The 130666-nt window shown below is 49.9% G+C and overlaps 3 protein-coding genes and 1 pseudogene across 6 annotated transcripts; all 4 read right to left on the bottom strand.

Moving 5' to 3' along the window:
* Window positions 1–9014: 9014 nt before the first annotated feature.
* CHRM1 (cholinergic receptor muscarinic 1) lies at window positions 9015–21102 on the bottom strand. The gene is made up of 3 exons (XM_064576275.1): window positions 20528–21102; window positions 19981–20073; window positions 9015–11460 (listed from the first exon to the last, which is right to left on the bottom strand). The coding sequence occupies exon 3, from the start codon at window positions 11376–11378 to the stop codon at window positions 9999–10001; it is 1380 nt and encodes a 459-aa protein (XP_064432345.1). The 5' UTR covers window positions 11379–11460; window positions 19981–20073; window positions 20528–21102; the 3' UTR covers window positions 9015–9998.
* On the bottom strand, window positions 16627–63401 carry LOC123857946 (solute carrier family 22 member 6-like; annotated as a pseudogene).
* A 2568-nt stretch (window positions 63402–65969) lies between these two features.
* SLC22A6 (solute carrier family 22 member 6) lies at window positions 65970–73020 on the bottom strand. Of its 4 annotated transcripts, none has more exons than XM_045892556.1 (10): window positions 72667–73020; window positions 72209–72312; window positions 71804–71958; window positions 70442–70610; window positions 69819–69942; window positions 69551–69666; window positions 68259–68473; window positions 68048–68156; window positions 66511–66720; window positions 65970–66244 (listed from the first exon to the last, which is right to left on the bottom strand). In XM_045892556.1, the coding sequence occupies exons 1-10, from the start codon at window positions 73018–73020 to the stop codon at window positions 66157–66159; spliced, it is 1644 nt and encodes a 547-aa protein (XP_045748512.1). In that variant the 3' UTR covers window positions 65970–66156. The 4 variants fall into 4 exon arrangements, with proteins under 4 accessions (XP_045748512.1, XP_045748513.1, XP_045748514.1 ...); XM_045892557.1 differs by having other exon boundaries at window positions 66517–66720; XM_045892558.1 differs by having other exon boundaries at window positions 65970–66241; window positions 66517–66720.
* Window positions 73021–79702: 6682 nt separating this feature from the next.
* On the bottom strand, window positions 79703–96254 carry SLC22A8 (solute carrier family 22 member 8). The gene is made up of 10 exons (XM_045892555.1): window positions 95919–96254; window positions 86393–86496; window positions 85689–85843; window positions 84847–85015; window positions 82700–82823; window positions 82396–82511; window positions 81259–81473; window positions 80458–80566; window positions 79891–80094; window positions 79703–79802 (listed from the first exon to the last, which is right to left on the bottom strand). The coding sequence occupies exons 1-10, from the start codon at window positions 96252–96254 to the stop codon at window positions 79703–79705; spliced, it is 1632 nt and encodes a 543-aa protein (XP_045748511.1).
* Window positions 96255–130666: the final 34412 nt, after the last annotated feature.

The raw sequence follows: 130666 nt of genomic DNA, 5'->3' as shown, positions 1-130666 counted from the left end.
GGAAATGCTGGGTGCAACGCTCCTGGGGGGCCAAGTGGGAGCACAGAGGCTTGGCTGTTAGGTTTCTCAGCATGGTCTTTGGTGGCCTTGACGAGAGCAGCTTTGATTGAAGCTGGGGCAAAAGCCAACTGGAAGGGGCTCTGGAGGGTCCGAGGAGAGAGTTTGGAGTCAGTTCCTATAGACAGGGGAGCTATTAAGGAAGAGAGGGACAAGAGGGGTAGCAGGAGGAAGAAGGGGACAGAAGTCTTTGGTTTCTTTAAGATGGGAGCAGTGACACACATTTGCTTAAGGTGAGAGGGGGAAATGCCAGAGGGAGGACACTTGCTGGGTGGATGCCTTTATGGGAGGGAAAGGGGGCAGGATCTAGGGTGAGGATGGGGGGCAGGCGGGCCGGAGGTATTGTGCTTTCAAACGGGAGGCACAGAGGTGAGGACAGAGTTGCTGGGTAGACGTGGTGGGAGTTTGTGAAATTCCACGCCCAGACTGCTTTTTATTTTCTCAGTGAACTAGGAAACGAGGTCATCTGCTGAGAGTGAGGATTGGGGCCTCCCCAGGGTTGGAGCTTTGAGGAGAGGGGAGAAGTATGAATAAACATCCAGGATCTTCCCACTCACAGTGTCTGGAGGGAGACTAATAGCAAGCACATCACCTGCATGTTAGATATGCAGAATCTCAGGTGCACCCCAGACCTTTGGAGTCAGCATCTGAATCTGCACGTTAGATCCCAGGTGACGCATGTGAGCTCCTGTTGGACAAGCCCTGATGTAGGAGAATGGGAAAGCCACTGTTTGAGGGGAATGTTGATGGACTGCCAGGCAATGTAGACAATCCAATATGGAACCGCCCTTGTTTCTCTTAGTGCTAACTAATGGAATGCCAGCACTTGGCCTTAAAAATTCCAGGTCCTGCGACACCTGGGGGGCTCAGTCAGTTAAGCCTTTACCTCAGGTCGTGATCCCGGGGTCCTGGGATCGAGTCCCACATCGGGCTCCTTGCTCAATGGGGAACCTGCTTCTCCCTCTCCCTCTCCTTCTGCTGCTCCCCCTGCTTGTGAACTCTCTCTCTCTGACAAATAAATAAATAAAAATCTTAAAAAAAAAAAAAAAAATTCCAGGTCCCTCTAACTGGTGGTGATGAAAAAAACCCCACCTCAGCATAAGGAGAAAATGTTCCCTCTTTTTCTGAAGTCACGGAAATGAAAGCAGCTTCTTTCCTGCAGCCTAAAACCATCCTTGCAAATGTTATTTCTAACAAGAGAATCTTGTCAGACAATCACATTTAAGAGGCAGTTGCTTTGTCCTGTGAAAGTAACCTTTAACTTTTACAAAGCTTGTGATTCTTTCTGATTGCTTGTCTTCCTTAATAATGGGTTGCCCTGGCAATAATATTTAAATTCATATCTTTGTTTTCTCGAAGGTATAAATACCTGTGCGTTTTTTTTGTTAAGCCAGAGTCGGGGAGCATTGGCACCTCCCTCTCCTCTCACGTGCAGGAGGTAAAGTAATCCCCGTGACTGGGTTCTTCAACAAAGAGTTTGAGAATCTGGTCTCATTCAAATGAACACACGGGGGACAAGGGCACACATTGTGAGGGTGGAGGGCAGGGGGCACGAGGAGAGGTAAAAGTCGAGGACACCTTTGGGGAGAAGGCCAGGGAACTGACTGAGGACAAGTACGAGGAGAAGTGGATGACACCATGAGGCCCATTGGCTGAGGTCAGGAGCCCTGTGTTTGGTCTGGTGCCAGTCTACGAAGGTAGTGGGACGTTTCCCCAGCTGTGCTTGGCTGTCCATGTGTAGAATCAGGGAAGCTGGATGGTGGGGTTGATCCGGGGGGTACATTTGCAGTGGAAGCCAGGGGCCAGGGGGTCGTGGATGGTTGTGGTGTGGATGAAAGATTGCATGGTTCAGGCTTCTCAGGGGGAGGAAGGTCGATGGCAGGGGAGTGGGGAGGCGGCGACTCGGGAGTGTAAGCTCCCACGAAGCAGCGGTTGAGGACTCTGGGATAGAGGTGAGGTCCCTGGGGCTGAGGAGATCATGACACTGGCCCTGCTAAGTTGAAGGAGCCGCCCAGCTGGGGAGGCAGCCACGGTGAAGGGGAGGAGAGCTTGGGCTCAGAGATCACTTGGGGATGGACTCTTTACCCTATCTAAACCTATCAGCTTCAGTTTCTCCACGTAGGAGGTGATCTGAACTCTTCACTCACAACACTTATGACACTAAATGTGTGTGTGTGTGTTTTCTCACACCAACCACTTCTCCTACAATTCAGTTCAATTCAATTCAATTCAATTCAATTCAATTCAATTCAATTCAATTCTCCTTCGATTCAATTCAGTTCAATTCAATTCAATTCAATTCAATTCTCCTTCGATTCAATTCAGTTCAATTCAATTCAATTCAATTCAATTCTCCTTCGATTCCATTCAGTTCAATTCTGGCACTATCTACTGGAGTTCATATCAAATCCCACATGTTAAGGGCTCATTCCCCCAAGACTGCCCTCATTTGAGATGCCAGTTGCCAATGTCAGGTTGTCACTGGAAATTCTGACCAACGGGCTAACAGTTCAAAGGGCTCCCATAACATCCTCCTCAGGTTTGATAATTCTCTAGGACGATGTACTGAACTCAGGAAAGTGCTTTCCTTACTATTTTTTTTTTTTTTGCTTTCCTTACTATTAACAGTTTATTATAAAGGATACAACTCAGGAACGGCTACATGGAAGAGATGTATGGGGCAAGGTTCCGGGGGAGAGAAGGTGCACATGGAGCGTCCATGCCCTCTGGGCACAACCCCCCCTCCCCCGCCCCAGCACCTTGATGTGTTCACAGACCTGGAAACCCTCTGTTCTCTGTCATTTAAGAGTTTTTATGGAGATGCCATCATGTAGACATGACGGATCAAGTCCTCGGCCATTAGTGATTGTAATAAAATCTCTAGCTCTTCTCCCTTCCCTGAGGTCAGGAGTGGGGCTGAAAGTTCCAACCCTCCATTCAGGGGTTGGTTCCTCTGGCAACCAGCACTCCCACCCCCCTCAAGCTATGTAGGGTCCTTCCACTCCAAGAGTTACATTGGCAGTGTTTGGGGTGGACTGATGCCCTAAAATCAGGTGTGGCCTGAAAGGGGCTTGTAAATCATAAAAGGTGCTTCTCTCACACCTCTCACTCAGGAAATTCCAAAGTGTTTAGAAATTCTGTGTTGGGAACGGGGGACAAAGACCAAATATATATATATATATATATATATATATATATATATTTTTTTTTTTTTTAAGATTTTATTTATTTATTTGACAGAGAGAGACACAGAGAGAGAGAGAGAGAGAGCACAAGTAGGGGGAGTGGGAGAGGGAGAAGCAGGCTCCCCACTGAGCAGGGAGCCTGGTGTGGGGCTCGATCCCAGGACCCTGGGACCATGACCTGAGCCGAAGGCAGACGCTTACCGACTGAGCCACCCCGGCGCCCCCAAATATATATTTCTTTTTTTTTTTAAAGATTTTATTTATTTATTTGAGAGAGAGAGACAGAGAGAGAGAGAGAGAGCATGAAAGGGGGGAGGGTCGAAGGGAGAAGCAGACTCCCTGCCGAGCAGGGAGCCCGATGCGGGACTCGATCCAGGGACTCCAGGATCATGACCTGAGCCGAAGGCAGTCGCCCAACCAACTGAGCCACCCAGGTGCCCCAAATATATATTTCTTATTAAATCACAGATAGGGACATTAATGACATCCAGTTTGAGGGATTTTCAGGATCCGAAGAGAGTGCTGTCTGCATGTCAGAGCAAGGAGAATGCTGATAGGAATCAGAGAGACCCCTGGGCTTTCTGCCTGCTTCCCAGTTGTCTGGGGCAGCAAAAATATAATAACGATCGTTTATTGTCCACTGTATCACAGTGTGTCCAGGACTTTTCTGCTCCTGAGGGGCCATGGTCTCATGTCCAGGAGCCAAGTCCAGGGCAGAGGGAGAGGAGCAGGTGAAAAGGAAAGCAAAGACCATGGTGGGGGGGGATGGAGAAGGAAACCAATGCTTAAGGCTCTGCACAATCATATCCTTATAAAGGAGGAAACTGAGGCTTGTTCTAGTTCACCAACTCTGCCTCCCAAACTCTTGGCCATACTCCCGAATTTCCCCTTGTGGTTTCCCGAGCGATAGGGATGTTAGGAGCATCTTTTGTTCTTAGTATTTGGTCTTCGATCCTGGTTCCTGACACAGAACTCCTAAATCCTTTGGAATTTCCTGGGTGATAGGAGTGCCTTTTTTTTTTTTTTTTTAATGTGATGGCTCTTGATAGGCTCCTGCATAGTTTCGAGTGGGGGCTTAGAAGCTTGGAACTTTGAATGCCCGTTTCATCCTCCAGGGAGGAGAGAGGAGATAGAAATTGAGTTAATAATCCATCACACCTACATGATGAAGCCTCCATAAAAATCCCTACATTAGGGGTACCTGGGTGGCTCAGTCGGTTAAGCGTCTGTCTTCGGCTCAGGTCATGATCCCGGGGTCCTGGGATCGGGCCCGCATCGGGCTCCCTGCTCAGCAGGAAGCCTGCTTCTCCCTCTCCCACTCTCCCTGCTTGTGTTCCCTCTCTCGCTGTGTCTCCCTCTGTCAAATAAATAAAATCTTAAAAAAAAAAAATCCCTAAAGTATGGGGTTCAGAGGGCTTCCCAGTCAGTGAACACATTCATGTGCTGGGAGGGTGGTGCACCCCAACTCCACGGGAATAGAAGCTCCTGCGCGCGGGACCCTTCCGGACCTCGCTAGATAGATAGCATCAGAATCAATTGCTGGACACCTGGCTGATGTTGGAAAATTAGCTGGTGTGGAAAAAAAACAAAAACAAAAACCAACAACCCTCCATTTGGTGTCAGACATTTTGTGAGTAGAGTGTAGAGGAAACAGAATTTTTAGTGGGGCAAGAAAATTCTAGGCAGAGGAACTGGAAGGAGTGAAAAGCATGAATGAGTGGGCTTGGGGCCTGTGCGAGGACCAAGAGAATTTTTGGGGCTGTCTAGGGTCAACGGACTGAGGGGTTACAGAAAAGCCTGGATGGAAGGCTGTTGTAGGCTGAGGGGCTTGCATTTTTATCTCAAGCTATTGGCTAGTTGTTAGCAAACGATTGGCAGCATCGGATCTAAGTTTTGGCAAAATCCCTTTGGCTGAAGCATGGAGAATGAATGGGAATGGGATCAATTAAGTCAGGGGTTGGCAAACTACAGCTGGTCGGCCTGTTTTTGTACCCATTGTAAGTTAAGAATGGGTTTTGCATTTTTAAATGGCCAGAAAAAAAAATCAAAAGAAGAATAACGTTTTGTGACACATGAACATTATATGCAATTCAAAGCTCAGTGGAATTTAAATAAAGTTTTATTGGAACACAGCCATGTTCATTCACTTATGTGCTGTTTATTGCAGAACTGAATAGTTGTGACAGAGACTATAATACATAAGTACCTACATAATATCCTTAATTTTGCCTCTTGATCCACAGAGCCTAAAATATTTACTATCTGGCCCTTTATAGAAAAGGTTTGTTAACCCCTGAATTAAGGGATAATTTCAGCATTTCAAGCACTTTTGCACTAGGATGGTGACGGGACAGATGGAGAGCGCTGGACGAATTTAGGAACTGTTCGGGAGGTGGACTGACCAACTGGTACAGGGAGTGAAAAGGAGAAGGAGTCCAAGATGACTCACAGATTTCTGGATTGAGCACTGCGTGGATGGTGGTGCTAGCCAGGCCAGGAACACCAGGAGTGGGAGTAGAACTGGGGGGTGGAGGAGGTACAGGGACGGGGGTGGGGGAGTGACAGTAATTTTCAGGCCTATTTTGTGTGATAGTCTGATTCCTGGACTTATGCAGTTTGTGTATGTTACAAAGATGCTAAGAACAAAGACATCACCTCAAAATCTTTGGAGCTTGAGGCTGGAGTGGGACACCTGGCATTCCAAAGGCTTTTGGGTTGTAAAGGTGAGTGTCCAGTTGGGTCAGCATCTGTTCTGTACAATCAGAGCTAGGCTTCAAGAAATGAAACAGGATTCCAAAAGCCTGGGGGAGGCACTGGGAGAACGCGGGGGGCGCTGTCCTTGGATGCCAAGTGTCCCCCCCGCCCCCCTCCATCTCCTACTTGCCTGGTGAAACCGACATACAGGAGAGAGGTCGGGCCTGCCTCGGCGGGTTTAGCGTAGTAGCCAAATGAACTGGTCCTTCCGGGGCCTCGGGTTCTTCCCGAGATGTGGGGGGCAGTTGCTGAGGTGGCCAAGACCATCTACTCTATGTTTTGTCCTGGGGTCCTGTTCTCTGGGAAGCAGCCCGGGCAGGTTCTAAGCGCCACGATCTCGGCACAATTACCTTGGCTGCCAGCAGATGGCGCTCAAGTGATACGGTGGGAACGGCGGGGTAGCGGGGAGGGGGCCGCCCGCACGGCAGAGTCCTACCCGGTGCCCCTTCTCTAGGCCTGCTCCAACTTGGTAGGGGGAGGAGGTGGCGTTCACAAAGCCACCTCATTCTTTCCCCACTTCTTGTTCACGTTCGAAACAGCCCTTGTTTCCGGGGCCAAGAAGGACTCCCTCAGGGCCGGGGGGCGCGGGGGGGGGGCGGTGGCGGTGTTTGGGGTGGACTGATGCCATATCCAGCCACCCTGTCCTGTCAGCCTCAAACCATTTCCTCCATCTTCTGGCAGCTGGGTTTGAAGGAATCTTGCTTCAGAGCCTTGCAGGGCACAGGCCCCATTTCTGGGATGCTGCCTTCATGGGGTGCACGCCCTCCCCCACCCAGGCTTGCCCCCGATCCTCCTTTGTGCAAGCCCCGTTTCTTCCTCCCCGCCCGGGGCTGGGGGATGGGCCTCTGGACTCTGTAAAGCCACCGCTGGAGGTGTAGGGAAAGGTGTGGGTCTGGAACAGCCTCGTCCTGTGGTTAACACTGGTCGCAGAGCCACGGAGGTGTTTTCTTTCTAATCTGTCCCGCCCTCTTCCGTCTTCTGCCAGGAACTCATTCCCCTTGAGGATCCTGAAAATAAGAGACTTGCCTAGGGTTGCGTGGGGAGGGGCCACGGGCGGGTAGGACCCGCGCCTGCCAAAAGGGACAAGTGTGAACGGCTAACCCCATTCCTGATGTGAACACCAGCCCTGACCTCCCTCTCCTGGCCTCCGGTGGAGCTCAGGCTGATGTGATTCCAGCGCTCCTGCTCTCCCAACGCTGCTCGGCTTCCTCAGACTCGGGCTCTCTGCCACCAAGACTTCTGTTCCAGTGCCTTCGCCACAGGGCGGGGCATTGAACCCTACAGGGGCTCAGGGCTACGAGGGAGCAGTGGTGAGGAAGGGGCGCTCCTAGAGCCTAGAGCTGACAGTGTGGGAAGCTTCCCTTCCGAAGGCTTCCGGGAGTCCTGACTGTTGTGTCCTGACCTTCCATGTCTTCTCTGTAAAAGTTCAGCCCACCCAGGACCTCACTCCTCTGGTCAGCGTTTCTCAAACTTTAGCCCCCATCAGCACACCTGGAGGGCTTGTTGAAGCATAGGGCTGGGCTCGACCCCCAGAGTTTCTGGTTCAGTACATCTGGGGTGACCCTGGGAACTTACAGATCTAACAAGTTCCTGGGTGATGCTAAATGCTCCTGGTCAGGACGACAGTGCCTTCAAGGGTTAACTCAGGAGGTCCGGGTGGTCCAAACCTGGCCCGTTCCAGAGAAAGTTTTGGTCCTCGCCCGGCTCCTGGGAGATCACCCCTAAGCCCTTGGAATATCCTGCCTGATAAGAGTGTCTTTGCTTACCTGGGGGCCGTGGGCCTTGTGGTATCAGATTAGCCTCTGGAGGGGCTGGAGACTGAGTGGCTAAGGCCAGGCAAGTGGGTCAGCCAGGCTTACATGAACAATTTCCAGTAGAAACATTGGACACCAAGGCTCAGGTAAGCTTTGTGGTTGGCAATTCTTCGTGCATGTTGTCACACATGGAAGAATTAAGTGTTGTCCCCGTGACTCCACTGGGAGAGGATACTGGAAACTTGCACCTGGTCTCTCCTGGACTCTGCCTTATGTGCCATTAGCCTTTGCTGATTTTTTTTTTTTTTTTTTTTTTTCCTAGAGAGGAGGAGAGAGAGCATGGCGGGGGGTGGGGGTGGGGGGAGGAAGGGAGTGAAAGAGAGAGAGAATCCTAAGGAGGCTACACACCCAGTGCTGAGCCTGACACAGAGCTCGATTCAACAACCCTGAGATCATGACCTGAGTGGAAATCAAGAGTTGGATGCTTAACCAACTGAGCCACCCAGGCACCCCTGCTTTGCTGATTTTAATTCATATCCTTTTACTGTAATAAATTTTAACCGTGAGTGTAACAGCTTTTCTGAGTTCTGTGTGTCTCTCTAGCAAATCATTGAACCTAAGTGTAGTCTTGAGGACCCCCAATGAGAACCACACTTTGAGAACCACTACTCTATGCTGTGGGACTAACCTCGCTAAGATTTCTTTGCTTTACGCTTTAGGGCCCCCTCACCAATGAGATGCCTTAGAACCCGGCCTGTGGGTCCCCTTTATGGAGTGCTTTGGCCTGGACCCCAGGTGTCCCCTCTCCATAGTCCAGGGGTCAGGAGGTTGTGAATTGCCTGGAAGCCTGGGTGTTGCTTTGTAGGGTAACCCTGAATAGTCCTCCTGGGTCACTGGGCCTTAGTCTCCCCATCTGTAAACGGGGCCTTGGAGCAGTTCTGCTCTCCCCGGGTCTAACAGGGCCCCAGAGCAGCCACATATGACAGAGCCGATAGAGAATATGCTGGGCTATGGGCACGGGCAATTCATTTCATCTGGCCTCCCTCCTGCCCATGAGAGCCCTACTCCCCTGAGCCGGGGACCCTGGAGTGCTGGGGCCCACAGGTTTCAGGAGATCCAGCCACTCAGTGCTGCCCCTCCCGGGACCAGGCTCAGGGAAGTGGCCCACGTTCCACAGTACTTGAGCCCTCCCATCCCATTCTGCCCTGGCCTAAGACCAGGCCCGGGATCCAACACAGGGAAAGAAGGCCCCAGAGCGCCCGCTAGTCATGTGGTTTTATTCACAGACTCAGCACTTGCTGAGGATAGAAGGAAAGAACATTTGCGGCCAGGCTGGGCCTGGACATAAGGGCGGCTGGGAGGCCATGCATGGGTTGGACGGGGAGCTCACAGGAGAGGACCCTTCGGCTGGGCCAGGCCTGTGTGGGGCAGGCTGGAGGCAGGCAGCATGCGGGAGGCCTGGCTAGGCCTGCACGGAGCAGATCTATCCAGGTGGTGGCCGTGAGCCAGGGAGGGAGGGAGGGACTGAGGGCTTCTCTGGGGCAGAGGGTATAGGTGTGGGGCCGGAGAGCAGGCAGCCCTGCCCCTCATTCCCAGGGAAACTACATAGTGGGACAGTCAGAACGCCTGGCGCCTGGTCCTGCTGCTGCCTTGGGGACTTGGTGTGTGACTGGCCTAGCTGGTCTCTTCTGGTGGCATTGTCCTGTTGATGCTTGGACATCTGCCTTGGGGACACTCTGGGGACATTTGTAGGGAGGCTGGACAACCCTGGAGAGTGTGCCTACGGCCCGGGGGTGGTGGGGGCTGTGCCTGCGGAGGGAGGGGATGCCCAGTCAGGGGGTGCTCCCTTGGAGCCGAGCGATCCGGGCCAGCCCCTGGGCCAGGGATGACTGAGATGTGAACCTTCTTTCTCCTGGCCCGGCCGTTGCTGGTTCCCCACAGATTTCCTGCCTGAAGGCAAACAAGGGATCCAGAGCTTGGATCCGTCTCCCCGGCCTTCTTCCTGGTGAAGAGCCCATTCCCACCCAGCAGGGAACGGAAAAACCAGTTCCCCGGGTTGGGTTTGTTCCCTGCCTGGGAAGAGCAAAGTTTGGCTGTCCAGGAAGGTGACCTAGGGGCCCCCCCCCCTCCCCTCCCCCGGAAGCCTGGTGAAGACAGAGCAGGGCCCTGGGTCTGAGGTCACAGCCCCTGCCCGCGTCCTACCCGGCTCTCCCGGGGACTGGGGCGGCGGGATGCAGGTGAGCGGCCATCAGCATTGGCGGGAGGGGGTGCGGTGCACAGAGCCGGGGCGCTTGGGGATCTTGCGCCAGCGACGCTTGTCCCAGCGGCAAAGCAGTAACAGGCGGAAGGTGTCCCGGAAGGCTTTGTTGCAGAGAGCGTAGCACATGGGGTTGATGGTGCTGTTGACGTAGCAGAGCCAGTAGCCCAGCTCCCACAGGGTCTCGGGGACACAGTTCTTGCAGAAAGTGGACACCAGCACCATGATGTTGTATGGCGTCCAGGTGAGGATGAAGGCCAGCAGAATGGCGCTCAGGGTCCGCGCCGCCTTCTTCTCCTTGACCAGCGAGAAGGTCTTCCGCTTGGCCAGCTGATCCTTCCCTCGGGGCTTCTGGCCCTTGCCCGCTCGCCCACGCCCTTTCCGGGTTGGCCTCTTGACCGTGTTGGGGGAGCTCCGGGGGGGCGGCTTGGCGGGGGCCTGCGCCTCGGCGTCCACCATGGGCATCTTGATCACCACCTCAGAGCCGGGCTCCTCCCCCTCTGAGGACGTGAGCGACTCCATGGAGCCTTCGTCCTCTTCCTCGTCTTCCTTCCAGCTGTAGGCCTGCAGCAGCCGGGGCGCCCGGCAGCAGCAGCAGCGGCCCGGGGGGGTCTCCGGGGAGCCCTCAGGCCCCCGCTGGGACCGCTCGGAGCTGCTGCTGCTGCCGCCGCCCTTACCGGGTGTCTCGGAGCCCTGCAGGGCCGCCAGCTCCCGGGCCCGGTTCTCCGTCTCCCGGTAGATGCGCCAGTAGAGTGTGCCCATGACCGTGACGGGGAGGTAGAAGGCGGCCATGGCCGTGCCGAAGGTGATGATGGGCTGGGACAGGAACTGGATGTAGCACTGGCCGGCCGGGACCGTCCGCTCCCCTACCAGGTACTGCCAGAAGAGGATGGCTGGGGCCCACAGGACGAAGGAGACCAGCCAGGCCAGGCCGATCATCAGCGCCGCCCGGCGGGGTGTGCGCTTGGCTCGATAACTCAGGGGCCGGGTCACGGAGAAGTAGCGGTCGAAACTGATGAGCAGCAGGTTCATGACGGAGGCGTTGCTCGCCACGTAGTCCAGCGCCAGCCAGAGGTCGCAGGCCAGTGTGCCCAGAGCCCAGTGGCCCATGAGCAGGTACGTGGTGTAGAGGTTCATGGAGAAGGTGCCGATGATGAGGTCAGCGCAGGCCAGGCTGAGCAGGAAGTAGTTGTTGACTGTCTTGAGCTCAGTGTTGACCTTGAAGGAGATGAGTACCAGCAGGTTGCCTGTCACCGTGGCCAGGGACAGGAGGCCTGTGGTGATCCCAATGAAGGCCACTTGCCAGGGCCCCTTTCCCGGGGCCAGGACGGTGATGTTGGGGCTGACGGCGGGCGGGGCCGAGGTATTCATGGTGGCGGGGTTGGGGGGGGCCGGCGGGGGCAGCCCCTTCCTCTAGTCACACTACAGGGCTTCCTCACGGGGGGGTCATCACCTGAAAAGAGAGGACATGGGCTTTGGCCGGGCCGCTGGTCGTCTATGATAGCTTGGGGTGCAAGGTGCTGGGGACACAGCCTCTGCCTTCTCAGGGCTTTAGGCCAGAGGCCACCCCTTCTCACCTGTGGCCACACACAGTCATCCAGAAGGCACTGTCCCGGCCGTGACTCGATGTGCCAGCAGAACCGGGGGGAGGGGTTTGGAATCCAGAGATGGAGTCCTCCTTCCAGCTTCACCATTCAGACTCTGAGCCTCAATTTTCTCATTGGGAAATTGCTACTAATTCCTGTCTTGCTTCACTCATGTGGCAGGAGTCGGGAGACTGGCTTTGTATACAGGACTGCCAAATTTTCAAAGCACTTCACTCAATTTTATTAAAGCTCTCATTTACTAGGTAGTTACTACATGCCAGACACAGCCCTAAGCCCTTAATTGAATTATCTAATTTAACTGTCGTACATCTCTAAGAGAGAGGTCTCTTATGCTCCCCGTTTCCCTGAGGCAGCCGTGACTCCAAACAACCACAAGACCCGGCGACAGAGGAAGTGGGTATGATTAGAACCCACATCTCTCTTTTACTTGGAGCACGTGGAGCAGGATTCTTCCATCAGATAAGGAGAGATGGGAAGGCCTGGGGAGGGCTCTAGAGAAGATAAGGGGGAGGTGTGTGTTGGTGTGTCCGCATGTTTCCCTGAGGGGGTATGCGTGAGTGCGTGTGCATGTGCGTGTGTGTTTGAGGGTGACAGAGAGAAAGAGAGAGAGAATGAGAGAGGAGGTGGGCAGTGTTTGGAGCTGGATCAGACCCTCTAGGAGGGCAGCAGGGTAAGTTGCTCTGGGCCTGAATGCTTGCCTGGCGGTAGAAAGTCTGGGGTGATTGATGCCTGGGTGGCTCAGTTGGTTGAGTGTCTGCCTTCGGCTCAGGTCATGATCCCAGGGTCCTTGGATCGAGTCCAGCATTGGGCTCCCTGCTCAGTGGGGAACCTGCTTCTCCCTCTGCCTGCCACTCCCCCTACTCGTGCTCTCTCTCTCTCTGACAAATAAATAAATAAAATCTTAAAAAAGAAAAACAATTCTGGAGTGAAAGCAGGCAGCGGGGGTCTGGCCCCAGCTGAGGTGTGAGGGCCCCCTTCTGTCTCCCCACCCTGTTCCTGGGTCCAAGCTGAGTGGGGGCAGCATGGGGACAGGGAAGATTCCCCCACATTTTTCTCCAAACTGGAGTCCAGCCTAGGCGCTAAAGGTGGGTAAAGGGAAAAGCCGGGTCTCTTAGCCCCTACGGGCTGGGCAGGAGACCCCCACTGCTCAAAGCCACCGCTTTGCTCTTGTACCTTTCAACCGGTCCCTTCCTGTTCTGGGCCTCAGGCATCCATCTGTCCCTGGAAGAGTTGGGGTCTCCTCCCACCTGCTGCTATGGGTTTCAGGGGCTGCATCACTGGAAAAATTCCAAGGGAGAGACATTGGGCAAGGGCCCACCAGGCTCTGGTGTTCCTCAGGACCCGGTCTGTGACAGAGAGACTAGCGTGCTGTGTGCCTGTGAGGAGGTCGACATGACAGGGGGCCTAGGGGTGCGTGGCTGTGACAGCCTGTGACCAAGGGTGTGTGGCTGAGGTCGTCTCTGCCGGTCATGGTGTTGGTGTGTGAGAGGGACGCTTAGGATGGCAGTCTGGAGTGTGACAGTGAAGGACCGTGGCTGTCAGCGCATGCTTGTGTGTCTCGGGCGGTTTGCTCCTCAGGGGGACAGGGAACATCACGGTGGAAGGACCTGGATAGTCTGGGCCAGACTGGTTCCATCTGAATCCAGGCTGTACCCTTTACTGGCTATGTGATCCTTGCTGGTGGCGTAATTGCCATGTGCCTCAGTTTCCTCAGCTGAAAAACAAGAATGACACTAGTCCCGGGTGAATAAATCAAGGAATTGTTGTGTCTATATCCATGGGTCCATGGATATAGAATGCCTGGGACAGGCCTGGCACCACACGGTGAGCGCTACGTTCCCGTTGATTCTTGGCATGTGTACCAGTGAGGGCTGCCTCCTACAAGGGTCTGCTCCTTTTTCTTCCTTTCTTTCTTCTTTTTTTAAGAAAGATTTTATTTATTTACTTGCCAGAGAGAGAGCAAGAGAGAGAGCACAAGCAGGCGGATCGGTAGGCAGAGGGAGAAGCAGACTCCCTGCTGAGCAAGGAGCCCAATGAGGGGCTCGATCCCAACATCCTGGGATCATGACCTGAGCTGAAGGCAGACGCTTAACTGACTGAGCCACCCAGGTGTCCCTCTTTTTTTTTTTTTTAAGATTTGTTTATTTGAGACAGAGAGAGAGAGAGAGCGGAGGAGGGGGAGAAGGGGCAGAGGGAGAGGGAGAGAGAGAGAATCCCAGGCAGACCCCTCCGCCCCCCGTGAGTGCAGAGCCCAATGCTGGGCTCGATCCCAGGACCCTGAGGTCATGACCTGAACTGAAATCAAGAGTCAGACGCTTAACCGACTGAGCCACGCAGGCGCCCCAAGTGTCTGCTCCTTTGATTAAAAAAATTTCTTGGGGCACCTGGCTGGCTCAGTTGGTGGAGCATGTGACTCTTGATCTTGGGGTCATGAGTTCAAGTCCTTGGGTGTAGAGATTACTTAAATAAATACTTAAAAGAAATTTTGAATACAATGACAATAGCAACTACTAATGATAATGATCATTGTTATTCAGGGCTCCCTGAGTGACAGTCGCTGCTCAAAGTGCTCATGCGCACCTATTGCATTTAATCTTAACAGGGAAACCCGTTCGCTCTTCTCTCCATTTCACAGGTGAAAAACTGAGGTTGAGAAGAGCAAGAGAATTGGCCCAAGATCACCCAGGTTAAGGTAGGAACCAAGATCTGAGAGCAAGCAGTTTTTTCCAATGAAACTTTATTTATAAAAACTGATGGCTGGCCTGGAGGCCATAGTTGGCCAATTTGAATTTTAGTTCTTAAATTGTATTTGTTTATTTTTATTTATTTTTTTAGTAATCTCTACAGCCAACGTGGGGCTTGAACTCACGACCCCGAGATCAAGAGTCGCGTGCTCTTCTGACTAAGCCAGCCCAGCACCCCGCCAATTTGAATTTTAAAAATACCATGGTAAAACATTATTTGTCTTGCTTACTGAGTTTCGTTGCATCCTCTTCCCATAGCCAAAGTCAGGTGCTAGGCTGGAGGCCGGCATCGGACTGGGCCCGCTGGGGCTTTCCCTGGGGAGGCACTGGTGGGTGCCGCCTCCCAAGATAGGGTTGCCCTGCACAACTCCCATCCCTCTGATCTGAGCTCAGTGCTGTTTAGTGCCATTGCACAGACAGAACAACTGAGGCCCAGAGAAAAGGGGGGGGAAGAAGGCATGGTGTACCCCCAAAGTCTCTTGGCTCCTCGCTCGGGTGCTGGCTCCCTTTCCCAACCCCTCAACTTCTGGTGCTTTGGGGCAGCTCTGTAGCCTCCAGTGGTTCCCTGGGCCAAGATGGGAAAAGACTGAGTCAGAGACAGACAAGATGAGCTTGCTGACTTCAGAGGCCGCACCCTCGGCAGCTGCTGGGGCGTCCTGTCCGCCTGGGCGTGGTGCAGCGGTCAACGCTGGGCCAAGGTCCCCACTGTCGGATCTGGTCCCACATCACAGCTGGACTAGGCCTGGGCGGGGGGCTGGGCGGGGTGAGGGAGACAGTTTTGCCTTGGGAGTAAAATCAGAGGTGCCCCCAAACTCAGGGTTCAAGAAAATGGATATTTTAATGCAATATTTAAAAAGTGGAAATTGATGGGGTGCCTGGCTGGCTCAGTCGAAGGACACATGACTCTTGATCTTGGGGTCATGAGTTCGAGCCCCATGTTGGGTGTAGAGATTACTTAAAAAAAAAAAAAAGGAAATTGATGCACAACCATCCATCATGAACAAAATTTTAAACAAAGGCAGGGTCCAACTCTGCACTTGCACAAACAATCCTATCACCCATGACTCACCCTGATCCTGGCCCTGGTTCCAATGAAACTTTATTTACAAAAACAGACGGCCCGCCTGTGGGCTGTCTAGTTTGCTGTTTGATTTTTTTTTTTTTGGCTAGTTGATTTTTTAAAATGTTACATTACAATATTATTTATCTTGAGTTTTTTGTGTGTCCTCCCTCAAAACTGTCTCTTTCTAGCGGTGTGATCATCAGCAATCATTTAACTTGTCCTTCCCTGGGCATCCTGTATCCGCCAGCTGATGGGGCTCACGGCATCCAAAGAGCCTCTCTGGACTTATTTCTGGGTCCTCAGTCCCATCCATAGCCCAGCCCCCTCTTGCTGTCCAGACCCCAGCACAGCCCCTCTCTGGGTTCCAGATTCCTCATTTGTTTTTTTTTCTTTTTTTCAAGATTTTATTTATTTATTTAATTGACAGAGAGAGAGAGAGAGACAGCGAGAGAGGGAACACAAGCAGGGGGAGCGGGAGAGGGAGAAGCAGGCTTCCCGCCAAGCAGGGAGCCCGATGCGGGGCTCCATCCCAGCGCCCTGGGATCATGACCTGAGCCGAAGGCAGTCACTTAACCAACTGAGCCACCCAGGTGCCTTTCTTTTTTTTCTTTTAAAAAATGTGTTTTTATTTATTATTATTATTATATATATTTAAAGATTATTTATTTATTTGAGAGAGAGGGAGAGAACAAATGGGGGGAGGAGCAGAGGGAGAGGGAGAAGCAGGCTCCCAACTGAGCAGGGAGCCTGATGTGGGGCTCGATCCCAGGACCCCAAGATCATGACCTGAGCCGAATACAGATGCTTAACCAACCGACCGAGCCACCCAGGTACCCCAGCTTTGATGAGTTTTAAAAAGGCTTTCAGAATGGGGGGGCCTATGAGAAGTGATCCTTGGAGGTGAGGAGGCTGGCAGTCTTAATGGCTGGAAATCCCTCCCACTCACTCATTTTAATAGCCACACTGATAGCCACCATAATTAATCACCTCCTGCATGCCAGACTCTTGATGTATGATATCATTTCCTTTAATCCATAGGGCACCCCAATGGGGGTTCTTATTTCTATTTCACAGATGAAGACTGTTGAACTGAAGTTCAACTTGCTGATGGTATCATAGGAAGTGGTGGGGCTGGGATTCTGCCCTGGGCCTGCGAGGTCCGAGGCCTGTGTTCTTTCCACTTGGCAGACTCCTCTATACCCCACCTAGGAGCTGTAGAGGCTAAGGCCTCCTATCTGGGACAAAGGTGGGGAAAGAGAAGGGTAGTGGTTCTGGGGAACTGGTCCCTGATTCTTGCCACTCCCTGGATCATCTGAGCTCTTGGGATGCAGTCCAAGAACAGAGCTGTCAATAACTCTGCCTTTCCTCCCCAGTCAAAAGGGGGGGGGGTCTTCCTCCAAACCTCTTTCAGACAGTGATTTGCTCAGGAGAACGTTCCTGGGGGCCTGCGCTGGTCCCTGCCGTGTGACCTTGGGCAAGTCACTGTCCCAACCTGGTAATCCTGTAGGATGATTGTGTGTGAGGGTATGTGCATTGCTGAGTGAGAATAAGAAATGGTGGGGGTGAGTCTGTAGCTTTGTGGAGATGGGGTGGGATGCATCCTTTGAGGGCGTCATGTCTGGGGTACCGGAAGGAGGCAAGGAATCAGGGAGGTGCCTTTCTGCTCAGGACTGTGGCCTCCTGATGAAGGTTGTTGGGAGCTTTTAGTAATATTATTAAAATTATCATAGCAACTGGCATTTACTGACTGCTTACCATATACCAGACGCGGCTCTAAGCATTCTATTCATGATTTAATTGACCTGTTACAACTCCTCGTGAAGCAGGTTTTATTATCCTCAATCTGCAAAAGGGGCAACTGAGGTTTTGAGACCTTAAGGACCTTAAATCCTTAATGCAGCCAGGATTTAGACCTCTTGGACCCCTGTCTACTCTAAACTCCTCTTGTGGGAATGGTGGGCCCCACAGGCTCCTCGCCCACCTTGACTGACTTGGCCAACCCATAGTTTGAGGTTTGAGTCAGTGAGGAATCAGTCCTTCCTTTAGAATCTGGCCTCTGTGTGTGTGTGTGTGTGTGTGTGTGTGTGTGTGTGTGTGTGACAGGGTCTGTTGTCGATCTGTGTGAGGTATGATGACAGCACTGTGGAAGGGGGAGGTCTAGCCGCAGCTCTCGGAGAAGCACGGTAGGGGCTGTGTCTGCCTCATTCGCTGCTTTATCCCAGTGCTTGGCACACGTAGTTGCTCAATAAATATTTGTGGAAGAAATACGTGAATATGCACATGGGGTCCTCCTGTTTGACTTCCGGCTCAGGGGCATGAGGTTGAATCCACAGGGGTCAGGCTCCAGAGCATGTGTCCCCCCCCCCGCCGCCCCGACTCCTTGCAGTTCTTGCATCCCCTCACTTGCCAGGCCCCTGTCTCCTGGGTGAGGCCCTGTCTGACTTGAGAGCACAGGAGAAAAATGGCCAAGGCATCCTCACCTGTTAAATGGGCCAAGGAGCCCCTGACTCACCTGCCTCGGGGAAGCTGAATGAGGTGATAGGACAGGCACGGGTGTGGGATGGGGCCTGTCAGTGCTGGGGGAGGAAAAAGTCAGCCTGGGCTTAAAGAGTTAAGGGATGAGGTCAGAGCCTCTCAAACGGCAAGCCAGACTGTTGACCGCCAGAGCCTTGGACCAATCCCCAGGGGCTGGGGATCTGGCCGGCAAGAGGAAGGGGGAGGCTAGGAGCGATTGCTGGGGAGAGGGATTCCTGAACACTTGGGCTTCCTGAATCTTACCGCTGGCCAAGTTGTGGAGAAGGGGAGACAGAGAATGAGGAGGTGCAGGGGAAGGGATTCAGGAGGGAGGAGCGAAGCCATCTTGTGATTCTGGGCCTGGAAGCTGGCAGAGCCCCGACTGGAAAGAAGGAGCAATACTGGGGAGAGGGAGATACGAGGTAGGGTCTGTGGGGCTGGGCTTCCGGGACTTCACATGTGCAGAGAGGAGGGTGTTCCTCTGGCCCGGTCTTCTGTCTGGTCCCTTCTGCTGGAGCCTTAATCCAGAAGCCAGCCTGTCAGAGGCAGCTCTCTCCCCCGGGGTTAACTTTTCTCTAAAAGAAGCTCTTGACCCATTAAAGGTGCACAAAACTCCTACCTCCGATGCCTGGCCTTGGGAATGAGGGGGTAAACACGTGCAATTTATCATATTTTCAGGCGCCACGGTCACGATGGGGAGAGCCGAGTGGCCCTGGGGAGAGCAGCAGCCTTCAGTTAAATGCTCATAAATGTGTTGCCGAGCCGGAAGAGGAGCGTCAGCCCTAGAACCACTGCCAAATGCACTCACGGCTGATGGACTTTAACCAGTTGCCCGAGTTCAGCTGAACCATGCCAGAGCCAGGTGGTCAGCAGGCTGGGCCCTAGACCTCACTCGGCCAGGTGGTATCAGCAGTGCTCTGCCCCTCATCCACCTCTCCACTTGCCCCCTGTTCTTCCATCCTTGAGTTCTCCTCCCCATTTCCTTTCTTCTCCCTCCCTCCCTCCCCCATCCTTCTAGGCATCACCATGGCATCACAGCAGAGCAGAAACCCAGCGAGATATTCACCCACCTCTCCCCGCCCGCCCTCCCCCTCCCCTCCAGAGCCCAAGCTCCCTGCTGCTCCCCCACCCCAACATCTTGCTCAAGGAGGTGGGAGTGCAATGCTGCCCTGAGGCTGAGGGGAACGGGGTCCTAGCCCAGGAGGACCCCTCCATGTCCCTTCTGGGACCACGAGCACATCCCTTCACCTTTCTCAGCCTCCGTCTCTCCAACTGGTCAATGGGCTGACGTGACCTCAGCCTAACCCCTTCTTGGCACTCTGGACTCCTCTTTGCACTTGGGGATCAGTTCTCAGACCTCTAGGCCTCAGCCTGGGAGACAAGAGTCGCATCTTCCGGAGCCCCGTTTCGCCATCCCCTCCCCTGCCTTCTGTATCACAGGAGCGATCATGGCTTGCCCAGTGGCTGAGGTCAGGGGGCAGAGAACTAACTCTTATCTGACAGCTCAGTGAGCAGCTGATTACTCAGGGATAGAAGACTGTCCAGCTGTAGGAGACAGTCTGACTCCTTCTGGCCACTTGGGAGGGGGGGGTGGTGGGTCATGGTGGTTGGGCCAGCCTGGATGGAGCTGTGTAGGTATGTTTTGTGGCAAGCAGTGAACCCCTCTCGCTAGCACCGATAACCCCTAAACAGCACTTGTCTGAATGACCCAGTGAGAGCTGACCACCCCCTTCCCAGCTGGCGAGTCTGCAGGAATCAGAGCTGGTGGCCTCCAGCCCATCCCTACCTACACTGTGGAGTCTGGGGGGTACTGGGATGGGTACCCGCGTGGGTGCCCATTAGTACCCATGCATTACCAGGACACAGGATTGAGACCTGCTCTGTGGGAGCCCAAGACACCGTGGACATAGGGAGGGCCCTCTGGGCCCTTGCACACATCAGGGCCACGTTCCCTGGCTGGTGTGGCCTCCCATGTGCCCATTTGTTCCCGGAGAGCCCTGGGGCTCTTGGCCTGGTCTCCTGCTGGCTTCTGGTCTAACACCCACCTTGGCATCCAGCTTGTCCGTCTGGCCAGCAACCTGGTTCAGTCCATCTTGGGGGGCCTGAAGGTGGATGGGGGTGGTGGGAGTCAGGGTTCCCTGAGGGAGAAGAGGAGGAGGTTCTGGGACTGGCACCCCAATGTCGGGGGGGGCAACCTCCCACGGGATGCTGGTGGCCAAGGCTGCCCTCTGGCCCCCTGTCCTTTGCACTCTGTCCCTGGGATTCTGGGTCCTCTGCCTGCTACGTGGCGGCTTAATCCCTCTGGGCTCCAGGTCCAGTTTCATGAGGGGGGGGTCTCCATCTCCTCTGCCAGCTGAACCCCAGAAAAACATCAGGTGTATCTGCTCAAAGCCACGAGACTGGGTGTTTGGAGCGGCCACTGTCCAATGCTACAGAGCCCCCCTGGCCTCCAGACCCCTCCTTGGCCCCCTCCTCTCTCTGGAGTTCGTCCCCATTTCCTGCTAGTCCTGGTCTCTGCTTCGCTCCCAGGACCCTGCTTTTCCCGCCCCCACCTTGATGGAGCCCCTCCCAAGCCCACCCAAATGTACTCACCATGGGACTGGAGAAGGGTCTGTAGGGTCCTCAGCCCCACTGCCTCCCCGGGGGCCGGCGCCGTCTCCAGGGACCCAAACACCTGGCTCCCGGGGGGAGCTGCGCCCTGTGCTGGCAGCCGGAGAGGCACAACCACTGATTGGCATGTCCCACCCCCTGGCACGCCAGCCTGGGGGGGGGGAGGGAGGAGAGGAAAGAGAGGGAGGGAGGAAAGGGAGAAAAGGAAGGGAGGGGGAGCTGGAGGGAAGCCTCAGGCAGCGGCTGGGGTTGGACTAGGTCCTGGAGCGTGCCTCCCTCCTCCACTAGGGCACCTAATTCGAGCCCCGAGAGGGAGGAGGTAGGACATGGGGAAAACGAGCCCAGGAAGGCTAAAAGTCCGGAACGGGAGAGAAGGCGGATACAGGGAGACAAACACTCACACCCACTGCACACAGACTCAGCGACACACACTCACACACACACACACACCCTCACAAAGGCACACTGTTTCCCGGGGCTCCTTCCCCCACCCAACCTTAGAGCCCCCAATCTGTGCGCACCATGCCCCAACACACGCACCCCGGCGTTCACATGCCTGTTTCCCTCATACACGCCCTGCCCCTGCACACGCCCACGCGCCCACCCACCCACCCAGCCCCACACCCTGCTCTTCCTCCCTGCTGCGAAGGAGCTAGATTCCTTCTGTTTGGAAATGACACATTGGGCCTCACGTGAGAGGCGCCAACTTGGAACAGACCCAGAGGGCTGGCGCACCCGCCCCAGGGGCTGGGCAGACGTGCCCGCGTGCTGGGCTGCGTGCTCTTGCGTCCCTCTATGCTGCAGAGCCCGGGTGTGAGGCTCTATGGGGGTCTGGTTGGAAGGGAGGAGTGGAGGGGGCGTGTGCCCACTACACGTGCTGCTGAGTGCCCCCCCCCACGTGAATGTCCCCGAATACCATGCAACCTGTGTAAATGCAGGTGTTACCCTGTTGGTCTGGAACCAGGACGTGTGTGTACACGTGTATCTGTATTCGGTGTGTGTCTGAGTGTTGCCCAACTGTGGAACTTGCTAATTCTGACAAGTGAGGCAGCCTCTACCTCCCTGCCTGCTCCACCCCCAGCTTCCACTTGGAAGACAGACAGACAGGCAGACAGACAGCTCTCCTCCCAGCTTGTCAAACTCTGTCTCCCCTGACTCCCACTCAGGGCTCACAGGTGTGTACCTGGGAAGTGACAACCTTGCCCTTCCTCCCCACCTCCCTTAGCCCGACTGCTTGGTCAGTACCCTCCCTCCCCCCTCTTTTGGATTTCTGTGTTGAGTTTCCCCAGAGATAGAACCCCTGGGGGCCCTTTGCCATAGAGACCAGGGTTCTGCACCACCCTCACCTGGCCCTAGAGACCTCCCAGGGAGCTGACCACGGAGGGGAGCTGGGGAGCTGGCTGCTGGGCTGCTGTGTCCTCTGCCCCACGGTGCCATGCTGAAGCTCTGGGGTGGAAGATAGGAAGGACAGGGATCATCTATTAGTCCCATTATGCAGATGAGAAAACTGAAGAGCAGAGGCGTGATTAATACGTGCGGCGCAAGTGTTTGGACTCAGGTCCCTTGGCTCTAAGGCAGGGGGCCGGGACCTGCCCCACCACTTTCCCCCTGCCCATTTCCCCACCAAGCACCCCCTCTCAATCGCCTGAGGGTAACCCAGGGCTTCCTCAGGCTGGAGCCCAGTTGCCATTGGAGCCAGGTGGCACAGAAACTGGTGTCCCTGGGGCTTGGCCAGCAGCCATGGGATGCTAGGGGTGGGCACACGTGGCAGGTACATGTGGGGGATCTCTGCTTCTCAAAGCCAGCTGAGGGTAGAGCAAGCATCCAGGCCACCTCCCTTCTGAAGTCGAGGAGACACTGCAGCTTGGAGAGGAATCTGAGCAGCCCCCTCCCACCCCGGGCCCGACCAGCGGGTCCGGGGTGGGGTCAGAACGCCACCAGTCCCTGTCCGTGGGCTCAGACTCGGGCTGCCCCCTGCTGGGCGGTCCTCGAGTTGCGGCTGCGGCTGGGGCGCGCGGTGGGGCTGCGTGTACTTGTGCGCGTACACGTGGCTGAGTGTGGGGGTGTTAGGCCTCCACGCTCAACATCCATTTCCGAGTCTGAATCAGGCTCTCTCCTTGCCCCCTCCCCCCAATCTCCTTGGTCTCCCTTTTCTCTTCTCCCACCGCCTCTGCACACGTCCCGTTAGAAATAAAAACACTTATTTTGTAGGCGGGAGGGGAGGGTGTCCAGCTTTCCCTTGCCTCTTCTTGAGTGCCCCTCTCCGTCCCAGGCGGTTTCGTCCTTAAGTCCGCGAAGCCGCGGAGGCAGGGGGATGATGCCCCCCCCCCCGGCCCCCCGGCCCGTATGACTCTTCTCCACCCGGACTTGGCTAGCTCCCCTTACCAGATGGGGAAACTGAGGCAGGCAGGGAGGGAGGACCAGGAGAAGCTCTCCCACCCGGCTCTCTCACCGCCCCCGCACCCGCGCCGGATTTAGCCGCAGGGAGGCTGGGAACATTGTCTTTATTTTAAGCCGCCGAGTGAGGCACGAACGCGGCTGCTCGCGACAAAGGGCTTGGCTAAGCAGCGGCAGGCGGCGCACGTGGGGGTCCAGCCCCGCCCCCGCTCGACCCCTCCCAGCCGCCCGGGAGCCGCCGGCCTGACCTCAGCCACTTCTCGCTTCTCTCTGGCCGCTTGGGTCGACCGCTGGCGCAGGGCACCTGGGTCTCGGCTCCTGCGGGTTGCTATTTTTGGTCCCTCGGCTGAAGAGTCACTCCTCCGGGCCACCGAGGGAACGCGGGGCTCTCCGCGCGGGGCCCGGCCCCTCTCTCAGCCTCCGCACGGGGAGGAGGAGAGAAGCGGCCCTGGGTGCGAATCCAACTCTACCTCTTCCCAGCTGAACCGCTCTGAGCAAGTTAGTGCCCCTCCCTAGGTCTGTTTCTTTATCGCCGTCGTGGGGTTAGAGATACCTCCCCAACAGGGCAGTTTGACCTTGAGTTGCAGGTTAAACGTGGCACTGCCGTTCGCTACCGGTGAAAGCCATGATCGTCGTTATTTATAACCGTATTGAGCACTTACTACGTGCCCGGCGCTGCTAAACGCTCTATATTCATTAACTGGTTTGTTTCTCACAACAGCTCCCTGAGGGAGCTTCTATTATTATTCCCATTTTACAGATGAGTAGGTTTTCAAGCTGCGCGCAAGCCCAGGGCTCCGTGGTAGGTGCGCTCAGCGTGTCTGGGGCCATCCTGGGGCCGGGGTCGGGGTGGGAGTGCGCCGGCTGCAGCTCCAGGAATGACCGAGACCTGTTGTGCGACCGCATGTTTTAAAGGCAGGGGTCCTGGCTCAGGGCTGCCAGGGGGTGGGGACAGGAAGTGAGCGTGCGCTGGGAGTGTGCTGGTGCTGTGAGCTGGTAGCGCCTTCGTTTAAACCCTCCCCCTCGGCTTGGACCCACGTGAGAAGCTCAAAGCCAGATACGTTTGCCACTTGTCAGTGTTGCTTCTTTCTCTGTCCTGGGGTCGGCGATCCTTTTCGTTCCCACCGGACCTATGAAGTCGGACTGGTTGGGCCTCAGTGCCCTGAGGAATGGGCGTGGGTTGGAGGTCTCACCCGCTGTGGGCGGTGACCTCGATTCTGAGCCCGGGGGGTTGGGGGTTGGGGGGTGGATGCGGGGGAAGGCAGCTGGTCGTCCTGCCGGCATCCCTCCTTGCCCACCCCCACCGCTACTTTAGGCCCTCAGCCTCTTTACACCCCTTCCCTCCCCTCCCCAACGGCGGGGACGTCGGGAGAGACTAATTCCCGGACAAAAGAAGAAACTAATATCCAGGGCGGGGCCGAAGATAAATCAGGGCTAGTAACGGGCCCCCAGAGTCCCTGACAATCGGGGCCGGGGAGAAAGTGGCCGCAACAAAAAGCATTATCTTGGGACAGGAAATCTAGGTTTTCCGATCCCGTTCGGCAGTTAAGGCCTCTGAGAAACAATCTCCCTCCACGTACCGGGCGCTTCACCTCCGGGACAGGGCTCTGTGCAGGTACTCTCGGGGCAGGGGCAGGGTCCCGGGCAGCTCAGCTCTACCTGCCCCGAAGCCTCGAGGTCGGCTTCCGGAGAATGGATGGGTTCTGGGCGGCCCAGGCCCTGGTTCCTTGCACAGCCTGGACCTGGGCAGAGCGCCCCCTGGTCCTTCCGGCGGCTGGAGCGACAGGGGTCGCGCGGGGGCGTTGAATGCTGGGAGCAGAGGTGACGCATTTTGGACGAGTCTGTGAATCTCGGTTGCACGGGGTTGCACGGGGCTCCGGGGAGGAGCAGGGTTCCCGTTGGGCGTCCCTAAGCGCTCTCTGTCCCGCCTATGTGGACAGGACCTCGGAGCCCAGGTCACTTGCTGCCGCCTAGGAGTTGGACGCACGGTGGACGTGTGGCCCAGACGGAGGGAAGGGGCGCTTTCCCCAGCGCTATGGAGGCCCGTGCTTCCCACTCAAATCTGTATGGTAAAAAATGGCTTGAGAAATCTGATTAACGGCGTCAATTTTGCTTTGCCTGGTCAGTGGACACCGGGTCCCCAAGTTTTCCGCCACCTGGTATATGCGCCCTGGCCCTGGACTTGACCAGATGTGAGACGTTTGGAGAGAAGTGGTGCAGAACTTTGGGCAGGCGCTTCGGGCCGGATCCCCAAGGCTTCTCTCCAGCCTCCATAGCTGAGTCCACGCGCCCGGCGAGTGACCCGGGTGAGGCAGGACCGATTTCAGGGTCCCCTATCCCCAGCCGGGCTAAGTTGGCTTCCTTGCCTCGTAGCATCCTCCCCCCGACCCCCGTGAGCGTGTACGCCTTGTCCTCGAGTCCCCACCCAGACGGAGACCAAAGCTCGAAGCCCACGGTAGCGAGGAGTGGGAGCAGGGCGAGTGGAGCCTAAGCCCGCGCTCTCTCCTGCCCACCTCTCCGCGAGACCCTCGCCCCGGGCGCGGGCGCAGGAAGTACGTCGGTGGGCAGGGGTCTGCCCGCTCTCCCGGCCTGCGGCGTGGTGACCCTGGAGCCCCCGCCTCGGCGCCCTCTGCCCGGCGCGCTCGGGCGGTACCCACCGCCCCCCGCACCTCTGCGGCGCCCTCTAGCGGCCGGGCTCTCGGCCCGGCGGGGCGGGGTTGTGCCTGCGCAGGGAGAGGAGTAACAGCACAAAGGCCTCTTTCTTGCCCCATAGCGCAGGCCCTTCGTTGGCAGGGGTGGGTAAGGGATGGTGCAGATCCAACTCTCTGAAGTTCCCTTCACTGCAGCACTTATCCCTGGCTAACGCATTCATGAGCGCTTTACGTGCACTTGTCTTATGTAAACCTCATAACATCCCCATGGTGTAGGTGCTGTGATGATTTCCATTTTACAGATAGAAAACTGAGGTTAGGTTAGGTTAATTTAGTCGGCCCTCTGGACTCCCTCACAGTTTGTAGATCTTGGGCCCAGCTTCTCACTAGTTGAGAACTCTTCTGGGCCATTTATAAGAAGGAGGGGTATCCCGGGAATTTGCTGAGCCAGTGTCTCTCCCAGCTCTTCATTCTGCTGCCCCATTTATTTAACAAACATATAGCTTTGTTCTCAATGTTTTACATGTTTTTTTTATTATTTTTTATTTTTTTAAGATTTCATTTATTTATTTGACAGAGAGAGATAGGGAAAGAGGGAACACAAGCGGGGGGAGTGGGAAAAGGAGAAACAAGCTTCCCGCTGAGCAAGGAGCCCGATGTGGGGCTCGATCCCAGGACCCTGGGATCATGACCTGAGCCGAAGGCAGACGCTTAACGACTGAGCCACCCAGGCTCCCCTATATGGTTTTTTTAAAGATTTTATTTATTTATTGTGTGAGAGAGCAAGAGCGAGAGAGTGCATGAGCAGGGGGAGAAGTAGGCTCCCCGCTGAGCAGGAAGCCCTATGTAGGGCTCAATCCCAGGACCCTGAGATCATGACCTGAGCCGAAGGTTGACCCTTAACCGACTGAGTCACCCAGCGCCCCTCAATGTTTTACATGTTTTAACCAATTTAATTTTTGTAAATAACCCAACGAAGTAGGTAGAATTATTATACCCATTTCACAGATAAGGAAACTGAGGTACTGAGAGGTTCAGTAATCTGTTTAAGGTCGCTCGGCTAGTAGGTGCCAGAGCTAGGCCAGTAGACTCCCGATCATTGCCTTTGCCTCTATCCTAAAGGGCCCCCAAATGTCAATATCGATGCATCTAGGCCCAGTCTAGAATCGCCTTCCCCTTCTCCCCACACCCCCCCATCCCTGACGGTGGCCCATCACTCTTTCTGCCCAGGGTCTAGTACCTCCCCCCCTCCCCCCGGCCCTCGACGCCTCCTGCCAGCCTCAGCCGCTGAAGGCCTGACCAGGGCAGGGATTGATGACTTTGGGCGACCTCAGAGGCCGCCTGTTTACTCCGCCAGTCGGCACACGCCGTGATTAACAGTGCACAATCGAGTTAAGGCCGGAGCTCCGCCGCTGAGGCTTGGGGAGGGGGAGGGGCCTCCCGGCTAGAGCCGCCCCTCCTTGGGGCGCATTAGGGGTTTGCGTGAAGGTGGAGCCCCGAGAAGGCCGAGAGGGTGCTGTGCCCGACCGACGGGGCTAGGGAGCATGTGGCCCTCAGGGGCTGGGGACAAACCTTCACTGCCTTTCTTGTCCTTCTTGCCCTATCCACTGAGGGCGGGAGGCTCAGAAAAGGAGGGGCTGGGTGCCTACTAGAGGAAGGAAAACCTTTCTAGCAAAATGGCGGCAATACTGGGAGGGAGGGATGGAGGGAGGGAGCCAGGCTGGCTCTGCGTTGTGGAACGTGGGAAGCAGCCCTGCCGGGGCCTCAAGTTGCTTAGTTCTGGGGTGGCTATGTTGTCCTCCTAGGCCTGTGGTCCTCTTCCTTGAGCATAGGTCTAGCCTGCTCTAACTTTCCTGTCATCACCCACCAAGGGGGTGAGTCTGCAAGCCCCCTGGGGTGTGGGAAGACAGGGATAAAAACCCAGGCCCAGGGCAGCCATTGTCATGGCGATCCTTTGCTCCCTTGCCCTACATTCCAGGGGTAGGCTTCCAGAGTTTTTTGTTTGGTTATTTATTTAAGATTTTATTTATTTATTTGTCAGAGAGAGAGAGAGAGCACAAGCAGGGGGGAGCGGCCAGCAGAGGGAGAAGCAGGCTCCCTGCTGAGCAGGGAGCCCCATGTGGGACTCGGAACTCATTCCCAGGATTCTGGGATCATGACCTGAGCCTAAGGCAGATGCTTAACCGACTGAGCCACCCAGGCGCCCCTGGCTTCCAGAGTTTTAAACCAGTAGTCGCTGTTTAAAAATGACGTATGCAGCCTATAGTATGTCCTACTTTCTCCAGGTTGGTAATGCGACCCCATCCTAAGGCAACAGTCTGGAGTCTGCCCAGCACTGTGCTGAACATGAGGAAGTGAACAGGAGAAATCAAAGCCCAGAAGCCATGGGGTTGATGAGCTATTTGAGGAGATAAGATGATCTTGGGGAAGGTACCAGGGCAGATCAGAGCCCACGAACTTCCTGGGAATAGGAAGAAAGGTGAAGAAAAGTACAGGAATGGTCAGTGGGAGCTGGCTCCATCAGGGACAGTATAGGGGAGCCTGGGGAGGATGATCTGGTTCCCAAGCTTCTGTAGGATGTCAGGGCACCGGACTGTTTGAATCAGGTTGGGGGCCCAGTCTAGAATCTTGTGGGAGGGAAGGAGTCATGGCCTCTCTCCCAGCCTCAGTTTACCCATCTATAAACGGGATTGGGATAGAGGTGAAGATGGACTAGATGGTCCCAAAGGACTCTCCCAGCTCTGATGTTCTTTGCAGATGGGACACCTGGGGTTTGACTCAGTTCTGCCTCTCCTGGCCCCGAGACCTTCAGCAGATCACTCCCCTTCTCTGAGCTTTGGTTTCCCAGAAGTGAAATCGGAGTTTAGGCTAGCCTAGTATTCCTCAAAGTCTATTTTGCAAGACATTAGTAGGTGTAAATGATAAGAAAAAAGGCCTCCATGGGAAAACGGGAAATTAATTAGGCTTTCTTTACTGTAAGAACCTATCAGAACCTTTAAATGGCAAATATGCACTAAGATTCTCTGAGAGGCAGAGAAAACATGCAGATTCCCAAACTTATTTCACTACAGATTTTTTTAAAAAGATTTTATTTATTTATTTGAGAGAGAGAGCGAGTGCACAGTGGAGAGGGGCAAAGAGAAAGAATCTGAAGCAGACTCCACACTGAGTGCAGAGCCGAATGCGGGGCTCAATCCCATGACCGCGAGATCGTGACCTGAGCTGAAACCGAAAGTCAGACGCTTAACCGACTGAGCCGCCCAGGTGCCCTGACAGAAATTAGTTTTTACATGAGCTTCTCTTAGGACTGGCATCTGAGGAAGATTCTTGAGTCACAGGGCACTAGTTTATGTAGAAACCCTCCAGCTCCCACATGTGATAATTCTAGGCCTTCCCTCCACCCTTCAGGCCTGGACCCCTGTCTCCATCAAGGGCTCCTTTCCCTGGCTCCAATCTTTTTTGGACACTCCTCACCCCAGGTCCCCTTGCTCCAGTTTCCTTAGTGTGTCCTTTGTGTCTGGCTTCCCGTGAATTTCCCTGACTCAGCCCTAGAGGGCTCAAACTCAGTCCATTGCCTGCCCCTTCCCAGATCCTTTCTGATCAGAGGATCTGAAGGGTGCCATCTGGGCTCTGCTGGCAGGGGTCAGTGTGATGGATGTGGTTTCCTGGTTCCTAATCCCAGGTCCCAGCCCCAAACCCCAAGCTTCTCTGGCCCAGCCTCCAGCCTCCAGTCCTCAGTCAATAGACCTGATTCCCTAGCCTACTAGGAGGCCTCTGGCCCCAAGTCTCCTGGCTCCCAGCTCCAGACCCCTGCACCTTGAACCTCATCTCCAAGCCCTGGTCCCACTTCCCACTCATGGCTCTCAGCCTTCCTCTCCAAAGCTGTTTCTGAAATTTGGTTAACAGGTCACACCTTCCCTGTCCCCAGCTGCATCTGCAACCCACTTGGTCTTTGGGCCCGAGCCAGAGTCAAAGGAGAGCCAGGGTGGTGGGAGAGTGATTACACATACTGGCAGCATGAGGGGTGCACTGCACAGTGTTTACATTAAAATCGCCCTCCCCCAACACAAGCCTGGTCCAGGGTGAGGGAACCCTTTGGCGGCAAAAATATAGATTATGAACTAGAACATTCTAGTCAGGTAAGTGGTGGGAGGTGGGAAGTAGAGGCAAGGGCAGAGGCCAGGAGAAGGTGGGGGGTGGGTAGAGTCATAAACCTGACTCAGCAGGTGGTCCTGGGATGAGGCTGGGGACAAGGGCCAGTCACAGGGTGAAAGGAGCCATTTTACAGTTGTAGAAGCTGAGGCTCTGTGACTTGCCGAGGGCTACACGGACACCCAAACTGTCTCTTGTATTATGACCTCAGTTGACAGTTTTCAAAGTGCTTTCTCTTCATTACTCCCTCCTTCTAGAAACTCTTTTTTTTTTTTAAGATTTATTTATTTATTTTTTGAGAGAGAGATGGGGGAGGGGAGGGGAGGGGCAGAGGGAGAGGGAGAAGCAGACTCCCTGCTGAGCGGGGAGCTGGATACAGGCTTGATCCCAGGACCCTGGGATCATGACATGAGCTGAAGGCAGATGCTCAACCAACTGAACCACCCAGGCATCCCTAGAAATACTTTCTGTGCTTAGTCTCTGGGGACACCCCCTCCCGGTTCTCCTCCTCTCTCCCTGGTTGTTGTTCCTCCATTGCCTTTGCTGATGTTCCTCATCTTCCCACTTTCCAAACTTTGGAGTGTCTGGGCTCAGTCCTTGGACCTTCACACCCACTCCCAGGTGAACTGATGCTACCCACGCACTGATGAGTCCCAAATTTATGTCTCCAGCCCAGCCTCTCTTCTGAAAACCCAATATTTTCTCATCTGTAAAATGGGGATGACAATAGCTCGACCTCGTCGGGCTCTCATGCAGATTAAATGAGTTCAGCTATGAACTGTCGGGAAGGCGCCGGGCTCAGTTTCAACGTGATGGCTGGAGCTATGACTATTGCTCCATTGGAAATCTAGAATCATCTCAGACATGACTCATCTCAAACCCCAAACCTGATCTCTCTGGAGCCTTGCCCATCTCAGTTGGTGGCAACTCTGTCCTTTGAGTAGCTCAGGCCCCAAATCCTGTAGTCATCCTTGATTCCATTCTTTCTCTCACATCCCAAACCAAATTTATTAGACAATCCCGTTGTCTCTTCCTTACCTATATCCAGGGTGGGCCACTGTGGTCTTGGCCAGTGCCATCTCTTACCTGGATTACTGCCTCCACACTGGTCAGCCTCTGCTTCCCGCTCCACCTCACTTTCTACCACGGCCTCCTGCGCCTCGGCTCCAGCCACGCTGGCCTTGCTCTCTCTGGAACATGCCAAGCACTTTCCTGCCTCAAGGACTTGGCACCACTCTCACCTTGGCCTAGGTAATGATGAACACACCACCAGGTCTCTACAAGATCAAGATGATGATTGTACAGAGGCCTGGGGCTTGGGGCAGTGGGCAAAAAATTAAAAAAATATGTAATATTTTTATTTATTATTATTCTTAAATATTTTATTTATTTGTTTGAGAGAGAGATAGAGACAGACATAGGGAGAGAGAGCAAGAGCAGAGGGGAGAGGGAGAAGCAGAATCTCCCGGCTGAGCAGGGAGCCCGATGATGTGGGGCTTGACCTCAGGACCCCGGGATCATGACCTGAGCCAAAGGCAGATGCTTTACCTGACTGAGCCACCCAGGGGCCCCTATTTTTTAATTTTTATTTTATTTTTAAAAAAAGATTTTATTTATTTATTTATTTGCAAGAGAGAGACAGAGAGAGAGAGAGAGAGCAGGAGAGCACAAGCAGGGGGAGCAGCAGAGGGAAAAGGAGAATCAGACTCCCCACTTAGCAGGGAGCCCAACAAGAGGCTGGATCCCAGGAACCTGAGATCATGACCTGAGCCAAAGGCAGATGCTTAACCGACTGAGCCACCTAGTCTTCGCCATTTTTTTTTAAATTTTTTATTAAAGATTTTATTTTTGAGTAATCTCTGCACCCAACATGGGGCTCAAACTCACAACCCCAAGATCAACCCTGAGTTGCACACTCCATGGACTGAATCAGCCAGGTGCCCACGGTATGTCATATTTTAATGCAGTATTTAAAAAAATAAAAAATAATGCAAAAACAAACCAACCAACCCCACAATGAACAAAAGATCAAACTTTTTAAAAAAGAGTTTATTTATTTGACACAGAGAGAGAGACAGCTAAAGAGCGAACATAAGCAGGGGGAGTGGGAGAGGAAGAAGCAGGCTTCCCGCGGAGGAGGGAGCCTGGCGCGGGGCTCGATCCCATGACCCTGGGATCATGACCTGAGTCAAAGGCAGACGTTTAACAACTGAGCCACCCAGGCACTCCCAAAATATCAAACTTTTAAGTCAAGACAGGATCAGACAGGGCTGGGATTAGGGTGAGGCAAGAGAGGCAAGTCCAACTGCCCTTCACCCTAGTCCCAGACCTGGACTGCGACTCAAAATCTTTCTGGGCGGTGGGAGGTGGGGCGGGACAGACCCACTTGGATGGCCCAGGGAGAGCAACAGGCGCAGAGCCCACCCCAGGGTAATGGCAGTGGGCTGGACAGGACACTGCTGGCCTGTAAAATGGGGGTCGTGGGTCTTGTCTTAGAGGAACTCGGGAAGATTAGTGAGACAATGGACAGAAACCCTGTCTCGGTGGTGGTGCGGGCTGGGCTGGGAGGCGGGAAAGCCGGGAGAGGGGCGGGGCAGGGGGCACTCACGTGGCTCTTCCAGGTGAGGATGGTCCCGAACCAGTCGTCCGACCAGCAGGGGAGGGTGAAACAAGTGGAGAATCTGAAGGACATGGCCGGGTAGGTACGGAGGATCCCAGCAGAGGTGGGACCAGGTGATGGGGCCTTAGGATCAAACCTGGTACAGGGCAGAGAGGCGGAGCCAGGGTCGGAGAGGCCCTGGGCTCGGAAGGCGAGGCTGGTAGGATCAGGGGGCGGGGTCAGAAGTCGGAAGGCAGGAGGAAGGCCAAGGGGCAAGTCGCGGCCGGGCAATAGGGCGGATCTAGAAACAGACCTTTGGCTCAGTGGGATTAGGAGTCCTGTGTATCTTCCCCGCCCCTGCAGAGCTGGGTGCGGATTATGCCCTCCTCCCTCCCTTTCTCAGGGCTGGGACAATGTGTGCTTGTTTTCGGAGGCACCTGGAGCTGGGCTCCTTGGGCCAGGGTAGAGCCCCATTAGCCCAGGAAGGGGCCAGAGCAGGCCTTGGGATGACAGATGCTCTTTCCGGGCCGGGCTGCTACAGCTCGTATCCACCTGCTCCCGCCTCTCTGCAGCCACTGCCAGAGCTCCTCATGGCCCGCAACCCCCAGGCTCAGAACTGGTACCAGGACTGGGAATCCTCAGTGCTGGTCTGGACCGCAGATCAGGCCAGCCTCCTTCCCTCTTTCGCCGGGTCCCCCAGTGCCATCAGTGCTGGGGTTCTGGCCAGCCCAGGAGAGGCAGGCAGGGGCTGAGCGGGAGAGAGGGCCCCAGGGTGGGAAGGACGAGACCAGATCTCAGTGACCCCTTGCGCTATTTTGCCTTGCCAGGCCTCCTCCCTGCCAGCTCAGGGCTCGCCAGAGGCGGATCACAGAGGAGCTGAGGAGTCTGGCGGTGAAGCTTAGGTTAGCTGGACTTCCTGAACAAGAGCCCAGGTACGACGTGGTGCACTGCTCCTGCAGCCAGGGCCTGGCCGGGAGAGCAGAGACTTGCCTCCGCATTCATCTCCCGCTTCCTCTTTTCTCCTTTGTTTCCAGATGTTTGCACCTGTCTCAGAGGGAAAGAGTTTCAGAGCCTCCTGATTGGCTCCCATCACTGTAGTCCCTTCTCGACTTCCAGGGAAGACTGATGGAGGGGTGCAAGTGTGTGTGTGTGTGTGTGGGGGGTGAACCAGATGCATATGGTTTTTCACTGTAACTCTAAGAACAGCCTCGCAGGGAGCAGAGAGAAGTGGAGAGGAAGGTGGGCGCATGGTGTGTGTGTACATGCATGAATTCTTGGGACAAGTCAACTATCTGGGTTCAAGTGTAGGCTCTATTACTTCTCAGCTGTGTCTTACCTTCCTCAAGGATAATAATAATCCTTCCTAAGGATAATAATAATACTTACCTTATGGATTACTGATCATTTTGATACATTATAGTATCATACAGAATAGTTTTCCTGCCTTACACATCCCCTGTGTTCTACCTATTCAGCCCTCCTTGCTCCCTCCAAACCTCTGGCAACCACTGATCTTTTAACTTTCTCCATGTATTTCATGTTTTTTAATGCCACTGTAAATGATACTGTTTTTTAAATCTCAATTTCCAGTTGTTTATTGCTAGTGTATAGAAGTGCAATTCTTTCTTTCTTTTTTTTTTTAAAGATTTTATTTATTTATTTGAGAGAGAGAATGAGAGACAGAGAGCATGAGAGGGGGGAGGGTCAGAGGGAGAAGCAGACTCCCCGCTGAGCAGGGAGCCTGATGCGGGACTCGATCCCGGGACTCCAGGATCATGACCTGAGCCGAAGGCAGTCACTTAACCAACTGAGCCAGCCAGGCGCCCACTTTTTTTTTTTTTTTAAGATTTTATTTATTTGAGAGAGAGAGCGAGAGAGCGAGAGAGAGCATGAGCGGGGTAGGGGGGGAGGCGGGCGGGAGCAGGGAGCCCTACTCTGGGCTTGATCCTAGGACCCTGGGATCATGACCTGAGCTGAAGGCAGATCATGGGACCCTGGGATCATGACCTGAGCCACCCAGGCGCCCCCAGAAGTGCAATTCTTTAACTGTATTGATTTATACCCCACAACCTTGCTAAGCTCATGTTTTAGTTGTAGCATTTGTGTAGATTCTATTGGATTTCCTGCATATATGATCACTGCATGATTGTTTGGAACCAACGATGGTTGGCTGATGTGGAGTGGCCACTGTGGGTGGACCAGAGAGGGACAGTGGGAGAAGTTGGGCATAGTTTCTTAAAAAAATTATTTATTTAATCGATAGAGACAGAGAGAGCATGTGCAAGGGCTTGTATGTCCATGAGAGCAGGGGGACAGGCAGAGGGAGAGGGAGAAGGAGAGAAGCAGACTCCCTGTTGAGTGTGGAGCCCATTGCAGGGCTGGATCCCAGGTCCCTGAGATCATGACCTGAGCCGAAACCAAGAGTGGACTCCTTAACTGACTGAGCCGCCAAGGTACCCCTGGGCATAGTTACCTTTTAATGAAATGGGCTTAGGTGGGTCTGGCTAGGAGGAGGGATCCCAGGGGAGGTGTTTCTCTGGAACCACAAGTCCAGGAGAGGTCCCTCCTGTCCTCCCCTGGCTGTCATTTCTCCAGCCCTCCTCTTCGTGTCCATATCCATGAGATTCAGGGGCTCCTTCTTCTGCTTTCTGCCCCTTCTCAGTCCTCCGGAGGCCTGGAGTGAGACCATTTGCCTCTCCTGCTGCTTCTACCCCAATTTCCCTTTTTACCTATGGGGAAAGGAGAAGCAGCGTTCAGGAGTAGCACCGGGGCATTCTTTTTAAGTGTTTGTGCTCAGCTGTCCCACCTTATGTCCAAACCACCCACTGTTTCCAAGACCCGAGAGTCCCAGGCAGGATTCCAGGGGACTCTGCCTGTAAGAACAGGACCCAGGAGGCTCCGCAGGCAAGAGTCCAGTTGAATGATCCCAGGTGATCTCACCCTGGAGTCTGGACTTTTTGTGGTCAAACAGGGCTGGATCAAGGAGCTATGAGTCTCCTGTGCATCTGAGGGTGGGGAGGCTAGGGGAGGGTACAGCCACCTTCTCCCCAGGTCCTGTACTGTGTAGGGCAGTGGCTGGCCCAGAGTCTCTGGCAGGAGGACAGTGGTGGGGCAGGCAGCCACAGGGACCACTCCGTAGACAAGGAGAGGCAAGGAGGGGTAGAACTCAGCAGCCAGGCTCACTGGCGGGCTCGGGATCCTGCCTATGTCCTGCTCAGACCGCTCTGCCTGTGGGGAGAAGGAGCACCTTGGTGGGGCCACTGGGGCTTTCGGGTGCCCTAACTCTGCCTGCTAGCGGTGCTCCCTCTTTTCTCATTCCCTACAGGGCCAGATGCTTGCTCCGACCTTGGCTGAAAGGAAAGTGGGAAGCAAATGGTTTTGGAACCAGGGAGCCTGGGTTCTGGTCCCAATTTGCATCTGCTGTGTGATTGTATAACTTCCCAGCCCATCTTTCTCCTGAGTACCAGACTAGATGTCCAGCTTCCTATTCAAAATCTTCATTTGGCTGTCTAAAAGGCCCTTCAGATTTCATTTATTTATTTTTTAGATTTTACTTATTTATTTGACACACACACAGAGAGAGAGCACAAGTAAGGGAAGCAGCAGAGGGAGAAGGAGAAGCAGGGAGCAGGGAGCCCGATGCGGGGCTCGATCCCAGGACCCTGAGATCATGACCTGAGCCGAAGGCAGACGCTTAACGACTGAGCCACCCAGGCGCCCAAGGCCCTTCAAATGTTAGACGATCAAGGAACTCTTCATCTCTGTCTCCAAGTCTGCTCCTCTCCCGGATTTCTCCATCCTGGCACATGGCGCTTGGAACTACCCGTTGCTCCAGTTCAAGTGTCTGAATGCCTCCTGTTACCTTATTTCCCTACATCCAGAATATGAATTTGGATGCTCTTTGAAACGCATCCAAAGTCAGGCTCTCTCTGCATCTCCGCAACCACTCCAGGCTCTTTCCATCTTTGCTGGTACCATTGCAGTAGCTTCTAGCCTAGTCTTCCCATTTGTGCTCTTGGCCCTGGCCCTCTGTCCCTGGCCTGTTCTCCACGAGGAAGCCAAAGTGATCTTTAATTTTTAAAATTATTTAAAAAAAATATATTTTTTTAAATTTTATTTATTTATTTGACAGAGAGATAGAGAGAGAGCACAAGTAGGCAGAGTGGCAGGCAGAGGGAGAGGGAGAAGCAGCCTCTCCGCTGAGCAGGGAGCCGGACGTGGGGCTCGATCCCAAGACCCCAGGATCATGACCTGAGCCAAAGGCAGCTGCTTAACTGACTGAGCCACCCAGGCGCCCCTAAAAATATTTTTAATTCCAGTCAGCATACAGTGTTCTGTTAGTTTCGGGTATATGATATAGTGACTGAACGCTTCCATACATTGCCCGGTGCTCATCACAACAAGTGCCCTCCGTCATCCCCTCTTAGTTCCCCCATTCCCCCTGCCACAAAGTGATCTTTTATTTATTTTTAAAATTTTTTAATTTTTTAAAAAGATTTATTTATTTATGAGAGAGAGATAGAGAGAGAGAGAGCGCAAGCACATGGAGAGGCAGAGGCAGAAGGAGAAGCTGGCTGCCCGCTGAGCAGGCGTCCGATGCGGGGCTGGATCCCAGGACCCTGGGAACATGAGCTGGGGCTGAAGGCAGACGCTTAACCAACTGAGCCACCCAGGTGCCCCCACATTATGTCACTTAAAGAAGAGTGTGGGATCTCTCTCCATTTACTAAGATAATCTTCGTGATCTTAAAAGAGTTTCAAAAATTCTCGCCATGGAAGTCTCGGGTGTCCTATGTCAATTCCCTAGTGATTACCTAGTTTTTGGCATTATTCAGAATGGTATCTTAATTTTCAAAGATTTTCTAGATTATTTCTCTAGATTATTGCTATTGATCTTCTGGTAATTTGATTTTGTATCCAGCATCTTTGCTGAACTCTCTTATCAGTTTTAATTGTTTGTTGATTTTATTGGTTTATTTAGGTAAATGGTCATATTCTCTCTAAATAATGACATTTTAAACACTTCTCTTTTAAATTTCTTTTTTTTCTAAAGATTTTATTTATTTATTTGACAGAGAGATAGCGAGAGCAGGAACACAAGCAGGGGGAGTGGGAGAGGGAGAAGCGGGCTTCCTGCCGAGCAGGGAGCCCGATGTGGGACTCGATTCCAGGACCCTGGGTTCATGACCTGAGCCGAAGGCAGACGCTTAATGACTGAGCCACCCAGGCGCCCTCTCTTTTAAATTTCTTATTTCTCTTTCTTTTCTAGTAGATCAGTGTTGGCTAGGACCCCCAGTACTGTGTTACACGGTTGATTCCGAGGTCAAAGAGAACGCCCACAACTTTCCCCATTCTGTATAGTATTTGCCTTGATGCTTATCTCTCTGGGTTCCTGATTTCCCTTAGACGGTTGGCCTAGTTTTCCTTTAATCTTATTCCAGCCCTTTGGTGTTTTTAAGGATATTTTAAAATACTTTATACTTTTTTTGGACTTATTTTCAGTGTTTTTTTGTCATTTTAATGGAAATAGAAATCCTTTTTCTAATTGATTTCCAGAAGTTTGTTATAAATGCTGGATACAAATCCTTGCAAATACCTTCTTTTACTCTTTTCACATTATTTATAGTGAAACAGATGGCCAGAATTGAAAAAAAAACTCAAAGCAGAAAAATTTATCAATGTTCCTGTTTTGGTTAGCCCTTTTTATGTCTTAAGAAATCCTTTCCTCTTCGGAAGGAATTAATTTTTGTTTAAGATTGAAATATGAATTACATTTTATTTATTTCGCATATGGGTGAGTAGATGTCCTGATACTATTTATTGAATGGTCCATGTTTTATCCAGTCATCTGCAATGCTTCCTCTGCAGCTTTCTCCTGTGTGTGGGTCTGTTTCTGGGCTTGCTATTCTTTCCCACTGGGCAATTTATTTTTTCCTGCTCCATCATCCACTGTCTTAATTACTACATTTTATAATAAGAGTTTATAATATGCCTTGATTTCTGGTAGGACAAATCCTTCTACTTCATTCTTTTTATTTATTTATTTTTAAAGATTTTATTTATTTATTTGACAGAGAGAGACACAGCAAGAGAGGGAACACAAGCAGGGGGAGTGGGAGAGGGAGAAGCAGAGAGGGAACACAAGCAGGGGGAGTGGGAGAGGGAGAAGCAGGCTTCCCGCTAAGCAGGGAGCCCGATGCAGGGCTTGATCCCAGGACCCTGGGCTCATGACCTGAGCCAAAGGCAGACGCTTAACGACTGAGCCACGCAGGCACCCCTACTTCATTCTTTTTAAAAAACTACCTTAGGGGTGCCTGGGTGGCTCAGTCTGTTAAGTGTTGACTCTTGATCTCAGCTCAGGTCTTGATCTCAGGGTCATGAGTTCAAGCCCCCTCGATGTGCAGCGTACTAAAAAAAAAAAAATTGGGGCACCTGGGTGGCTCAGTCGGTTGAGTGTCTGACTTTGGCTCTGGTCATGATCTTGGGGTCCTGGGACTGAGTCCTATGTTGGGCTCCTTGCTAAAAGAGGAGTCTACTTGTCCCTCTCCTTCTTCCTCTACCCCTCCCCCTGCTCATGCTCTCCTCTCTCTCCCTGAAATAAAGTCTTAAAGAAAAAAAAAAAAAGAACTATCTTAGTTATATGTGGCCTATTGCACTTTTATATACATTTTACCATTTGCTTTTTACAGTTTTTGGAAAATATCCATTATAATTTTTAAAAAGATTTTATTTATTTATTTGAGAGAGAGAGAGAGAGAGAGATAGCATGAGTGGGGGGAGGGGCAGAGGGAGAAGGAGAAGCAGACTCCCCACTGAGCAGGGAACCCAAGGGGGATGGGGTGGGGTAAGTGGGGCTCAATCTCAGGACCCTGAGATCATTACCTGAGCTGAAGGCAGATACTTAACTGACTGAGCAACTCACGTGCCCCTGGAATTTTTTTAAAAAATTAAATTAAATTAAAAAAATTTTTGTTTAAGTACGCTCCAAGTCCGGGGGCTTAAACTCACAACCCTGAGATCAAGACCTGAGCTGAGATCAAGAATCAGACGCTTAACTGACTGAGCCACCCAGGTGTCCCTGGAATTTTTTTTTTTTAAGATTTTATTTTCTTTAAGTAATCTCCACACCCAATCTGGGACTCGAACTCACAACCCTGAGATCAAGAGTCACACACTCTGCAACACTACATCAGAAACTAATGATGTAATGTATGGTGACTAACATAACATAAAAAAAAAAAAAGAGTCACACACTCTACCAACTGAGCCAGCCAGGCTCCCCTCCACTGGAATTTTTTTTTTTTTTTAAGATTTTATTTATTTATCTGACAGAGAGAGAGAGAGAGACAGGAGAGAGGGAACACAAGCAGGGGGAGTGGGAGAGGGAGAAGCAGGCTTCCCGCCGAGCAGGGAGCCCGATGCGGGGCTTGATCCCAGGACCCTGGGATCATGACCTGAGCCAAAGGCAGATGCTTAACGACTGAGCCACCCAGACACCCACTTTCTAACTACTTTTTACCAGAGTGGAGAATGCAATTGATTTTTTATGTATTGACCTTATATCCAGCCACCTTGCCAAACTTTACTATTTCTAATAATTTCAGACTTTTGTATCGGCAATTATATCTTCTGTAAATAGTAACAGTATTGATTTTTCCTTTCCAGTCCTAGTTCTGTTATTTGTTATTCTTATCCTGAGCACTGACCACACTATCCAGGATTATACTGATTAGTGGAAGAGACAGCAGGCACCTTGGTCTTGTTCCCAAGTTTAAAGGGGATACTTCTAATATTTCACTGTTAAGTATAATCTTTGCTGTGGATTTTGGGTAGATGTTCTACGTCAAGTTAAATTTCTTTCTATTATTTGCTTTACTAAGAATTTTTAATATATGTTAATTTTTATTAAAGATTTTTCTACTTTTATTAGGGTTATAATCTATTAATATGGTGATATTAATATATTGTCTCAGGTTAACTACCCTTGATTCCTGAGATTGACATTCCATGGTCATAATGTATTATTTTTTTATATATATCACTGGATTCATTTTTCTAACATTTTATTTAGGATTTTGTATCTGTTTATGAGTGATATTGGTCTGTAGTCTTTACTTCACAGCAATACTCCTTCGGGTTCAGTATCAACTGCCTTCAGAGAATGAATCTGAGATAATTTCATCTTTTTCTCTTTTGGGGGGAAGCATTGGTATAATATTGGAAGATTGTTTTTTTTATTTTTATTTTTTAAAGATTTTATTTATTTATTTGACAGACAGAGACACAGCGAGAGAAGGAACACAAGCAGGGGGAGTGGGAGAGGGAGGAGCAGGCTTCCCGTGGAGCAGGGATCCCAATGCGGGCCTCGATCCCAGGACCCTGGGATCATGACCTGAGCCGAAGGCAGACGCTTAACGACTGAGCCACCCAGGCGCCCCGGAAGATTGTTTTTTTTTAAAGTGTGGTGGAACTCACCTGTGTTATTATTTGGGCCTGGTGTCTTCTTTGAGACAAGATTTTAAGATTTCCTATTTAGATTTTCAATTTATTCTAGAATTAGTTTTCCTATATTATCTTTTTCTTCAGGATTTTGTCAATTTCATGTAAACTTTAAATTTATCAGCATAGACTTGTTCATAAATTTTTTGTGTCTTTGTAAGTACTCTAGGTCTATAGTTCAGTTTCTTTTTTTCCAGATTTTATTGATTTATTTGACAGAGAGAGACACAGCGAGAGAGGGAACACAAGCAGGGGGAGTGGGAGAGGGAGAAGCCGGCGTCCCGTTGAGCAGAGAGCCTGATTCAGGGCTCAGTCCCAGGACCCTGGGATCATGATCTGAGCCGAAGGCAGATGCTTAACAGCTGAGCCACCCAGGCGCCCCGGTTTCTTTTTTATTCTTAATATTTGTTCATGTCTTCAGTCTTTTATTTTTTTATTATTGTTCCCAAAGATTTGTTCATTTCATTGCTTTTTTCAAAGATCGATTTTTTTGTTTTGTTGGCTCTCTTTTATATCCTTGTTTTCTATTTATTTCTGGTACTATTATTATTATGTGTGTTTTTATAAGTAAGATAACTGAGCATTTGGACTAGTTACTTTATATACTGGAGCCATATTCTTTTTTTTTTTTTAAAGATTCGTTTATTTATTTGAGAGGGGGAGGGGCAGAGGGAGAGAGAGAATCCTGAAGCAGACTCCCCTTGAGCGTGGAGCCCAGTGCAGGGCTCGATTGGGAGCCCCTGAGATCATGACCTGAGCCTAAATTAAGAGTCCAACGCTTAACCAGCTAAGTCACCCAGGCACCCCCAGAGACATATTCTTAACCATTGTACTTTCTTTGGTCTTAAAGTGTATTTTGACTCTTATCAGCAAAGCTACCTAACTTCTTCTGGTCAATATTTGCTTGGTATATATTTTTCCGTTTCTTTCTTTTTAAAAAGATTTTGTTTATTTATTTGACAGAGAGAGAGACAGAGAGAGAGGGAACACAAGCAGGAGGAGTGGGAGAGGGAGAAGCAGGCTTGCTGCTGAGTAGGGAGCCTGATGTGGGGCTCGATCCCAGGACCCTGGGATCATGACCTGAGCTGAAGGCAGATGCTTAACGACTGAGCTACCCAGGTACCCCTTTCTGTTTCTTTATATGTAACGTTTTCATGTGCTAACATTTTAGATGGGTCCTTAAACTGCATGGAGTGGTAAATAAAATTAACTTGGAATGTCTCTGCCTCTTAACTGGTAGGTTTAACCTATTTACATTTATTTTGGTGACTGATATAGTTGGAATCATTGATACGTCTTACTTTTTGTCTTTAATTTGTCTTAATTTTTATATGTTTTTGTCCTCCTTTTTGCCTTAAAAAAAAATGATTGATTGACCTTTGTGCTTTTTCTGACTGGAAAAGCTTCTGGCTCTGGGGCCTGATTGTCCCCTCCCGGATGCTTACTTCACACCCACTCACTGCGTTCCTGTGGGATACTGCTCCCCTGTGTACATGAGGATGCAGTTCATGGAGCTAGTCACACAGCCCTTTCCTAATGCAGCTATTGTGACATGGAGGAGTAAGTGGCTTAGAAGGAAATGAAGGTGATGACAGGGTGCTGGGAGAAGTTTGGAGGAGTCTTGGGCCTTTACTACCCTTCTAGGTAGCTGGCTCTGGCCAGGTTAGGGGCTGGGTCTGGGAAGGGACCAGGACAGGAGCAGGAATGGGGGACATGCTCATCCGGGGGTGTCATCACACAGGCCAGAGTGCGGATCCCTGACAGCAACAAGAAGATCATTGCGTAGGCCTGTGGCCCAGCCGTTTGGTGGCCAAAAAGCCCAGGAGGGGTGTCTGGGTGGCTCAGTCGTTAAGCTTCTGCCTTTGGCTCAGGTCATGATTCCAGGATCCTGGGATCGAGTCCCACATCAGGCTTCCTGCTCAGTGGGGTGTCTGCTTCTCCTTCGTCTGCCCCTCCTCCCACTCATGCTCTCTCTCTCTCAAATAAATAAAAAAATTCTCAAAAAAAAAAAAGTGCTCAGGAAATAAAACGGTAGGTTCACAGTTGCAAAGAGCACCTGGAACAGAGAGATGTTGATTCCAAAACTTTGCAGACTCATGACTATACCATAGAAACTGAACAAGATGTGGACCTAGGGCAAAAGCAGAGGGGATGTGCTTTGGGGAATGGCCATGCCACATCTACATAACAACTGCAGCTAGCAAACTGCTCTCACATCTGCTCTTCGTTTAGGGCTGTCAGTCGTGTGAGTGGGCTTTTTATCTTTTGGATATAGGTAAGGATGTCTTTTCTTAACTATAAGAGATGATTATCTATCACATATTAGACTACTTTTTATAATTATGTATAATTATGTAGGAGAAAGTAATGTTTTTTACTTAGGTCTTCTCGTCAACACGCCCCCCAATTCCCTGTGTTAAGAGACCTGCTTTTGATAGGTGCATGCTTTTGATTAGTTGATTGCACTGGGAGAAGGTGGAGGGAGAAGGTGTTTTTGAAAGACCCCTCCTCCTAGGGATGTTCAAGTAATAACTGATGAATTCTAAGAAAGAAGGATTCATTTCATGGCAGGAGTTTTGCTTTGCTGGGTGATGTATGCAAACTACAACTAGAGATGAATTCTTGGTAGCAGATTTTAGAGGTTACGTGGAAGAAGTGTCAGGAGAGGGAGGGCAAGAATCAATGGTTGTTAGCCAAGGATGAATTTGAGGGAGAGCAGAAATGCCTATTAAGTTTTTTGGCTGTGTGGTATATGATATAAGCATCTTTTCCATCTCTCCATGAAGTATTCATAAAATCAATAATGTTTAGTGACACTTTGTGGGGCAGCTTTGTTCCTTAGAGATGCAATGAGGTGCTATGTCCTGCCGCAAGGTTGGTGAAGGGCACAGTGAGAGGTTGTCCGCAGAAGACAATCTTATATGAGCCACTCTCTGATTAAGAATCAATCAGAATAGTATTGGCACCAGAATAGACAGACAGGTCAATGGGACTTAAGAGTCCAGAAACAATATGTGATAAGTGTAGTGTTTCACACCAGCCAGGAAAGGTTGGGATATTGATTAAGTGGGTTTGGGACAATTTACTAATCTAGGGGAAAAAATAGAATCCTACTTCCTTTTTTTTAAATTTATTTTTATTTTTATTTTTTTAAAGATTTTATTTATTTATTTGACAGAGAGAGACACAGCGAGAGAAGGAACACAAGCAGGGGGAGTGGGAGAGGGAGAAGCAGGCTTCCTGCGGAGCAGAGAGCCCGATGAGGGGCTCGATCCCAGGACCCTGGGATCATGACCTGAGCCGAAGGCAGATGCCTAACGACTGAGCCACCCAGGCGCCCCTAGAATCCTACTTCTTAACTTATGTTCAACTATATTTCAGATGGATTATGTCAAAATATAAAAGCCTAAACAAATATAAACATGCTTGAAGAAAATCTAGGGGAATAGTTTATACTCAGGAGGAGAATAACCTAAATGTAATCTGAAACATGGAAGCTGAATTAAAAAAAAAAAAGGATAGATTTAAATAAATAAATAAATAAAAGTTCATTAATTTTAATTTTTAAAAGATATTTACTTATTTATTTGAGAGACAGAAAGAGAGCAGGAGGAGGGACAGAGGGAGAAGGAGAGAGAGGGAATCTCAAGCAGACTCTACACTGTGCTTGACATGAGGCTGGATCTCACAACAGTGAGATCATGACCTGAGCCGAAATCAAGAATCAGACACTCGGGCGCCTGGGTGGCTCAGATGGTTAAGCGTCTGCCTTTGGCTCAGGTCATGATCTCGGGGTCCTGGGATCGAGTCCCGCGTCGGGCTCCCTGCTCCTTGGGAGCCTGCTTCTCCCTCTGCCTTTCTCTCTCGCTCTGTCTCTCATGAATAAGAAAAAAAAAAATCTTAAAAAAAAAAAAAGAATCAGACACTCAACCAACTGAGCCACTCAGGCACCCTAAAAGTTCCTTAATTTTTAAAAAGCGATACATTCAAAAGAGATTTTACAATCCAAAAAATATTGGTCATATATGGTAATAGGTTAGCATCTTTAATGTAAAAGAGGGTTCTAACAAGTCAATAAAAAGAAAAAAAGTGAGCAAGGGATATGAATAGGAAGTTTTTGAAAAAGAAATTATGAATAGATCAAAATCATATGAAGGAAATGTTCAACTTCCTCCAGAATCAAATACATGTGAATTAAAACATCAAGATACTATTTTCTACTTCTAAGAGCAATAGTACTCATTGTTGGTGAAGGTATCTTATACACTTTCAAAAAATATTACTTTTCCAGAGAGTAGGTTGACAGTATCTGTGAAAAGCCTTACATATTTTCATGCCTTTGGCCTAACGAGCACACTTTAAAGCTTTATCCACGGGATATCAGACAGATGCTCGGGATGCATGTATATGGATACTTATGGCAGCCTTGTTTATAATTAAGAAGAGCAGGAAAGAGCCTCGTGTTCACCACTCATACTAGTAATATAAATTACAAAATTATGGGATACTGTGTAATCTTTTAATATGGAATTCTGATGAGGGTGGGGGTAAATTTATTGTAATTACACAGGGAGAAACCACCAGGAAAGGGAATATGTCCAGTGAATGTGCATAAGAGATCTTACAAGTGGTCTTGTATGTTTGGCAATGTTTTGTTTGTGATGTTCTTTTGTTAGAGAGGGAAGACATTCAGTTGGTACAATTGGATCAACACAATAATCTCCATCAACAACAGCCCAAAAGGCTGGGGAGCAAGATGCTTGGAGACATGCCAAATGAGAAAGAGGAAGAAGCAGTGCTTTTTTAAAATGTGTGTGTGTGTGTGTAAGAGAAGAGGGAAGGGAAGAGAAAGCCATGGAGTTTGGGAAGTGTTTGTGTGCAGAACATGAATAAAGTAATATGGTGAAGGGTTCGAGCGGTGGATATAAAGAATATACTTAACCCATGTGCCCTCAAACTTCTAGAGTCTGTTATTTCTGCTACTGGCAAGGGAACAACTAACACGAATAAACCACATGCCAATGAATTTCCCCACCACTCCTATCTCTTACAACTTCTGCATAGCCTAGACTGGAAACAGGTAGAGCCTCATTTTCCTAATGTCTTTTATGAGTCGGCTTGAGTTGCTTGTCACCTTGGAAACCTGCCGCCTTCATTGCTCTCCCAGCCCTTTGCACAGCCAAAGAGAGTAGAGCCCATTTGGAGGTGGTTTATTAGTGAGGATACAGGGTCAACCATGTAAGTCTACATTTATTGATATGGAAAGATGTTCATGAAATATGAAGGAAAAACCAATTCAAGGGGCGTCTGGCTGGCTTTTTTGGAGGAGTGTGTGACTCTTCATCTCAGGGTCATGGGTTCGAGCCCCATGTTGGGTGTAGAGATTACTTAAATGAATAAATACAAAAAAATGAATAAAAAAGATTCTAGGGTGCCTGGGTGGCTCAGTTGGTTAAGCGACTGCCTTCGGCTCGGGTCATGATCCTGGAGTTCCAGGATCGAGTCCCGCATCGGGCTCCCTGCTCGGCAGGGAGTCTGCTTCTCCCTCTCCCGCTCCCCCCTCTTGTGCTCTTTCTCTCTCTCACTCTCTCTCTCAAATAAATAAATAAAATCTTAAAAAAAAAAAGAATAAAAAAAAAGATTCTAGTGCTGTAGGAAGAGTATGGTATGGTTGCATTTTTGTACCTACATGTAATGTAAATTACGGTGTGTTTGTATGTTTTTCATGTGAAAACAATAAAAGTCTGGACAGACATATGCCAGTAGGTTAATGGTGGTTGTTTCTGAAAAGATAGGGTTAGGAAATCATTAAAATATTTTTGTCTGCTTATTCCTACTGCCTAATATTACTTTATAAACATGGATTACCTGTAAGTTTTCCTTCAGAGCTATTATGGAAATACGCAAATCATGTGAGGTCATGGCTCTACCTTTGTCAACTGCAAATGACTGCATTGTCATGGACATATTGCGCAGTGTTTAGGAAGACATTGTGGCAGACAGACTCTAGGGTGGCCCCTGCTTGCAGACCCACTCTGAGACTCTACTTGCTGGCATGATGAAGTAAGCAGCCATGTTGGGTAAGCCCCCATGGTAAGGAGCTGAGGACACAGTCCCTAGAAGCTCAGGACAACCTCTAGCCAACAGCCAGCAAGAAGCCAGGGCCCTGGGTCCTACATGTGCAAGGGAATGAATTCAGGCAGCAACCTGAGTGAGCTTGGTTAGAAGTGGATTATTTACCAGTTGAGCCTCTAGATGAGAATGCAGACCATCTGCTTCCTTGGTTTCAGCCTTGTAAGACCCTAAGTGGAGGACTCAAGCTAAGCTGTGGTCTGACTCCTGACCCACAGTAAAAGGGAGATAATAAATGTGTGCTATTTTCAGCTGCTAAATTTGTGGCAATGTGCACCGCTATAGAAGAATACAGACATCTTCAGGGGAATATGAGGGCCTATGACACACAGCTCTTAGGACTTCTGAGGGTAGCTGTTTCTTTTTCCCCCAAGGTCAGTGGGGCTGAGCTCAAAACTCTTGGGAGGGGAGCAAAGAACTTCAGATTTTGAGGGACAGCTGAGCTTTCCCTGGAGAGGTAGAACCCTCTGAGCCTCCAGGGCACTTGTGTCCTTTTCCCCTCCCTCAGCCTTTCACCTTCTCAGCCTGTCCTGTTTTCTTAGTCTGTATCTGTCTATCAGTTTTTCCATCTCTTACCTGAACAAGAATGGACCTACCATAGTGGCATGAGGCAGAGGCAGAGGGGGTGAACAGGAGGGGAACACAGTAGCTGCAATATTGAGGGCTGGGCTAGGCCCTTGGTTAGGTCCTTCCACAGACTCATCTGGAGCAGCTGCTTGGATAGATGAGGCTCAGGGCCTGGGTTCCCCCTAGGGACCCATATCCCCATTCCCTGCCCTGGGAAGCACCAGATGTCCTGGGTTCTAGGCCGACGGTAAGGGCAGGCAGAGCCCCCATGAGGTGTCACCGAAAGTCCCAGGTTCTCACCTCCTAACTCAGCTTGGCATCCTCTTCCTGCTTCCCATTGATCTGGGTCACTCTCTGCAGGGCCATTGGGGTGAGATTCAACCTCCCCGAGAAGGAGTACCAGAGGGCAGACTCAATGAAGAACCTGTGGGTGGGGGGCAGGAGCGAACACCACTTCAGCCTGGGTTGACGGGAGTTGTGGTTGCCTGAGAAGGGCACAGGGCAGAGCAGGAAGACACCTTGGAGAGGTGGAAAGAATTCTGGCCTGGGAGTTAGGAGCCCTGGGTTCTACTCTAAGGGTTGCTACTGTCTTCTTGGGAGACCTGGAACAAGTCTTTCTCCTCTCTGGGCCATGGTCTTCCCTACCTATCAAACTGAGCATTGATTCTTTTTGCTTTCACCTGCTTTGATACTAGGGGGGAAGAGAGGGAGTTCTAGGAGATGCTCTGCCCATCTTATTCACTTATTGTGAACCCTCCATCCTACCCTCAGGCCCCACACACCTGGAGTAGATGGAGAAGACAAAGAAAGGCAGAGAGACCAACAGCGCAGGTGGTGCCAGTGGGGCACAGCATAAGCCACGCCAGCAGGAAGAACTGGCCAAGTCAGGGTACAAATCCAATTAGGAGGTTCAGACCTGGTCGGGCATGGATGGGCAGCCACTCCAGGCCTGGGGAGAAGAGCAGAACTCAGATCAGTCAGGGTTTGTGTAGGTATGTGTGCATGTGGGGGGTGGTAGTCACTTCCAGGTGATTATGAGGATCCTCACATTGGAGCAGAAGGACTCTTCTCTTGAGCTCAGTTGTACTCTGCACCTCCAGGCCCCTCAGAGGGTAAAGCAAAGGTCGTTTGATCATTGGCAAGGTTCAGCGTGTGTGTGGAGCAAGGGATGGGCTGGAAGGCTCTGAATTCCAAGGCATACTCCAATTCAGTGTCCCCAACCCAAACATTCATATTTCCTGGCTTCCCCCAAACCACTTTTGCCTATAGTTACTCCTTCTGCACTTCCTTCAACTCATTTTAATTCAACAAACATTTAGGGTTGGCAACTCTGTGCCATGCCCTTTACTTGCCCTGGGAAATAGAGATGAATGAGCCCTGCCCTCAGGGCATCCTATACCACTTTTATTTCCTCCAATGGGTCATACTTTCTGGCCCCTGTATATTCTGTTGTATATTCTATTCTTTTTGTCTAGAACTCTGCCCCAGAACCTTACTCCCTTTCACTTTCTGCCTCAATTTTCAGTCAATTCTGAGCTTAGATATCACTTCTTCTTCTTTTTAAAAATATTTTATTTATTTTTTGACACAGAGAGAGAGACAGCGAGAGAGGGAACACAAGCAGGGAGAGTGGGAGAGGAGAAGCAGGCTTCCCGCGGAGCAGGGAGCCCGATGCAGGGCTGGATCCCAGGACCCTGGGATCATGACCTGAGCTGAAGGCAGACGCTTAACGACTGAGCCACCCAGGCGCCCCTTAGATATCGCTTCTTCTGGGGAGATTTTCCCACTTCTGAGCTCCCACATCACCCAGGATGGCCCCCATCACAGCTTTTAACACACTAATTTGTAACTGCTTGGCAGTCTCCCCCGGTAGACTGTTAACTCTTTGAGGTCATGGATAGTGTCCTCTTGTTCACTTTGTATCCCCAGTGCAGGGTCTGACACAAAATTCCTTTTGAAATTGTTTCCAGTTGGGTGCCTGGGTGGCTCAGTTGGTAAAGCTTCTGCCTTCGGCTCAGGATTGAGCCCCGCATCAGGCTCCCTGCTTCTCCCTGTCTGCTGCTTCTCCTGCCTGTGCTCTCTCTCTCTTTCTCTGTGTCAAATAAATAAATAAAATCTTAAAGAAAAAGAAATTGTGTTCAGTAAATGAATGTTGAATTAAAGGCTCACAGTTTGATTGGCCTCTTTAAGGAACCCCACCTAATCTCTATCAAGTCTTTACTCAGTTCATTATTTCAGGGATCCCTAAATATCTGGGATGGATTCCAGCCCCAAATGATCAGAGCCTCCAAAGAGGCTGTAATCTCAGTTTCTTTCTGCCTTGGGCTCAGCCTACTCCAGGAAAGGTCCTGATAGGCAGGGATGCTAGGAAAGGTGGACTCTGTTTTCACTCAGGGAAGGAGCTGAGGTCTGAATTTGTCAGGTGTCCTGGTCCACTGAAACCCTGTGACTCAGGAGTCCCCAGGAGACTGGCCCTCCCAGGGCCCTTCTCACTCAACATCAGAGTTGCTGCTGATGCCATTCATAGCCATGCCCGAGAGGAAGCGGCAAGCACAGTAGGGGGGGAAGTTGGGTGTGAAGGCAGGAGACACCACTAACTGCAGATGGGTCCAGATCAGCACCTTCGGGGAGCCCAGCCTGTGGTGGGGAGAGGAAACATGTACAGAGAGCACATTGCTTCCTCCTCTAGCCCGTTTCCCTGGCTGTCTTGCCCTTGGTGCCCTGGGAACCTAATAGATACATGTGAGGTTGCCCAAATGTGACATGAGGTGGGTGCTGAGATGGAAAGTGGGGAATGATAAGGTGAGGGCTGGCATCTTAGGGCCCTGAATATTGGGAGGCTTGTTGTGTTGCCGCTGTCCAGGGTCCTGACACATCCCCGAGCACCTCGGTGGAGGGGCCCACACCCTCTCATCAGAATCGTAACTGTATGTTTAAAACAACTTGGATGATGAGTCCCAGTCATGTCCTGTAAGGTAAGCTAGAAACCCAATTTTTAACAAGTTTCCAAGGCTTGGAATGCTTCCAGTGCTCTGAGATGTGGTTGGTACTTTGGCTGTTGGTCTATAGTGACTCCTGTCAGACCTCTCCCAAGAGATAGTGATCTTTAATTTTTTAAAAAATCTTTTGTAATGTTTATGCTTTGGAAAATGGATATGGCTGTGGCTTATATTTTGTAAAGAATAAAGCTGATTTTGAGTACCTTTGATCTGCTATGACATTTCTAATATTTGCAAATTTTATTTTTTAGACCAACACCTCCATTTTATAGATGGAAAAACCAAGTCTAAGAGAGGTTGTGTAACTTTCCCATGAGCTCACAGTAAGTTGTAGATCTGAGTCAGGGAATCTAGATTTTTGTCCTTCTTTGTCACTTTCTAGCTATGTGACTGTACTTTTTTCTTTTAAAAAAGTAAACATTAAATATTTACTTGTTACAGTCATAAAATAATAAGTTATCACAAAAGTTAAAAAATATATTAATGAAAAGTGAAAACTTCTCTTCTGTCCAATTCCACTCCTCAGAATTCACAACTGACAACTTTCTTGGGTTCCTTCTAGGCTCTTTGGACATATTATTTAATATCCTTGAACCTCAGTTTTCTCATTGGCAAAATGCAGATAACAGTACCACTCCACTCGTATTGGCTTCACACTGAAGTGAAGTGAAGCATGGGAAGTGCTGATGGACTGCTGTGTGATTCCTACAGACTTTCCAGACATGGTCAGACTTGGGTGGATGAGTCATGTGTCTCTCCCTGGATCCTCAGGGATGCCAGTCTCCCTTCCATGTCCAGCCTAGAGAGCCCTTTGCTCCTGATCCAGCATGGACCTGCCTGCCAAGGTCCCAAACATCAAGCTTGCAACTAGCATTCCTGCCATGAAGATGGATTGACTCAACTGGGGCAAGGTCTTGTGTGTGCACACAAGGTCCCACAGTGAGGAAAGAAGAGCTGGGTCAAGGAGAGCTGGACTGGCCCCAGGGAAGCACCACTACCCCTCTCCTGGTGGGGCTGAGGGTCCTGAATTGGGACCAGCACATAGAGAGTGCTTCCCTCCCCCTGCCACACAATCTTTCTCATCACTTTCTCCTGGTGAGATTGATTCATATTACTTCAAAACATGTAAAAGTTGCCTTTTGGGATGCCAGCTCAGACTACTCCCCCTTCCCTGGCCACTAACCACTAACCTTCCCTGGCCACTCACTCTCCTTTAGAGGTCTTGAACCTGACCTTCTCTGGGCATAGCTGAAGAAACCTGACCCAGGAGCTGGATTGGGCTAATCAGAATATTTTTATTACAGATTTGGAAATGTGACTCAGAGAAGCAAGATTTATAAGGATACTTAAAATAGGGTGAGAGGGCCAAGTTTGGCACAATGTAGAAGTGGAGTTGAAATATGAGAGAGTGGGAGAGGGAGCAGGGAGAGGGGAGAATGAAGTACTCTAGTCAGAGAGAAGTCAGGGTGAGAGCTCAGTCAGTGCCAGAGAAATCGGGATGGAGAGCTCCCTTCAGCTACCTGATCCCAGTCTCTCAAAAGGCTGGGCTCAAGTTCTTGACCTTGGGTTCTGTGAAACACTCTTGCATCCTTCCATTAACTTCCCATAACCAAATTTGAGAAGGTTGTGGTTATTTGCAATCCTGAAATAAACAGCAATTGGATACTGTAACTGATAGTTTAAATTTTGTTGCTCTTTTTATTTATTTATTTTTTTAATTTTTAAAAAAGATTTTATTTATTTATTTGAGACAGAATGAGAGAGAGAGCACATGAGAGGGGGGAGGGTCAGAGGGAGAAGCAGACGCCCTGCCGAGCAGGGAGCCGGATGCGGGACTTGATCCAGGGACTCCAGGATCATGACCTGAGCCAAAGGCAGTCACCCAACCAACTGAGCCACCCAGGCGCCCCTTTGTTGCTCTTTTTAATGAGTATGAAGAAAACACTGTCATTGTGAAAGTATTTCCATTCTAGGTGGAGTAAAACAGCTCTAGAGCCTGCAGAAAAATCATATTGCTGACAGATGTGCCATTAAAATTAAGTCAAAATAATAAAGAGATGTGGCATTTCTTTTACAAGTAAGACCTAATTTTTATACACTTCTGAGTGGATTTTAAAACTGTCATTTCTTTTGTTAACAAAAAAATGCAAAGGGGCTGGAATGACCAGGACAATTAGGGAATTCCCCCTAGATGTGTTAATATATATACAAATGAATTCAGCTTTCAAGTGTAGTTACTTGATAATTTTGATTTGGTTGGAGAAAAATCCTTATTTGTGAATATAATTATTATGTAGGACTTTTACCATAGATACACACATTCACATGTTGTAGAATTTGGGATGTCAGCCCTTGTATACTTTCTCCAAAGAGCAATGGACTTTATTGCTGTTGTATTCAAATAACTGCTATTCTATAATTCTATGTGTTGTCTGATATAGCTTTAATTTGAAAAAAGATTATGGGGCTGTGTCAGGCTGGGACTTAATTAATACTTTAATGGAAATACGTGAATGGAATATGACTGTGGAGAGGCATGTGGGACACACTGTGGTGAGTGGGTTAAGGATATTATAGATAGCCAAGGAATGGAAGGATAAGAAACAAGAGGATGTAGGAAAGAGGTAAGAAGTCAGAGGAGTGCAAAGAGAACAAGATCTGTACACAGTTTAGTGATGAAATCTATATGTAGTCCAGATTAGAAATTGATCCATGAATACAGAATACTCAGAAAAAATCTCTCTGCCTCTGGTCTGCTCTAAGGTGCTTGTCATCTGCAAAAGCAACAGTTTCGTGGGGCTTATACCATTGGAGGGTTAGTATTGGCTTTTGTCATCTGTGTTCTCTTCATGTGCAGCTGAAACCCCAGATACCAGCTATTGCTGTGTGCTCTGTGGCACTGTGGGCTTCACGTATACTTACTTCACTACCACTAACAAGAAACAATGTCTTGGAATAAACAGTGTTGGGTTTGAGCTTGACTAAGAGAATTGCTGCCTAGGACTGCTCTACCCTGCTAACTTGAGAGAGGCTATGATAAATGACACATGCTATGAGACTGGCCTCAGGAGAAAGAAAAGGAGAAAAAGAAAAAACAAAAGGCAACCAGGAAGTAGAAAGGTAAAGCGGGGGCTGTTCACATCTGCAGAGTAGGAGTGAACAAGGAGACTCAGGCTGGGTCATTCATAATAACTCATGCCCTCCCTGCCCTACAGTCATTGGACCAAGGGTAGGCACATGACTCAAGCCAGCCAATAAGTCTTTCCTAGAATTTTTATATATTTTTAATTTCTAATTTTGTTTTATTATTATTATTTTTAAAGATTTTATTTATTTATTTGACAGAGAGAGACACAGTGGGAGAGGGAACACAAGCAAGGGGAGTGGGAGAGGGAGAGGGAGAGGGAGAAACAGGCTTCCCGTGGAGTAGGGAGCCCGATGCGGGACTCGATCCCAGGATCATGACCCGATCTGAAGGCAGATGCCTAATGACTGAGCCACCCAGGCACCCCTTTCCTAGAATTTTTTTGAAGTCGGAGCTGAGAAACAGAAGCCCTTTTTCTCACTGGTGAGGAAGTCATTAGGATTGATACCAGAAGGGTCAGTGAACACCTTGAGAAGGGTCCTGTGCACAGTGGACATGCCCAGCATGCAAAGAGAAGCACAGATGAGGGCCAGCAAGGGTCCTGATGACATCCATGGTCTTGGTTACCGTTGTCTCTAGAGCCAGCTCCACCTCTGCCTAACTTGTTTGGTTGTGGGAGACTTTATACACTCTTTTACTGCTCAAATTAGCTTGAATTAAATTGCAGCCATTTGCGAAAAAGGATTCTAATATAGTTCAGATGGAAGCTGCTAGGTATTGCTCAGGACATTTTAACTGAGAAGAAAACAAGGAGAAGAGCTCAGGCAGGATTTTATTATAACCCATACACCCAAACCCAGCATCGTTTTCTTGTTATATTTATTTATTTAAGCATGTGGCTTGGGTGGGGTGTCTTCACTGAAATTAGGCATCTTGCTTAAGCAGCCCCTGTTAACTTGCGAGCGATTTCATTTGCTTCACAACTCAGAAGGTCCAGCTTCACACTGGGTTGTACATGTAAGCTGCCTATTATCCTAATGAAATATTCTCTGGTGCAGGCACAGGTTTTGACATTATTGGCTCAAGGAAGAGGTATCCTGGCTGTGCTAATGAAATAGGACTTTTAGTGCCTCATGCTCATGTGTGGTGGTGGATGATGGTCCCATCCACAATGCCTATTGGAAGAGGATTGGATTATCCTTGGCATCTCCATACATCTCAGGGAATGGGAGAACTATGTGCATCTGACTTTGTCAGCCATTGAAACAAAAAATGATAGGTTACTACCAAGTCTCCATTTTGAAGGAAATCCAAGGTGCTCACTTACCCAGATTTTTTGTCCTACATGGCAAGAAATATGAGCTTTGGGTCAAATTGCCTGCTCTTGGGGCATCTGGGTGGCGGTTAAGTGTCTGCCTTTGGCTCAGGTCATCATCCCAGGGTCCTGCCATGGAGCCCCGCGTTGGGGGTCTGCTTCTCGTGCTCTCTCTCTCTCTCTCACTCACTGTCTCTTTCAAATAAATAAATAAAATCTTAAAAAAGCCCAAACAACTGTGTGCTCTTTTGAACAGAAAAGCAAGAGGTAGGTTGATAGATCCTGGAGTATTGTCAACCTTGGAAAGCAGAATGTAGAGTTTTAAGAAGGGAAATGGGGAAGCAGAATTGCTTCCCCATAACATACAAATTAAGATGGGTGGACAAGGACGTCTTAGAACTTGGGTTGAGGCTGGCAAATAATGAAGAAAATCCCCCCAACTATGCCTGGGGGGGAGGGATGGCATATAATGCCTGTTTACCTCAGAGGGAGGAGGACTAGCCATGCTTCTGTGTCTTGGGTCTGTCTAGTGGGAGTATGGCTTAACTTTGATTAGTGCAGGCAGATCCTGCATTAGGCAAGTTTGGAGACTATGCCTTACTCTAGCCCTTTCTTAGGGCATCTTCTCTGCAAATCTCTGACTAATAAGCAGTGGTCTACATAATTCCACTATATTGTGCCTTGGCATGATGATTGCAGTTGCAGGGTAAGGGGAGGCTCATCAGTGTGGTTGCACTGAGCCAATCGGAGCCTTTTCTAAAAACTTGAACTAAGATACACAGAAACATTCTGGTTGGTAGTGGGCCCTAAATCTGAGAGATAATGGAGCAGATCTGGGACTGGTGGTAATCTTACAAGATGAACATGCAGACAAAATGGACTGAGAAGGAGAGAGTAAGTGTATAAAGATGCCTCTGGTGCTCTAAATCCTGGTTCCAGCTTCCACAAGGCTGGACACGCTTTGTTTCCCATCCCTGGATTCCCTAAAATCTATGTATCCTTTAAAAAAATTTTTTTAAAAGATTTTATTTATTTATTTGACAGAGAGAGAGACAGCCAGAGAGGGAACACAAGCAGGGGGAGTGGGAGAGGGAGAAGTAGGCTTCCCGCTGAGCAGGGAGCCCGATGCGGGGCTCGATCCGAGGACCCCGGGATCATGACCCGAGCCGAAGGCAGACGCTTAACCAGTGAACCACCCAGTCACGCCCATATCTATGTATCCTTACAGTAATACCCCTTTTTCCCATGAGCCGATTCAAGAGATCTTCTCTTCCTTGCAACCAAAAGACAATTGACTAGAACAGATGTTAAGAGCATGATCAATGTGACAGCTACGAAGTGCAGAATTTAGCTGGATGAACCACTTAGCAGGCCTGGTCTCAGCTGCTAAAAGCTCTTTCTAGATGAAGTCAGAAAACTGTTTTGTCTCTAGGACTCTGAGCCCCCATATTCCCTGCTCAGGAATATTCCTTTTGCCCTCCACCACCTACACACCTCCTTTCTCTCTTCTTCTTTATCACCGCCCAGGGAAGTGTAAATTGTCCACTCCCCCAGGGAAACCAAAGCAGAATATTAGACTCCCTGAGTAGTGTCTCTCCCTGGTGAAGGCAGAGGGGGAGAGAGCAGCTTCCTGTGAGGGCTTCCATAATCTCCCGTACCAGAAAGTTTGCAACTCCAACCACAGTTCTCTTACCTCCATTTTGGGCAAAGGTCTTCACAGCTCCAGTGCTTTCCCACATTTAGACAAACTCAGGTTAGGGTCACACAGTGTCTGTGTCTGTGTGTGGGGATGATAAGACGGAGACACAGGGGTTGGAGGGGGGACGAGGGGGCCCAGGTATCCTCTCCTCAGTCACGATGGTGGAAGGGAAGGTGCTGTTGTCATAGATCCAGCTGTTGGTGCAGGGCTCTGTGGCCCCCGTGCCATTGGGAAAAGGCGGTCCCTGTTGGGGGATGGTAAAGAGGAGGCAGGACTCCGGCTGCCCCTGCCTGTCCCGGGGCAGCCAGGCCTCCAGCTCCCCGTCCTTGCTGAGGTTGGCGTCGGCAGGCGGGCAGCAGTGGTGGGTGGGGATGGTGGCAGTGAAATTCTGTAAAAAATTGTGCAAATATGTCTTCTGGAAGCGGCCGACACCCCCCACCTGCTGCAGGAGGTCGCTGAAGACCGTGGGCAGGACCTGGCAGAAACAGCTGGGCTGAGGCCTCCTGCTCCCTCAATCTGTTTTCTCTCTTCCCATGCAGGCGGAGGAGAGGGACTGCGCTTTGTCTCTTCAGCTCATCAGTTCCTGGGTCTGCTGTAGCCCTAGGCCTCCCGATGGCCGGCAATAGCTTTTAAAACGTCTTTTAAGACACCAAGTTAAACTGTGACTTCAGAGTAGGACATTCAATTATTATTATTATTTTTTTTATAGATTTTTATTTATGAGAGAGAGAGAGAGAGCAGGGGGAAGAGCAGAGGGAGAGGGACAAGCAGACTCTGTGCTGAGCGTGGAGCCCGACACAGGTCTTGATCTCACGACCCTGAGATCATGACCTGAGCCGAAATCAAGTCAGATACTTAACCAACTGAGCCACCCAGGTGCCCCTATAATTTTATCAAATTTAATCCAATAATATATAAAAAGGATAATGCATCTTGACAACATGGGTTTATCCCAGGAATGCAAAATTGATTTAACTTTATTATTTGGGGTTAATTACTTTTTTGTTTCAAGTTTTTATTTAAATTCTGTAACACTATAACATGTAGTGTAATATTAGTTTCAAGTGTAGAATTTAGTGATTCATCACTTACATACAACACCCAGTGCTCATCACAAGTGCCCTCCTTAATACCCATCACCCATTTAACCCATCCCCCTGCCCACCTCCCCTCCAGCAACCCTCAATTTGCTGTCTATTAAGAGTTTGTTTTATGGTTTACCTCTTTTTCCCCCCATGTTCATCTGTTTTGTTTCTTAAATTCCACATATGAGTGAAATCATATGGTATCTGTCTTTCTCTGACTGACTTATTTCACTTAGCATAATACACTGTAGCTCTATCCATGTCATTGCAAATGGCAAGATTTCATTTTTTTGATGGCTGAGTAATGTTCCATTAATTCCATCGTATGTATATATATCACAGCTCTCTCTCTATATATATATATACACCATAACTTCTTTTTTTATTTAAAGATTTTATTTATTTATTTGATAGAGTGAGAGAGCACAAGCAGGGGGAACAGTAGAGGGAGAGGAAGAAGCAGGCTCCCCGCCAAGTGGGGAGCTCGATGCGGGGCTCGATCCCAGGACCCTGGGATCATGACCTGAGCCGAAGGCAGACACTTAACCATCTGAGCCACCCAGGCGCCCCTCTTTTTTTTTTTTTTTTTAAGATTTTATTTGACAGAGACACAGCAAGAGAGGGAATACAAGTAGTGGGAGTGGGAGAGGGAGAAGCAGGCTTCCCGCCGAGCAGGGAGCCCGACGCGGGGCTCGATCCCAGGACCTGGAATCATGACCTGAGCCGAAGGCAGCCGCTTAACGACTGAGCCACCCAGGCGCCCCATCCATAACTTCTTTATTCATTCATCAATTGGTGGACATTTGGGCTCTTTCCATAATTTGGCTATTGTTGATAATGCTGCTATAAACATGGAGGTGCATGTGCCCCTTCAAATCAGTATTTTTATATTCTTCGGGTAAATTTCTAGTAGTGCAATTGCTGGATCATAGGCTTTAACTTTAAATAATCAACGTAATTCATCATGTTAATGGACTAAAAAACCATGTGTGATCATTTCAATAGATACAGAAAGAGCATTTGACAAAATTCAACATCCACAGCATCTACGAAAAATGTCTCAGCAAACTAGGAATAAAAAGGACCTTCTTCAAACTGATAAGGGACATCTATGGAGAAACTATAGCTAACATCATACTTAATTGTGAAAGACTAAATGCTTTCCTTCCAAGTTCACTCTCACCACTTTTGTTCAACATTGTATTGGAATGTAATAATGTAAGTAAAATAAATGAAAGAATTCCAGAAAGGAAAGAAGATGGAAATCTGCCTTTATTTGCAGACAATATGATTGTTTGTACAGAAAATCTTAAGGAATCTGCAAAAGAAGTTACCAGAACTAATAAGTGATTTTAGCAAATTTTCAGGATGCAAGGTCAGTATACTAAAATCAAGTGTATTTCTATGTAATAGCAATGGACAATTAGCAATTGAAATAAAAATATCTTTAATAATTGCATAAACTATGAAATGCTTAGGGATAAATTTGATAGAATATGTGTGAGACCTATACATTGAAAATTATAAAACATTGTTGAGAGAAATTAAAGAATATCTCAATAAATGGAGAACTGTATCATGGATTGGAGCACTTAATATTAAGATGTCAATTATTTCCAATAAGATCTATAGGTTTTTTTGTAATACAAATCAAAACCACAGCAGTTTTTTGGGGTCAGTTTACAAGTTGGTTTAAAATCATTTATTTAGTTATTTATTTGAGAGAGAGAGCATGAGGGGGAGGACAGAGGGAGAGGGAGAGGTAGAATCTTAAGCAGGCTCCACACCCAGTGGGGAGCCTGATGCAGGGCTTGGTCTCATGACCCTGACATCATGATCTGAGCCAAAATCATCAGTTGGCTGCTTAACCGAAAGAGCCGCCCAGCTGCCCCTGATTTAAAAATTTATATGGAAATGCAAAGGCTCTAGATTAGCCAAGACAGCTTTGGAAAAGCTAAACAGGATTAAAGAATCTACACTGTCTGTGTTCAAGACTAATTATAAAGTTACAATAATAAGACACTGTGGTATTCATGCGAAGACAAATAAATAGATCAGTGCCACAGGATGGAAAGTCCAAAAATAGAGATACACAAGGGACATTTGATCTTTGACCAAGATGTCTAGACAATTAATTAATGAAAAAAATCTTTGAACAAATGGTGTTGGTACAGTTGGATATCCATATGCAAAAGGCAGTGCATCACAACCCTCTTTCCTCACATTATTTACAAAGATACCTCAAAAATAGAACACAGACCTAAATGTAAGAGTTAAAACTATAACATTTATATAAGAAAACTTAAGAGAAAATTTTAGTGTCCTTTGGTTTGGCAAAGATTTTTTTTTTTTTTAGATTTTTATTTATTTATTTGAGACAGAGAGAATGAGAGAGAGAGAGCACATGAGAGGGGGGAGGGTCAGAGGCAGAAGCAGACTCCCCGCTGAGCAGGGAGCCCGATGCGGGACTCGATCCCGGGACTCCAGGATCACGACCTGAGCCGAAGGCAGTTGCTCAACCAACTGAGCCACCCAGGCGCCCTTGGCAAAGATTTTTAAAATAAGACACAGGGTGCCTGGGTGGCTCAGTTGGTTGAACTTTGGACTCGGTTTTGGCTCATGTTGTGATCTCATGGGTTGTGGGGTGGAACCCTGACCTGTGTCTGGCTCCCCACTCAGTGAGGGGTGTGTCTGAGATTCTTTCTCTCCCTCTCCTTTTGCCTCTCCCCCCACTCATGTGCGTACGTACACTCTCTCTTTAAGAAAAAATAAAATAAAATAAGATACAAAAACATGAACTACAAAAGAAAAAGCCAGTAAGTTGGTCTTCATCAAAATTTTTAAACTTTTGCTATTCAATGACTTTTTTTAAAGATTATTTTTATTATTTATTTGAGAGAGAGAGAGCGAGCACAAGCAGGGAGGAGGGGCAGATGGAGAGGAAGAAGCAGACTCCCTGCTGAGCAGGGAGTTCGATGTGGGGCTCCATCCCAGGACCCCAGGATCATGACCAGAGCTGAGGGCAGGCTCTTAACCACCTGAGTCACCCATGCGCCCCTAAACTTTTGCTATTCAAAAGTCACTGTTATAAAAATGAAAAAGCGAGCTATAAACTTGGGGAAAATATTTGCAAAACACATATCTGGCAAAAGATTTGTCTCTAGAATACACTAAAAAAAACATTTCAACTCAATCATAAGAAATCAAACAATTAAATTAAAAATGTGCAAAATTTTTGAACAGGTATTTTACCAAAGAAGAGATCTAAATGGAAATAAGCACATGAAAAGTTGCTTAACATCATTAGTCATTAGGGAAGTGCAAATTAAAACTATAATAATGGGGTGCCTGGGTGGCTCAGTTGGTTAAGTGACTGCCTTCAGCTCAGGTCATGATCCTGGAGTCCTGGGATCGAGTCCCGCATCGGGCTCCCTGCTCGGCAGGGAGTCTGCTTCTCCCTCTGACTCTCCTCCCTCTCATGCTCTCTGTCTCTCATTCTCTTGCTCTCAAATAAATAAATAAAATCTTTAAAAAAATAAAAATAAATAAAACTATAATAATGTACTACTACACATTCACTACATTGGCTAAAATTTAAAATATGGATCATACCAAGTGTTGACAAAGATGTGGAGCAACTGGAACTGTCCTATATACTGCTGGTGGGAATGTGAAATGTTATAACCACTTTGGAAAATTGGCTGTTCTTAAAAAGTTAAGCAAATACCTTATATACTACCTAACCATTCCATTCCTTGGTATTTGTTCAAGAGAAATGGAAGCCTATGTCCACACAAAGAAGGGGCATGAGGACACTTTTGGTGGTGATGGATATGTTCATTATCTTGATTGTGCTGATAGTTTCACGGGTGTGTACATCTGTTATACTCATCAAATTGTACACTGTAAGTATGAACAACTAATTGTCTCTTATATTTCTTTTTTTATTTTTTTATTTTTTATTTTTTATTTTTTAAAGATTTTATTTATTTATTTGAGACAGAGAGAATGAGAGAGAGAGAGCACATGAGAGGGGTGAGGGTCAGAGGGAGAAGCAGGCTCCCCGCCGAGCAGGGAGCCCGATGTGGGACTCGATCCCGGGACTCCAGGATCATGACCTGAGCCGAAGGCAGTCGCTTAACCAACTGAGCCACCCAGGCGCCCCTATATTTCTTTTTTTAAAGATTATTTATTTATTTATTTATTTATTTGACAGAGAGAGAGAGAGAGCACAAGCAGGTGGAGTAGCAGGGAGAGGGAGAAGCAGACTCCCTGCTGAGCAAGGAGCCCAATGGGGGGCTCTATCCCAGGACCCTGAGATCATGACCCAAGCCAAAGGCAGTTGCTTAACCAACTGAGCCACCCAAGCACCCCTGTCTCTTACATTTTAATAAAGCTGTAAAAAATATATTAGTTAAGATGTCTTTAACTGCAGATCACAGAAAAATCAACTCACAATAGCTTAAAGAGGAAGGAGGATTTAAGTTGAAATTCCCATGCTTAACAATTAGAGTAGATGTAGGTGGCTTCAGGATTGCTTAAATCAGTGGCTCAGTGACATAATCAAACCTCAGTTCCATCTTTCCACTCTGTCACTCTCAGTTGTTGCCTTAATCCTTGCTCTGGTTTCCCTGTTGGGTCACAAGATGGCTGCCACAGTTCCGGACATCCCATCCAGACTAAACATTGTTTACCACCTAAATCTAAACCCTGACCAATTCAGGCACTAACAGGCTGTTTGGTTTCTTCTATGGGTGTGGCTCACGGAATTGCTTCTCAGTGTAGGCTTCTCTTAGGGGAAAAGTTTAGAAGTAGCAGGAACAGACCTCACTAGAGCTGGTCAGGGAAATTGAGGCTCAATTTCATCTAGCTTATGACTCCAGCTTTTTGCAGTAGAGTCAGTAAGTGTTCTATGACTACAACATGAGCCACATGGAGACAGTCACATCTCAGAGAACATCATTAGATGGTTTTCTTGAAAGAGGAGGAACAATGGGGGCAATGGGGTCCATACAGAGCTTTTCTTCTGCTTCTGATCACACAGTTTTTAATACATACGAAAGTAAGTTGGGGGTTTAATAGAGCATAGTCTAGGAGTTCCAAACTTAATGGCTGTAAGAACCATAAGGTAACACAGATGTGTGAATCTGATCAGATATAAGACAATAAGGAGTGGTGAGGCCTATGGCGATCTAGACAGTAAAACCCTATCCCCACCAAAAAATAGAGCATGGGGAAACAAAACCCCTATGGGCCAGTTTGACATCCCTAGAGGAGTTTGAGAACAAGGGATGTACATTAGTTTCCAACTGCTGTTGCATCAAATTGTCACAGACTTAGTGGCTTAAAACAGTACAAATCAATTTTCTTATAGTTCTAGAGGTCAGAAGTCTAAAATCAATGTATTGGCAGGGCTTTGTTTCTTCTGGAGCCTTCAGAGGTGAAGCCATTTCCTTGCCTTTTTCAGCTTGCATTTCTTGGCTTGTTGCCCCTTCCTGTATCACTCCAAACTCTGGTTTCTGTTGTCACGTCTCCTATTACCTACTCTGGTCTTCTGCTTCTCTCCTATATTCACATGAGGCCAACTCAGATTATCCAGGATAATCTTCCCATCTCAAGATCCCTAGCTTAATCACATCTGCAAAGTCCCTTTTACCATGTAAGGTAACATATTCATGGGTTCCAGGTATTAGAATGTGGACATCTTTGGAGGTCCATTATTCAGCCCCCATGTGATATGAAAGCTGAACTGATTGGACATCTATTCTCTAAGGGGCCATGAAAACTCTTGGGAAAGGAGAGAAGAGCCTAGTGAAGGGGCTTGGTGTGGACTAAAGCCCGGGTTGTAGAGGTGGGTCCCGGGATACAAGGGTAGAGCCCAGGAAGGAAGGTGGCTTCTGGTGAGCACTCTACCAGGGCCAGGCAGTGGAGAAAACTCCTGAGTGTGCCATTCTGGGCAGGATGTGCTCAGAGCTGCAGGCAGAGAATCTGAGGGTGGCCACAAAGGCCCTACCAATCCTGGCCGAGGATAGGACTTTGTGGTCAAAAGTGGGTATAGCATCTGAGACCACTGAAGTGAGGCACAACAGTATCAAACCTCAGGCTCAGGGCCAATGTGAGAGGATGGACTGCGAGCCAGAATTCTGCAGATGACTCCTTGGGGAGACAGGTCAGAAGTCACTTGCTGGTGACTTTAAAATGGGAGGAAGGTAGGGTTCCCCTTTGGTCGAGGGTATGGGCTGAGCGTAGGAAGTCCCTGGCCAGGAGCTGGGGAAATGGGATCTGTGCAGACGGTGTGAGCTGTCTGAGTCAACACCAGCAGTTGGGCCAGTTGAGGGCGTGTGAAGTGGGGGCAGGCCAGGGGCTGTCTCTGCTTGAGGCGGATGCAGATACCAGGTGATCTAAGCCCAGAGATGAGAGAGCCACAGGAGTCAGAGCATGTCAGAGTTGCTGGCAGGGTTTTGAGGCAGGGATAGGGCAAGTCATTGGTCCCAAGATCTCCAGATCTACAGAAACAGGGCTAGATGCAGGTGGCCTGCCTCCCAGTCCTAGTCCGGTCTCCCTGCTTAAGGCTGGTGAACATGTCATCTTAGGTGCCCCTTGTCAGCCATGACTCAGTGCTGCCTGAGAAATAGCAGCAGAGGGAGGGCTGGTGGCCCTTGAGCATCTACTGGATCCTACAGTGGCCCAGAAATTCTTGGGGAGCATGGGGCATATCTGCACACGGGGAACACCAAGTCCCCAGATGTTCCAGGAGGTGGAGTGGGTTATCATAATTTTAGCTCTGTCCACTTTGTCCTGGAATTCCTGTTGTCTGAGATGCTGTGAGCTGTCCCAGGGCTTTGTGGCTTTTTCAGGGGGGCTCTGGGCTACCTACCCTCTCCAGGTTGCCCTGATTCAGCTAGAGCCCCAGGATCCCACCTGGAAGACAATGTGCACAGCCTCAGAGGTGTGGACTTTCCCCGAGGGATAAGGGGCTGGGGGGCTGAGTCAGCCGCAGGGGAAAGAGTAACGGGCAGTGTACCAGGAGACAAGCGTGACCAAGCAAGCACATTTACAGCAGGGCATGGCTGGTGCCCTGACTCCTGCCACTTGTGGATGCTTATAGGGCTGTCTTTTCCATGCTCCCGAGGCTTCCTTGAAATGAGCTCCTTTGCTGACGCAGTGATCAGATATCCTTGTCTCTTCCTGACTGTGACCTGAACTGCCTTTCATCCCTCCTTTCACATGGTTCCTACCAGGATTCTCCGCCTCCCCCCCCCCCCCATCTTAGCCTTCTCTCTCTCTTTTCAGGCCAGGAAGGAGAAGAAGTCAGGCCCTGGGGGTGCAAGAGGCCAAAGTCTCAGTGCCTTACAACTCTGGGCAGAGGGGTCAGGTCCATGCATTCCAGAGCCGGATTGTCTGCATTCTAATCCTGACTCCACAATTTACTAACCGTGTGAATTTGGGCAAGTGACTTAGCCGCTCTGTGCTTTGATTTTCTCAGGTGTAAGATGGGGGATAACAATAGTACTTATCTCTAGAAAGTTACTGGGAGGATTAAATGAGTCAGTGTATGCAAAGTGCTTAGGACTGTGCCTGGCACCAAAGTGGCACTCAGTGCTGGCGCTCTCTGGTTGGTTTCTACCCTCCCCTCTCCCTCCTCCCTTGTCTCCACTGCCCCCGCCCCCGCCCCCCCCCCCCCCCCCCCGCCGGGGCCTGCAGGAGGCAGAACAGCAAAGAATATCCATGAAGGGTGGTGGGAAGGTTAGGGTAGCTAGTGGGCAGAACCTCCAGTCGCAGAGCTGGAAGTGGCACACTGGTTTTGAGTTTGGACCCTGGCGTAATCTAGAGGAGCAGGGACCAGCCTCCTGACATCACAGCCTCTGTGGTCCTTTCTCTCCTCCTTGGCTGCCGGAGGTTCCCATTGGCCCTCACAGAGGGGGAGGAGCCTGAAACAAGCCTCTGATTGGCTGCTTTCATTTAGTCCCTTGTCAATTTCCAGTCTGATGGGGAGGGGGAGGAGCGTAAGAAATTTAAAACTCGCAGAAATATTTGAATAAGGTAGAGAAGGAAGGAGGGAAGAGGGTGGAAAGAGGGGCAGGGGAGGGGGTCCAGGGAAGAGATTCTTCTCCAATTCTCTGGGATGGTTTATAAAGTCCTGGGGGTTGAGGGCAGGGGACTGGACTGTATGGACTTTTGGGCCACCGGCTGATGTGGAGCGGCTGTTACATTTGAGACAAGAGAGATAAAAGGAAATGCTTCACACAAACCTTTTAATGACGCGATCTTGGTGGAATCTGTTCAGGGCAGGATACCCCTGGGAGGTGCTTTCCTGAACCACAGCCTGGACCCTTGGGCCGCCATTTCCCCTTTCCCTTCCCGGAGGGGATGGCTCAGGACCTGTAGTACCCTCACTCCCTTTGGGGCTCTGTGAGGCCCCTTCCCAGTGCTCAGAGTACATTCTCTCGTGCTGCGGCCTGGAGCGGGACCATCTTCTTCCGTAGCTCTTGCTCCTGCCGCCTTGGCTTTCCTCTCCTCCTGGGGGCAGGAGAGCAGTGTCCTGGGTATGCAGCCTCCAGACCAGGGCTAGGAGCTGGGGGCTTCCCGGGAGTCTCCGCTCAGCCGAGCCCAGCTACCATCTCTCTGCCCCATCTACTGCTCCCTGGAGCCAGGAGCCCAGGAAGGACTCTAGACCCCCAGCCAACTGGGGAAGTGGACAAAGAGCCCTGGCCTGAACAGGGAGGCCTGGGTTTGAGTCTCGGTGCCACCCCAGCCTGGACGTGTGACCCGGGTTAAGTCCCTACTCCCACCTGCTTTCCATGTCCTGCACGGTGTCTGGCAGTGGCTGGCCCAGGGTCTCTGGCAGGAGGGCAGTGACAGCGCTGGCGGCCACGGGGACCGCGCCGTAGATGAAGAGAGGCACGGAGGGGTAGAGCTCAGCAGTCATGCCCACCAGTGGGCTCACGATGCTGCCCACACGGGCCATGGTGCTGCCCATTCCCATGCCTGTCTGCCTGTAGGGCTCAAGGTGGGGTGCTGTCATTCACTGTTCTAGCGTGAATGCTGAGGTGCTGGCTGAATTTGGGGTCAGGGCAGCTCAGGCCAAAGCCCCCTGGTCCCTCCTCTATTCCCGCTTTGATTAGCAAACCAATTTGGCATTTGTTTTGGAGATTAAAACAAAACAAAACAACAGGGTGGGAAGGGCTCTGGCCAGAGAATCAGGAGGCTGAATTTTGCCTCTGCCCTTAACTTGCCATGTGACCCGAGGAAGAGTCCCTTTTCCTCTCCGGGCCTCAGTTTCCTGAGCTGTCAAATGAGACAGTTAAGTTAGGCCAATCATTCTCAGATCTCCTGGGGGATTTTGAGTTCTAGTTGCCCCAGCCCACACAGTCTTATTGGGTTAGAATCCCCAGGGGAGAGGACCTGGAAGCTGCATGTTAAGACTATGTTAAGAACATTCTCTGAGAGAGCAGAGGTTAAAAACCTTGACTTAGGAGACAAACCGCTTGGGTTCAAATCCACGCTTCCTCACTTATAAGCTGTGTGACGTGGGGCCAAGTCACTCAACCTTTCTGTGGCTCAGTTTTCTCATTGGTAAAATGGGCTTGTCATGAGGCTTCAATGAGTTGATATTTATAAAAATTTTAAGAAGATGCCTGGTGCATAGTAAGTGATTTATACTGTTGCTCTTTTCCCTGAAATTCTGTGAGGGCGCAGGACAGCAACCATGACCCTGCTCATTCCCAGCAGCTTAGGGAAGCCTGGCCTTTCTTTGACATCTCATGTGAATTTTTCGTCCCATTCTTAAAATAGACATGTGTTTCTTTTTTCTCAATGCAAAAATGCCCTCCCCCCAGTTTTGGCTCTCAAAAAGCAGTGCTGTGTTTATCCATACAGCTACCAAGCACCAGCATTATTAAATGTGGCTCTTGTGATAAGAAATTACTTTCCTGTTTGGTCTTTGGTTTCAGACGTGCCACTTGGTTTATAGATGAAATTTAGATTTGATGGCATCTTCTAACTTGGGCTTTGGAGATCAAGGTGGAGTGGGGGAGGGGGAACTTCGATGAATTGCCTCTGAGATGTGTTTTCTTGGCTCTCAACCCTGCCCCAGATGGTGGCTCCTTTTGCGATCTTTTCCTTGGATCAGGTAAGGACTTAGTGGGCAGGTGCATCTGTGTTAGCCACGAAGTGTATACTGAGCAGCTGATATACACCTTGCAGGGGTGGATGCTGGGAGGGGGGCCTTGGGCTATGGCATGCTGGATGGTGCTCTGGGGTCTGACCTCTGTGTGGGGGGGATGTCTTGTCCCAAGACCCCTCCCACTAGGCTCCACTCACCGGATCACTGTGGGGTACAGCTCCCCAGTATAGAGGAAGATGCAGTTGAAGGAGGCAGCCAGGCAGCCTTTCCCCAGCACAGCAAGAGAGGTTCGGACAATGGACTGATCTAGAGATAGAAAGGAGGGGGTCACTGGGAGCTCGGGAGTGGGGGTTGAGAATCTGGGGATAGGGCTAAGGGTGAAGGACCAAGGTACTCGTGGGTGCTCACCCTGGGGTACCACCCCGTTGACCAGGATGCAGATGCCTGCCAGCAGCAGTGAGGCCATCTGGGCAGGCCGGCGGCCCAGAGAGTTGATGACAAGGAAGCCCACAAGCTTGGCAGGCAGGTCCACGGCACCAAAAATCACCTGGATTAGGTAGATGCTGACCCCAAAGCCCTGCAGGTCCATGACCAGCCCATAGTAGGCAAAACTAGTGGCAAACCTAGTGGGGAGGGATGAAGGATATGGAGTTGGTTAGGAAGGCTTAAGTGGGGGGGCTGCTCATTCAAAATAGGGGTGAGCTACACTATGACCCTGCTTCAGAAGCTGGAATCTGCCTTGGCTAATCTTTCTTCAGACATTTAGTATGCATTTAGTCTAAGTGTGGGGTAGTCTTCCAATACCCCAAATTTCTCAATCTTCTGAAAGCTAAGGTCCCCGGTGTATTAGGGGATTTTCACTTAGTTGTCATGTAAGATTTATATAGTTTTAATCTTTATCTTATCTGTTGATACTTTAGCTTATCTATTGATACTGGGCTGAGGGCAGGTGGATTTTCAAGCCACATCTTTAGGGTCAAGGTGTTAGGAAAGGCCAGAGCTTTGCAGACCTGTGCACGGTTCTGGGATGGTTGTGCTTCTCAACATGTCAGGAGCCCACAGAATGAAGCTCAGGTTATTGGATAAGACCCACAACCTGGAGTAAATCCCAAATTGGAATGAAAAAATTCACTGGTAGAATTGTTGACCATGCTTCACCTAACTGTCATGGGGTTACTCTGGTGATGGGCTCAGGAGGGGAGCATATCAGAAGGGTAATGGGGAATGTTGCAACCGGAAAGGACATTTTTGGCTGATACCAGCCTTGGCCAACGTGTACTTCTGGAGATGAGTTTTAGTCATCTTATTGCCCATGCTTGTGTTTCTGGCAGGCCCTGCAAGGCCAGTAAAGTCTCCAAATGTTTTGCAAGCCGGACTGGTCTCTGCCTTCAAGATGTAATTCTATTGACTCTGGGGCTCATCAATCCTGATGAGGTGTTTTCATATTGGAACAGAGTTAGTAAAAGGAGAAGAAGATGGAAAGATTGGTGCCCAGTATGGGGACTGGAAGCAAACTGAGGGGAGGTCATCTGGTTCTTCAAGACTGTCCCTGGTGGAGGATTACTGCCCTCACGGGAGGTCTGCTGACTTTTCCTCCCTTTGTTCTGGTTTCCTCCACCCATTGCATCCACTCTTTCCCCAGCCAGCCTTTTGTCTCTTGGTCTGTCTGTGTCTCTATGGCTCCGTCTGTCTGGGCCTACCACAGCGTGGAGAGGCAGAAGAAGAGGTGGCGAAGGGCGGGGCAGCGCAGCAACTCCAAGGCGGAAGCCTGGCCTTTGCCCATGGTCAGCTCCTTCTGCAGACTGGCCCGGAGCACCTGCCAGGATGGGCAGGGCTCAGGGCCTGGACTCCTCCAGAAGCTCTTCCCAGCCTAACCCCTTACTCAGGGAAGCCCTCTGAGACCTGGGTTCAGGGTTTGAGGGTAGAATCCTCATGGGGTGTCATGGGAGGTCTTGGGGTGGGTCTCACCTCCATACTTAGCTTGGTCCCCTCTTCTCGCTTCCCATTGATCCAGGCCACTCTCTGTAGGGCCCTCAGGGTGAGATCTAGCCTCCCAGAGGAGGAGTACCAGCGGGCCGACTCGATGAAGAACCTGGGAGCGGGGGTGGGTGGGGAGGTGGGGGGGGTAGGTGTCAACATGGCTTCAGTTCCAGTAGGCTCGGCTGGGGGCAGGGGGTGGGCTTCCCAGGGGACTGCAGTGGGATTTCATTTCAGACTGGGAACCCAGGGGTTTTGCCAGATCCATCTCTCTAGGACCACAGAGCAGCATCCAGCTTGGGTGATGACCCATTCCCCAACCCAGGAGCTCAGCGTTGAGGTGTTGGGTAAGGGCAGTAGCGCAGGCAGGGTGGAGAGCCGGTGGTGGGGGCGGAGCTGAAGAACAGGATCCCTGGGGCGGGAGGCAGATCCTTCCTCCCACAACCTCAGTTCTCCCATCTGTCATACGGAGACACTGGCCTGGGTCTGACCTTCTGGCCTTGACCTTCTCTGATTCTGTGGTGGAGTGTGCAGTGGGATTTGGGGGATGTCTTGTCCCTTGCAGCCCTCTGGGCAGCCCTTGGGCACCCCTGCCCACCCTGGGCCCCACACACCAGGAGTAGATGAAGAAGGCGAAAAAAGGCACGGAGACCAGGAGCTGCAGGTGGCGCCAGTGGGGCACGGCCAAGGCCACCCCGGCCAGGAGAAACTGGCCCAGGCTGTAGACATAGCCAGTCAGGGTGCCCACACAAGCCCGCGTGTGGATGGGCATCCACTCCACATCTGGAAAGAGGGTGAGAACAGAGGGGTGCCGCTGACTGGGCTGCCGGGTGGGTGGAGACCCCTGGGCCAGGCAGAGACCCCTCTCTCCACCCAAACTTTGATCCGTCCTGGAGCTCAGTGGAAGACACATCAAATGAAGATGGGTGCCATGATGGGGGAAGTAGGGGGAGGAAGGAATGGGAAGATGGGTTTGGAATCCCTAGGAATTGTCCCTTCCACTCCCCCGCTATGTCTTGCTTCTCCCCAACTACTGTCCTGGCCAAGGCCCCCTTTCCCTTCAAAGTGTCTCTGACCACTCAGTGCTGGCTTCCCTCAGCCTGGGCCAATTCAGTGGCCAGAGCAGCTTGGAAGAGACAGTGGTTTTCCTCCATCCAGGAGAGTCAAGGTGGGAGTGGGACCACCTTTCCGCTGTGGTCTGAAGAGGCCCAGCTTTGTTCCTTGTGGGCTCCTGATTCGGCTGCTGGGGCAATGACTTGGACATGTAGACCGGGTTTTGGGGCTGAATTCTCTAGGTGTCTTGCCCTGGCCCTGGCCCCATCCCGGTTCATTCCTGTAGTCCAGAGAACCCCCAATCCATAGATTCCCTTCTGGGTTTGAGGGATGACCTTGGGTAGATTCTTGCCCTTCTCCCCAGTCTCAGGTTCCTCCTTTGAGAACCAGGGGGAAGGGGGTGATTTATCAGAGGATGCCCATTGATGGTTCATGGACAGACCATGCTCAGACCATAAATGTGTTTGGTCTACATGATGCTGGCTTGCCCTATGTTAAAAATATTAGAATTAATTTCCAACATTACAAAACTGGGGTATTTTACATTAATAAAGAGGAGGCGGTAAGATCTGACAGCCCTGACCCTTCTGGCTGGAGCAGCTGAGTGGCTGTGGCCCCTCTGGATGGGGCTGTGACCCTCCTTTGTCTACAGTCCTCACCACTCCCTAATGCCTCTTGTACCCAGTCGGCTTCAGTCATTTATGGGAACCGCCTGGCCCTTAAAATGGAGTTTGCAATCGTGTCTAAATGAGGGGTCAGGATGGTATGAGTCCGGGAGAAAGGCTGTTATGTTGGCCGCCCAAAAGTGGGCAGGCAGGACTCAGGAGGGGTTGGCTGGGAGAGGAAGCCGAAAAGGGGCTGCTGGGTTGGGGGGTCAGAAAGGAGTGGGTAGGGACCTGCCCTGCCCTCCCGGCATCCCTCACTCAGTGTCATGCAGTTGAGGGAGATGCCAGCCAGCGACATGCCGGAGAGGAGCCGGAAGGCACAGTAGACAGGGAAGTTGGGAGCGAAGGCGGCACAGGTTCCTGACACGGCCGTCTGCAGGTAGTTCAAGATCAGCAACTTGCGGCGGCCCAGCCTGTGGGGGGAGGGGAGAACAGCAGCGGGGATCCTGAGGGCTGACCGTGCCAGGCCGGGTAGGGAGAGGAGTGCCTGCCCTGGGGGAGGCTCTGGGCTGGGGGTCTTTTGAGGACCTGTGCCGTGTCCTGAGGCTGGCCCTGTAGGTCCTCAGACCAGCCCCAGTGGTCAGGCCAACTTCCCACCTGGTTCCCATGAACCCAGCTGAGGCCCGGGCCCAGCCCGGCCCGGTGGCTCTACACAGGACTGACCTGTCTGCCAGGTAGCCGAACACCATGGCTCCGAGAAGCACCCCTACCATGTACAAGGACTGGGCCAGCTGGCGTAAGGTCCTGTTAGAACACACGAGGTCCCACTGTGGGGAGAGGAGGCAAGGGTCAGGCAGAGATGAGCCTGGGCCGCCGGGCTCCCCTTCCCCTCCCTTGGGCTGGCCCTCTGAGGCCTACGTCACCCTCTTCCCCTGACATTTCCCTTTGCTGTTTGCTTCCCCAGTCCCGGTCGCTGAGAGACTTTTCTTGACTCTGACGTTCCCCTTTTCTGTAAAGGCCCCCATCTTGAACCCCTCTCTTCATCTTCCCATCTTGGCGTCTGGAGAATCTGAGACAGTCTGTGTGTGTGTGCATGCGTGTGTGTATGCCTCTGTCTGTCTGTCTCAGAGGGGAAGGCAAGTCTGATTGGCCTCTGGAGCCAGGGGCCCAGGTATCCTCACCTCAGTCACGATGGTGGAAGGGAAGGTGCTGTTGTCATAGATCCAGCCATTGGTGCAGGGCTCTGTGGCCCCCGTGCCATTGGGAAAAGGCGGTCCCTGTTGGGGGATGGTGAAGAGGAGGCAGGACTCCAGCTGTCCCTGCCTGTCCCGGGGCAGCCAGGCCTCCAGCTCCCCGTCCTTGCTGAGGTTGGCGTCGGCAGGCGGGCGGCAGTGGTGGGTGGGGATGGCAGCGGTGAAGTTCTGCAGGGTGTTGTGGGAGGCCATCAGGAGCAGGGGGAGGACCACCAGAGTGACCTGGATCTGCTGGAAGCGGCCGACACCCCCCACCTGCTGCAGGAGGTCGTTGAAGGCCATGGGGCCAGGCCCGGCCAAGCGGCTGGGGGCTGAGGACTTCTGTCTGTGTGTCCGTGCGCCTGCCGTCCTTAGCTAGAGGAGAGAAGCCGCTGTTGCTTCTGCAGCTGAGCTGTTCCTAGAGCTGACTCGGAGCTGGCTCTGTGGGGGGACAGGAGCCTGGCTAGCTGCCCCTCCTTCCTTTGCTCTCTCCGTCTTCTGTCCCTCCCTTTCCCTTGAGCCTCCCCTCACTTGGGGGTGGGGTACTCAGCTTTCAGGGTCTGTGGTAGCCCTGACCCCTACAAGGGCAGGATTTAATCCTTGGCCTGGAGGGAATGAGTTAAAGTGTGACTTGGTATCAGAAGGATTAACCCTCTGAGTATCCTTGTGTCAGTGGAAATTCTCCAAGTGGGTATAAAGGGCAGGAGAGTGGACTGGAGTGGGGGTGGTGAGACGGGATGTACTGGGAGGGCGTGTCTGGGCATCTGGGGGCCCAAGGGGGCCAGGTGGGACCTTACTGTCTTCCTTTTAGTGAGAAGACAGGTCTCTGGGAAGTGTGGTGGCCTCTTAAGGGACTTCTGTCCTTTTTAGTGGACAGGATCCAAGCAGTCTGTCTTTGGGAAGGGTTGCCAGAGAAAATACAGAACTCCCAGTATCGGATCAACAAATACATTTTCTTGTAGTGTAAATATATCTCTAATATTACATGGGACATACTTATACTAAAAAAATATTCATTGATCTGTAATTGAGATTTAACTGGGCATCCTGTATTCTTATTTGCTAAAATTGGCAGCCCCAGTCTCTGGTCCCCTGGGGACAACTCAGATCTTATGGGACCACAGTTTTGTTCAGTCGGAAGAAACTAAAGAGGTCAGAGGCTACTTTTGAAGGACTGGGACTTAAGACCAACATCATACATGATGTAGATCGATTCTTCCAGCATCTCAGCTTTTACCTTCTGGCTAATTCTGATTCAAAATTTTCCCTTTGTCTCGTTGTCTCTGTCCATAATTTTTTTGTTTTTGTTTTCATTTTTTCAGTTGAGCATGAACTTATTTTATTTGTAGCCACAACTCTAAGACAATCACTTGATTTCCTCCAACGGTTTGGCTTCTGAGCCCTGATCACTCAAGATCAGGGTAGTGCCGAGTTCTAATTGGATGGGCTTCTATGAGCTCTGATTGGTTGGATCATGGGTTGGGAATGTCAATAGAGTGAGTTGCAACTTCTTGCTTTTATTGAATTGAAAAAAAATTTTTTTTTTTTTTTAAGGAGGCTCCACACCCAGTGCAGAGCCCAGTGTGGGGCTTGAACTCATGGCCCTGAGATCAAGACCTGAGCTGAAATCAAGATGTTTCATTGACTGAGCCACCCAGACACCCCAACAACTTCTTGCTTTTAATTTGCATAGTGCATAGTATATAAAACATGGACTCTGGAGTCAGTTTACTTGGATCTAAATCCTCATTCCACATTTGCTGGTTGTGTAGTGAGTGCAAGTTGCTAAAATCCTGTATTTCTCAGTATTCTTGTTTGTAAGATGGGTATAATAGTCGTGTCTGCCTTGTTGGGTTATTGAGGGTTAAATGAGTGAATCCTTTAAGTAAAGATCTTAAAGTAGCCACTGCCCTAGAGCTCAGTGAGTATGAGCTGTTCTTATTATTTGTTTCTGGTAAAAAGGTGAGACAATCATATGGATTTTAGAGAGAAAATAGGCCTAAGCACATCTTACCCTAAGAACAGTGATTCTCGGGCGCCTGGGTGGCTCAGTTGGTTAAGCAACTGCCTTCGGCTCAGGTCATGATCCTGGAGTCCCAGGATCGAGTCCCACATCGGGCTCCCTGCTCAGCGGGGAGTCTGCTTCTCCCTCTGACCCTCCTCCCTCTCATGCTCTCTGTCTCTCATTCTCTCTCTCGCAAATAAATAAAATCTTAAAAAAAATAAAAAAATAAAAAAATAAAGTTAAAAAAAAAAAAAGAACAGTGATTCTCTACTGGAGGTGATTCCCCCCAACGCCCTCCCTCTCCAGGAGACATTTGGCAATGTCTGGAGACATTTTTGGTTGGATTTAGATTCAAGTAAATGGACTCCAGAGTCCATGTTTTATATACTATGCACTGTGCAAATTAAAAGCAAGAAATTGTTGGGGTGCCTGTGTGGCTCAGTCGATGAAACATCTTGATTTCAGTTCAGGTCTTGATCTCAGGGTTGTGAGTTCAAGCCCCGCACTGAGCTCTGCGTTGGGTGTGGAGCTTACTTAAAAAAAAAAAATCAATAAAAGCAAGAAGTTGCGACATGCTCTATTGGCATTCCCAACCCATGATCCAGCCAATCAGAGCTCATCAGATCACTGGGGTGGTTAGCAATCCTGGCGTGCAGTGGGTAGAGCCCAGGGATGCTGCTGAACATCCTACAATGCACAGGACAGCTTCCCATAATCAAGAATTTTCTGGACCCCAAATGTCAATAGTGCTAAGTTTGGGAAACCCTACCCTAAGAGATGTCTCAGACTTATTTTGAATAGTGATCAATCCCATACCTGCTTGGCCAAGGATATTCCAGGCATACAGATGACTCCTACCAGAATATTTCTAAGAATGCCCATGCTCTTATTGAATTAGGGAAAATGTTTGCAAGGTGAGGAGGAGAACTCCTCCTCCACGTTCTGCTGGAGTACAGCAGAGTAGCCTGGACTCTGAAGCATGGTGGCCCTTCCTTTCCTAGGCATTTCGTCACTGGAGGAGTCAAATCAGGACCCCAACCTTCCTGGGTCCAGGCCAACATTCTTCTCCACCATGTTCTAACTCGATTGTTGGTTTGAGGGTTCATGCCAGATTATTCTTTGTGGTGTGTTTCCACTTGGGGTCTCTGGCTGTCCCTCCCTGTTACCTGTCTTGTACGGACTGTCCATCCACCTCACTTCATCAGATACTTTGGCATATATCCGAACAGCATGGATGGTTAGGGTTCTGAGTTTTATGGGAGGTAGCCAGGCCCCGTATGAATTAGCTGATGCAAAGGGCCATGAAGGGAGGGGGAGTTTCTCAGTTCTTCCAGGCATAAATCTCCAAGTCATATTGTTGAGGGGAAGCAGTTGTATTCCCAACTTCTCCTGTAAGGACTTAAGATGCCTGCTATTCTTGTGCAGTTTACCCAAACTACACTTTTGTATTAAGTTGGGAGGGTGTTTACCATCTGTTGAGGCGCTGGGATACATGAAATCTTAGACTGTTTCGGACCTAGTCTGTCTAACTTCAAAGCCAGATTGTTTCCTGCTGATTTAGAGGTGTGCGCTGCCCAGCTAAAGAGGCCTTAGGGCTCATCCAGTCTCATTATGTACAGAAGAGAATAAGGAAGCTCAGAGAGGGATGTAACTCAGTCCAGCTTCCCCCCCCCCCCCCCGAATGTTGGTTCTGGGCTGGGACCCAGTGGGTGTCCAGATGCCTGACAACATTCTCTAGGCCAAGGTATATAAGAGCCTTGCAGCCTGGGGATGTGAGGACAGCTGGACAAACAGCTGGGGCCTCTGGGGCCAATCTCCTGCCAGGACTTGGTGCCCTGATGGGGGCGTGGGAGGAGTGTTGAGGGCAGTGGGGGAGATGGCCTCTACAAGCACCCTCCCTTTCTGAGCGTGAGCCCAGCTTTGCCTTTGAGAAGAGCCCCCTCCCTAGGGCCTGACTAGCTCCAAGCCAGGCTGAGCCTGGAAAAGGCTCAACTGGACACTCCAGGGACTAAATTGTGGTTGGCTCCTGGGATCATCTGGCTAGCAAGGAGACTTCCCACCAGCCTTCCAGCTCATGGAGGGTTTCTGGATGGAAATGCTACCATAGCGAATGATTGGCAGAATGAGAACTATCCTTTAGGGACATTCTGGGTCATTAAATACTCAGAGTTGGACTCCCTGGACCGACTGGAATGTGAACTTCAATTCTGGCCATGCTCACCAAGAAGGGGTCAAATCCAGGACTTCTGATTGGCCAAGAGCTACAGAACCACGTACGATCAGAGATGAATGCTGTCACTCACATGAAAACTTCTCATGGTACAGATAAGGAGACCAAGGCCCAGAGTAGGCAATGGATTTGTCCTTGGTCACACAGAAAACCCATCTAGAACTCGGTCCTCTTGATTCCCAACTGAGATGTGCTATTAGGGTACAATGCACACCAGATTCTGAAGACTTATGATGAATTAAAGGCTGTAAAATATCTTTATCGGTAACCTTTATGTTTATTACATGTTGAAATGGTAATATATGGGTATTTTGGGTTAAATAAAATATATTATCATATATACATACTTAAAATTAATTTTACCTCTTTTTAAGAACTAGCTACTAGGAATTTTAAATTACATAAGTGGCTTGGTTCCACTGGACAGTGCTGGTAAAGAACATTTAAGGAAGGGGTCTTAGGAAAGAACTCTGGGGAAGGTCAGTGCTCAGGAGACGATACAGGGAGAGGAGCTGCTTTTGGAATTGTTTGGTTTGGAAACCCTTGAGTTTAGCTTAAACAAAACAAAAGCTATTCAGAGAATTCAGGATATTTTCTTGAGCTCAGGGTCAGAAAATGTATCCAGGGCTGAGGAGGACCTGGAATCCATTAAGAATCAATGTGAATAGTCTCACTGAGTCTTTTTATCTGGGCCCCTGTGTCTCTGGTTCTCCCTTTCTCTGTGCCCTTTGCTTTTTTTTTTTCTCTGCAACCGGCTTTCTCTGACCCACTGGCATCAGGGCCAGCCCACCCTCATGCTAACTTGCCTTCCCAGGACAAGGGCCGAGGCATGGACTAGAACCTCTGTGACTCAGATCCCCAGCCCAGGAGGGAATACATGATGAATGAAACTTGGATCAGAAGGGCCCTCTGGTCCAGTCAGTCATGACCAGACCTGGAGGTCATGTAACTATTCAGTTGGCAGGTTCAGGGGATGTTGACCTTTGAGGAAGGGGTGGGGCAGGACGGGCAAAGCAGAGTTTTGTAGCATTTACAGGAAACCCTCCAGGAGACGCTGAAGGAGCAGCTGCAGTATGGGAGGGAGCTTCATGCCCTTGGCATCTCAGAAACTGGGAAAGGGGGGCGAGGCCAATAGGACCGAAATCGGCCGAGAGGCCAAGTTAACACAAGTTGATAATGACCTGTGGATTCAGCACTGGGGGTGCTGAGTGCTGTATGTGACAACTCTCTTGGGGAGGGGGGAGAGCCAGAGTGCTGTTTGAAGATGTACGAGGTTAGAAGGTACAAGGCAGGGAGGCACCCAGCTCCTTTATAAAGTTTAGTTGTGAAGGGGAGAAATTTCGAGACAGTGTGGCCCCCGCCGGGAGATACGACTCCAAGGGGGACTGGTTGGTTTGGTTGGTTTTCGTTAAGATAGGAGAGGCGGGAGCTTATCTGACTGGTGATGAGAAATGAGCCAGGAAAGAGCTAATAGGTGGAGGAGACCTGAGGGGGAAGACATCCGAAGGCTGCCTTCCGGAGGGGCTGGATGCAGAGCCCCATTGGGAGGACGGACTTTCTGCTGGGATTGAAGGGAACTCGGGGCACATGGGGTGACATTGGTGGCCTTTGACTATGGCTGTGGTTTTCTCACTTCAATCGGACACAGAGCTGTCTGGTGTCATGGGCCTGGGATGTCATTGGAGACCCGGGGCAAGCAGGTGGATCAGATCGGGACTGGAGCAGCACAGGCTTCCATCTGCAGCAGCTCTGGGCTTGTCTCGTCCTCTGCTCACGCGCACGCTGGGACACGTACGTGCACACACAGCGTCGTGCACACAGGGTATTTCCAAGCACAGGACTTGCTACGGGCTATTGCGTCCTCACCCAATTTGTATGTTGATGCTCTAACTTCCAGTGTGATGGCAATTTGAGGTGGGGCCTTTGGAAGGTAACTGGGGATAGAAGAGGTCATGAGGGTGGGGCGTCATGGTGGGATTAGTGTCCTCCCAAGAAGAGATGGCAGAAACCTTGCTTTTCTTGCGCTCTCCCTACCAAGTGCGGACAGACTGAGAAGGCCGCTGTTTGCAAGGCAGGAGGAGGGCTCCCACCGGAAACAGTCTGCTAGCACCTTGATCTTGAACTTCCCAGCGTCCAGAACTGGGAGGAAGAAGCACTCGTTGTTTAAGTGGTCTGTCTGTGGCATGTTGCTGTCACAGACTGAGCAGGCTTGGTGTATACGCGGCTCTGCGTGCTTACACATGCACACACAGGTTCCCATCAGCCCAGCCTCTACGTACCCGTGTGCCCATCCCTGCATGCAACACACAAGTCCCCGTGATGGTTGTGTAGCGCGCACATCCGTGTGGTGGCCTGCCCCCTTCTCCCTGCCACCCCCATTCCTGAGCAGCGTGGCTTGAGTTCATTGCCATTTATTGAACCCTCCCATCGAAGAAAGGGGTGGGGAGCAAGAAAGGGAAGCTGTCTTTGTTTAGGATTGAGCCAGGGAGCCCAAGGGGACCTCAGGGAAAGGAGGCTGGAACAATGGGGGAAGGTGGCAAGTGGGAAAGGGCTGGACAGAAGAATGGCAAGACCTGGGCTGAGGGAGGATGAGGACAAGGGTGGGGCATGGGAAGGCCTGTGGCCAAAGCTTTGGGCTGGAGCATGGAACTGCTCAGGGCCCCCCCAAGGTGCCCTCAAGAGCCCAGAAGCAGGCGAAGACTTGGCTAAGATTCGTTTCTGGAGGGCAGGGGAAGGGGGCTCTGTTGTCCTCAGCTGGGGTCCAGGCCCGGTCCAGAAGACTGCAGAGGGATCCTCTGGGATGCTTTTTCTGCTTCTGGTTCCTGCTTTGGTTTCTTTGCCCGCCAGGACCTAGGGAAAGAGATCTCAGGAAAAGCCCTGGGTCTGGACCTGCTTCCCCAGTGAGGAGTTCCAGTGGGACCAGAGGCAAGGGACTGACCAGGTTTCCACGTCTTGGATAGTCTCTGGCAAGGGCCGATTGAGGGTCTCAGGCAGGAAGTAGGCGGCACTGCCTCCAAGGAGGGTGATGGTCCCAAATATAATACTGGGGATGAAGGGCTGCAACTCCCCTGTGATTTTCACCAGCGGGGCTGACATGCTTCCTGCACGGGTCCACAGGTTGCTTACACCCATACCTGTTTGCCTTGGGAGAGTCCAGAGCAGGGATTGGCAGCCTGTGTGTGGTTCTTTTTTTTTTTTTTTTTTTAAGATTTTATTTATTTATTTGAGAGAGAGAATGAGAGAGAGAGAGCACATGAGAGGGGGGAGGATCAGAGGGAGAAGCAGACCCCCTGCTAGGCAAGGAGCCCGATATGCGACTCGATCCCGGGACTCCAGGATCATGACCTGAGCCGAAGGCAGTCGCTTAACCAACTGAGCTACCCAGGCGCCCCTGTGTGTGGTTCTTAAAGGACAGGTCTAGGACCCCTGGGCGGGGCAGGAGGATATCACAATCCCACCTGACCCCGTATCCTTTGGCTGGGCCAGCCCCTAGCCCAGCACCTACCGGATGACTGTGGGGTATAGCTCGGTCGTGTAGAGGAAGAGGCAGCTGAAGGAGCCGGATAGGCAGCCCTTCCCAAACACAGCCAGGACTGTCCTCAGGGTTGGCAAGTCTGCAGCGGGAAGAAAAGGCGATGGACCTCGGGCTCAGGAGCACCTGAGTGTTCTTCCTCCTCAGCGGACTTTGTCTCCCTTTTTGCTTTGGCTGCTGGAAAGCTCAGATATAAATTTAAAGCTGAGTAATAGTCCCTCTGCTATTTCTAGTGCTTTGCAGGCTGTCCTGCTGCATTTGTGCTTTTCCCTGGCTCTCATTCCCTACTCCCATATTTTGTTGTATATATACTTGTCCTAAAATAGCTCAAGTTCCTTTGGAAGGATATGGGTGTATCTGTCAACACACAAACATCTATATAAAAGTGGCTTTTCCAAGGTCGTGGTGGGCGTAGGTTGTGGGGTCTTCCCTGAGCACTGAGCTCTGTGGCTTTTCCATGCCAGCTCGTCTTCTGTAGCAATGTCACCAGGCCATGCCCGATCCCTGAGCAATCCCTCACACTGGCCAGATACCACCATACTTGCCCAGGCTGAGTCAGATCTGGAAAGGAGCTTTGATATCATCTAGCCCAACTGAGTCATTTTCTAGATGGGAGACGTGAGCCCCAGAGAGCGCAGGGACCTGCTCAAGGTAACACAGAGAATTAGGGGCAGAGCCAGTGGAATTGGGGTCCTACGCACCCCACTTCCCAGCCTGTGGCAGCCTGTGATGCCCACGGGCATGTTAGGTTCTGGTTTAGCCCTGGTTTCTCACCTGAGGGCACAAAGATGATAGCCAAGATGGACCCTCCTGCCAGGAGTAGACAACTGGCCTGGGTGATGTGTCGGCCTAGATAGTTTATAGAGAGGACAGTGATGAACTTGGCTGGGATGTCGACCCCACCAAAGATGAGCTGGAGGATGTAGAGGTTGACTCCAAATTCTTCCACACCCATAGCCAGACTGTAGTAGCCAAAACCGGTGGAAAACCTGAGGGGAAGAGAGTGATTGATTGGCACCTGCAGCCAGACTGGGGTCTCTCCCCAAACTGGTCATTGGGTCATAGGGATGATGAAAATTTCATTTCTTATCCCAGCTGCAGCTGATCAGTACGGGCTGCTGGAGAGCTGTTTTGAGCTCTCTGAGATTGTGTCTGGGCTCCGTGCTGGGATGGATTGGTTCTGTCTGACATGGGTATGGTCTAGGGTGTGGTGGCAAAGATCCACATAATTGACTCCAGAGAATATCAGGACTGGCAGGAGTCTGGGAGATCCAAGGAGGTAGTAAATGATCTCTCTTGGTTGGGTAATAGTTTAATGTCTAGAATGGGAGAGGTGAGAGTCAAGTTGTGCACCTGGGTCAGATGCCTCCCCTTTCCCTCTCAGAATCCTGGGATCCCTTCTGAAGTCCCTGGACATATTGGACCCTATTCACGTAGGGATAAAGAAGGGTCTCAGAACCAGGTGACAGAAAGGGCTTTGTAGGAGCTGTAGAATGTCAGACAGAAGAGAAGACTCGGAGAAGCATGAGGGCCAGCCTCGTTCTGTGGGGTCCCAGAGGGCAGAGCTGGGCCAGTGGGGGCAGTGACAGAGAGGCATAGAATGGGGAAATTGCCATGGCAGGGATGTGAGCTGTGAGCTGGGAAGGGGTTTGGAGCATTTGCCTTATGGGTGGGGTGGGCGTGACCTGACGAGGAAGCGGACCCCGATGGCTGGAACTAGGTGTGTGGCAGGTACACAGGAGATTTATTTCCAGGGTTGGGGCTGGGCTGGGGCAGCCCAGGGAGGGAATCTCTTGACTCCTCTTGCAGGTGCCCTAGACCTTCCCCTTAGGGGAAACTGCCAGAAGCCTTGTTCATCACCTCTGTTCTGTAGAGGTGCCAGGGTGTGGGCAGCGAGGGGTGGTGGGTTACCAGGCCAGAGAAAGACAACAGGTCACACGGCGCAGGTTGGGTGTCTGGAACAGGTCAGCTATGCTGTACTTGGCCTTGGCCAAGGAGATCTCCTTCTGCATGGTCAATTTGAGCTCCTTGGGGAAGAGGAAAGAGAGGGTTGCCATTAGTGATCAGCTGGTGGGCAGGAGAAAGAAGGGAAGGAGGTGCAGGCATCTCTAGAGGACTTTGCTTGGGGCATTGGATGTGATGTTGGCTTGTGAGCAGGGAAACAGAGGTGAGAGGAGGGTTCCTGCTCCAGACTACAGTCCCTCTCGGCTCCTACCTCCACGCTGAGTTTTTTTCCTTCTTCCTTCTTGCCATTGATGGCAGCCATCTGTCGGAGTATTTTCAGGGCCTTCGAGAATTTTCCAGAGAGGATCATCCAGCGTACAGACTCTGGTATCCACCTGGGTGCCAGAACCAAGTCACAGTGACTACCCTCATGCCAGAACCTTTTTTGAGGGACCGGAAGAACATCAACATCAACAGGGCCCAGGGGTAGGAGGTCCAGAAACCCGAGCTGTTTTACTGCAGATTTCACGGAATTTAAACTTGGCCAAGCTTTGCACCTGGACTGACTGCCGCCAGCACAAATTCTAGCTTTCTCTTCTTCCCCTTCCAGAAGAGCCTTCCCTCTCCTCTGCCCCCTACCTGGGCTACTTGTTATTGTTGGGTATCTTCCTTAGCTAGGAGCCTTGGGCCTAGGCCAAGGCAGGTGGATCCTGGGGAAGGGACGGCATGTTTAAGGCTAGATAGCTGGATGATCCTGTACATCCACCTCTCCAGCCTTCCTTGGGCCGCCCCCGGGGTGAAGAAGGAGCAGGGTTGCAGTCCTGGGGCAGCTTGAGAAGGTGGCTCAGGTTAGGATTATGACCTAGGGGATGGGTTTGGGGCAGAGGACCAATTCTGCTGTAATAGGAGCACAGCATGAGGTCCTGGGATTGGCAAGCAGGCAGCTAACCTCACTTTCCCCACCTCCAGGCTGTATTTTTGGGCTTGGTTCGCTCTGAGCAGACCCTAAGTGTCACTAGGCAAAGAGGAACAGAGGAGGAGGAGGTGTGGGGAGAAAGGAATGATATTTTTAAAAGTCCTTTCTGGGGGGGTGGTCAGCTGTGGCTGTGGCCTCCACAGGCACCCAGGGCCTGGACTCTGTCCTCTTCTCCCTGAGATTAGGAATAGTGGCTCCCAATCAGTGAGCCTTCCCTTGGACCAGGCACCCATGACCCTGGGTGACGGGCATTATTTTCATTTCGCCTAGGAAAATCTTGAGGCTCAGAGTGGGTGAGGCTTGTCCCAAGTCCCAGGGTAAAGGGGTTTGCACTCTCGACAGTTCCCCGCTGACCCTCTGCCCTTATTTTCTTCCCCACTTTCTGCTCCTTGTCTGCTCCCATCCCAGGTTGTGAACATTCCCTAGCTCTACCCTGGATCCTCTGACCACCTCTCTTTCTGCAAGATTGTCCAGACCCCTCTAGAAGATTCTATTCTCATTTTCAAATGGAGACCATCCCAGTTCTGTGTCTTTTTGTGTAACCCTGGGGGATAGCTTGACTTCTCTGAACCTCAGTTCCCTCATGGGTCAAGTGGGATAATGATGCCTCCTTCACACAGAGATGCCATGAGGACTGGAATGATTTAGGTGGATGCCTAGAACAGGGCCTTGCACAGAGTAAGTGCTCAGCAAAGGGTCACTCCGAGTCAGTTTATGCATCCGACTCTTGATCTCAGCTCAGATCTTGATCTCAAGGTGGTGAGTTCAAGCTCTGCACTGGGCTCCACGCCCAGCATGGAGCCTACTTAAAAAACAAAAAACAAAAAAAACCAAATTACATTTCGGAGATTCAGTTCCTGTTTTCAGTGTGTCCTTAGGTTTGATGTGATGATAGTGAGCTCTTTACCTATTTGGGGTCTCTGACCCAGACACCTCGATTCTCCCAGGTCCCCAGGTTTGGGCTTTCCTTTCCTTTATCCCTCATATCTAGAAGTCCCCAAACCCTGTGGATTTGTCCTTCAAAATGCCTCTCAGACTTGTCCCCGAGGCTCCCCCTGCCCACACAGTCACGTCCCTTCTCTCTCTCATCCCCACCTCCTTGGGTCTGTCCTGTGCCACCAACAGAAGCTTGGTCAGGCCTTTCCACACTGCAGACACGTTCGGAGACATTCTCTGTCCCTCCACATGAAGCTGAGGCTCCTTGGCTTTCTGTGCTCTCCACAGTCTGGCCCCATGCCCTGCCTCTCAACTTAGCCCCTTCCTCCCCTGAGTGCCCCCCAGACATCTGCTCCAACAGCACATCTTTGTGTACTAACTCCTCCTCCTTGGAATGCCCTTCCCGACTCTGGGACAGAGGTGTCTTGACTGGTCAGACGCGGGCTCCCCCTGTTTGGCCCCGGCGGGCATGTAAGGAGGGAGATGAAGAGGAAAGGGCCACATACCAGGACAACAGGAAGAAGGCGAAGAAGGGAATGGACACGGTTAACTGTAGCCAGCGCCACTGGGGGATGGCATAGGCCAGGCCAGGCAGAATGAACTGGCCACAGGTATAGAAGTAACCCATTAAAGTTGACATGATGGCCCGCATCTGGATGGACAGGCACTCGACATCTGCAGGAGGAGCCCAAGGACCAGATTAAGATCGTGCTGGGCCCTGGGCCACCTTCCCATGAAGGGGCACCAGCTCCTGCCCACCCCCCATCAGCTACTTGATCTGACCCTGATCCTAAGGGTTCATCACTCCCGTTTTACGGATGCTGTGACTAAGGCTCAGGAAGGTAGGACTCAAACTTAGGTCTGTCTGACTTCCAAGCCCACACTTTTTTTTTAAAGATTTTTAAAAAAATTATTTTTAAGTAATCTCTAGACCCAACATGGGGCTCGAACTCACAACCCCGAGATCGAGTCACATGCTCTATCAATTGAGCCAGCCAGGCACCCCCCACCTCCAAGCCCACCCTCTTGACTGTCTTTCCAGAGGCAAATGACTACCCTTATTTTGCCTCAATGTCCTTGTCTGTAAAAATAGGACAACAGTGTCGCCTCGTTGTGTGTGTGGACTGAATGGGATTGTGTCCCTGGCAGAGTGTCAGGCCCGGGGAGGGGGTGGGGTCCTCGGTATTGATCGCTGTTGTCGTTATGCTCAGAGGGGGGCTCTGAGATCCTGAGAGGGGCAGCACCTTATGTGACCAAGATCACAGGGAACCTGTGTTGAGCCAGGCCCTTGGCTTCAGGCTGGGGTCCCTCAACTCCTGTTCCCTTGCCTCTTCCCCCTGTGGCTCACTCAAGATCGCGGTGCTCAGGACAATGCCTGAGATGCTCCAGCCACTCAGGAAGCGGAAGACCATGTAGATGGAGACGTTGGGGCTGAAGGATGCCCCTGAACCACTGGCTGCCAATAGCAGGTAGCTGCAGGTCAGGATGGGCTTGCGGCCAAACCTGGAGCTCAAAGGAGAGGAAGGACCGATTAGCCACAGTGAGCTAGCTGAGACAGTGACTGCAGGTCTTGGGGCAAAGGGTTGGACCACCTCCCAAAGGGCTAGGTCGAGCATGCAATTCCCGCTTTAGACAGAGCCTGACTGGTAATTGCTATTTTGTTGACAGGTTTGCAGTTACAGGTTCAAGTTAATGAGTGATCGGCCTCTATCCCCAGCTTAGTGGCCTGAGCAGAGGTCAAGGGACTTCCCATCTCTAAACAGTCCATGCACCCCACCTCCATGGCCGCACAGGCCACTATGCTGTGTCTGAAAACCTCGAGGCTTTCCCCCAGGGTCTGAGGAGGTGGGAAGACTCAAGTTGGGAGGGCTTGGGGCAGGGAGAAGGCTGTGCCCCGAAAGGGACTGGGACTTGCCCAAAGCCACAGAACAGGGACAGTACTTCCTGCCTCCCTCAGCTCTTTGCCTTTTGGGGGGCGGTGCATAGGTGGTCAGAGTGAGGTGGGATGTCCCTATAGGTCGTGCGTCCCCTCCGGAGGCTCCCCGGTCTCACCTGTCTGACAGGTCTCCTAGCACGATCCCTCCAATCAGTGTACCCGCCATGAAGACAGACTGGGCCACCTCCTTCAGTATTCTGGAGTCACACACCAAGTCCCACTGCACAGGAGAAAGGTCGTGCCAGCCTGGCTCGGTCCAGACTGGCCCTCCCAGCCATGCTCAGCCTGAGCCCCACAGTGCCTGCCCGCTCCTGGAGCCGTCACCCGACTTCCCTGAGCCTGGACCCCACTCCCAAGCCCCGTTCTGCGTTCAATTGGGCCCAGGGCTCCTTGGGTCTGCCTGGGGCTCTTTGGGTCCCTGACCCGTGGGGTGTAATAACAGTTCCTCTCCAGCGTGCGGGGCCTGTCAGAGGCTTGTAGTATCTGCCTAGCTGTCACTTCCAGGTCTGTTCTCAACTCCTGCCCTCGTCCCCTCCAAGCTTGCCTGTGCCCCGGGCAAGGTCAGGGCCGGTCTGCAGCCTAGGTCTCTCCCTCTCCTCCACGGGGACACTGCTCTATGGTTGACACCTCGCTCCATCCCACATCCTCTGTCTTTGTCTCTCAGATCTCTCCTTCTTGGAAACTCCTTCCAGTCCACATTCACTTTGTTTCTCCCTTCCCTTCCAAGCTGAATCTCTCAAATGAGAAGCTATACTTGCTGTCACCCTGGTCTCATCTCCCGCTCATTGCTCGTCTGCCCCTGCCACTCCACCGACACCGTGCTCTCCAGAGAGAGCTTTTCACTAAGCCCACTGGAACCTTCTGTAGCCTGCCGTGCCCTGACTTTCGGCAGCCCCTCACATTGCTGATGCTGACCTCTCCCTCCCCCTGGGCTTCCTCTCTCCATTTACCACTCCTCCTCTTCCTCCATGGGCTCCTTTCTTTCTATCCCTTAAAGATTCCCCAGGGCTCTTTCTGGATCGTCCTCTCTTTTTATCCACTTTCCTGAGGAAACGTCACCTGCTCCTATGGCTTCAATTTCTATTTTATGAGGAAGACGCCAATCCATATCTTCAACCCAACCTCTCTTCTGGCCTGGACACCAGTCGAGTCCGCTGCCTTCTTGGAAATTCTACTTGGATGATGTCTCACGGTCACCTCAGAGTCAACAAGACTTGTCACCCACTCCTCAATCTCAGTGGCTGGGAGCCCCTCCTTTGCCTCATCCTTCTCCAGTGCACCACCATTCCACCCTCCAGTTTCTAACTTCTGAATATTCCTGGAATCTGGATTCTTCTATTTCCACTGCTATCTTAGTGCAAGGTTAATAATAACGGCCGATTTTTATGGAGGGCTTACTATGCACCAGGCCCTGCTATAAGGGAGCATTTCCCAAGCTTTCACTTCTTCAGTCCCCACAACAACCTTATGCTGGGGCATGACTATCATCATCATCATCCACATGCTACAGATAAGGAGACTGGGGCCAGCTGATGATTATTGTGATGATCTTCAGACAGGTCTCCCAGCCTTCGATTTCAGTTCCTCTTATCTGTGCTTCCCCTGCTAACATGAATGGCTTTCTAAAACTCCACTCAGGTCAGGTTCCTGTCTTGCCTAAAGCACTCACTGGCTTCCTCCTGCCTTTTGGGTAAAGAGAAAGCGCTGTTAACACAGATTTATAAAGCCCTCATGCTCTGGCCCCTGCCTTACCTGTCTGGCCTAATCTCCTGCTAATCCCCAACACACACCCTTTGTCTAGCTGTCCTGAACTACTTGTGTAATGAAGTGGAGAATTTTATTAACTAGAAATGCCTCACAAGAATGTTTTGGAAGTGAAACAGTGTGGGGGAAGAACCATACATCCCAGGGAGCTCTTTCCACGTCCTCTGCTGGAAGTGAGGGGGATGGGGTGGATGAAGACTCCAGGTGCTCCGGCTGCCTCCGGGTGGCCCAGCATGGCCAGCAAACCCAGTGAGCTCTTCTGGCTGAGAAGGGAGGCTGCCTGGTATGTGTGTGGCATGAGGGGAGGGTAAAGGGTGAAGGAGGAAGTGAGGGGGTGTGAGGAGGAGTACGCCAGAGGGTGTCTAGAGAGACTTCTGGTACATTGTGGCATGCTGTGGAAAGCTCCTTTAGGAAAATCTAAAGTAAAGACCTCCTGTCCACCTAAATTCATTCACACCCCCTCCCCCTTCCACAGTAAACAGCACATTTCCCAGGTGACCCAGTAGCTGAGTGGGGTCATGTTGTTCTTGATGGTGCAATGTGAGCGGAAGAAATGCTTGTTACTTCCACATCATTTGATTAAGAGAGAAGCCTTGGTCTGGACTGGAATGCCTTCTCCCTTCCTGTTGATGGGAAGAGTGACAACTAGAACAACTCGGGAAGCCATGTGTTGAAGATGGCAAAGCTGCTGTCAGTCTGGGTCCCTGAATGACCCTATGGGGCAGAGTCCATCAACACGAAATTCCCACCTTAACTATTGCATGAGAAAGAGAACCACTTCTATGCCCCACAAGCCATTGAATTACCGTTGACTCTTTTGTTATGGCAACATGGCCTATCCTGATACATTCCACAAGAGGTTGCAAATGGAAATTTGATTCCCCCCCTCACCAGCCTCCATGTTATTTAGTGCCTCAAGAAATCATTCTGCTTGGATCCTGAGAGGGTCAGTGTCAGACCCATTTGGATTAGTTTAAGACTGTTGCCCTTCTCCACTGAGACCAGATCTGCCAGGTCCTGATTTCTACAAACTACTTGCGGTGAGGTACGCATTAGAATAATGGTCACAAGCCAGTTTCTACTTGAAATTTGAGCAATGTACAGGAAATACCATTTCTAGAATGGGCTTTGACTCATGTTTAAAACATGCCCAAATCCTTATAATGACCCATAAATTCCTGCAGAATGAGCAGATTTATTCCTGTTACCTCTCTGCTCTCATTTGTTATTACTATCTCCCCCATGGACTCCACTGTACTTGGTCTTCTTGCTGCTCCTTAAACATGTCAGGCACCTCAGAGTCTTGGCATATGGTATTTCCTTGGCCTGGAATGTTCTTCCCCCAGATAGCCGCTTGGCTTGCTCCTTCACCTCCTTGAGATCTTCTCAACAAGAACCTCCTTGACCACCCTATTTAAAATTGTAACTCCCAGCTGTCTACATTACTCCATCCCCCTTTATTTTCTTGATTGCAATTTTACCATGAGGTATACTACATAGTTCCTTTTTGTGTGTTTGTTTCTCCCTCAGATTATCATCTTGATGAGGGTAGAGTGTTTCATCTGTTTTGTTCGCAACTGTACTTCCATTGCTTAGAACAGAGCCTGGCACATAGTAGGCACTCAGTAAATATTTGTGGGATTGAAGGAATGAGCATTCCATAGAAAGAACAGAGAAATGGAGAACCTTAGTGGTTAAGATATGCTGATGTCTAAAGGAGAGGTCATAGGGTCCACATTCCAGATACTACATGGAGGACAGTTTTGCTTTGCCAGAATGAGCGTATGTCAGGTTGGAGAGTGTCTAGGCTATATTTGTAGACTCTATAACCACATGTTAGCAAGAAGGACTGGAAAAATTTTACAATCACACTGGAAAAACTTCTAGGGCAAACTGTCTACTAGGGGATGGTAAAATGGGGGTTTAAATCTTGGAAGAAGCGCTTTGTGGTTAGATATTTAAAAAATCTTGGATTTCAAATGCACTCTTAGTTGCTCCCAGAGATTTTATGGTTAATAAAACTCATTGAAACGGATGATAAAACTGTGGCCAGGGTTGCCCTGCCGATTAACACAAATCCATGGGGCTCAGATCTGGGACATGCAACTGCTAGGGGTTGAATTGTGTCCCCTGAAAAGATAGGTTGAAGTCCTAACCGCTAGTACCTCAGCATGTGACCTTATTTGAAAATAGCAATGTGGCAGATACAATTAGTTAGGATGAGGTCATACTGGGGTAGGTCTGGGCCCTCCACCCAATATGACTGGTGCTCTTGTAAGAAGAGAAGATACAGACACATAGGGAGGACACCATGAGACATTGGAGGCAGAGACTGGAGGGATGCATGGATAAGCCAAGGGACGCCAAAGATCACAGACAACCACCAGAAATGGGAAGAGGCAAGAAAAGATTCCTCCCTAGAGCCTTGGGAGAGAGCATCCCTACACCTGGATTTTGGACTTCTAGTCTCCAGAACTGTGAGACAATAGATTTCTATTGTTTTAAGCCACCCGGTTTATGGTACTTTGTTATGGAAATTCTAGGAAACAGATACACTGTGTGATTCCTGTATGTTTGAAATACCTGTGGGTTTGGTAGGTGGTAATGGGAAGGGGATTGGGAAAGGGATTCCTCTCCACCTGGCCATGAGGGAACCAGACATAGAGAGAACTGGAGAGATTTTTTAAAGGCATCCTGGAATTCTGGGGGGGAGGGAAAGATACCTAGAGACATTTTGGGCATGCTTTGGTGGTGTGGTTAGCTGCAAAAACCCTTGAGAAGGCCTTGTTAAGAAAACCTATAACTGAAGGCTTGGTTGGTCTCAAAGGTGTTGAGAATGTGGTTTATGTTCCTTTGACTTGATGCACAGGCTGGGCCACATGGGGTCTGCACTATCGCTAGATTCAGTGACAACATCGTGCTGTGTGTTCCTCTCTGCTTTTACGCTTGTCATCGTGTCCTTGTTCTCATCATGGTGCCAGCCCTTCAGGCCCTGGAGATAGAACAGGAAAGCTCAAGGCCAGAGAAGAATTGCAGGGGCCTCGGGGGACCAGCCTGTGCATCCAAGCCCACTTGGACCCTCAGACTGAGCTGGGCACCCACAGGGCTGAGGTTCAGTGGTGTGGGAGCTATGGGCTACAGCTCCTCTCCAGGGAACCCAGAACCCACAATCCATGCTCCCCACACTTTCCAGACTTGAAAGAAAGGCCTTTGTTCCCTCTTAATTTCCTAGTAAAGCTCTTTCTGAAAAATTCCAACCTTATCTCTGCTGAACTCAGAGAAAGGAATGTGTGGTCGCCTCTGCCAGGAAGGCTTAGGGGATCAGAGGGGGAGGGAGACTCTCTCCAATCCGGCTGGACCCTTAGCTGTGCTCACTCACATCACGGGCATGGTCCTCCCACCTGTGCCTCCTCCTTCGGAGGGAAGTTCCTTATTATCCTGTTCTACAGATGTGGGGACAGAAGTGGAGAGGAGGGCTGACACCCCAGGTCACTGACTGTTGGGATGGAGCTGGGACCTGCACCCAGGCTTGTCGTTTCCACGAGGGGAGGGCTAGGTGCAAGCCGTGGAGTCTGGTAAAGCCATGGGGGCCCAGGTGAACTGGGAAGGGCTGTGACAGCTGATTCCCCTTTTCTTGGGGGACCCCTACTCTTCTGGTGGGGACAACCCCTCTAATCTCAGGACACGTCTATTAGCCATAATAGTGACAACAACAGCCCCAGCAGCTGCTGACATTAGCTGAATGCTCCGCAGGGACCCTGTGCCCATGCGGTCCTTGCATGGTCTCCTGTCGGGTTCACCCTTGCTCTCTTCCTCACTTTTACGGATGAGCAAACCAAGACTTCTGGCCTCATGACATTCCTAGTAAAGGGCAGAGTCAGGATATGAACTCTGCTGCTTGACCCTGGCTCACGATCACACGCTGTCCATCTTGGGGGTGGCCCCCGGCCTCTGCTAACTGGGGTCACCTGGACCGAGCCGGTTGCCAGATGCCACGCACCTCTATTACCAACCTCTGCCCTGGGGCTGGCACATCCAGACCCTGCCCCCGCTCCAGCGACCCACCTCTAGGTAAGGCTGGGCCACTGTTTTACCCCAGCCTCATGGGGACCTGAACCCCGCTTGCCCCACCCCAAGCAGATGGAGCACAGATTTGTCCCCGATACAGCCAGAAACAGAAAAATTGCTGTGCTGGTAACCAGCACCTCACTGGCTCTGGCCACTGACACTTTCCTGGCTGGGCAGGGACCCCTCGCATGGGTCCTGACCCTCATGCCTGACCCAGGAAAGGGTACAGTACTCTGAGGACTGGTGAACCCCTGTGTTTGTTGGGATGCAGATCCCCCCCCCACCCCAAGTGCTGGCATCATGTCTGGGAACCTGGATGGCACAGATGTGAACTGATGCTTGACCAAGTACAAGACCTGCAACCTCTGTTCTTGGCCAGGCTCCCTGGAGGGAAGCCACTTTCCAGCAGTCAGCAGGGTCTGAGTCCCGCCTGTCGGCCTCTGACGGGGACACAACCTTCGTTCAGCATTAGCTGAGCACTTACTATGCACCTGGCCCAGGGATGAGAAAGATGGGCTGGAGGGGCGCCTGGGTGGCGCAGTCGGTTCAACGCCTAACTCTTGATTTCGGCTCAGGTCATGATCTCAGGGTCGTGATCTCAGGGTGGTGAGATCGAGCCCTGTGTTGGGCTCTGCACTCAGTGCCAAGTGTGCTTGAGATTCTCTCTCCTTCTCCCTCTGCCCCTTCCAATCATTCTCTCTCTCTTGAGATAAATAAATCAATCTTAAAAAAAAAAAAAAAGGATGGGTTGGAGAGACACCTTCCCTGTGCTGGAGGAAGCCGCCAGCCTCCTGGGGCCACAGGGTGCTTGGTCAGAGGGATCCACTGTGGGTGGGCTTAGTCTTAAGGAGCCTCATTGCCCGGCTTTAACTCCAGCTCCACCTTTGATGAAACATGGTGGGGCCGTGGGCCAGGGGGCCAGGGACTTGTGCCTGCATTTCCTCCTCTGTACAAATGGGACAATTAAGGTGTCAACCTCTGGGTTGTTGTGAGGATCGAAGGCGTTAATAAGGGCCAGGGGCTTAGAGCCATCAGGCACGGGGCAAGCACAAAGTAAGGGGTAGGGATGATGGGTACGTCACTGTTCCCTGCACCATTGTTGTCTCTCCGGCTAGCTCCGTGATTTCAGAGGACAGGGACGGTGGCTTTCACTCCTCCTCTCCGATTTCCCAGGGGCCAGGTGCACAGCAAGTCACTCATACATTTGGAAACTTTATAGGTATTGAGACATCTTTGACTCCCTCCCTGTCCCTCACCTGCATGTCCGTTGGGTCCCCAAGTCCCATGGATTCTGACTCCCTAAACTCTCTGGTATCTATTCCCACCGTCCCTTCCACTCATCCTCCTTTCCCTGGATCCCAGTGGCAACCTGCTAACCGGTCTCCCTGCCCCTGGACTAGAACTCTCCACCAGCCACTCTCCACCCTGCAGTCAGAGGGACCATCCCTGGAGGGTGATCTGAACGCACCACACTCCTGCTCAACACCCTTCGATGGCTCTCTATCGTCTTGGAACAGAGGCTACTCGCTCCCCTTAGCTTCCAAGCCGGGCCCTCCTCTTCTCCGGCCCCATGTCTGGTGGCCTCCGCGCTCCATGGCTCGCCCCTCCAGGATTCCCCTGTCTCTCGCAGTCCTGACGGTTTTGTTCTCATCCTGCTCCCATAACCGTGCATTTGCCCCCTGCGCCCTCCAACGCTGTTGCTTTGGCCTGGGGCACGCTTGCCCACTTCCACCTGCCTGCTTCCTGTCTCCCTTGTCACACCCGGTGTGGCGTTGCTGACTCCAACTGACCCTCCTGGGCCCCCCTCCAGGCTGGTTAGATGCCCCGACCCTGGGCTCCCAGAGCACTCTGACGGTATAAAGCTCCTATCCATTCACTCCGTAAATACTGATTTCGCGGTGCCTCCTCTGGGCCAGGCTCTGTTCTAGCTGCTGGGGAGGCAGCAAAGCAGCTGCAGATCTCGGCCTCAGGAAGCATGTGTATTGCATTATGGCGCCAGCAGTCCTCGAGGGGTGGCTCTGTCTCTCACTAGAGGGGAGCTCCTGGAGGGCAGGCGGGGAGCAGGTAGACTATGGCTCTTTGTCCTCAATAGTAGGCATGTAGTTGTTAGTAAGTGTTCGTTTGCTGCATTTCGGGCACTGAGCTTGGCACGAGGAGGAGAAGCAACTATAATATAATCCAGGGGTATGAGAGTCAGCGAGTGTCATAGTTCAGAGCATGACTCTGGGGCTAGATGCCTCTGCTCAGATCCTGAATCTGCCCCTTTGCTTGTGGTGCGAACTTGTACGAGCTCCTTAACCTCCATGCTTCGGTTCTCCGGTCCCATCTGAAAAAATGAGCTTATAATACTAACTACCTTACAGTGTTGTCAGCAAAGTTAAAAGTGTTAATATTTCTAAAGCGCTTAGAACAAGGGCCTGGCACGTAGTACCTGCTTTATGTATAAATAAATATTCATGAAACACATGAAAAACAGTTATACAGACTAGGAACACAGAGAGTCTTGGGTTCAAATTCCACCTCTGCCAGGTCCTAAGCGTAGGAAATCCTGGGAAAGTTGTGGAACCAGGCTCCGCGTGCTGTCGCCTGGGATTCCAAGAGCCCTCACCCTCAGCACGCCCAGTGCAGCCCTGGGGCAGGGTAAACACTTGGAAATGCAGCTCTCCTAATGGGGCAGAAGCAACATCCCGAGGGGCTCATGGTCCCTGAGGGGAGAATGAAGACAGTGGCCTCTCTGTTCCCAGCTCAGATGCCACGCCTCCTCCGGGAAGCCTCCCTAGAATCCTGTGGTTCGTCCCTCTTTCCTCCTTCCAACTGCTGTAAACATCTATCCCTCTCTGTGCCTCTTAGGGGTGTTCACCTTAAATCCCAGTTCCAAAACTGACCAGCTGTGTGATACTGGACCCTCACTTGCCTTCTCTGAGTTTTGCTCTTTTTGATCTGTAAAAGGAGCTAAAATCACGTTCGACGGGATAGGGCTGTGAGAATCACAACGTCTGCAAAGCACCAAAATGTGCCTGGCAGTTTGCAGATCCTCCCTAAATGCTCGTTCCTGGTTCTTCCTCCTCCTCCTCTCCCCCATCACCGTGGTCTCCTGAGTGGCCTGTCAGTTCATCCGAGGGTCAGATTTACTTCTGTCGGTCCCAGGGATGGCAGGTGGAAGAATCAGGAAATAAGTAAAGGGCCGAACACATGGCAGGTGAACCCGTGAGTAACTCTGGGGGCTTGGGGGATGCGCTGGTCCCTCCTCCCCACACCCTCCCTTCTTGGGACCTTCCAACAAGATGGAATTTCCTTCCTTTTCCTTTCCTGCCTGGCGAACTATCTCGAAGTTCGAACTATCTCAGCTCGAGCGAGGGCCACTTCTTCAGGGAACTTGCCTCCCCAGCCTGACCCCGCCCCCCGCCGGTCCCCACACCCAGTCCTAAGTGGCCCTAGTCTAAGGTCACAGCCCTAAGTACTTTGAAGTTGTAATTTTACATTTCTTTATGTGGTAGTTCCGTCCCGCAGGGCTGTGGACCCCGTGGTATTTGGGACAGTGCATTTTTGTGTCCTCAGAGCTTAGCATCGTGCCTGTCACGGAATGGGCTGCGTGTTGCGGGAGCGCTGACAACTCTAAACGCGACGAAACTGAACTTGCTGGTTCGTTTGCATCTGCACCCAGGTCCTTCCTCTCTGCCTGCCCAGCGCCCTGTCCTCCGGTCCCAGTCCTAGGGAGACTAGAGCCTAGCCTGTTCTCCCGTCCCTGAGTGCGGCAGGGTGTGGGCTGCGTGCTGTGAGTCGAGGAAGAAGGGCCGCCTCTGGGCATACCTCAGTCACAATGGAGGCCGCGGTGCTGAGGTCATAGGCCCAGCCATCCAGGCACGGCTCGGTGGCCCCCTGGGTGTCGTTGGGCAGGCTGGCGTTGGGTGGATAGCTGAAACGGAGGCACGTCTCAGCCTTCCCATTCAGGCCCTTGGGGAGCACCCAGGGCCCCGTGGAGGCGTTGGGGGGCGGGCGACAGTGGTGGGCCGGCGTGGTAGCTGTGAAGATCTGCAGCAGGTAGTGGTTGGCCAGGCAGAGGATTGGGAGGCTGAGCAAGACCGTGTTCAGGAACTGGAAGGGGCCCTTGCTGCCCACTCGGTCCATGAGCTCAGAGAAGGCCATGGTGCAGTTCAGGATGAGCCAGAGCTGCAGGCAAGGCACCTGGCCAGGGAGAGGCAAGTATGCATGTGGTTCTGTGCCGGTAAGTGGGTAGGTGTGGAAACCCCGTGGGAGGGTGGGCCGGGTGTACGCGTGAGCACGGCGTGCGGATAGATGTGTACAGATGCGGGGCTCAGGTGTGTGGGGCCACATGGGGATACAGGAGGACACACCCAGCGGCGTGTCGAGGCGTGGGGCCACAGGTGTGGTGTGTGTCCAGGTGTGTGTGCACAGGGGTGTCTGCTGTGATGTGTGTCTTGAGGCTGGAGTGTAAGGTGCAGCTGTGTGAGCTTGGGCGTGTGTGTGTGTGAGGCTGCGTGCATGGGGTGGTGCAGGCCCCACAGCCGGGACTCAGGGGCCTGGTTGTGGCCATTGGCAACAGGGGCCGGATGGTGGGGGGAGGTGGGGAGGCCCCTGCTCACCCTGGGCAGACACACAGGCTTAGCAGAGCCCAGGTTGCCTGCTGCGAAGGTCTCCGGAAGCCCAGAGCCTCTTGGCTTTTGGCTGTCCTCTGGGGCTGGGTCCACCAGACTGGGGCAGCAGAAAGGGCCCAGGCAGGTCCCAAAGGGCATAAGGGACCCAGGCAGTCGCAGTAAGGAAACAAGGCCAGACCTTGGGGGCTTCTCAGGGGCCTATGGGGGCCGGGGCTTGGGTAGGGGTCCCTGTTCCTCCTCACCTGGTAGCTGGGCCCGGCTCCCTCCGCTGGGGCTGGCGGTGGAATGTGGCTGAGGCCCTTTGTCTGTCCCGGGGTCCGGCAGCAGCTGCTGTATTTGGGCAGCTCCGCTCCAACAAGCTATGTTTGTTCCTTCCCCAGGCGGACTTATATAAGGCATTAAGTTCCCCAGGCTAATGTTTGACTTTCTTTTGAGAATTAATGGTGCCAGCGAGGGAGGGTGCCGTGGACCCACTGAGCCCCGCTTTCTTCAACGGGCTGCCTCAGCAAAGGCTGGGTGGTGGTGTGGCTGAGCCTAGCAGGGTTGCTGGCCAGACGGAGGGGTAGGTAGGCGGTCGGGGCAGGCTGGCCTGAGGCAAGTCTGGGAGGGGGTCCGATCTGAGTCCTGAGGGCCCAGGGTCATCTTTGTGCGGATGGTCTGTGGGCCCGGAGCTCAGAATAGCTCTGAGAGGGGTGTTGTATATGTGTGGGCAGAAGACATTCTTCCGGGCACCACTTCCCCTGCCTGGTGCCTCCCAAGAAGGGACCTGGAGACTTGTCTCCTGGGAAATGGCAGGGCAGGTCCAGCAGAAAATATCATGGGTGTCTGTCCCTGAGGGCTCAGGACTATCATCCGCTGGGCTCCTGGGCAGCCAGGGCTTCCTGTCTGAGTCTCAGGCTCAGGGGAACAGCCACCTTCCATCTCCACTCTCCATGGACAGGCTCCTCTTCTGATCAGCTGTGTCCCTCTGGGGACAAATCATGGTCCCTCGTGTTTTGTTCTTTTCTCTGAATTCTTTTAATTCCATAGTAATGTTTTTCTTGCATAAAACATGGGGAACATAAATAGGCCAAAAAAACCCAAATATCCAGTCTCACCTGAGAGCCAACCCCGTGTGCTTTCTGATGTATGTTCTTCCAGACCTTTCCTCCTCAGGGACTGTGGTCTAACCCTCATTCTTTAGCAGTCAACAGGAGACTCAGGTAACCTCACGGCAGCCCCGTTACTATTCTAAACTTTGTAAATTAGGAGACTAAGGAACAGAGAGGTTAAGTAACTTGCTCACGGTCTCCCAGCCAGGGAGGGCAGGAGCAGTGTGGAGCCAAGGTCTTCTGCAGAGTCCAAGGGGCCACTGTGCTACACCGTCTCTCCCTTAGTAAGGTCACCTCAGCGGGCTTTCAATGTCACTCCTGCCTGCCTTTACCTCTCTGGTTCTACCTGCAGGGACTCTGGGGAGCGGCCCCGTCCCATTTGCTCCAGGGGCTCGGGAGGGGCCCACCTAGGGCTCCCCTTCTTGGTTGGAGAGGGGGCTTCCCATTCTCCCCCTTGGCCCCCTTCTCTACCCAGGCAGCGTCCGGCTCCCTGGCTCAGGCTGGCCTCTGCCCCCTGATGTCTCTCCCAGTCCCTCACCACCACCCCCTCCCGGGCGGAGTCAGCCGCTGGGGCTCTGCTCCCCACCTGGGCCCAGCAGTAATTGATGTTCTCAGAGTGGCCTGAGGCAGGGCGAGATCCGGAGTCATCAAAGGAAGATTAAATTATGCTCCGATGCAGCCAAGGGGTTGTTTTAGGAAGGTTTTCGACTGTGAGGCTTGCAGAGAGCTGAGCCGCCGCTCGAGCCCCCCTGTTCTGGGCATTCGCCCCCTGTGAGATTTTCTGGTGCTTAATTGGGCATGGGTTATCCGTCTGTTCCTGTCCTAGTGGAATGTTGTTTAAAGGAGCCTGGTGACTTCCCGTGGAGGCCGATGGAGGTGAGCCAGAGTATAGATGTGCAAACCCAGCCAGGGGCAGCCCCAGCCCCCGGTGCATATGCTTGGATTCACAGTATCTGGCCTGAGGAGTTCTCTTGGGCCCGCGGGGGTCGTGTCATGCACTTGTTGTATGACCTTGGGCAAATCACCTCCCTCTGGGCCTCTCATTTCTCTTCATTAGTTAAGTGGCTTACACACACACACACACACACACACACACGCTCCAGGAATCTTTTATTCAAACAGTATATTGGATTTGTAAGATCAATATATAAAGCAGATGCGAGAGGAGGTGGTCTGGCTAAAGTGTGAAAGAAGGTGGAGAGAAAGCGGCCCCCTCGTCACCCCCCCCCACCCCCACTCACCCTCGCTCACCCTTTCCTTTGGCATCTTTTGCCCCCGGCCCGCCCTGCCAGAGGCATCTCCGTTATATTAGAGGATCCATCACTTCTGCCTTGTTGTGATACTAAATCAAATATGTGGAAATCAACTTTTTTTTTTTAAAGAAATGTTGCATCTGGGAAATCTTACATGCTAAGTGCATTTTTAGCTTGGGATATGGAAATGTCGTTTTCTTCTTTTCCTCCTTCCTCCCTTCCTTCCTTCTCTCTTCTTTCCTTTTCTCTTTCGTCCCTTCATCTTTTGTCTGAACCCTTCCCGGTGTCCTTTGAGCTGCACTGGGCTCAGTCGGTGGCCCCCATCCCTGCTGGGCCGCAGCACAGGCATGTGTCTTCAGCTGGAAGGGCCCAAGGCTTCATCAAGTTCAAATCCAACGTCCTCACCTTACACGCAGGGAGACCAAGGTTCAGTGAAGGAAGGAACACACATCTGACCCTCGGCTTCCCGGGCTTCTCCGCACAGTGCTGTCTTTCTAAATCCTCAATTCGCTGAAGCAGAGGATGCACCATGACAAGTGAAATAGGCAAATCTTACTCTGCGGGAGCAGGGGGGAGTCTGGGTGTTCTGGCCAATTACGGGGACCACGCTGAACTCTCTGGGGGCCCATCCACTCTCCTACCCACTCACCTGTTCATTTGTTTGTTCATCTCTCCATCCGTCTGTCCATCTGTTCGTCCATCCGTCTTTCTGTTCATCCACCCCTCCATCCTTCCAATGTGCCTCATGCCTTGTATGTAAGGCCCCATGCTAGGAGCTAGGGTGTCTGCTCTACCCTCCTGTCTGCTTGTCAGAGAAAATAGCAGCCCAGAAACAATTACAGCACCCAGGAGATTGGCCTCAACACCATGGGAGAAGTCCATGCAGTTCTAGTCCTTTCCAGAGAGGGAAAGAATGACTGTGTTTGACGGATCAGATTACAGTGGGTTGCCCAGAGAAGGTGGTATTTTTTTTTTAATTATTATTATTTTTTATTCTTATGTTAATCCCCATACATTACATCATTAGTTTTAGATGAAGTGTTCCATGATTCATTGTTTGTGCATAACACCCAGTGCTCCATGCAGAATGTGCCCTCCTCAATACCCACCACCAGGCTAACCCATCCTCCCACCCCCCTCCCCTCTAGAACCCTGTTTGTTTTTCAGAGTCCATCGTCTCTCATGGTTCGTCTACCCCTCCGATTTCCCCCGCTTCATTCTTCCCCTCCCGTTACGAGAAGGTGGTATTTTTTACACTGGGTTGGACGATTGGGAGGTAGAATCGGGGAGGGACCAGCAGACCCAGGGGTGTGAGTGCAGGCACGTTTGGGGAAATGGGAGATGAGCTGGATAAACAGTATGGACAGAACCTTTCTTCCCACCCTGGTGGGGGCCTTGGTCCCAGGGGCTGGGACACACATAGCTGTGAGAGTATCAGAGGGGCTGATGATTCTCTGGGCTTCTCTGTCCCTGTGCAGGTGGAAGTGGGGAAGATCTCAAGGCTGTGGCTTACCAGTGGACTCATGCTCTGTGGAGCCTAAACTCACCGTGTGCAGTCTGGGTCTCTCGCCCCCCATAAGGGTCCCATTCAGTTGGGGGGCCATTCGAGCCCTCCCGGCTGCCTGCCTGCCTCCTCACTACCCCATCATGGGTTCAAGTCAGAAGCTGCAGCATGTGTGGGGGTGTCCTGGGGCTCAGCCTATGGCCCTAGGTGGGCGTGGAGAGATTTTCAGTGAATTCCCAAAGGCCAAGAGCTATTCCTAGGGCTTTATCACTGGCTTAGGGGCCCCAGATTCAGTCCCTGTCCTTGGGTGGCTCTTAACAGAATAGGTGGCCTGTATGGTCATGAACAAGGGATTGTCCTCTGTCCTCAAGCCCTAAGCAGCCCTTCCTTTCCTTTCCTTTATTCTAAAATTTCCTTCACAGGAGCAAGGCCGTCCAAGGAAGAGGGTTCCTACATGCTTGAACTGGAATCTTGGTAGTTGTTTGGCCTTGGGCAGGTTGTGTTGCCTGGTTAAGCTTTAGTTTTCCCACTTGTAAAATGGGGATTAATACCTACCTTATAGGATTGTTGGGATTTTAAATAAAGTATATAAAACCCTGAACACAGTGCCAAGCACGCAGTACTGAATTTGAGGGTCAGTCCCGAGGGAACGGGCTTCAGGAAGCCCGAGCAGTCCCAGAAGAAGAGGAGGAGGAGGAAAGGTTGCTAGGAGAAGGGAGCCCAGGAGGGGTGCCCTTTGGCCCTGGGGGTTGCAGGTTGGAAGGTTTTCCAGGCGTCGGTGGAGGGGGCGCTCTTGGGGTTGTCCTTGGGCACCTGGAGTTTATCCTGGCCCAGCCAGTCACTGCCGAGCCCATCATGTTGCCAGGCAGGCTGGGGCGCAGCTGTCACCCCAAGTAGGAAAGGTCAGGGACACAGCTCCCAGGATGGCGGAGGGACTGTGCTCGAGCAACTGGAGTCCCCTGCCCAGGGCAGGCCCCAGTGGCGTTCCCTGCTGGTGCACATCAGGAACTGTATCTCTCACCTCTGGGGTGTGGCCTGGAGTTCCCAAGCCCACCCGCCACCTGAACCCAGCACAGAGAATGGATGTCTGTGGATCTGGAAACCCCCACACTGGACGACTGATCCAAGAACCTGAGGGAGGGGACCCCCTGGCTACAGGCTGAAGCAGCAGATGTCTCAGTCCCCGTGTCCCTGGCACTGCTTTCTGCTCATGAAAGGTCTTAAACCAGGGCTGGCCGACGCAGGTGCCCACGGTGCCAGGTGATGTGAATGAGTGGGGTGGGCTAGGTGGGCTAGGTGGGCTAGGTGCTCGGAGACGTGCAGAGCGCACGTCCAGTCTGAAGGGGGCAGCGGTGCTCAGCACCAGCTGGCGTTGCCATGGGAATATGCAGGCTTGGGGTTGCCAGAGCTTCAGATATTTTAAAAATAGCTTGAAATCTGGACTTTGTGAAATTTTCCAATTGTGTAGGCGACCCCTCCTCCCACCTTCTGGAATCCCTTTGTCTTTTCTGCTTCTACCACCCATTGGAGCCATAGACTCCATCAAGTGATTCCTTGTAGAACAAGGGAGGATTTCCTTGGGTTTGTCCTCACACGTACTCCCTGCTGGACCTAGGATTTGGTGAGCAGGGCCTTCCAGTGTTTGTTCATTCAGCAAACATCTATCTGGCACCTTCTTTGAGCTGGGCCTTGTGCAGAAAGGTGCTGAGGATGGGAGAGGTGAAAAAGACACAGAGCGTGGCTTTGAGGGGCCACAGAGCCCTGGAGGGAGAGTGGAGGGGACAGGCATCCGTGGAGCTGGTGCCAGGGGTCAGGCACCCTGAGGACACTGTCCCATGTGCTTTCCCGCCAAGGCCTCTTATCAGAGCGGTGGTTCCCTGTCTGAAATCAGCCATGTTGGGGGTGGGTGTGTTTGGCTTCACGCTGCACTCATGTTCTTTTATCTTTATACTCGCTGTTCCCAAGGCCGGCTCCTCCTCGGCTTCTCAGATGTCACCTCCTCAGAGAGGCCTTCCAGAACTAACTAGAGTAGTGCCCCCAACTCTAGGAGCACCTTCGCTAACAGGCTCCATTTGTCACTGCCCAGAATTACGTACATGCTTGTCATCCACCTCTCCTGTCCCCAACCAGGAGGCCATGAGGGCAGGGCCTGGCTTTGACCGGTTTGCCGCTGCCGAGTGGGCTTACAGTAGGAGCTCGCTGAGTTCATGTACAGCAGGTGCGCTCTGTCCGCAAGCACCCCCCCCCAATCTCGTTTCAGGAAGCGGTCTCCGCAGGGGGAGTGCTCAGCCCTGGACCCCACCCGCCCAGCCCTATTGTCTTCGCTTGCAAAATGGGCACGGTAACAGTTTTAACCTTACAGGGCTGGGAGGAGGGCAGGTGCTCGTGGTCCTGTGGGGTGGTAGGTCTGAACCCTGTCACGGGGGATGGTGTCTCTGGGTCCTGGCTGGGAGCTTGGAGACCATCTCACAACCCTCCCTCCCCCAGCAGCGCATTTTTCCACTTGCCTTGTTTCCTGCCACAGGCCTGCTCTGCAGTTGATCTCCCTGCGCTTGGCAGAAACGCTGAGTGAAAAAGATGGGCTGAGGCTCCCGGAGCAGACGGTGCGGGAGAGAAGAAGCCACAGATGCACAGGGGGATGTTCGGAGCCTGAGAAATCCCAAAGCAACTGCCCGCTCCTGGTCCCTGGACTTCCAGTCTCCCCCTGGGGAGGGACACTGGCAGATGCATCTTCACCATGGTGCAGGCAAAGGCTCTTGCCCATAGAGGATGTGGCCTTGGGGACCGGTTTGATGGCCAAAGATGCCAACAAGCAGATGTGCAGCTGCCTGGACAGGGGAGGGAGCCTGGGGCTGGGGCTTGGGCATGGGGGTGGAGAATGGTCCTGTGGTTTCCAGTCAGGTCTGTTGTATCTTCTGAACGCACAGGGTGTGGGATCATAGACGGCTGTCTGTCTGGGGAACGGGGGCAGTGGTGGCCTACCCCGGGGCTCTGTGGGGTAGTGTTGTCAGTGCTGTTGATGAAATGCAGCGAGTAAAGTTTCTCAGGCTTGCAGAGAACTCAAAGCTGAGATAGAAGGTATCTAAGTAGGAGGATGGAATCAGAGTCCAAAGGGGTTGGAGGGCTGAGTGCTGAGCCTGCCACTTTCTAGGTATGCCCCTTCAGACAAGTCGCATCAACTTTCTGATCATTGGCTTCCCCGTCTGCGAAATGGGGGCAACGTCACCTCTACGCCCAGTGAGCCACCCGCACGCGGCTGCCAGCTCAGTGCGCGGTATGGGATAGCTGCGGCCGCGCCTAAGACAGGGGGAGCTCCCTAGGGGCAGGGGACTCGTCTTTCAGGGCTGTGTCCCCAGTGCCTGTACAGCGTGGGGACCGAACAAATGTTTGTCAGAGGAACGAACAGGATGAAATTTGACAGGGATAAATGTCAGTTCCTGGACTCGGATCCAAAGACCCAGCTGCACATGGAAGCGGTGGGGGCCGGGGAGGGGATGGGGAGAAATGGCTCAGCAACCAACAGCACATGCGAGAAAAGTGGAAGGATTTAAGCGGGCAGAAATTTTGGTCAACATGAGGTGGCTTGCCAAAACCAGGCAGGGTGAACTCGGGTGGCATCACGAGAGGCCCAGGGCTCAGAAGTGGGGAGGCCACGGTGGTCGGACCAGCCTCCAGAACCGCCTACCATTCTGCCCTCCCTCATTGGTGTGCTTGAAGAAATCAGGGCACTGAGTTTGGAGAAGGGAAGTGCACAGGGCCACGGCGCGGTGCTCAGAGCTTGCCTCTTCCACTCGCTTGGGCAATCAGTGAAGCGCATGACTCCAAGCCTCAGTTTCCTTGTCTGTAAAATGTGCCTGCCTCAGGCTGGAGCTCACTTAGCTGTGGGGAAAGAGCAGGAATGGGGGTCCGAGCCTCCCTGGACTCACCGCCCCCCCCCCACACGCCTGCGCACTGAGCTCCTCAGCACCCGGGTTGTTCACCCGGGAGGACAGCACCTGTTTCCTGTGCTGTTGGAGAAGATTATAGGGGCAGCCCCTCCCACCTTGACCTCCCCACTTTCCTCCATTTGAGGCTGAGCCTGTAGTCCAGCCACTTTGCCCGCAGCCAGCTTCCCTCTCATCTGCATGTTTTGGGTGTAGGACTGTGCGTGCAAAAAGCCTGGGCTCCACGTTGCTCTTCCGCCCACCAACCGCGCTGTGCCTGCAGCGAGCCTGCCTGGGGGGTGGGCGGGGGCCCTATGCGCCCTCTGGTGGCCGCAGGGGGGCACTGCGCCGGGCTCCGGGGAAGGTCCGGGAGCAGAGCCCACCAGAATCACGTTGCAATTCAGACAACCTGGTAAAAATCCTGGACCCCAACAACAGATGAATGTGGTGTACACACACACAACGGAATATTATTCAGCCTTAAAAAGGAATGGAATTCTGATACATGCTGCAACATGAGTGAGCCTTGAAAACGTGCCTAGTGACATCAGACACAAAAAAACAAATACTGTGTGATTCCACCTATAGGAGGTATCTAGAACAGGCAGATTCATACATATAAAAAGTAGAGTAGAGGTAACCAGGGACTGAGTGGGGGGAATGGGAAGCAACTGTTAATGGGTCCGGAGCGTCTGTGTGCGATGAAGAGAAAGTTCTGGAAATGGATGGTTTGTGATGGTCACACAACATGGGGGATGTACTTAATGCCACTGAATTGTACACGTAAAAATGGTTAGAATGGTAAATTTTTGTTATATATATCTTACCACAATTAAAAAAGTACCAAGAAGAATCCTGGACCTGCCACTTAAAACCTCCATGACCTTGGTGAAGTCACCTCGCTTCTCGGAGCCTCAGTGTCCTCATCTTTAAAATGGGTGGGGGGCAATTACTGCCTACGTCACAGCCACCATCCTGGTCCAAGCCACCACCTCCCTTGCCTGGAGGATTGCAAACAGTCTCCATGATGGTTTCCAGGCTTCCCTCTTGGGCCTCCCACCCAAGTCTTTTTCAACTAAGCTGCAGAGTATCTAAAACTATAAACCAGATCAAGTCGCCTGTCTGCTTAAAATTCTCCCCAGACTCCTCCCCTTGGCTGACAAGATCTGGGTGTCCACCCCTACTCCTCTCTCAGTACTTCCTGTCCACCCCCCCCCCCCCCCCCCCCCCCCGCCGCCCCATCCCTGTCACTCCATGGCCTTCCTGCTTCCAGGCCTCTGGCCTTGCTGGTTACTCTGCCTTGGACACCGATCTCCCGATTGTCTTGTTTGGCTGACTTCTTGTCACTGGGGTCTCGGTTCCTATGTGGCATCACTCTGTACCGCCCACTCCAATGTTGCCTCGCCTCCTAGTCTTATTGCGTGTGTCCTGCTTTTTTTCCTTTTTCCCTGGCAGCGGCCATTATCTGAAATTGTCTTATCTTCTTTATGGAACTTGTTTATTCAACTGGCTGGACTTCGTAGGGTGCAAGCGGGAAATAGTTCAATTTTTCTCACCCCACTGCCCTAGCACTTGCTCTGTCTCTTCTCTCTTCCCACTCCTTAAAAATATTTCGGGGGTGCCTGGCTGGCTCGGTCAGTAGAGTGTGGGATTCTTGATCTTGGGGTTGTGAGTTCGAGCCCTACGTTGGGTGGAGAGATTACTTAAAAATAAAATCTTTTTTTAAAAAAGAAAGAAAATATTTCAGCTAAGTGTAGCTTTACCCATTTCCTTCCGATGTTAGGTCAATTTCCATTTCTGGCATCAAGAAGTATGATTCTTTTAGGAGATTTGAAGGATTTAGGAGTGAAGCGCCGTGATGTCAGAAGCTTGCTTTCAAATGGTTCAGCCAAACCATGCACGTATGTGTGCGCACACACACACCCGTCAACAATTTTTGGGCGAGCATATGGGTGTTTATTGCACTATTCTTTCAACTTTTCTGTGTGTTTGAAAATTCTTGTAAAAAGTTGGGCAAAAAATAAACTCTTTTTGCCAAGTTAAAGAATAAGCCTCGTCCTATCTCAATAGAAATACTTATCCTCCATCCAGTATCAGCTTCTCCAATGCAAGCTGATGGGGTTCTCAGCAGAGGAGAAGGTGGGTGGTGGGTGTGTGGTCACTGAGGGTTGGCTCTCTCTGATTCGCCTCCTTCCTCCGGGGAAGGCAGCTGCATTCTGGCTCTGGCAGAAGGGTCCAGAGGGGAGGAAGGATGACAGGAAAAGGGTAGCACTCCTTGATTACCCTGATGTCACACAAGGAAGGTGGACTGGTGGGCTTACCCCTCGGGGGGCTCAGCCTGCACTGATCCCAGTGTAGGGAACGTCTGATCCTGCCCAGTGCTCCTGACAAAGCCTCTTTCTGTGCCCACAGGCAGCCCTCTTGGGTAAAGTCCCATAGCAGCGCTCCAGTCCAGCTCTCTTCTGGATGTCCAGTCTGGCCATGGTGGGAGGCAGGTCTCCCTACTGCAGCCCTCTCCCCTCTGTTCTGCCAGGCTGGTCTCCATTTCCTCCCACCTTCTCTCCCCTGGCTCTGCTCCAGAGGCTGCAAGGCCCAGAGGGTCAGCGGCTCAGCCTGCGCCCAGGACGACAGTGTAGGGATGATGTGCCTCAGTCCTCTCTGGCTGCCTCCGCCCTCCACGGTGGCGCTCATGAGTCCCCCTCTCACCTGGCTCGAGGGGTGGTGTTTTTTGGGGGTGTGTGTGTCAACACTTGTCCTCCTCCTGGGCTGACCACTCTAACTCAGAACCGTCTCTCTCTCTTTTTTAAAGATTTTATTTATTTATTTATTTGACAGAGAGAGACAGCGAGAGAGGGAACACAAGCAGGGGGAGTGGGAGAGGGAGAAGCAGGCTTCCTGCTGAGCAGGGAGCCCGATGTGGGTCTCGATCCCAGGACCCTGGGATCATGACCTGAGCCGAAGGCAGACGCTTAACGACTGAGCCACCCAGGTGCCCCAGAACCGTCTCTTGAACTTCTCAACCTCGTTGGTGTAGACTGGGGGAGGTGGGGCTAGGGGGAGGGCTTGCTTTTGTTATCCCTCAGTGAGCCAACAGAGATGGCCCTCTGGGCCCTGGGGCCTCAGCAGAGAACCCCGAGGGCAAGAAAGGCCCGATTCGAGGTGTTGTCCTCTCTAGTTACTTCTTGCAGTCTCCACAGAAGACAAGCACAGACCAGGGAGCTTTATTATTATGGTCTGTTGGTTGAAGGTGAAGGCAGACAGAGGCCAGGCTATGGTAGGTCAGGAGGCAGGATGCACCCTGAGCGCAAGGGTTCACAGTGAAGAAGCCAGGTGGACCCAGATCCCTGACCCTGTCCCAGGCTCAGGCTCACCCCCACCCTTGCCGAACCAGCCAGATCCAGTCTCTATTATTATGATTATTTTAAAAAAATACGTGGTGTGGGGAAGGCCGTGTTATCTGTCTTAGTTCATTCCAAGCCCACTAACTGAGATGCTAGTGTCCCTTAGCTCCCTGTGACATTAAACTTCTCTTCTCTCAGCCTCTTCTCTCAGCTCCTGCTTTGGAGGACATCACTGCTGAGATGCCACACTGCTGTCTTCATTGGTTTCCTCATAGTCTTCCCTGGTGCAGGGGTATCCTCTGGTTGGGGGAACGCTCTGCCACTCACTCGCCTTCCTCCTTGCACACTCACAGCCACCCCCCTCCCTGCTAATTTGGTGCCAGTCTGTGTGATGGAGATGTCCATGTTGCTGCTTGCCCTGACCCCTTGGGACCCATTTATCTGGCAGCCTCCTGGGGGTGCTGAGAAATCCAAGATGGGGGCTGCATCTGGTAATTATTTACTAGCGGCCACCCAGTCTCAGTACCCAAACGTTTGGCTTTTGACTCACACACACACACACACACATTTTAAAGATTTATTTACTTATTTTATTTTTAAGATTTTATTATTTATTTATTTGAGAGAGAGAGAATGAGAGACAGAGAGCATGAGAGGGAGGAGGGTCAGAGGGAGAAGCAGACTCCCTGCTGAGCAGGGAGCCTGATGCGGGACTCGATCCCGGGACTCCAGGATCATGACCGGAGCCGAAGGCAGTCGCTTAACCAACTGAGCCACCCAGGCGCCCAAGATTTATTTACTTATTTTAGAGAGAGAGAGAGAGAGAGGAGGGGCAGAGGGAGAGGGGGAGGGAGAGAATCTTAAGCAGACTCCCCGCTGAGCACAGAGCCTGATGCGGGGCTCGATCTCACAACCCTGAGATCATGATCTGAGCCAAAATCCAGAGTCAGACGCTTAACTCACTGAGCCACCTGGGCGTCCCTGGCTTTCAACTTAAAGATGACAGGAGGCCTTTGGTCCCATTACAGTTCTGGACACCTTCTCTACTCCTCACCTCTCCTGGCTGAGTGCTTACAGCCCCTGGGCCCATGGTCAACCAAGTGAGCCAGAGAGGTGCCAGAAGGGGTGAGGGCAGAAGCCGGGATTGCAAAGCCAACCATGGAGTGGTGTCTGGCATGTCATTAGCTGCACCAGCTCTACACAGAGTAGGGACTGAAAGGTCCAGCAATTTCTCCTGGCTGTGCTGTGCATGTGTGTACACATGCATGTGCATAGATATGTGTGTGTGTGTGTGTGTTTGCACACACGCACATCAGGAGGGGTTGATTTCCATGCTGCTGGATCCTGAACTACACATCGGGTGCTAAAAAAGAAATCAAGGTTTATTGTATTGGTCAGTTATGTCCTAAAACTCAGCAGCTTACAACAACGATTTATTTTTGCTTCCACCTCTGTAGTTTGCCTGGGGGGTCACCCAGACCCGTCTTAACTCTTGCTGGGTTTAGTCAGCTCAGCTTGGAAAAGAAAATGGTCCAGAAAACAAAGGATGAGCAGAGAGCGGGCGGCAGCGCGCGTACACACACCTTTGTGCACCTGTGGGTGTGTGCGCATGCGTGCGCACAGAGTGGATGCGCGCATGCGCCTGTGTGTGATGGGCATGCGTGCTTGCGCGCGTGCGGTGGCTAGGTTGCAGGGTCTGGGGTGGGGGCAGGCAGAGGTGGTGGCTTTGAGGGGGAACGAGCGTTTGCCACGGGGGTGTTAGGGCAAATACAAATGAAAAATAAAACGAGTCTAATTCTCCCTATTGAAAAAAAAAGGGAAGAGACTTCCTCCCTTTTCGTAGGGCATTCAGCTTAGAAACTTTGCAATTGTAAGTTCTGCCTCTTTGAAATATCTGTAAATCTTTTCTTTTCTTTTCTTTTTTAAAAGATTTTATTTATTTGCAAGAGAGAGAATGAGAGACAGTGAGCATGAGAGGGAAGAGAGTCAGAGGGAGAAGCAGACTCCCTGCCGAGCAGGGAGCTCGATCCAGGGACTCGATCCAGGGACTCCAGGATCATGACCTGAGCCGAAGGCAGTTGCTTAACCAACTGAGCCACCCAGGCGCCCCTCTGTAAATCTTTTCATAAGCGAAGCCTCTTGCCAGCTTTATGTCCCAGGAATGTTTCCTGAAGGACCTGGAAGCCAGCTCTTTGAAATGGAATCAGGGAGGAAGAAAGCGCCCGTCTCCCGCTTTCCGTGGGAGAGTACGGCCTGACTTCAGCGGGTGCGTGGTTCCAAGTTGCACACCTACCTCCTGTCATAGAGATAGGAGGAAGGTATTTTTCTTCTGCATGAAGGCAATTAGCAAACACAGGTGACCACCGTAATTACTAGGTATATTTAGCATGAACAATCGTGCTGTCACGTCCTCTTGGTGGAGGGCGGGCTGTCGCTTATCTTGAGCACATGTCATGTATGTACTGGGCCATCTGCCTGGCCATAGAAAAGGAGAGAAGTCTTCCTTTGCCATCTCTTTGCGGTTCCCGTGATGTGCAGCACATTCTGGTTGAACGTTTATTTTTTTTACTTATTTATTTTTAAAGATTTTATTTATTTGACAGAGAGAGACACAGCGAGAGGGAACACAAGCAGAGGGAGTGGGAAAGGAAGAAGCAGGCCTCCTGTGGAGCAGGGAGCGCGATGTGGGGCTCGATCCCAGGACCCTGGGACCATGACCTGAGCCGAAGGCAGACGCTTAACGACTGAGCCACCCAGGCGCCCAAACCCTTATTTAATCCTGAAGTTGTGTTCTTTCCCTTCTACTTTTGCAGAGAGGTGTTCTGGGTTGGCAGGAGATTTTGTCCTTAATTTGTGTTTTCCCAGTCAGTGTCTGGGCGCCCTCCAGCGATTTTTTTGTGCACGAACGTGCATCTTTTCCAGATTGAGAGACGGAGAGAGAGGAGGAGGCAGCAAGTCTCCCAGCCTCCCGGGCCACCTGGACCACCCGGGCCTCCTCGGCCAGCCTTACTGGAGGCAGCCCCTCCCAGAAGGTGGTGAGGGCCTCCTCGCCCAGGGAAGGGGGCGCCTTCTGAAGGATCGCCGCGGCGGCTGCGGACCTCGGCGTGGCTTGGGGCCCACGAGGCGGCAGAGCCCAGCCGGGACGACTCGACAGCGACGCCGTGTGGCCGCGAGGGGCGCCGGCGGCGGGACTGCCGCTTCTCTCCCGGTCCCCTCCGGGAAGCCAGAGTGACCACCGCCCTGTGGACAGCTTCCGCTGGGGGCAAGGGACGATAATAAGGCAGCTGGGGCCTTGATCAACCGATTGGGAAAAAGAGTCGCTATCCTCTAACATTTCCTCACCCTCAACGAGTTACAATGCAACAGGCATCCCTGATCCCCACCTGGGTCCTGGGAATGGGGTAGGGAGGGTCTTGGGTTTGGCATCAAGGTGTCTGTTTCCCACATTGCTTGATAATAAAGCATTGACTGTTCAGTGACGTGTGTCGTAGGCTGTGTCAGGATGTCCCTGGAACAAAATGGCAGCACCAAAGCAGCCTCAGCAAAGCATCTCACATCCAAACGGCCGCATCCCTAGGTCAGGCACTGGAGGGGTCCCAGGACCACCGGGAGTCGTTCCTGGAGCTTTCCGTGTTGTGCTCCAGGGAGCATCTTTCACACAGAGTCAGGGAAGTGGTGCCCCTCATTGGCAATGTGCCTGTGAACACAGGCCAGTGAGGGTTGGGCACTCACTGGGTGAGGGAAGGGAGAGGGTGGCTCTGATGTGTCCCAAGGGTCTGGATCTAGAGGGCAGGTGTTCCTGGCACAGGGGTGGTACATGGATAATTCTTTGTGTACTAATTCCTGTTGATGGGCATATGTTGGGAAGCATTCTGTGACTTCTTGGGTTGGGTGGGAAAGAGTGGTTGATTGATTACTGTACGAGTTTGCTATGGCCACTGTAATGAATTTTCATTAGCTTAGGGACTTGAAGGACAACAGACTTATTGTTACAGTTCTAGAGATTAGAAGTCCAAAAGAGTCTCACTGGTCTTAAATCAAGGTGTCAGAAGGGCTGCGTTCCTTCTAGAGGCTGTAGAGGAGACTGTTTCCTTGCCTTTTCCAGCTTCTAGAGGCTGCCCACGTTCCTTGGCTTGTGGCCCCTTCCAGCAACCACATTGCTCCACCTTCTGCTCCCATCATCACATCTTCTCTGACTCAACCATTGGTCCCACCCAGATAATCCAGGATTACTTTGATCTTGCAATTTTCTTGCAGTCTCAAGACTGGCAAAATCCCTTTTGCCCCGTAACATAACATATTCACAGGTTTTGGGGATTAGGATGTGGATGCTACTGAGGGGACATTATTCTATCTACTACAATTCCTGAAGTCTGTTTCTTAGTTGGGGCTCTCTTATAAGCATACTGAGCCTGAGACATGAGCAGGTGGTTTATTTAGGAGGTGGTCCCAGGACACCTAGTAGGGCAGTGGGGAAGCGGGACCAATAGAGGGTGTGTAACCAAGCAGGATACCCTTGTGGGCACCTGGAGCTGAATCCCACTGGGGAACTGCTGGAGACCGCATGGAGCGTGTGTCTCTGAGTTATTCCTGAACCCAGACTGAGGGAGCTGGGATATTTTGACATGAACTCTGGTGAGCCATGGGTCATGGAATATTGTGCAAATAGTTAATTCCCCTGCACGTGTAGGTTGCCATGCTTGGGGAGAGCAGGCTCCGGGGGCCAGAAAAAGCCTGTTGGTAAGGCAATAGGGAGTCAGGCCATCGATGACTGGCCAATGGGCTGTGGTCAAGGTGTTGACAGTTTCTGCCAGTCAGCCATGGGTATGGGAGGAGGGTGTGGTGGCAGCATACCTAGGCTCTGTCCACCTCTATATTCACAGGACCCCTAGGAGGGGCATGTCTCTCTCTGTCAAATAAATAAATTAAATAAATAAATAAAATCTTAAAAAAAATAATACAACCATCATTTTTTTTTTTTTAAGATTTTATTTATCTGACAGAGAGAGACACAGCGAGAGAGGGAACACAAGCAGGGGGAATGGGAGAGGGAGAAGCAGGCTTCCAAGCCCGATGTGGGGCTTGATCCCAGGACCCTGGGATCGTGACCTGAGCCGAAGGCAGACACTTAACCGACTGAGCCACCCAGGCGCCCAATACAAGCATCATTTATTTGGCTCAGTCAGTTCACCTGCTTTGCTCAACAGGTGAGAGGGGAGGCACGTGTAGGCACCATCCCCTCCCACAGCCTGTTCACAGGCACCATTTCATCTGAACTTCCGTGAAATAGAGACCCCTGATTAGGACCTTTGCTCACTTGGAAGTCAGGGTGCGAAGTTTCTGGCACCCAGTGGAGAAGGAAGGAATGGGGGGATATTGCAGGAGAAATGTGAAGTGGGGGGCGGAGGGGCACTCTGTCTGCACTCACTGACTTTTCCCAGTGACTGTTCTTCCTCTTCTTCTCCTTCCCCTCTCCCCTCCTCCTTTTCCTCCTTTTCTAGTTTTGTTTTTTAGAATTGCCATTTTTTTTGCCACTTTAGAATTAAATTTCATACCAAATGCATGCCCAAGCACCAGCTGTGACTTGTACCATCATTTACTAAAACCCTTTCTTACGGAATTACTCAAACATATACTAAGATTGCTCAGCTTCAACATTTATCAACATTTGGCAAATTTTGTTCCACCTATATTCTCCCTGGCCCATTTTCTTCTCATTATTTAAAAGGACAATTTAACATTACCAGCATAGGGAGTATACAATCTGAAACTAAAGAAGAGTCCTTTAAATGGAAGAATTTTAGATGAAACAGCAATATTTACTATCTTCTTTTTTTCCCTCATTTTACTGCATTTAGATGCAAACTTTGTCATAAATCAGTGTTTGAGAACCATTTATCAAACCTGTTCTCCTAAGTGCATAGATGAGAGGACCAAGACCCAGAGGGAGAGAGACGTGGCCAGGGTCACTCAGGGAGGAATGGCAGGGCAGACTGGAAGTCTTCTTGGAGCATAGGCCAGTCTGAAGCAAGGTTGTGCAAATTCTTTTTTCCCCCCAGAAAATAAGATCAGGAAGTGGCCCATGATATTATCCCCTCCCTGAATGCAGAGCTTGACCCTCTATGGATATCAACATTTATTACTGGATTGAGGTGACCTTGAGGAACTATGTCAACTATCTATTGTTGTGTAACAAAGCACTCCAAAATGTAGTTGTTTAAAACAACCATCAGGCGCCTGGGTGGCTCAGTCGTTAAGTGTCTGCCTTCGGCTCAGGTCGTGATCCCAGGGTTCTGGGATTGAGCCCCGCATCGGGCTCTCTGCTCCGCGGGAAGCCTGCTTCTCCCTCTCCCATTCCCTTTGCTGTGTTCCCTCTCTCACTGTGTCTCTCTCTCTGTCAAATAAATAAATAAAACTTAAAAAAAAATAATACAACCATCATTTATTTGGCTCATGAATTTGTGGGTTCTTCTGGTCTGGGCCAGCTCAGCTGATCTCTGCCGGGCTTTCTCATGTGTATGTAGTCAGCTGGTGGGTTGGTTGGCAGGCTCATTTCAGCTCCAGGAGCCTCTCATTCTCACCGGAAGCAAGCTAGCCTGGAAGTCAAAGAGCAGCAAGAGAGGAAAGCCCTGCGAGCAAGTACTTTCCAAGCTTCTACTTGCATCATGATTGGTAATATCTCTTTGACCAAAGCAAGTCACACAGTCATGGGGTGGAGCAATAGACTCCCCTCTCTTCATCCTCCCCCTTCTCCCCCTTCACCTCCTCTTTCTTCCTCTCCTTCTCCTTCTCCCACTTCTTCTCCCTCTTCTTTCTCCTCTCCTCCTCCTCCACCTCCTTCTTCTTCTTTCTCCTCTCCTCCTCTTCCTTCTTCTTCTCCTTCCTCCTCTTCCTCCTCCTCTTCTTCCTCTCCTTCTGCTTCCTGTTCCGCTTCCTGTTCCTCCTCTCCCCCTCCCACCATAGACTGGGTGGCTTAAATAACAGGAATTTATTTCTCACAGTTTTGGAGGCTGGGAAGTCCAATGTCAAGGTGCTGGCAGATTCAGTGTCTGGTGAGGACCCACTTCCTGGCTTGTAGACAGCTGCCTTCTGCTATGGGCTTACATGGCCTTTCTTCAGTGTGTGCACAGAGAGGCAGATCTCTCTATCTTCCTACAAGGGCACTAATCAGGTGGGACCCTCACGACCTCATCTCAACCCAATTATCTCCAAAGGTCCCACCTCCAAGCACCATCATAATGGGAGTTGGGGCTTCAAACATATGAGTTTTGGGAGGATGCAAACATTGGCTCAGAACGTATAGGAACCAGAGGGGACGTCTGTATGTGGAAATAGGTGGTGTATTAGTTTCCAGAGGCTGCTGTAACAATTACCACAAACCGCATGGCTTAAAACAATAGAGATGTATTCTCCTACAGTTTTGAAGACCAGAAGTCTGAAATCAAGGTGTCGGCAAGACCACACTTCCTCCGGAGGCTCTCGGGTAAACTGAGTTCTTTGCCTCTTCCAGCTGCTGGTGGCTCCTGGAGCTCCCTGACTCGCGGCCACATCTCTCCCTTCTCGGCCTCAGGTGGCGTTGCCTCCTCCTCTGCCGTCACTCTTACACGGACTCTTGTCATTGAATTTAGGGCCCACCTGGATAATCTAGATAAGCCCTTCCTCTCAAAACCCTTAACTTAATCACATCTTCTGTCGTATGAGGGCACAGTCACTCCTACCGTATGAGGCAATAGTCACGGGTTTTGAGGATTAGGGTGTAGACCTATCTTTCTGGGAGTCATTCAGTTCACTACAAGTGGGTTTTGGAAAACTGGATTTATCTCGCTCAGTTTTGTAAAGGTGGAAAGAGAAGGTATGGGTGGGTGAGTGAGCAGGCACTAGATTTCAGCGGGGAGAAGGTTTGTCAAGAAGCCACTGGAAGGCTGTTATGAATCTGATTCAGGAACTTTCCTTCATGGAGGAATGCACACACTCAAAATGCATGTTTTGTCATTTTACTGAAGTTGGTCCTGCTGCTCAGTACATCCCATATCATGAGAAAAAAAGTCTAAACTTCAGTCTCCAAAATACATATTCCAAATCCTTCCACCAACTCAAATTCCCATGGAACCTACTCTAGTAGTCACTTATTACTGTGTAACAAATTGCCCCCAAACTTAGTGGCTTAAACAACACATATTTATTAGCTCACAGCGTCTGTGGGTCAGGATTCTGAACCTGGCTTAGCTGGGTGCCTTGGGCTCAAGGTCTGTTACAAAGATGCAGCCGAGCTGCTGGCTAGGGATAGGGTCTTATCCGAAGGTCCTTCTGGGAGCAGGGTATCTGATCCCACGTGGCTGTTGTCAGGCCTCTGTTTCTCAGCATGTGGGACTCTCCTCATAGCTACCTCACAATATGGCAGCTGGCTTCCTCTAGAATGAGTGATGAGAGAGACAGAGAGAGAGAGAGAGAGAGAGAGAGAGAGACTCAAGATGGAATCGTAGCCTTTTTATTGTATTTATTTATAAATATTTTATTTATTTATTTGAGAGAGCGAGAGCATGAGTGGGAGCAGAGGGAGAGGGAGAAACAGACTCCCCACTGAGCCTGACACGGGGCTCGATCAGGACCTGAGCCGAAGTCAAATGCTTAACCGACTGAAAACACCCAGCTGCCCTCCGTAGCCGTTTTAGAACTTAATCCCAGAAATGACAGCTTATCACTTTTGCTGCTTTCTATTTAACCCAAACATTTAAAAACTAACGTTTATGCTCCTGAATCATCAATTACACTGACATCAAATGCTTCAGCAGGATCTTGAGTTAGATTGACTTATCCTCTCCTCCCTTTGTTTTTGTAGATGAGGAAGGGCTTTGAGCAGTTAAAACTGTTAATGGAGCTGGTAAGCCAGCATTCAAACCCAGCTCTGCTCAGTTCCCTACCCTAGACGTGTGCATTCTATTGGGCCATGATGCTTCTTGAGGGGAGAGTGAATTTTATGAAGGACCCCCAACGGCCTAGTGGTGGTCAGCTTCTTTTCCACTCAGTTGACTGGTGTCAGTTTCCTGTGGCTGTTGTAACAAAGTACCACAAGTTCTGTGGCTTGAAATGACAGAAATGGTCTCACGGTGCTGGAAGCTACCAGTCCAACATGGAAGTGTCAGCGGCGTTGGTTCCTTCTGAAGGCTCTTAGAAAGAGTCTGTTCTGTGCCCCTCTCTTAGCTCGTGTTGGCTCCGAGCATTCCTTGGCTTTTAGATGCGCCACCCCAATCCTCCATCTTCACGTGACATTCTCCCTGTCTGTCTGTGTCTTCTTGTGAGGACGTCACTGGGGCTGGGTGAGGGCCTCCCCCCACTCCAGTATGACCTCATCTTAACTAAATACATCTGCAATCACCCTCTTTCCAAATAAAGTCACATTCTGAGGTAATGGGGGCCGGGACTTCCACGTATCTTTTTTGGGGAGACACAATTCAACCCATACCAGACTCTGAACAGAACTGAAAAGAGTAGAATTTAGGACATTTGGACTAGTTGGGGAAATTACTTTCATTTTACCTAATTAAAGGAGGTATTTGAAGTTGATCATACAGCTTGATGTTTCTTTTCTTTTATTTTTTTAAGATTTTATTTATTTATTTGACAGAGACACAGCGAGAGAGGGAACACAAGCGGGGGGGAGTGGGAGAAGGAGAAGCAGGCTTCCCGAGGAGCAGGGAACCCAATGCGGGGCTCGATCCCAGGACCCTGGGATCATGACTTGAGCAGAAGGCAGACGCTTAATGACTGAGCCACCCAGGTGCCCCCAGCTTGATGTTTCTAAAAACTTTCGACTCCAGGGTTTGCCTGACAGGTTAAAATCGGTTCCAGTTTTAGTCACGGGAAGCATTTAGCTGGGCTGCCATGTGCGATGATCATTCCACCTGGACTCTTCTTTGTCCTCAGGTATGGGACAAGGGCCCAGTGTTCCTGTCACAGATTCCTGAGCTGTTGACTGAGGTCGAGAGGAGAGGATGTCCTTAGGACGCCTGGGGAGGGCTTATTCCAAGGCATCTCTAAAGCTTCTTGGGCAGCGGCCTTTTCAGATGAGGGACAGACAGCCCCCATTGGAGTGGAGGGTGCTGGAACACTGTAGAAGCTGGCTCATCTTACTCCACTCCAGGCCAAGCACCATATAAGCATGTGCAGAAGAGATAAGGCTGTTCCAGAAGAAGGCTTCTTACCTGGCTGTGTGCACTCTTGGATCAAGAATCATCTCTGCATTAGGTGGGATCCATTCCGTTTAATCACCTGGAGAGTTCTTTAAATTGGGAGTTTGTTAAGAAAACAAGAGGATATATTGAGAGTGATGGGGGCTCTGGTCTGAAATGAGAAGTAGAAAATCCTGGATTTCTCTCCCTTTCCCTCAACTCCTTCCCCCCATCTAATCCATCAGCAATGCTGTTGGCTTCACCTCCCCAGTGAAGGCCAGTCCTTCCTCTTCTCTTGTCGTTTACTGCTTCCTTCCCAATTCAAGCCACCCTCCTCCCTCCTCGGGACCTCTGCTGGAATCTTCCAACTGGTTCTCCTCCTTCTGTCCTTGTTCCCTATAGTCCGTTTTCCACCTAGCAGCCAGAGTGGTGTTTTAGAAACCCGATTCCAAGAATGTGGCCCCTGCATTAAAACCTCTCCTCACGTCCCTTGACATTTAAAGCCCTACACAATCTGGTGACACCACTTGTATGAATTTATTTCTTATTTGTGTTGACGCGCAATGAACAAAACTTTTAGAATTTCTAAAAAAAAAAAGGAAGAGAGTTTTCTTCGAGCCCCCGTGAGGACAGCTCCCTGGGATACACAATCTTCACAAAGAAGGGAGTGCTCTGGAGAAAGAATGTGAAATACAGGGTTACGTAGGTTTTTTTTTTTTTTTGTTACCTCAAGAGTTACAAATCATCATGATGAAGGACATTTCAGACAGTGACAAACTTTATCTTATGCTTTTAGCGTGTGCATGGTTGCTGGCCTCGGAGGTGCGGAATGGAACTCGGGGAGCTTTTTACCTTTATCTTTAGTTTGAAATGTTTCTTTTAGGTCATTTGCTAATGAAACAGATGTACAATGTGTGCTCAGGGCAGAAAGAGAGGCCACGCTTTGAAGTTTGGTGAGGTCATTCTGACCTGAGTAAAAATAGAGCTTCCCTGGGAGCCAGGAGCAGGGCCTGCAAACATTAATAGTTGAAAATTTCCTTTGTCACTTGTTCGAATCTGTTCCTTCCCCTGTCCCTGTTCCTGTCTCCTCCTCCCATTAGAATGTAAATCTTTGAGAATAAGCATCTTATCTGTGTGCTGATCATGAGACACAGAACAGTGCCTGGCGTCCTGTGGGTGTTCAGCCAGCATGTTTACAATGCAGATGACATAAATGAGTTTAGGTGAGGACCCATAGTAATTCTGTGCTCAGTTCTGACATCAACTTTTGGTCCTTTCCACTGAAGAAGCAGTGAGAGTCCTGAGCCGGGTGGTAGACGGCACGATTGGGATTCTTCTAGGTTTTGCTGATACCCTTTTAGGCATCTGAACAATGTTCCTGTTCCACACTGACCCCCGGTGCCCCGGGACCTTTTCACACACTGCCCTCCTGGGGCCAGAGCAGATCCTCAATCATTACGTCAAGTACCAGATCTTTCCACTAGAGGGCATAAGAGCACAGTGTTAAGAGTCTGGGATCTGAAGGCCGTTCTTGTTTGCGTCTCTTCCCTTCCAGGTGAGGTTCTAGAATGCAGACGGAGGAATGAATCCTTTGGGATCGTGATGATGAAGGAGGGCAACAACCTAGTGATGTCAGAAGAGCAAGATGGAACTAGTGGCAATATAACAATACAGCATGGGGCACCTGGGTGGCTCAGTCATTAAGCGTCTGCCTTCGGCTCAGGTCATGATCCCAGGGTCCTGGGATCGAGCCCCGCATCAGGCTCCCTGCTCAGTGGGAAGCCTGCTTCTCCCTCTCCCACTCCCCCTGCTTGTGTTCCCTCTCTCGCTGTGTCTGTGTCAAATAAATAAATAAAATCTTTAAAATATATATATATAACAATACAACACATATAACATGAGCGTTCAGAATTAGGTTTTTTTCTGTTTTTTTTTTTTAAAGATTTTATTTATTTATTCATGAGAGACAGAGAGAGAAGCAGAGGGAGAAGCAGGCTCCTCGTCGAGCAGGGAGCCCGATGCGGGGCTCAATCCCAGGACCCCGGGATCATGACCTGAGCCGAAGGCAGACGCTTAACCGTCTGAGCCACCCAGGCGCCCCTTTTTCTGTTTTTTTGTTTTGCTTTGTTTTGTTCTGGAGGTGGGCTGCCTAGGTTCAAAAGTGAAAAGGAGAGGAGAGGGCATATCTCTTCTCTTTGAAGACAGTCTAGAGGTTATGCACATTATTTCTGCTCACATCCCATTGTTCAGAAAATCCCGCTGCTAAGGATTCATGTGGCCATACTTTTCTTTGGGACAGGCGTGAAATGTAGCCTTTTTTTCTGAGTGGCCAAAATTCTGTAGTATGGAAGAAGGGGAAAATGGATATTGGAGGTTTACTGGCAGTTTTGACCAGAAGTCCTCAAACCAGCTGAGGTTAAAGAAGCAATCTGGGTTACAAATGGACTGATTTATAGTTAGAGCAGGGGACTCCCGGGGTGATTCAGATTCAAGCCACTAGTTATCAGGTTTAGCTTTCTTCCTTGTTTGTAGTTTAATTTAGTTTGTTACATCAGGTAGATTTTTGGATTTTACAAACTGGATCCTCCCACCCCCATTCCCCATGATGTTCTTTTAGAATCTTCTTCGCCTGGCCTCCTGTCATTATGATTATGCAGAACTGGTCAGTTACCATTATTTAAATCTTTTGTTTGTGCTCTTGGCATCTCTTTTTTTTTTTTTTAAAGATTTTATTTATTTATTTGAGAGAGAGAGACTGAGAGAGAGAGCACATGAGAGGGGGGAGGGTCGGGAGGGTCAGAGGAAGAAGCAGACTCCCTGCCGAGCAGGGAGCCCGATGCGGGACTCGATCCAGGGACTCGATCCAGGGACTCCAGGATCATGACCTGAGCCGAAGGCAGTCGCTTAACCGACTGAGCCACCCAGGCGCCCTTGGCATCTCATTATATGTTAGTGGAGACACATGGAAGTGTCATCGCCTAGGGCATGAGTGATGAAGCCTGAGTGGTCAGCTCTCTTCTTTTTACATTTGGCTGATTAATCACTTTGGAACACGCTGTTGACCCCGCCCCTTGCAGTTGGCTGTTTGGTGGGACCGCTGGCACGATTCACTGTTGGAGCCCCAGTCTACCTGATTTACCATTGACGCCGATCAGACCGTCCTGTTCTTCATACGCTGCATAGTCTTTCCAGATTATTTGACTTATTTCCTTCTCTGTTTACACAGATGAAAAAAAGGCATATTCATTACTTACAAACAGGAATATACTTACACTGGAAGAAACAAAAAGCTCAAATATGTAAATACTCTTCTACTTGTTAAAATCAACAAAAACTAATCATGCCCTTTTTTTTTGGTATTTTAATCCCCTCACCTCTCCGCCTCCTCATATTAACCTTTCTCTTTTGACTGTTATTTATTTATATATTTATTTATTTGAATGTTCTTTTTTTTTTTTTTAAAGATTTTATTTATTTATTCATGAGAGACAGAGAGAGAGACAGAGGCAGAGGGAGAAGCAGGCTCCCCGCCGAGCAGGGAGCCCGATGCGGGACTCGATCCCAGGACCCCGGGATCATGACCTGAGCCGAAGGCAGACGCTTAACCGACTGAGCCACCCAGGCGTCCCTGAATGTTCTTTTAATTCTTGGAATTTTACACGCATACATTCAAAAGAACTTTTTTCAATTAACCATCCTTCCCCTTTATTCTTTCCATCCCATCCCTCCTTCCACTCTTCCTCCTTATGCTTCTTGAGCCAAAATTACTTCAACACTGCAAAAGGGAGCCCTTATAAACTGGTTTCTTGATTCTTTAAACATTGCCCTAGGGGTGCCTGGGTGGCTCAGTCAATTAAGCATCTGACTCTTGATTTTGGCTCAGGTCATTGATCTCATGGTTGTGAGATCTGGCCCGTGTAGGGCTCTGTGCTGGGTGTGAAGCCTGCTTGGGATTCTCTCTCGCACTCCCTCTGCCCCTCACCCCTTCCCCTCTCTAAACAACAACAACAACAACAAAATAAAACAAAATAAAACATTGCCCTAGTACTTTGACAACATCATTGCTTTCTGGAAACAGCGTGTTTATTCTGGATTTTTCCTGTTTCCAAACTTAATGTGAACTTTTTTCAATAAGCCCTGGTTCCTTTCAGTGAAGAACAGCATTCGTGATTAAAATCTGGGGTTAGGAAGTTTGCATGAGTGTTTGTAGTGGGCAAAAGTGCCACTGTTGTGGGGCTACTTTTAGTGATAAAGCTGGAAAGAATATTCCTTTTTTAAGTTTAAGAACTCATGTAGCGTTTATATTTTGTGATATGCTCCTGAAGAGGTCAGTTGTTCAAAAATATTCGACAGACACTTAGGTTGCTTCCGTGTCTTGCTATTGTAAATAACACTGCAATGAACATGAGAGTCTGTATATCTCTTCAATGTCTGATTGTGATTTCATTTCCTTTGGGATTGCTGGATTATATGGCAGTTTCATTTTTAATTTTTTGAAAAACCTTTACTCTGTCTTCTATAGTGGCTACGCCAAGTTACATTCTTACCAAGAGTGCACGAGAGTTACCTTTGCTCCATATCCTTGCCAACGGTTACTTCTTGCCTTCTGATTAGAGCCTTTCTAACAGGGGTGAAGAGACAGCTCATTGTGGTTTTGAATTGCATTTCCATGATGATGAGCGATGTTGAACATCTTTTCATGTGACTGTTGGCCATCTGGATATCTTCTTTGGAAAAATGTCTGTTTGTTCTTCTGCCTATTTTTTTAATTGGATTTTTTTCTTTTTGCTATTCAGTTGTGTGAGTTCCTTATATATTTTGGAAATTAACCCCTTATCAGATACATGATTTGCAAATATTTTCTCTCAGTCTGTAGGTTGCCTTTTCATTTTGTTGACTGTTTCTTTTGCTTCACAGCTTTTTAGGTTGACATAGTCTCACTACATAGTGATGATGGTCACACAACTTTATGAATGTACTTTGTGCCACTGAATGTACACTTTTAAATGATTAACATGCATATTTCACTACAATTAAAAATAATTACTACACATACAAACACATATTCATAAATCACATTATAGGAGCCTGTTAACAATGAGTTTGGCTTAAGAAATTTAGCCTCTCTCAACAAAATGAGATCTGCAAAAATATTCAGATGTTGGAACTTATCAGACACATGAGAAGAACAATTATCCTTACTATATCTAACAAAGTAAAAACAAGATTAAAAATATTTGCAGGGATAAGAAAACTATAAAACAGCATAATTGTGAAAAGTAAGTACTGTAAGTTAGGCAGCTTTCCTTGGCAGTTCTCCTCAAGTAAAGATCTGGATGTCTTTCTATGAATGACTTTGACATCTTTGAGTCTCTTCCTTTTTTCCAGACATGTGTATGTGTGTGCAAGCAAATGCATTTTTTCAATAAGTAAACAAAAAATAGTTTGGTGTTGTAATAGATGTTGTTAGTATAATTTATTTATTTTTTTAAGGTTGCAAAATGGGCATTTTTGTTTACATTCAATTAACCAGCATATAATACATCATAAGTTTTTTTTTTTTTTTTTAAGATTTATTTATTTGAGAGAGAGAGAGAGCATGAGAGGGGAGAGGGTCAGAGGGAGAAGCAGACTCCCTGCTGAGCAGAGAGCCCGATGCGGGACTCGATCCTGGGAGTCCAGGATCATGACCTGAGCCGAAGGCAGTCGCTTAACCGACTGAGCCACTCAGGAGCCCTACATCATAAGTTTTTGATGTAGTGTTCAATGATTCATTAGTTGCGTATAACACCTAATGCTCATCAGATCTCGTGCCCTCTCCTTAATGCCCATCACCCAGTTACCCCATCCCCCCACCCACCTCCCTTTCCACAACCCTCAGCTTGTTTCGTGGAGTCAAGAGTCTCTCATGGTTTGTCTCCCTCTCTGATTTCTTCCCATTCAGTTTTCCCTCCCTTCCCCTATATAATTTATAATTAATTTCATTTTATACATTTATTTAAATAGGTTTTGGGGCATCCAAACTAGACATAAAGCTTTCAAAAATGATGTCTGGAATTTTTGCATCATAACACTAGAAAAATCACTTGGCTGAGATTAATAGTAAAAAAAAATTTTCTCTAGATGATGTAAATAGAGAAAGTTTCAAGACGCCATTTTCTCTTCATTGCAGGTGTGGGTAGAATTAATTCTCAGTCAATGAAAAGACAAATTGGATGTAATCATTTTAGATTTTTCTTTCTTAGCATTGGTTTTCAAAATACTTGGGACATCTGGCTATGTGCTATGTAAGAATTTTGTTTAGATAATTTCCATGAAGATCTAGTTAAAATCTTGAAATGAATTTGCAAAATTACTATCATTATCATGCTACTTATTAACTTGTGTTTCAACATCAGTTTCTCCAACGCTTTCTGTACTTGACCATCAGTCAATTATGTGTATAAATTAGACAATGTATGATTAAGGATAAACAAATTAAAATTCCAAACAGTCCAAACCATCACCATGAATGGCAATTCAGTTGAGTGAGAAATCCACTAAGTCGTGATCTTGACACTCATCTGATCTTGACCAACCGCTCTACTTTATCATGCAGAATTCTTTTTGTTCCATTTAAAAAAGACAAATACTTTAAAGCTAGTGTGTTAGTTGAGACAGAGGAAAATTAAAACAGGTTTTAATTAATTGATTGATTGATTGATTTTTATTTTTTATTATAATATTTTTATTATGTTATGTTAGTCACCATTAGTACATCATTAGTTTTTGATGTAGTGTTCCATGATTCACTGTTTGCATATAACACCCAGTGCTCCATGCAATACGTGCCCTCTTTAATACCCATCACCGGGCTCATCCATCCCCCGTCCCCCTCTAAAACCCTCAGTTTGATTCCCAGAGTCCGTAGTCTTTCATGGTTCATCTCCCCCTCTGATTCCTCCCATTCATTCTCCCCTTCCTTCTCCTAATGTCCTCCATGCTATTCCTTATGTTCCACAAATAAGTGAAACCAGATGATAATTGTCTTTCTCTGTTTGACTTATTTCACTTAGCATAATCTCCTCCAGTTCCATCCATGTTGATGCAAATGTTGAATATTCAACCTTTCTGATGGCTGAGTAATATTGCATTGTATAAATGGACCACATCTTCTTTTTTTTTAAAGATTTTATTTATTTATTTATTTTTAAAGATTTTATTTATTTATTTGAGACAGAGAGAATGAGAGACAGAGAGCATGAGAGGGAGGAGGGTCAGAGGGAGAAGCAGACTCCCCGCCGAGCAGGGAGCCTGACGCGGGACTCGATCCCGGGACTCCAGGATCATGACCTGAGCCGAAGGCAGTCGCCCAACCAACTGAGCCACCCAGGCGCCCTTAGGTTGAACTAATTAACAAACATTACCAAATCTGCAGCACAAGTTAATTTCTAAATCCACTCGGTGTTTGATAATAGAGGATGTTTTTTCTTTCATTCAGAAAAATTTCAATCTTGGCCCTGAGCTCCAAAAATTATAATAAAATTAGCACATGGTGGAGAAAGTCTAATTCAACAAAACACAATAGATTCAAATATTTTCTGCAAAATTCCTGCTGATGAGCAATAGAATTACCCACCATGAGGTTTAAATATCTTACATTTTCACTGGCTTTGTAAATTTGTCCAATTAATCCTTTTACTGCTCTACACATAATTTCACCAACATCAGTGTAGAACATCTTAGCATATTGTACTTCATATTGTATTAAAGTAGTGGTTTATCTCTTTGTTTAAAAATATTATTGTCTTAAAAAATATTCTTGCCTTTGTTGTGTGGTGGGCAGAGACTGGAAGAATTTTGAGGAGCATGATATGAAAAGCTGAAATTTCCTTGCGTATTAGTTGAAATATGGATGTTAATAACATTTCTGGGGAAGACTCAAGGACACGAAGAGCATGGTGGGAAAAACCTGTATCATTTTAGAGAACTCCTACATTCTCATAAACAGGCTGTTGATAGAAATGTAGACATTGAAGGTACTGCTGATGAGGACTCAGAAAAGAATGAAGAACATGTTACTGGGAATGGGAGGGAAGAGGATCCTTCATGTATAGTGTCAGAAAGCTTAGTGGAGTTGTGTCCACAGTTATGTGGGTAGCAGTATTTGTAAGTGACAGACTTGGATGTATCAATGAGGGGATGTCCAGGCAAAGTGCTTAAGGTACTTGCTCTTTTCTTTTTGCTGCTCATAATAAAGGAAGGGGGGGGGAGTAGAGAAAGAGAGAAAGAGAGAGAGAGAGAGAGATTGATTTAAAGGAGGCAAGCCTTGATAACTATGGAAATTTTCAGCCTACCTAGACTGAAAAAGATGCGGAAGTTAGGAAATTCACTGTGAGAAAACTTTTGCTCCTGCTTTGGAAGACCCACAAGGCCAGAGTTTAAGCAACAGACAGCTACAGAGAGACCTGCATGAAGAGAAAACTCCAGAAATCTGCATAGGATCCATCGCAAGTATTCAGCAGAGGGTACCACAAGGATTCAGCTGAATGGTGATTGGCCTATGTGTGTAAGAGAAACATCCACAGCTGGGGAAAGACCCACCCAAATGATGAGAGCTAAAAGTCCACGGATTTCACATCAGGATGGGAGTAGTTCCTATTCCTTCTAGGCAGGATACCAAACTTCATAATTCAGGGATTATTTAATAGAGTATTCACAAGAATTTTAGCTTAGTAGTGGTGGGAGGTGTTTAAACACAGACTCAATGCTTCAATGTTTTGCTCTACATTAGGGGAATAGAAGACACAGCATAAGGAATATAGTCAATGATACTGTAGTAGGGATGTAGCAGGACAGATAGTAGCTGCATTTGTGGTGAGTGTAGCATAATGTATAAAATTGTTGAATCACTATGTTGCATACCTGAAACTGATGTAACATTGTATATCAACTATACAAAAAACAAACAAACAAATAAACAAAAACTAACCCCAGAAAAGACCCAAGAGAGTCAACTGCTTCTTAGTAGCTGAGGCATAACCCAGAATAGTTCAAAACTATCTGTAGGAATAAGAAGAAAAGCAAGCATCTAAGTGAGTAAAATCATGTCAGGCATTAAATAATTACCAGGCAAACAAATAAGCAGGAGTAGATGACCCTTAATGAGAAAAATCACTGAAACTCCACTGAAGAAGAAATAGTTAATGTATCTCCTAAAGATGTGAAATTTATAGTTAAAAGCTCCCCTTATCCTCTTAAAAAAATAAGACAAAAGACGGGGCGCCTGGGTGGCTCAGTTGGTTGATCGACTGCCTTCAGCTCAGGTCATGATCCTGGAGTCCCTGGATCGAGTCCCGCATCGGGCTCCCTGCTCGGCAGGGAGTCTGCTTCTCTCTCTGACCCTCCCCCCTCTCATGTGCTCTCTCTCATTCTCTTTCTCTCAAAAAAAAAAAAAAATCTAAAAAATAAGACAAAACAGGGGTGCCTGGGTGGCTCAGTCGGTTAAACATCTGACTATTTATCTCCGCTCAGGTCTTGATCTCAGGGTCGTGGGTTTGATCCCTGCATTGGGCTCCACATTGGGCATGGAGCCTACTCAAGAAAAAAAAGACAAAACAAAACATAACAAAGTAACTCTATGGGGCCAGATATATTCACTGGTGAATTAAAAAAAAAAACTTAAAGAAGAAATAATTTCAATTCTATATAAAGTCTCACAGAGGGAAAAACTCTTTGAAACTAATTCTGTGAAGCCAGAATTACTCTGACACAAAAACAAGATGAAAATATTACAAGAAAAGGAAGCTGCAGAGCAATACCCTCATGAATGTTGCTGCAGAATTATCTCTATAGAATTTAAGAAAACAATATCCAACATTGTGCAAAAATAATACATCATGACCGAATGGAGTTTATCCCTGAATTACAAAGATGCTTTAACATTTGAAAATGAATCACTATTATTTTCCATATTAGGACATTAAAAAAGAAAAAAAAAAGATCATCTCAACATATCTGGCAAATTACATCTGTTCTTGATAAAAATTTTCAGCCTGGTAGGAATAAAAAGGAATTCTTCAAACTGATAAAGGGAACCTAGAGAAAATTTACAAATATCATAGTAAATACTGAATGCTTTCCCCCCCGAAGATCAGGAATAAGGCAAGAATTTTTCTTTCCTTCCTTTTTTTTTTTTTTAAAGATTTTATTTATTTATGAGAGAGACAGAGAACACGAACCAGCGGAGGGGCAAAGGGAGAGGGAGCTGAGCTGGGAGGCTGAGCAGGGAGCCCAATGTGGGGCTCAATTCCAGAACCCTGAGATCACAACCTGGAACCCTACAACCCTGAGATCAAGACCCAAGCTGAAGGCAGACGCTTAACTGACTGAGCCACCAAGGCACCCCATGGCAAGAATTTCTACTCTCACTTCTGTTCTATATTCTGCTGGCCTTTCCCACCAGGACAATAAGGCAAAGAAAAGAAAGGGTATCCGGAATGAAAAGGAAACTATTGGTGGATAAGCAGAACTAGCATAGTATGTTGTACAAGCTCAGGGTTTGCTGATGAATAAAGATTGTATTGAAGCTTTTGATAAGAATGTCACATTATGGGGCGCCTGGGCAGCTCAGTTGGTTAGGTGCCCAACTCTTGGTTTCAGCTCAGGTCATGATCTCATGGGTCATGATCGCGTGGGTTTTGAGATTGAGCCCCACCTCGGGCTCTATGCTCAGTGGAGAGTCTGCTTGAAGATTCTCTTCCTCTGCCCTCCCCCCTCACTCTCTCTTGCTCTAAAATAAATAAATCTTAAAAAAAAAAGAATGTTGTACCACTTTTTTTTTTAAGCAGCTCTATCACATGCTTCACTTTATACTTCCCCCAGCATCATCTGAGTGTCTATATCACAGCACTTCACCCATTCCGAGAACAAATAGCACATTTAAGTCTTTGCAGGTTTGGCAAATGAAAGTTGGCATTTCATTTTAGTGTATACTTCTTTGATCACTATTAAATTTGAGCATTTTTTTCATATGATCATGATTCATGTACCTTTTCCTCCCTGAAAATTATCTGTTCTTGCTCTTTGCTCACTTTTTGTGTTGAAGTAGTATTTTATTTATAATGTAGTAGAATTTTATTTATAATGATTTAAATATGTACACATACATATCCATTTACATTTTTAAAATCATTTATTGTGTTAATTGTCCTTTAATACTTGATAGTATTTATAATATTTTAAAATGATTCATGTTAATTGTTTAAAATATGAAGCCAGAGAGAATGCAAAGGAAAAGCAATGCAGTTTTGTGAATACATTTATAAGGAGCTAAGTAATATTGTTTATTACATCATCTTTTGATGTGAAAATAATTTTGGTACTAAAATTTCATATATTAAATGTTTATGCACACTGGGGTGTGTTTCTGGAATTATTTTGATTTGTGCTTGTAGCTGCTGTTACTGTTGTGATAATCACTGTTTTACAATGAAGTCTTCCATATGTTTCATCATATACCAGCCAGCTTCACCATCACCTGGTGGTGCTCCTTTTCTAAATCTTTATTTTGGTTATTATTAATATCCAGATGAATCTGGGATGATTTTTGCAATTTCTTTCCAAAACCATGTGGTTGCTTTGTTGAAGTACTTACACTCATAGTTGATTTGGGGAAAATGGATATATTTAGTGCTACAATTATAAATAGTATCCATCTGTCTATTATGTTTTTGGCTAGTGTTTCAGGTGTAAAGGAACAGTCTTGATTTCCCCCCTCTCATTTGCTCTGATTTTGATTAGCTTTTGGGAACACTTTAAAATTGGGTTACTCTTATGCAAGAATCCTCCTGGTTTGTTTCTCTCAATTCTTTGCTGCTGTGAAAAAGAAATCCAAGAAAGACAAACAAAACAAAACAAACAAAAAAACAAAGATCTAGAATAAGTGTACATATGCCCGAAGACAAGCTGATCCTTTCCCCACCAGCTTTGTAACCCAAGACCTTGTAGATATTGATATTATGCTGAAAGAGGTCCTGATACCAGGGCATTCACGAAAAGACATCTTTCAGCACTGCTATTGTCAATATTGTCTCTTCAGATCTTTGACCAATGACCTCTTAGAAAAATCAAAGGGACATATATTATACGTCAGCTAACTGAACAAATTAAAAATTTTAAGGGCACCTTCTTACTTTTTCCTCACTTCAAATTCTGTTCCTTATTTCCTTAGTTTCTCTCTCTTCTCAGAACTTCTATTACTCATGGCAGAAAATTTAGCTAAATCTTACAGTTACCCAAACAAGATCCACTTACTTTAGATACACTGTCACCTTTGCAAGAAGGATCTTGTTCTATGCTCTAGTCCCTGCATTCTGCCTTGGCTGAAGCAATGATCAGGTTTGTATCTGTTAGACAATCTCATTCCCTTCCCTATAATTTACCAGACACCCATTGGGCCAATGGGTGATAAAACTACGGGGATGATAATGAGGCATAGAGTCTTAGCAGATTTATGAAAAAACATCAAGAGCCTATGTTTCCTATGAGGGAGAGGCAGAAAGTATGTATCATTCACAATAGGACTAATTTTGGCCTTTTCCAAGTAAACCTACTGGTGCTCGGTGGTCTATAGATCTAGAGAGCCTCGAGGAGCATGACACCATTGTGAGCAGGGGTAAAG

Source organism: Mirounga angustirostris, unplaced genomic scaffold (assembly GCF_029215605.1).
Source record: "Mirounga angustirostris isolate CCGP_5_RB_7025 unplaced genomic scaffold, mMirAng1.0.hap1 SCAF_13, whole genome shotgun sequence".
Taxonomy (NCBI): Eukaryota; Metazoa; Chordata; class Mammalia; order Carnivora; family Phocidae; genus Mirounga; species Mirounga angustirostris.
Note: the sequence above shows the minus strand (reverse complement) of the source record. Positions and strands in the feature narration are given on the sequence as shown.

Excerpts from the sequence above, each read along its gene's own strand:
- SLC22A8 (XM_045892555.1), bottom strand. The coding sequence starts at position 96,254 with ATGGCCTTCTCTGAGCTCATGGACCGAGTGGGCAGCAAGGGCCCCTTC. Across the intron at positions 86,497-95,918 it reads CGGCCTCCATTGTGACTGAG|TGGGACTTGGTGTGTGACTC; the intron begins GTATGCCCAGAG and ends TCTCCTGTGCAG. Across the intron at positions 85,844-86,392 it reads CTAGGAGACCTGTCAGACAG|GTTTGGCCGCAAGCCCATCC; the intron begins GTGAGACCGGGG and ends TTTGAGCTCCAG.
- CHRM1 (XM_064576275.1), bottom strand. The coding sequence starts at position 11,378 with ATGAATACCTCGGCCCCGCCCGCCGTCAGCCCCAACATCACCGTCCTG.
- SLC22A6 (XM_045892556.1), bottom strand. The coding sequence starts at position 73,020 with ATGGCCTTCAACGACCTCCTGCAGCAGGTGGGGGGTGTCGGCCGCTTC. Across the intron at positions 72,313-72,666 it reads CTTCCACCATCGTGACTGAG|TGGGACCTCGTGTGTTCTAA; the intron begins GTGAGGATACCT and ends CTCTCCCCACAG. Across the intron at positions 69,667-69,818 it reads GGACCAAGCTAAGTATGGAG|GTGCTCCGGGCCAGTCTGCA; the intron begins GTGAGACCCACC and ends CCATCCTGGCAG.